The following is a 144,179-nucleotide window of genomic DNA, read 5'->3' as shown; positions in this document are numbered from 1 at the left end:
TTTTACTGATAAAAAATTAACAACATGGCGGAGGTATGAAATTTAAGTGTCGAAATATGGTGAATTTTTCAATTATTTTGCCTTGTGAAAAGTATGAAATGTTTAATCGAAAAAGGTTTCCCTGGTCCCGGTCATAGCCACTGATGTGCTGAACAACGTGTAAAAATTGCAGACTGATTGGTCAAATAGTTTTTTTCAATCACCTGCACCAGTTGAAAAAAAATGTTGTTTTGAAATAACCGCGTCTAAAGTTTTAAAACAAATTAAAAAAAATTCTCTAAATTTTTTTTGTATAATATAAGAGTAGCTTAATGAATACCAAAAAGATTTATTGCATTATATGTTGTATCTACGGAGAAAAAAATCTTTAAAACGAGCTTAATTTTTCAAACCGTCACAGTGGACTGACCCCTTAATAAGGGGGTTCGATACCTCACTTGCGGGGCAGGCGGCGAGAGGGGTAAGCCCATGTCTATACAATCTTAGATAAAAACAAATTATGTAGACAAAAATGTTACTTACATGTCTATTCCTAATAAAATTATAATTACACTGTTTGTTTTGGTATTCAATTAAACAAAAACTATGTTTAATGCAGCTAGAAACACAATATTTTCATTAAAAGTAGCGTAAAATATGCGAGTAAAATGCGGCAACGTCGCTTTGCGTCCATCTTGTTTTCTCTTTCCATCTCACACTTGTGGCGTCCATTTGCGCGTTCGTACTGATTCGCAACAAATTACTAAATACATGTTTACAGCTTGGTAGTGTTTATACCAATGTTTACTGTATCCTTTGTACAAGTATACATTGTGTAGATGACTACCCGGCGTACAGCGTTGCCACGTTTCAAACAGTTCCTTCAGGCAGTTCCAAAAGTACGAGCACATTGCTGCCTATTTATTCAATTATCTAATAAACCGTACGGTTCATGTCCGATTTTCTTTTTTAGAATTTCATAAGAATACTTAAGCTTCACATTGCAACATTTTTAGCACTTTCTCACTATTTTTAAGGACTTTGTGTAACATTTTATAGAAATTTTATCGCTTCTGAGTAACTTTTCCTTACTGATTTAAAATTGTAATATAAATACTCCCTTTGCAACTACGTGTTTTCTGTATATTTTAATATTTAATCTGGCCATTTTTAAAGGAATACTGATCGTTACTTATCACTTTTTTAAGTGTCTCGTTAATAAAAATTTATAATTTAATTTTTAAAGGGTCGGTTGTACCGGGACAGAACCGAATAGTGACAAAGAAGATTAATAATATTGTCTTGTTTGCATGGAATCCTATAGCACACCACAAGCAAACCAAATTAAAAATGTGTGCAATGTACTGAATGAAAGGATTGATCACATGAAGAATGCACCAGCCAAAACGTTTTCTATTTCTGCCACAATGGCGACACCGCATAATTGGTTATAAATTTTAATTTTTTCATTTATTATTATAATTAAAATCAATAAATATTCTAACTTTGTAAATTTAAATTTGTGCTACTGTCGACTCCATGCAGTGTTACAAACGACCCAGGATCAGGAACGGTTGTGACACTTTCTCCGCTTCTCATTTTTTATTACTAACCAGAATATTACTTGACATGCAGCGAAACTGTTGTGGCTCAAATAATGTCAGATAAGTAAGTAATATTTTCTTTAAAAAAAACTGTTGTTGTAACTGTGATAGTTTTTGCGCAAACGTATTCCAAAGTCAAACTGGTACTACCGACCCCGGTCTACCCTACTGGCTTGATGATTTCTTTATTCTCTTCCAAAATACCCGTTACCTATAGATTTAAAAAAATGAGTAATATCTACAATTCAGAAACACGGAATACAGACTACCTATAGACTAGTCTATGCAACAGAAATCACAGTATAATTAAACTGCGCCGCTAGGTATTCATGATTATCATATTACTGTTTGCGAGAATGATTGAAATTTCTGCTAAGCGTCCGGTACAACCTCATGTACCCGGGATATAATTTGATACGCGTATTTTGGTGGCGAGTAGTTAACAAAGTTCATCAATTAATTGATCCACAGTCGTAGCCCCGACTTGCCTACGAGGCAAGTGCGCGCTTTGCTATTCGGATAAATTAGGGAACCCAGCCGGTATAACTTGGTGTAATTGAATGCTGACTACACCAGTCTGAAATTAAATTTCCCCCCTCTTTGGTATGTCAATCGTACTTGGGAACTGTGGACAACGAAACTGTTGAAATTAAAGTGGCAGCACTCGCGGCACACTCAAGTTACACTTTGCCAGCCTATATGAAGGCGCCTATGCACCGGTATATCGCCGATTGTTTGCGAATGTAAATTGACTTCGGTGAATTTACGGCCCCGTTATGTTTGCGCGTAATTGTAATACGCTTTGAGGTTGTTCCAACCGTTTCGATGAAACTGTGACGCGTAGGGTTGTATCGAACTTGTTTGCACCAGAGCAGTCTGCATCAGCGTTAATTTGTACCCACACTCAAACGGCCACACTTTTAACTCAAGTACACATGTATGTAATTATGAATACGGAGACGAGGCATCAGATGCATTTACAAGTACTGCATTCGTCAATTTCATTGTGGATTTTGCGTGACGAATTTTAATATATAAAGCAGAGAGTTTACATATTTGTGTGTTTGTCGCCTAAACACATTCGCGCGGTAAATTCTGGGGTCACGAAATGTACCTCAGCTCTTTATGCCTGGCAATTCCAGATGAATGTGACTATTTTCAAAATAAATACAATAAAAAACAAATCACTTTTTTTTTATAAAATCAGAATCCAAATTTCGAACGAAGCCGCGTAGTGAAGCTAGTGTGAAATAAGTAGGTAGTGCATTTTTTCCGCGCATAATCACTAAGGTATTTCAACGAAAATACAGGAAATGATAGATGGCGGGAATGATTCTGTATCAGTTTCCTTTTATTATAAATACTGCAAGTATCTTCGACTCGGGTTATTTAGAAATCAGTCACTGGGATTTGCGACAATGAAAGCAGCTAGTAAAGGTATAAGTTTATCACTAGTTTGTACATAATTTACCAGACTTGGTAATTTTCCTTATTTTTAACAGCGTCAAACTAGGGAGACTCCTTAACCCCTTGGCCTACAACATCGAGTGAGACTCGTGGTCTCTCGATCGGGCCAAAGATGGAAAGCACGAGCGAGACTCGTGTTAAGGGTCCTCCAGACGCTGATGCATGTTGCAGTGAAACGTTGGTACGTGCATCATGATGCAGGTTTCATGATACATGTTGCTACGTCTGTAGATCGGTTTCCGTGTTTCAGCATCAGAACTGGCGTCTTGCTTATTAGCTAGGCGTGTGTGTGATGGACACAAGGATAATTTAAACTATCGTTTTTACGAATAATACTTATAAAGATACTTATTCAATTTAAAGTAAGAATATTGGAGATTCAACTGTTTTAACTTGACTCCGTGACTGACACTGGTGGCTTTTGGAATAGTAATGCTGTAGGATAAGGGACTGTGATGGGTTTTAAAGGTTTCTGAATGTAAGAGCGGGGATGACGGGATAGGGCAGAATTGCAGGATTTTGGATAGGTGACGCATTGGCTGAGATAACGATGGGTAGCAGGGATGACGCAGTATTTACATTTACGCAGCATTTGGGTAATTAGTGTGAATCATATTTACAGAGAAAGTCGGAGGAAAACGATAAGAAGGGGTCAGTACATTACACGTGAGCAAGATGCAAGAGTCATGAAACCTGCATCATGATGCATGCATCAGTGTTTCACTGCAACATGTATCAGCGCACAGTGGGGTATTTGGCCATAAAAGCTGGCCAAAAGTCGATTTCAAAAATTTCGCGTAAGTCGTAAAATTGTTGCTGCTCGTGGCAGTTGAATATGTGAGGAACAATGTAGCAATATTGTTTTTTTCATTTGTGCACTCATGAAGCAACGGGCTTCATCGAAAGTTAGGAGATTTTAGAGCACGCATTTCTTTCTTAACTATCCTCTGAAACATCGTTAGCTTATTAGTGACGTTTACATGTTGTAAGGAAAGTGTGTGAATTCTTCCATTATGGAAGCTTTTCAGGTAAGTATATACTGCACTTTCGAACAAGTTTTAGTATTTCATCATATATATTTGTATAGTTATTAACGTTTGAAGATAATCGAGAGTTCAGTAAATTTTCTTTACGATTATAAGAATTCATTCACGATTTTGTTATACTTCCGGGTGCGTCCAGATGCTTTTCTTGGTGTCATTACATTTGATAAAGATTTGTGATCACAATGCAAAAGAAATTGGTTCCGGATTCGTCCGGATGGTAGTTTTATAGCTAATTTAGCTAGAAATGACAATCGAGTGTTGCAGCGTTTCACGCACGCCTGTACGGTCGCGTTCCCGTGTTAACAGGTATGAGACCCATACCATGAGAAACAAGTAATCTCTTCTTCAAAGAAACCATAGAAATGAGTCTTCCTAGTGACTAGGACAGGTCCTTGGACACGCAAGATTCATGTTCCCATGATGAAGAGTTCGTAGCTGAAGTGTTTTCCGACGCGACGAGGAACCGTGGACATCATCATCTGATTGATCATCGATTTATTCTATTGTGGCACAATATATTTTTTAAGATCAATAAAGTATTTTTGTTTTTCATGAAACAACAAAAAATAATGTTGGTCAATTTTCTGCAATTTTTGGCGCCATATTGGCGCTATCATTTTGAATTTTGAAGTTTTGATGTGCGATTCAAAATCAGCGTCCCCAAGAACCCTTATATACCAAGTTTCAACAAATTCTAAAGCATCTAGAATTTTGGCCAGCTTTTGAGGCCAAATACCCCACTGTGCAGCGTCTGGATGTCCCTTTACGTCGATCGGGCGAAACGTAAACAGCAAGGGTCAGGCTCGAGGTTAGTAGTGTCGTCGAGGTAACTCCGATTTAATAACTACTGATTCTTTATTACTATAACTGGTACAATTTATAAGTTTTTACAGTGTTTTGTTTCAAAACGGCGTTGTGACTTGACTGGTCTTAGGTTTGCGACTGTCCTGTCCCTTGGTTTGGGACCGGTATTTAACTTAGTTACGAAAAGGGGTGGGAGGTGAGCTAGGCGAGCAGCCTAAGGAATTTGGGAAAAAAGGGGGTGTTTGGAAAAGGCGATATCAGGAGGAGCCATCTTGGCGACTCTCGGAATTTGGGAAAAGGGGTGTTTGGGAAATCTGATATCAGAAGGAGCCATCTTGGCGACACTCGGAATTTGGGAAAAAGGGACTGCTCTGGAAATCAGGATATTGCTAAAAGGGATCTGTTGTCCGGATGGGTAATTATCTTGGCGACACTTGGAATGTGTCGCCCCTTACTGAATGGTCGAATTTCCAACCGGACCCAATCTCGTTGGGTCCGTACAAGGGAAACCCATTCGTCTAATGGGGGAAAAAGGGGGTGGTCGGTTGGCGACTATCGCCATAGTAGATACTACGACTCAACTTTGCGCCGATGTCTTATCATCTCAGTTATTCCTGGCCGCATACACATGTATTTACTTGGTTGCAACTGCGTAACAAGGCTAAGACGTGTGCGATTGACAACTTCGGACGCTGAGCCAAACCGTGAAATGGCTCGACGCGTGGCTCACCGCTGGTGCTGATTTGGTGCCGGCGGTCGGAATTTAAACGGTAGGCCCAAGGGGTTAATCTTATTCTTCACTTTTGAAACAATTACTCAGCGTTGCGTGCTCCAACTTCCAACAGTCGTAACAGATAATGTTCATAGGAATCGAAATAATTTGCGAACTGAACGAAAGAATCGAATTATTATAAAGTGATCGATACTATTCCCCACGTTCTCAGCGGATACGTGGTAACGGCCCTTCCGAGCGGCAGACCAAGTCGAAAGCAGTCTTTAAGTTGGCGTGCCGTGTCGTTAACGTGGCAATCAAGCGGTCCTTTTATTCGATCGTAACACCGTTCACGGTCAGTCGCTTCCAGAAAGGTTAACGAAGTGTTTTATGTTCCCTTTCGGCCGCTGCACGAGTTGGTGGTCGCGCGAGCATTGCATCGAATGCATTCATGCGTACTCGTTTATGGGAAACAAGGAAACGGCCCCTTTATTGAGAGGTGTATGGATGAAAGGATAAAATCGAAAACATCGTTCTTGTTGCACGCGAACAAAAGGCTCCGCCATGGAAAAATATTGACGGTTGCATTCAGCGTAACATGCATTGTATCCGCCTGTAAAAGAAGCAACTCCCAGTTTTTCCTTAAAAAACAGGAGTCACCATCGAAGCTTCGAAATGCCCCTATTGGATTTATTTACGAAGTAGCAGCGTAATTTGTTTGTTTATATTCCCATGGCGTTGTGACCATTAGGTTGACGAAGAGCAACCTTCATAGTATATTCTCATCTCGACGTTCACCTAACAAATTAAGGGGTTACCTATCGTCAGGAGGTAGAAAAAGAATCGAATATTTGGGAATTTATTTCAGAAAGTACATGCATATTTTTGTGCAATGGTTTTTGTATCCAAATGAGGGATACTTTAACAGGTTATTATATTATTTTTTGGTATAAAAATATTTAGTTATTGCGCAATTACAACTGGTTTCCCGGAAGCTGTTTTTTGACCGGTGACCACGATTTCTCCAAAACCGCGTCACCAATCTTTCTGACACTTTGTGGGTTTCTTCTAGAATCTAGACATTCAAATCTAGGCTTTAATCGAAGCATTTGTTTTTCCAATGCATAGTTTTTATTTTATGGATGAAAAATGAGTGTTTTTCTACGAAAATCGATTATTTTACTTTAAACATCTGCCATTTTGTCCCAGATTAATATTTTATAAAACGGAACGATTAAAGACTAGATAAACTATTGTAAAGATCACGAAGAATGAGGAATCTAAAAAAAACATTGAAAATGAAGAGATTAGACGGGTGCAGGGCATAGTAGAAGCAGTTTTAATGGAAATGCCATAAAAGAAATCGTCCCAAACACAAAAGTAGTAATATCTACAAATGAATGTTCCACTATACAGTCTGACATTATTTTTAAAAAATTGTCAAACTCTGCTTAAAACGCGGAGAAAAAGTTCCCACCTCCATATCATTAAATAATATAAATAGGAAACTTGCACTTTGTCTAAACACAAAGAACAACGAACTCCAATGCAACGGCACGAGAACGGGCAGGGATTGATGTGTATATAGATACCTAACGAGCGTTTCTACTTTCCGCCACCAGATGTCATGGTGACGGATGTCAGAACCCAATAAATCGAAGGCGTCCGTCGTCCTTCCAGCCATTAATTCCCGAAACACATCGTTGGAAGCAGGCCTCGTTTTGGACATTTCGAACGGTTCCGAGGAACTTGTTATTAAAATACTGGGCCGGGTTTCATGTGACGGCGGAAAAACGCGATTAGTTTTACACGAGAACTTCACTTCGGCCCGCTTGGAACTTTGCTCGTTGTGCAGTTTTAATTAACGCTCTCGAGCCGCTCGCGCGCTCACCGATTCGGAAGAACATCGGAAAATTGGAATTTTTAGGACGGCAACCGAAACTCGCCGAGTAATTCCGTGACAGGTGGAGCCTGAAGCACTAAACATAGAAATGTCACATAAAACCAGCAATTGTATGTCACGCTATAACTTTATTTAGTGTAACCTGGTTTCGTGCGCGTAGCGAGACAGTGCTGTTTATCGTGGCCAACAGTGTAGACCATATACTGTAGATCATCCCACTTTGTGATGACAAAAAGTAATGTCGAAGGGAAGAAAAAATAAATGTGGTAATTAATAAATATTTTTGCTGAGAGCTGTGTAGGTACTTTTTTCACTTTGTACTGTAATTAATGTTAAAAAGTGTGTCATGACTAGGTAATTACTTTCATATGGCATTTAAGTAATGTCAAATACTGTGCACTGATAGTTTACATAATTTGGAGCGTTAGTACATCAGAGATTATCTGCGTGACATTACATGGTGCAACTGCGGATTTTAAAAATACTTTAAAATTGTAAAATAAGTTTCATCCGGAAAAGCTTTCTTTTCGGAAAGAGATTTAGTATTAATGCACTTGATTAGGAACCCCCTACTTTTCCATTGAAAATATAATATAGGGTTATTGTTTAACGAAATCCAATAATAACTATTGAAGTATTAGCCCAAAAATCGAATTTGATTTATTTTACGGTAGTTGCCCATTTTCATCCAATATAGGTACTGTGCCCGGATAGAAAGAAGTCGGTCGAGAAACTCTTGGGTCCGAATATCAGGTCCAAATAGTACATCCCTATTGGCCGGCGCAACAACGTCGACGAATACAAATTAAGGAAACGGGACACGGGCGGGGGGAGCTAATGCGAGCGAAGAACCTCTCTTGTCTCTGTGACATTTCAACCGACTTGTTTCCATCCGGGCAGAGTACATACCGAAGAAACCGCATTACTTATGGCAGGGGTGTCGAACTAGCGGCTCGCGAGCCGCAGTGGCTCCCTCTACTCTTCGCCTGCTCCGTGGAGCCGTAGGAGAACGGCCCCCTCCACACACCTACTTCATTCTGATGAATTTCTCCTCCGAGTGCGGCACTCTCTCCCTGTCGGGTCTCGTGCAACGCCTGGAGAAAAATAAGTGGGGAGACCGACTGACCCGGGGCCCGACTCGTGCGGCTCTCGGAGTGGGGAAGTTCGACACTCCTGACTTATGGGATTACCTATATGCATACAATATGTGAGTCAAGGTCACGAGCCTATGACCAGGTAAAATAAAATATAAAAATTTATATTACATAGGAATTGCACGGATTATTAAACAGTAATACGCTTCCATAATGGACGCAGTCGAACTTCATTAACCAAAATCGAAGGAACCATGTATAGTGTACGACGTAAAGGTGATAACAGTTTTCAAATAAATTGTAAGCTGGTATTTTCGCTTCCATGACTCGCCCACCGCCGTACTTTCTTCCTGAAGTCTGTTTCAATCCATCAGCAAGGGGGAAGCGCAGTTGTGGCAAGTGCTTAAAGAGACAAACCACAAAGACTTAATCAGACTGTCTGTTGGCTCGATCTGAAACAGGGAGAGTAGGAAATCGCTGGCCGTCGACTGCGCTTACGATCGATCGCTCATTGTACCGAACTTTTCTCTTACGGACCATGGCGTTCATTCCGTGTGAAACTTTATTACAACCTTCTCGCGTAATGAAACCCGACTGGTACCTGTAGAACGGGAGCTAAGTTTTGTAACACGCCACATATTGTTCACGAGCCCTTGATATTTCGCGTTTCTCGGAAATCTGCAGCGAAGTAAGCTTACTTTCAGATTAATGTCGAACAACGAGGTATTTGCTAGACATATTGCTGGCAATTAAACAGCTGCTCCTGAGGTTGATTGCCGGTTCTATTGGTCTTCCCCCATTCCGTAAAAAGAGTGGCCCCATGGAATGTTAGTAAAATAGTTTCCCACGAAATAAGCATGATTTTAATATATTCAGAGGCTTCTGCCGTGCGGACCTGTTGTAGTTTATGGTAGGGGAGACCAGAGTGAAGTGAGCCTCGGGGTAAAATGAGCTTTCTTAATTTGTTCTTCAAGAATAGAATAGGTATATTTACAAATTTTGGTGACTTAATAAATGTATGTAATATAACAATGACAATTATGCACAGTCAAATATCGAAAAATGTAAATTTATTCAAAAGCTTAAAAATTAATTTTTAAATACTTCCGATTGGTTTCCTCTTCAATTTAGTTGCTTGGATAAATGAATCATAAACCTATTATTTTAGCTCAAATATTTTTTGACGCGTTTAAAACAACCTTATAAACATATTCTCCCTGTCAGTTAAGAAGGAACCTGTCGACCGACGGGGTTTAGACCGGTTCTGCGCAGGTTGACGCTCATTGGTGCCGGGAGAAGCCACTATTGGCTGTACCCCCACCAACGCTTTTTCGGAGCCAATGAGCTCATTCTGCATGCGCGAAACGGGTTCTTTCTTAAATGACACAGATGATACATGTACACGCATTTGAGAAAACATTAACCCCAACATTATTAAATAATTAATTTTCCACTGCGTACATATTCGGGGTAAAGTGACCGGGGTTAACTGAGCTGCAAAGAACAGATACGCAAGTGATGTGCGCAATATCCTAACCGACCTAACCTGTCAGCTGGCTAAAAAAACACGCGGCGTGATGGAACAGAAACTAACCTCAAAGAAATGAAAACTCTGCCACGGTTTTTGACTACCACGGTGCAAAAAATCCAGAAGCTGACGTGCTACACACATCATCCCAGCGCAAGGGGTTAATAATTATCTATATCGTTAATTATAGTTCTTGTTTTATTTCAGCTCGCTTTACCCCGGATAGCTCACTTTACCCCATAGATATATGGAGTAAAGTGATATCTCTAGCATCATTTCTTTGAAGTTGAATTTTAATATACTTTAAGTTTATTTTAAGTATTGCTATTCGTCATTTATCAATAGCAATGTTTAAATTATATTATAAATCTATTTCCACACATTTTTATTGAAAGGGAACAATTTTATTCTACTTCAAACTTCTTTAGGCTCACTTTACCCCAGTCTCCCCTAACTAATATTTTAGTGTTATTTAATAACTATCACTGTATATCATATAAAAGAGTGTTATGCAGGAACTTTTATTTTTATTTTATACGATAGGGAAAACTGCCTAATTCTTCTGAATTATTTAGTAATAGCTCATATTATGCTATTATATGCATAAGCGTTGTATCAAGAAACATCCTCCGACATGCAATGAAATAATTATTTCTATTAATCTGTAGTTAATGACATCGTAAGTCATTCACGTGACAGGATATTCTCATTTCTCATTTTAATACTTTAAACACGTTATGAGTATTACACGTATTCCTTCGATTTAAATCATTTTAATTGTCTTCTCATTAAATTGATTTACACGCTAATATTGCAATGCATTATAATTGACACAATTAAAGGTAACGATAATTTTACAATTTAAAATCAATTAATACACGAACGTGATTGAGAATTAATAGATCTTAAAAAAATTCAATTAAGACAAGTAATGTTCCCCCTTTAAATATTAATAATGAAAATAGTTCCATCAAATTTGTGTACCGTGTTGAATCATCAATTCGAACTTTGAGTTCTATTTTTTGCTATTGTTGTGATTTTATAAACGGAATCATGAGATGTAAGAAAAATATCTTACGTCCTTGAGCTTTTTATTTTCCTAAGGATAATGTAAAAAGTTAATTGAAAATAATTTTGAAGAATATTGTCAATTATTTAACGAAACAACTACAGTATTTAATGTATTACATATGACTTAAATCATTTCAACACCAAGCATTTTCTGTATTACTTTTTTATTTCCCATCTTGTCATATTTTTGGTCACCAAAAAACGTATTTCAACTGAAGTGTGAATATAACTGTATCAAGCTTTGACAGCAACCATGCAAATAGTATTATTAAAATGAACAATCTTCTTTGTCGAAAAAAATAAACCCAATAGTTCGCCATATTGTTCATTTACTTTAAGATTCTTCATATACAAATATACTAACAAATGTAGTGTCTCATACCAAACTTGCCCATTTATAAAATTCCTAAATGTAGGGTAAAGGGCCCAAATTTCGTCCCCCATTTGTATTTGACCCTGTAGAGGGTGTATAAAATGTTAGAATGAGCTGCCACTTGGCATGAATTTTCTTTGAACATTTCTCTATGTATCCACGAATCGCAAAATGTAATTATGTCACGTCAATACGAGATAATAAACAAGATGTGAAAACGTGCAAAATGTGAGATCTGAAAAAGCGCCCCTACTTTCGTCCCCCAAGAAAATGTTTGTAAAACAGGAAATAAATTGAAAAATTAATTTTTTTATTGATACGAGCGATCTTACAGTTTATGTGTGCAAAAAATCACGGAAAATAAACATCTTCTTTTCGCATGGACTTCTTATTCCACTGTTTTCGTTTCAGCATCTTGAAAACTTTAACCATTTCTACTAAAATTGCTTGAATACCGGTAAAAGCTAATTCACTGCTGTAACTGTTCATGTTTAAACTAACCCAGACCGAACCCAGCCCTTTTTATTCCAAATAACAAATTTTTAGAAAATCGATCTCAATTTCCTTCAGAGTTCCGGGGACGAAATTTGGAATTCGCGCAGTTTCAATATGGTGATCGCTCTAATAGACCACGCGAGTGATGGCCATCAAAGTTATTGTGTATAAGAAACTACAACATATGCCCGATAAGTGTTACATCTTCGAATTCGAAATAATATTGACTTTAACGAGTAACGTGGTATCATACTGAAATCTGTAAAAACTCACCGTGCTGGAAAATCTTCGTATCGTTCGCAAACGCACAAACACGTAACCGGTTACTTGCAAGTCTGTCAGAATACTGACATATACTAATGCAGAGTTCGGAGGGATTCGGCTGCACCGATGGAGGGGGAAACACCTACAGGAGCGGTGGTAATGTTTGCGTGACTGACGCAGGCGCAGTTCATGGTAGGTGTTTCCCCCTCCATTAGTGCAGCCGAATCCCTCCGAACTCTGTACTAATGCAACATTTACCGCCAGATGACACTGAAAATACAACTATAAGAATAGAGATATGCAGTGGGACGAAATTTGGGCCCTTTACCCTACAATGAAAGGTACAGAAACTCCTACTGAAAACATTCCTCACTATTTTCAATCATTCATCACCCTATTTCCATTCCACATTTCAAAAACAACCTAAAGTAAAAAATATCTGAAGCAGCCATGTATACTCTACAACAATGCCGCACCCAGAGGAGGGGGAAGGGGCTCTGGCACCCCCAAAGAAGGGGCTTTGTAAAAAAAACAAAACTGGATTTTATTCTTTAAATAAATTTATATAATCACCTAATGAATTTGATTGAATTTGCAATAAAGATATTTTTATCCGTGCAACTCGGCTCCCCCCAGGATTAAATCCTGAATGCGCCACTGCACTACAATGTAGTCACACAAGTCTCCCCTAATTGTGACAGCAGAACGAACGAGACACAGATCTCCCATAATTTTCTTATGAAAGTAGTGGTTTTAATATTCTCCGTCCCCACTCGGGGGTCGGGGAGGGGTGGCCCTCAAACAGTTACCACTTCATGCTGTGCTGCAGAAAAGGATAAGGGTGATCTTCACCATCCAACAGGAGGTCGGCCTTTGACAAGGATATTTATGAACTGCCGCGAGGAACTTTCAGAAGTTTCGTTTAAGTACCGCCGTACGTTTTTCTGAGCCGACACTAAACGGAGGCACATAAGCAGCCCAGCACTTTTCTAGTGGCAGGTGAACGTGTGCATTCGCTTTTACTTCAACCGGCCACGTAATAACCTGTGCAATATCGGGCAGGTAATATCAGGTCGCTTGTTTCACCGCTTGGATCCACCCTTTCTCCAACGTAAATGTCTTTTTAAAAGCCCCGACGGTCTCATTCAAACCCAGCAAGTGTATTTCGGTGGCGTAGTTCAGAAGGATTCGCGCTGGAGTCGTGTATTCTTATTGGACAATTTTGTTGCGACACGGGATTGGAACGAAAAACTCATTTTTAAACGGCGAGGTCAATCTACCGTGACTTACAGTGTGTATAATCTGACAGTTTCGAGTTTCATCGCAAAGGTGAAGATAATCATGAGGTATGGTATGAAACTGGTGATCGAGGGCGGAACAGCAATTGGCAATGAACAATAGGATTGTTGTAACGTTTATACAGGGTGTTAAAAAGGGGTCCAAGACTTTAGGGGTTTATTTTTATTATTATTTATTATTGTCGCATCAACTGCTACAGGTTATTATCGATGTACATATAAATAAGGCATACATTTAGTATTACAATACAATTATAAATTCTTCATACATACAGTGGCGGACGATAGAAAGTTTACAACTTTTAAAATCGCAGAACTTTTTTAAAACTGGTCCAAAGGACATGAGTTTTTTTTAGAAGCTAGATGGATTAGTTTGCTAAGTGACGTGTTTTGCTGGTTTGAAAAAAAATGCAATTGGTCGGAAGAGCAAAAAAAAATAGCAAATGTGGTTTCTTAAACTTTTTTTGTGAGTCTGTAATGAAAATTCAAAAAAACCGTTTGTAGATTGAATTAAGTTGTATACATGCCTAAAATTTCATAAAAATTGGTTGACGTTGCTCTGAGCTATAAACGCTTAACTCGGTGGGAGGCGCTACTGGGTAAAATTTACCACAGAGGCGCTAGTTGCGAAAATATGAAGAGTGTTTGAGATTTTGTTACAATTTTTTAAAGAACTTTAATAACGATTTTAAGATATTTCATCAATTTTGTTTGATTCTTAAAACACTGTATTTTAACATAAAAATTACAAAGTTAAAAAAATTCTGAAACCGTGGTTTTTTACGTTTCAATTTTGGGTATTCTTGACCCGGTAGCGACAACCTGTGTTACAATTGGAGTGCGCCTCCCGCTTAAGCTTCCCGCTTAAGCTTAAGCCTCCCGCGAATAAGGTCGAAAATCGCGAAATTCCCGAAATCAGCGATCAGCTTATTCGGCGATACTAGTAGTGATCCATATATTTGATGAAACCATTTTCACGTTTTTGAGAAAATGGTGCGTCTGCAACATATGGTTTCTTTGAAACTTTTTCTCATTTCAGCTAGCAGAATATGTTAAAGTAAAAAAAATTAATATTGAATTTCAATTTTAAACAATTTTGCGCCAGTTTTTTTTTACAAATCTCCATCGACCCTGAGGCGTAGATTGACCCCTGAAAGCTTTGACTATCACTATTTTAACACCCTGTACATATGCACATATGCACTAAATGATAAATGAATAGTATTAGAAATATTTATTTGGGCCTTCATGGTATCAGTCTCGGAATTTAGTTACTGTACTATGTACGTTACAATTAATTCTCAATTAAGTCATACAATTATTAAATTATATTCTGTAAGAGCGGTCTATAGCATAATAATGTGTATTTTTTCGCTATTAGATCAATATTATGATTTTGTACAATTTCAACGAGGACAGGGATCGATTGTTCTATTTGATTGGATTCGTTGCTCCGCACAAGCGTTTCGCTATTTTCGAAGCGGCAGCGCGTTGGTACCGGACCTGACAAACACAATAACTGCAATTAAAACTTTTTTTTATTTTCAGTGATTCTCGCCAGGTGCGTTCTTCAGTTGCACGAGAAATACGTTCTTTCAATTACAAACTTTATGAAACTGGAGAATCGCTATTGCACAAAAAAAGGCAAAATTCTGTGCTAACTGTCCAGACTAACAACGATTGACTTTTCTGGGTACGCGTGCGACGCACTACAATTAAATATAAATTGGTAATTTTGTCGTCGTGCATTCATACAGGAATATGGAATAAAAAAAGGGAGGTAAAATTCGATGTTCGTTTGCCTTCAAAGGATCGTCATAAAATTTGGCGTATGGTAATAATATCGAATAAAGGTACTATAAGCAACTGCGCGAACCAATTTGGTGCATATGGGACCAATTTTTATTCAACTTGTTAAGGCCACGTGCTGGGTTAACGCTGCGATCGCAGCGGGCAATGTCGTTTTTGAAAGAAGCCATTATATTAGCGGACCAGAAGATTGTGTTTTTCAATAGGCTTTGGTCGGGCTGGAATATGATACCGCGTTTAAAGAGGACATTTTTCAGTCATGCCATGGACGTACTGTGGGTACTCACGACAAAACTAATCAAACTAATTATCAGCGGGTTGGTTTTTTTTCCGTCGGGGGACTCGTGTGGTGCTCCTGCCGGCCTGTAGGAAATTTCATTAGGCTCCGGGGCGTTGCATAAAGGCGGATTCACACATATCAGTTCTGTCACAGTTCAGTGCGGTCTGTGTCAGCGGTAAAAATATCGTTTCCCTCACGGTGTAATAGACAGGTGTTCCGAATCTTGTCCAGAATGTGTGACTTTTTCGTCCTAGTTCTTCTGGCCACTAGCAGATTTCGTGGCTATTGTAAAAGCATTTACATATATATATATACACACACATATATACAGGCCTGGTATGGAATTCCTACTCGTAGTAGAAGGGGAACGTCAAACCAATTGACGCCAAGGTTATTACATATATATATATAGGAAGGGGATATATACATATGTATATATATGGGGCCTATATATATATATACACACCTTCTACTACGAGTATATATACAGGCCTGGTATGGAATTCCTACTCGTAGTAGAAGGGAAACGTCAAACCAATCGACGCCAAGGTTCAGTCAAATGACAGCAACATCACGCGCATGCGTGACATGTTCCCCCTCCATTACGCACTCGGATTTTTCTGGCAAGCCCAGTAATACCATTAAATTCTCTACTACCACAATCTCATTAACTCATATGTATATGCCTTCTAAGTCACGACGCCTCTCGCGGCAGCCAGGAGAACTAAACAGAAATCGGCACACAAAATCGCTGGGCTAAAAGGTACAGAGTCGGAACACCTGTCTATTACACCGTGGTTTCCCTGTTTTGGAATAGAGTAGTTCAGACTTGTCCGTGTCACTCACTGGCACTGACACAAAGACACCATTGGCACTGGCGACACTGAACCGGTACGGAACTGATATGTATGAATCCGCCTGAATTGAGAATCGGATTTGCAATGTCATTGGACGGTCCTATGCCCCACCTAAATGCATGGCCCTCAACCATTAGACAGTTTTATAAAATTTCAAGTTCCGGTTAAAAAAATGTATGTTTTTTTTGTTCTAAAATATTTATATTTAAGATAAAAAAGTGTATTTTTTTTTAATTTACGGTCAATGACAAACTGTCAAAAGGTTAAAGACCGTCTTGGAGGAAAAATTAGGCTTTGGCGAGTTAGGTATTAAATGATTTTATTCAACTTCAATCCTCTGTTTGTTTGTATGTTTGTATGTATGGTTCAAATCTGGCAAATCAAAATTTAACCCACTTACAACTATCCATTTGTCTTGAAACTTTGCAGGCGTGCGTAGTTTGGATGACAATACAGTATTTAAAAAAAATTAACCCCGAACGGGTGAAAAAATGACCCAGTCATTAATAAATCTTAGAATCAACCACAAATCCAAACGTCGTGAAATCAGCCACTCGCGTTCTTTGCGAAAACGACAAAAAGCCGCTGCGTTCTGGTCGCTAGTCGCATCGCGATTACCGAAAATACACAATTTATCGAGAAATGATCCGTCACGTATGTACTTATAGTAAAACTAAAACTTTGCAGGGGTTCGTAGTATATCACCATCGAAATTGTAGTACAATAAAATAATTATTTTTTAGTTACTGTAGCACTACAACGTTTAAGCAAACTGTTAAACTGTATACAGCAATAAAATATATTTACAAAGAAGTCTGAGCTGTGAAATGTAAATCCACAAACACTAAAAACTAGAAAATAAAAAATATAATATAAAGAAAAAAATTATGTTAAACGATTTTATTAAAAATGTAGTAAAAACTAAATTAAAATGCACTAAAAACTAAAAAAATAAGTCTTTTCTTGTACTTCAATTTCGATGGTGTTAATATCAATTTAAATAAAATCGTGGGGCACCATGTGCAACCAGAAATTGAAGTATTAAAGTGATTCATTTCCTGTTATGAAATATCGTGCCCCACGATTTTATTTAAATTTATTTTGACACCATGAAAATTGAAGTAGAAAAAAAGAATTATTTTTTAGTTTTTAGTGCATTTTAATTTAGCTTTTACTGCATTTTTAATAAAATCGTTTAACATAAATTTTTTTTTATATTTTTTATTTTTAGTTGGTAGATCGGGTCATTTACCCCCGAACCTCTCCGGACTTTTCATATTTTTAAATGATTCTACTTATAACGGAACATCCTGAACCCGGAAATTAAAAAAAAATCTGAAACTTTATGAATATGTAGGGAATTCCCTCCTGATTACACCGCAATAATTTTTGTTTGCTGCTCAAATTCACTCTAAGGAAATGTAATTGACCCATGAAAATCCGGTTATTTTTCGATTTTGTGTTATAGACTCCTATGCAGGGTAAATCAACCAGTGAATGACCAAATTATTGAATCTATGGACTTTTGAGATTAATACTTGAATATATTTATGTATAACAAAAAAAAAACAACTGTTGAAATTGCATTTAAATTTATTTTTCTTGAAATTTCTATAAAAATAATTACTTATTCTTATCGTAATTTAAAAAAAAAATTATAAAATACAAATCGTGTAGAAGCCCAGTAAATGACCGCACACTTCTAATAAGAATTGTACTTATTAATGTTTGCTTAATACACGTAACTAAAAATATAGGATATTAAAAGTGCAACTACACTCAATTTATAAACATATAATAATGTTTAAATTTATAATTGACATTTCTTTGCCTAAGGTCATTCACTGGTATGCGGTCAATTACTGGTTGATTTACCCTATACCTGTTTCATCCAATTCAAAAACCAATATCCCTGGGTCTAAAGCAGAATCTGCTAAGTAAACATATACCCTCGTTCTCATTAATCAATTTACTCAGCTTCAAGTCGGTTGGATTCGAGTAACTTGACTTGAAGTTTGTGTTCAGTAGTGTCAGTTGCCTTCAAGTTACTTTTAAGATTACTTGAAGCAAGTAGATATCTAAAAAGGCATCACAGGAGGTAGTAGTCTCCTTCTTTATTCCACAAAATATCATATTTCTGATACATTTCTAAGAATTTATAAATCTTGTCATCAACTTGAATTCAAGCGACTTGAAGACAAGTAACTTGACTAATCTAAAGGAAGCTCAACTGTCGAGTTCACTAGCAGGCCTAGGACCAAACGCACACCGCCTTCATTTTCTACTCTTCCGTCCTTCCTTCTGCAACCCTCGACACCTATTCCTTCCTCCTCCAAATAAAAGTTCGCATGAGGATACCTCACATCACTGCGGTAATCCATCGGATTCCTGAAATTGTTTCACCTTTCAGCGGGCGCATTCGATCCCTGTGCCTGGCCTGGCCATTAACGTTATCTCGGTTTAATTATAAATTGCACCTGATGTCGAAGCACGAGGCGCCGTCAAAACGAATGTCGAGGAGATCGGGTAGCCGTGAAACCGAGCCGCGTGCCGTTACAGCGTCATGTTGTCCATGTGTTAATGAAATTCAGCCTGTCAAAACCATCATTCCCCTGCTGCACGGCTTGATGCGGGAATAAACTGTGGCTGAAAGCGAAACGGAGAGCGAAACGGTTACGAGCGCGCTTACGCTACGGGGGACCGTGTCGGTGGATGGCTATGATTGATAGATAATCTCCCTACCCCTGGCTTCTAGCTGACTAGCCGGAGAATCTAGTGTAACGTGTGCTTACATACATGCATCACGTACGACATCGGGTTAACGTCGATAGCGGGACCGATTGTTATTTACGATCATAATCAACGCCGCGCGCGGCCTCCTGTCTCTAATCGCATTTTCAAGATAACGGTTCCGCTCTGGACGACGTGAGTGCCCTCCTGTATATGCATTAGCGAAAAATACAGTACACTCTTGAAGCCTGGCATTAATCGTTTTCAGATGCAGAGATGGGAATCCACTGTATGCAACTGGAAAAGACTTTTAGTTATATGTACAGGGTGTATAAAAACTGATGGTCACTGATTTCAGGGGTGAATCTATAATCCTGGATGGGTGGGCATTTGTAAAGAAACTTGCGCAAAATTGGTTATAATATTGAAAATTAATGTTAAAGTTTTTTTTGCATGAACGTGTTTTGCTCAATGAAAAGAAAAAAAAGGTAGAGCAAACTATGTGTCGCAAAAATTGTTAAAGTTTCCACAAAAATAGGGTGTGTAGAGCCTCTCAAGAATCAGCGGCTCCTAATTCCTCTCACTCACAATCACCTCCTTTCTTCCTCACTGACAGTAAAGTTCCCGGACTGGTGCTAGAGTTTGTGTATGCTGGCAACGTCTTACACATCTGCGTAAGTGTCCTGAACAACTGATTTTATTCAGCTGTTTGTATAGTGAAAGGAACAGCAGATTTCATAAACTAACAGGGAAGCTGGAGTTTGCTGCATGACAACGAGTTGCGCGCAAGGGAATGATCGTGAAGCAGTTCTTGACCGAGGAATGGGTTGTTCGGAGTGGGCACCCAGCTTATTCGCCGGATCAGGCCACCTCGAATTTCATGCTATCCCCAAAATTCAGGAACATTATGAAAGGTAAATAGTTTCAAGACGTCGAAGACATTCGGAAGAATGTGACAAGTGCGCTGAGCAACATTGCAACTACTTTAAAACAGTTTTATACTTTAACAACAGACTACTATAAAAGAGACAATATAACAGTTTGTTATTAGAGATGACTTTGCCTTTTTATTGCCGCAGTCTGGGAAGATGCACATAGACGTGCGCCTGAGCAGGGTTTGCGGCGTGTAGTATAGCAGTGATGATACCTATCCTCCGCAAAGCTAATGTGCACAAATGAGGGAACATTCTGCTTAACCGCACGTACATACTGACATGCCGTATGCCACACCACTTGCCATTCCGTTTCTGTGTACTTCTTGCATTAGATGAGTAGCTTTCTATTGTCCCTGAGTCATTGAAAAACCTCTGGTGATATGTTAAGGCAAGGTCCCACTGGTGCAGCTGCGCGCCGCGCACGGGTCATTTTTACGAGTTTCGACCACTTTGCAGCACTTGAACGGATCGACTTTTACGACGATGCGCTCATCGGGAACGGGGTTTGACTGCCATTCCGCGCACGCGAATTCAGACGCACATCTTCGAAAAGACTGAGAAAAATGTATGTTCTTTCACTCAAATGTACAGTTTAATTTTACGTATCACTTGCATATGTGTAGGTAGTTATTGTCTATGACACTAGTTTACAGTCGTTTCTTGACCTAGACTCCGCTATGAAATTCTTATGTAAGGTGGTCCCCTAAACGACACGAGACGAAATACTATGGATACGTTTTTGAGATATCGCCCGATGAATATTTTGGTAATTTTTTAAGAAGACCACCCGACGTTTTTGGCCATATCTCGCGTTAGAGTTGACCGATTTCATCGCGACGACTCTTAAATAAAAGGTAATTAAATTGCCCGCAACTCTTTCCTACAGTGTTTTCCAATCTTTAGGCGGAATCGAGCGAAACTTAAGAGGAATGTAATGTTTGGGGCCGAAATTGAAATCGCAAATTCACTACATAGCCTGGAAGACATAGAAATTGTCATGTGACGTCCAGTTGCTTATTTTTTGCAGAGAGTGCGCACCTTTACGAAGAAAACAAACCCAACCTGAGCAAAATCCATGCACACATAAGGAAGTTATGGGCGATAAGTGGGAGTGCCTATTTTCAACCTTTTCCTTATTTTTGCAAGAAGTAAAACGTGTGTTACAGCAGAAAATAGATACAAATGAAATTATTACAAACAGGTGATGCATTTATATATTTGAAGACCATTTCCCCGAAACGTTCCGACGCTATGATCAAGGAAGGCCTTTTCGATCGGCCGCAGATCATGCTTTTTATTCAAAAGCAATTAAGATTGCGAGTCATATGCGATGCGAGACTTCTGCATGTTTTTCCATTCGCCCATTATTATTCATACATCTCAAAAAGTAAACTATTTAATATTGCAATGGTGCATATGCTATTTGAGATTACGCCTAATGACATCACTATCAAAGCGTCGGCCGCCGCACAGTGGTACATAATGACATGTTTTGTTCAAATCACCCTACAGGTCGTAATTTTTCAGAAAACTTGACGATTCTTTTTTTAAATTCTCCGCAATTAAATTCTCTATCGATCTGTCCGGCCGAAATTTTCAATTTCGTTGCTGATTTTTTTATATTTAGCGAATTATACAGCACTTTTCGAAGATCAGTATCTGTGGGGTTTTTGGCCGTCTGTTCCGAATTTAAAGTCAGATTTTCGAAATTGAAGGTGGTGACCGCACAGATCGGAAGATATTTGGCATTTTCGAGAACAGCGCCGGTCCTCGAAAATGCCAAATATCTTCCGATCTGTGCGGTTGTCAAACAACTTGTGAGAGTGAAAGTTGAAGCCACGAACATTCTCTAAAAAACTAAAAAAAAATACGTTTCCAGGATAAACCGTTTTAATTTTATAGTGGAAAACTCCAATTTTTTTTTATAGAAAATAGCTGGTTTTTAATACTTTAGGGCTGATGAGGCAGGTCTTAACTTTATCCGATCGAGCTAAAACTTTGACAATCTCATTTGTACACAAATAGGCAACTTTGTAGGAGTTTCCGTCAAAGAAATTCGGACATCAATTTCTTGCGACCACCCTACTCTCTGCATGTATGTATATGTGTGCACATGTAATTTGACCCACGCCCGGTACAAGAAACCAGAAGCACGTATTTCGCCTTTATCTGGAATGGTTCGAAGTGTGAAAGTCTTCTTTGGCTCCCTAAGTTTCCAAACACTCACACTAAACGTAAAGAAACATGCTTTCTTGTTATGGCCACTTTGATGCGCCTTCCTTCACGAATCGCCTATTCTATAGACCCACTATAATTTCAAAATTGAAAAAAGGGCAATTTTACGTTTAAACAAACGGAATAGATCCTGAAATCTTCCAACCGTTTTCACTTACAAAATAGTACACATGTACATGTATTATGCAATTACGTTGCAACTGTAAGCCTGCAGATCCTGTTGAACACACCCTGCTCCGTTTCCCTGACACGCAGCATTTCTCCATCCAAATTTCCTTCTCACTCTCGTCCGAAGGATTCCAAAAAATGTTGGGGATAGTCGCCGGGCGTACAACGCTTGGTAAAAACGGACTTATAGCGAGTGCGTACTGTACTGGCGCGGAAAGTGTTTAATCCCTTAGTAGGTGGTCGTGTAGGGGTTGACACTTTCCGCGCAACATTCCCTTACACCATGTCTGGTCATTATCACCCACTTGCATCCTTAGTCCTTTTCAGGCGTACGCGCCTTAGCTGTAAACAAGCGGATTAGGCCGTGGGCCTCAAGGCCCTTCTCCAACCGAAATCACTTCAAACCTAGAAAGTAACTCTCTCCAGTAAAGCCACTTCTACCCTCGCAATAATCAATCCCAGTTCCTATTTCTCACCCTCGGCATAGCAACCACCAATAGTATTTTCCCGTTAGTCTATCTTCTTCTCGAAACTCATGCACGAGAGTCAGAAAGCTCTGGTACTTTGTACGGATAAGTCATCTTCAATACGTTGTGAAATAAAGACGTGTTTTGTTTTATACAAGTTATCGAATTCGTTCCTCTCTGGGTTCACGACAGTTGATGTTCAGTCTCTTCGTTTAGTTTATGCTTATAATTGTAGTTCAGCCGCCACACCAACCGTGCATCCATTTAGGATGTAAATGCCGCTATAATCTAATCGAATACTTTACCAGTCCGTGTTTCACAAACCTTTTTTGAGTCGCGACCCCCTATAATATCGTAGGCCCCAGCATTGCTTGCTGGTGCTCGTAGCTGAAGATAGAAGAAGGTCGGCCCCCTTTAAGAGGACGATCGGGAGGCCGACAAGAGGACGGTCTTCTAGCATACGCCATCGCGTTCGGACGTGTCGGGCTTAGCCTGTATCTTTGTGAATCTATAGCCTGTATCCTATGTACCAAATATAGCAGAGTTGTGCACTTGTGTCTATTATTCATCCCTTTGAGTCGGGGTGGCCTGCGATGAAACACCCCGGCGCAAGAATATTCAAATATACTGCGACACCCCTCCACCATATAAGGTAAGGTAAATTTAATAAGGTGAAGAAAACACATTAAAAATAGGTATTTCAGAATATAATTCTAACCTAATAATATTTAACTATCTTAATGCATATATTAAATATACATAAAAATATTTAATATATTTAATTATCTTATTTAGTGTAATGGTTGTGCTTGCATCTGAGGTAGGTTTCTATTTTTCTTTTATGAAAAATCGGTGTTACATCATTAATAGAATATGGCAATGTAACCATATTCAAATAAATAAGTCCTAACAAGGAGAGTATTTTAGGTGTCCGCCTCCGATCATTTTGATTTTTGGATATGTTATAGAGGACCGAAAAATAAGAAATACGTGTTTTTTTATTTTTCCCCGTTTTCATATTTGGGGGGTGAAAACTGCGTTCAAAGTTAGGGTTGACAAATCATTTTTGTGGAATATCTCGAGAACTATTAGAGATAGGAGAATAGTGTCAATGGACGAATTTTGTGCCTTTGAATGCGAAATATGACTGACTCACCAGATTTTCAAAAATCCACAAAAATGATTTTTCAACCCTAACTTTGAACGCAGTTTTCACCCCTCAAATATGAAAATGGGGGAAAATAAAGAAACACGTATTTCTTATTTTTCGGTCCTCTATAACATATCCAAAAATCAAAATGATCGGAGGCGGACACCTAAAATACTCTCCTTCTAAGTGAATCGTCACCTAAAAATAACTGCGGCGACCCCCAGAGAACATTTTGCGAGTCGCAGCCCACAGGTTGGGAACCACTGGGTCTGCCAAGCCATCAGATATTCCTGATTTTGTATCTCTAATCCAGCGCCGTTCGGGCTACCGTTTGACGGGCAAGGGCGCCCGGCACTGCCCGGGGCAAACGCTGTGGGCAAAGTTCCGGGCAGCGACGTCAGCTATCGTTACAGCGGAATGGGGAGGAATGGTTGTTCAGGCTCGTAGGCAGGCATGTGTTGGTATGTTCATTCTAATACTGTTGAGCTGACGCACGGTCCTTGTTCATCCTGGCATCTGTACCGTATTGCCCGGGGAGGGGTGACTTGCTCGCCGCCGACAAGTGTTTTCCCCGGCCAGTCTGATGTGTTGCCCATGCGGGCAACTCCTGAACGGCGCTGCACTAATCCTTTTCAACCAGCACACTGCTTCTACCAAAACCTTCTCTTCCCCTGAAAACCTTCATAAATCAAAAACAGTGTATGAGAGATGCGCATACTACACCCACTCATACTTTACGAGGTATAATAAGAAAGGACTATGGCTGTAAACACTCAAGAAGAATCCAGCGATTACACAGTGTCAGGATTGTAGGAGTCGGAAAAAGAGAGCCACGGCGCCGGGAATCGAACCCGAGCCGTCCGCGTGCTGATAGTCGCGTTTGCCACCACGGCTACGCCGACTCTCCACGGTCCCTGTCTTCCGAACTCCTCATAAATGGACGCCACCTATGGGCCTCATCGCACACCATAGGCCGTTGCCTAAATGCCGGTTGCCTACTACAGTTCGACCATACCTGACATATGTGTGCCGCCCTCGGCCATAATCCGAGAGGCACGCCTAAGGGGTCAGGATCCCACTTCTGAAACTGTAGCAGGCGGAAAAAGAGAGCCACGGCGCCGGGAATCGAACCCGAGCCGTCCGCGTGCTGATAGTCGCGTTTGCCACCACGGGGCTACGCCGACTCTCCACGGTCCCTGTCTTCCGAACTCCTCATAAATGAACGCCACCTATGGGCCTCATCGCACACCATAGGCCGTTGCCTAAATGCCGGGTTGCCTACTACAGTTCGGCCATACCTGACATATGCGCGGCCCTCGGCCATAATCCGAGAGGCACGCCTAAGGGGTCAGGATCCCACTTCTGAAACTGTAGGAGTCGGAAAAAGAGAGCCACGGCGCCGGGAATCGAACCCGAGCCGTCCGCGTGCTGATAGTCGCGTTTGCCACCAGGGCTACGCCGACTCTCCACGGTCCCTGTCTTCCGAACTCCTCATAAATGGACGCCACCTATGGGCCTCATCGCACACCATAGGCCGTTGCCTAAATGCCGGGGTTGCCTACTACAGTTCGGCCATACCTGACATATGCGCCGCCCTCGGCCATAATCCGAGAGGCACGCCTAAGGGGTCAGGATCCCACTTCTGAAACTGTAGCAGTCGGAAAAAGAGAGCCACGGCGCCGGGAATCGAACCCGAGCCGTCCGCGTGCTGATAGTCGCGTTTGCCACCACGGCTACGCCGACTCTCCACGGTCCCTGTCTTCCGAACTCCTCATAAATGAACGCCACCTATGGGCCTCATCGCACACCATAGGCCGTTGCCTAAATGCCGGTTGCCTACTACAGGATATTTGTGCTTCTGCACTCACAGAACGACACACTTCAACACGTCCTGCATGCGCACTACATTCAGATAACAAAAATCTATACCATGAGTTATCGAACAGTTAAGTACATTGGTTTGTACGTTTCTTGTTCGGGATTCTAGCACACTCTTCATAAATTCTTCCGTGAACAGCGACTGAAGTACAGGTTACAAAAAGAATTGAACGATTACCAGTGGACTGTGAGAGCTAAAACTGTCCCTCGAAATCCTAGCGAGCGATTTGTTCCGCGACGCTGTATACATTTCCGCGAGGCACTCGACGATATAAAATGTCACCGCAGTGTCGTCTTCTTCGGCAGTGTGCGTGACCTGGACGCAGAATTGCGAATTAATGCGGAACCATCGTGACGCTCGAGTGGAAAAAGATAAGAGGCTGCAGGAGCCCGAATCTTTCTCGCATTAGAAAGCATCGTCTTGCTAACGAGTGTACTTAATTTCGCGTTGTGAGAACTGCCGCTGACACGAGATTAAAAACGTTCAGGGGCGTGTAAACCACGGCACAAATTCTGCCCCCGTTCATAACTTAGCATGCGCAATGCTTTTACGAACGATTACTTTATTTCGCGATTACTGGCGTAGTTCCTTACTCTAATCTAATTACACCGAAAATTCTCGCGGCTTCCCTTCCGCGAATGCAATTGAAAGAGATGTTTCGAAAATTGATCTGCGTTACCGTATTGTTCCGACAACTATCGCCGGAATCACGCACCTATTACTTTCACGTGTTTGTCGACAAGTTCTGTGGTCAGTGTCTGAGCGAATGGTTGGGCAAACACAGGGAGAACAGTTTTGACGGGTGCGTGGAAATGCAATTACACTTTGATTTCCCATTTGCTGCATGAACATCCAAGCGGATGCTGATAAAATAACAAAGTCACTTCGAAAACTCGACGCGAAACGCGAGGCAATCGTTCCGCTAATGGCTACTGAGTTTGTTCGAACAATTCACACCCTGTGTGTTGCTCCTTCTTTACATCAATAACGACGAGTGGAGGGGAAAAAAGGGAAACGCTACAAACCACCGTTTAGGGTTATTCGAAAATGGTAAACCTCTAATCACCACTTAATTATAATTTGCAATCTTAAACCTCTCATACTTCTGCAATTTGAATAAATTTGCCTAAGCAGCTATTGCCACATCCAACACGCGCCACGCAGTAACGCAAATTATTTTATTACGCTTATCTGCACGGCTAATTTTTAACGGCCAGTCGCTTTTAATGGGCTGTTAGGTGGCGTTTACTGGTTTATCGTGGACAGATGGGAGAGCCCTCGGAGAAACATGTCGCGTTTTAACCCCTCGCTGTATACACCATAAAATATTTCATACCTCGTTACACCATTAATTGTGTTTTTAATATCAATGAGAAATAAATTTAAGGGACTGTAAAACTTAGCGTTCACAATTTGTACTTTTATAGTTTCGTAGCATTTGTGATAACTTTATATTAAGATTTTTATTATACTTTTTTTGTAAAATTTGTGGAATTTTATTGTTTCGTGTCGTAGTTCTTTCCTCATCCATTCTAGTAAATAAATAAATCAGTGGCAGTTTAGTAACTCCTCAAAAAGTATTAAATCCACTACAAATCTGTTTATTATTGAAATTGTAGTATAGTATCAATATCAAATTACAACCGTTTCCGCTTTGAATTCAAATTCGATTCTGAATAGTTCATGGTTAATCAATGTTGACTGTAATTATAAATGCTGAGTTCGCTATATTTGCAACGGTATCTATGATTTTCATGAAACTTAATATTTAATATTGAAGTTACAGGTTTTACCTTGAATATTGGTGCTTTACGGATTTAAGTTAATATCATAAAGAAGTGGGTTTTTATGAGGTCTTCATTTGTCTGCCTGGATTACTTCTTTGACGTTGAAAGGATAAAGTGAACTAAAAGGATATATTATCTACCTCGAGAAAAAAAGAAAAGTGGGAATGTTTTGATCGTCTGTAACATTCTAATTTTGGTATAGAATTCAAATACATGGATCTTGATTAATATGTGATGTAATTGAAAAACACATAATTGTCCTGTAACGAAAGTTTTTCTACCGTTCTCGTATTCTTTTCAGCAAAATGAGTTTGTATGTTTCGTAATTAGTGTCACAGTTAAGAAGATAAAGGCATTACATAAAACTTTTTCGTACAAGTTTTTACTTCCAAAAAAAGTGTGATGAAAATTGGTAACATTTTTTTAAAGAAATAGGTACATATGCGTGTCCGATTTAATAAATACTGATTCATATGGATTTTCGATAGTAATTAATTATATCCAGCCATATTAATTATAAAATATTGAATATAAAATAATAAATAGTATAAAGTATGAAATATGAAATGTGGAATGTGGAATGTGGAATGTGGAATGTGAAATGTGGAATGTGGAATGTGAAATGTGAAATGTGAAATGTGAAATTGAAATGTGGAATGTGGAATGTGGAATGTGGAATGTGAAATGTGAAATGTGAAATGTGAAATGTGAAATGTGAAATGTGAAATGTGAAATGTGAAATAATAAACATAAAAAACTAAATACAATTAAAAAATATATTATAATAAATAAAAAATATACTGAATATAAAATGCAAATGGTGTGCTGTGAAATTATATGTTGATTTACTTTTTTAGAGGAATATAAAAAAATATGTTTTTTAATATATAAATTTTGTGCCTAGGACATTATTATTGGGATCCTTAAGTCCGACAAATATATTCTAATGTTGACCTCAATTGTTATATCTCAAAATAGTTATGAGACACATTCATTTAATCTTTCAGTAAAACACTTTTCTGTGTTAACGGACTCCTTTGATAATATTACAAAATAATACTTATTTCCCTTTTCTACATAAAAGACAATTTGTGAATTTGTTGGTAGGATTACTAAACTCCAGAATCTGATAAAGCATAAATACAACAAGACGTGATGAAGCTACTATCGGAAGGATTAGCACAAAGTTACTCACGAACTTCGTAACACTTGCTCTCGAAACCCTTGAAAGAAGAGAAATTAATTTCATATTTATCCCGTTTTATTAATTCTCTCGCTGTGAATAACGAACGTACTATGGTAGCCTCTGAATTCTAAAGGATAGAAATTAGTTTGCTTATCCTTACACGTTTTCGAATTTGAAGACTTCGAACTCAACTACCACTTTACTGTCAAGACGTTCCACAAAGAGCCCGCCAGTTTTAACAGAGATTGCACTTTCTACCAACGTAATTGTAAACCCAAGAAAATACATTTTTTCCGTGGCAATATCTTCATAGATACAGATTTTTAAATTTTGTAACACTTGCAGACACTTTTTATAAAATATACAGCTATGTTGTTAGATATAAATTTATCTAAATACTTTCAAATTCAAATGGTCATCTACTTGTTTCTATAGAGTGTCCGGTAAGTCGTGGTTCGTGGTAGAACTGAGCAGAAAATGAATCCTTATACAAAAGCTAGTAGAAAATATGGAATAACTTTTTTTATTGAACGCTTACTTTTCGCGAATAATGACTTTGAGCATGAAAGTATTATACCACTTACTTAGGTATAGATTTATTCTGGATCAGTTTACCATAATATAAGAAAACTGTAAATATTTTGTAAATATTATAACTCGTTAAATGTTAATTTGTTAATTTGAGTGAGAGTTGTCGCGTGCGATAGTGCGTTTTGTTTGGTAACTGTACAACGTAAAATAACAAAAAAAAAGGAGTTGGATGAGTAACGAAGTAGGGTAGGTGTACCGTTTGTGGCCATTGCACTGTTTTTGGCCATGTGCATAATTATCTTATTTTTAAACTGCTTGCAGATCATTATTATGTGGAGAATTTCACATCATAAATATTTTAGTATACCGCCAGAAATATAAGGTTATATTTATTGCTTACACGAAAAAATATTATATTTTTTAAGAAGTGACCAAAACTGGTACAATACCTTAAAGTGGCCACAAATGGTGCATCCTACCCTGCTGTAAAGACACGAAGGCGTGATTAATTTATAATTCTTATTAAGTATTTGTAATTTACTAAACTGTTAAATTGATAAATCATTATATATACAATTTTCTGTGAAAACTTATAGTTCCCCTGGCAATATAACAATACTATACTACAGCAACATACAGTTTGTGATGATATTACAAATTTCGGATTCCATTTCTTAGAAAAAGTATGGTTTATATCGTGCATCTTGTTGCAACAAAAGTTGCACTCTACATACTAAATTCTTGTGAGTTACATCTACCATACTTCTAATGAAATTTTATCAAGTTATTAGTTGTTCAAAATTCATCTCGTCAGTGTAAATAATTGCTTTAACTCGGCTACTGGGTAAAATTTACCACAAAGGCACAAGTTGCGAAAATATCTTTTTTCTCGCGCAATCCTATGCTGCGCCGTTCTAGGTACCTTTCAGCGGGGGAATAACCGACCAAGTGCAATCAAAGACCAAAACCTTTCACCAACACTATGTAAACTGGTGATTCTAAGTATGTATGTACTTTAGGAAAATTCTGAGTATTGTTTTGAAAAAGTTGTTACGAATTGTTTTCTTTGCGTACGTTGATAAGTTCATAGCATCTACTTTTGATATCTACCTGAATTTAATATTGTTACTAAAGAAAGAAGACTAATTTTTCTTATTCGATTTCATAACTAAGTAAAAATTGAGAAGGCTATTTGAGTTTTTGTTACAATTTTTTAAAGAACTTTAATAAAGATTTTGAGATATTTCTTAAATTTTGTTTATTCTTAAAACACTTTACTTTAACATAAAAATAACAAAGTTAAAAAAAATATTCTGAAACCGTGGTTTTCAATTTTGGGTATTTTTGACCCGGTAGCGACAACGTGTGTTGCACATTGGGGTGCGCGCCCCGCCGAGTTAATGTGATTCCATAAGTAAAAATCGACGGGGTAGGTAACGAGTACCAAATTTGCGGGTGAGGCAACACACAGCTAAGTAGACCGAAAGTAATTCTGTATTCAAAATTATTTTTCGCGAAGACCAAGCCACCTGTCAAAAACTTTAACTTACATTTTTTACTTATTTTTTTATGACGAGTCGTATCCTGATCGTTTGCACCCCGATTTACTGGACACCCTGCACATTTTCATTTCTATGGAGATAGTTGAAGCAGCGAGTTACTAAATTATGGAGAAGACATACACCTTATCTTTGTAGATAATCGCATTTGAAAAATCAAAGTTCTAGCACATTAAAATCAACGTTTTTTATCCAGTCTTAATAATGATTCTTAACATCGCAGCAGAAATGCTTCATCTCGTAATAACAAGATTCTTCCATCAGCACTAAGGAACAGAAAAATGAAGAGCAACTGAAACATTGCATTACTGTATTTATTATCCATTCCAATATTTGTTCTATACATAGATTAACTCGTCGAAGTATGAGAATGCTAGTTGTACGTAAGTTATGCTTCCCAGATACCCCAAACAATAATAGATTTCGAATTGAACCCCCAAACAGTCGTGTGTTAACGCGGTGGAACAAACTTCACCGCTGGACTTGTATCGGCAATGATTTACGACCCGCCCCTTGTCGTCATTCTTCACCCGTCACTAAAATCCCAATTATTTACGGCGATTCTATAATATACAATTCAATTTAAATTTATTGCCGTTTACACTTCGCGGTGATATAAAGCCATTAAACCGGCAGTCGGCCGCATCAGAGCAACAGTGGAATAACACCCAATTCGTTATGATGTGACTGTGAATTTGCGACGTGGGAGCCTCCTATATTTACTTAACATTACGCTGGCTGGCGTTGTTTCAACGGCACGTGTTAGATGGCTGTTTCCGTATGCTGTCGTCGCTAATTCGACTGGCGATGGGAACATCAATATCAGCATTGTCACGTGGAGATGACGGAGCAGAGGTTGAAAAGAGTGGCTGTTGCTGTAATATCCATACCGCATCGGACAAAAGTGATCACCGAAGATGTGTTGCGAAGATTCGTCTGCTTCGTTGCCACAGTGATTTCCAGCTATAACTGACTGAAAGGACAGAGTTTCTGGGTCGAACATGATATGAACTGGAACTTCTCACTGGATAACGAATGTCGAATTTTTTAAGTATCGTAGATTTATTTATTTGAGAATGTAAGAATACTCATAGTAACCTCTGCTTCGACGATCAGCTGATTTTGAACTCATAATAATAAAGTGCAAGATCTGTAACTCAATGGCTTTCTATAGTTTCTATTGAACCTTCTGCATGGGCTTTACAAATAAGTGTTTTTAGCAACGTCGAAATAAGAGAATATTTGTTAGACGATGTGATTTTAATACATATTGACAAACAATTTTAAACTTTGGACATATATTATACATATATATATATATGAATTGTGAGATGTAGTAGGAGAAGAATAATTCATCACATTATTTACATTTTTAAAATAATTAGTCTATCATCATCCACTTTTATATAATATATATATTGAATTAAAAATCCTAGAAGCAAAACTATCGTCTATAGCAGGGTTTCCCACATCTTTCTGCAATGGAACACTTCACAAACCCGAAAATTTTAACGGAACACTTAGCTTATTCTTTAGGGTGGGTAATTCCTACTAAGGTCGTGTTCAAATATATTGGCCGGTGAGTTTCGTGAGGGTTATTCTTCCACCACACCGCTTGCCTGCTCGGTGCTCCTTTTCTCAACGTTCTCACTCTCTCTCGGGTTAGGCCTGCTCGTCGCGCGGTGGGGATTCAGTCCCCGCGAGGTACGTATGCACGCAGCGAAGCATCCCCACCACTTTCTCATTTCTTTCTTGCTCTCGTTCCATCTCGCTCTCGCCTTCGCAGAACGAGAGCTAGTGAGAAGTGGGGATAGCGCCAAGCTCCTGACGTGTAGGCCAAACCGAGTTCTTAGCGTAGAAATACATACATCAGAATAGGTGTGCGTTAGGTCCGAAAAAATTCAGGAGCTTATTGGTCAGAACATTGATTCTTTCTCGATAGTTTTATCTCGTATTGGTTTACGCATATCTTCGTAACGCACACAACTACTACGCTAAGAATAAAGCAGCGTTCCCGTTACCCCACCATACCCTTTGGGGGCCCAGCAACTTCAACTGCCAATCCACGATCGTCAGGTGGTGGTGGCTGATTTCTCCTCGCGCGCTGCTCGCGAAACCGAACGCACCGGCCAATATATCTGAACACGACCTTAGTAGAAGATACTCTACTTAGTAGATCTTTAAATGTGTTGCAGTGTATAAAACCTTTCCAAATTCTGGCGGAACACCTATTCAGGTTTAGTGGAACACTGTTGTTCCGCGAAACATAGTTTGGGAAAACCTAGTCTATAGAAATAGCCAGTTCATTTTTTTTATACACGGTATAAAGATTAAAGACAATTTGCATTTTGTTACGAACTTTTAGTAAGCTTTTCTAATCTTGTGTTGTGTCATACTGAATATGGTAGCAAAGGTTGTCAAACGAAGCAAGATATAGCTATTGTGATTAAAGTATGCTAATTATGAGACGCTTTCACGAACGATTCTCTAGGATCAATTGGATTTCAAAGGTAATAAAAGTCCTTTACAGGTTTCGGATCCGATGCTTCGTTCTCAAGATATTAACAGTTGAATATTAGCGGTATTTACAAAACCATACACGCAGTAGAGCCGACCGTGCCGGTTCAAACCACAAAAATGAGTTAGCGCGGTCGACTCTACTGTGTGCGTGGGTTTGTATCTACGCGCGCCTCCTGTGTGTGCTTGCGAGGGGTCACTGCTCTGCGCTCAGCTGACTCGGCTTTAAACTGCGCGCCCCGGAATTTGCACCGCTAATATTCAACTGTTAATATCTCGAGAACGAAGCCTCGGATCCCAAAACGGTAAAGGACTTTTCGATGTCTTTTTGCATCAGGATATTACATGTTCCGGGAAGTCCCACAATTTTGAGACACCCTGTATATACTGAATGCAATACAGACTTGACCTGCTAGAAATCTTACTTTTGTCTACGAAGTTCCTCACGAGTAAAAACCTAGTAGAGATCTACTAGAAACAATTCGTTTTAACAATAAGGACAGTTAAAATAACAACAATAATTAACTTATTCTTAGTAAGTGACCTATTCTCTCCAGTATCTTATTGAAGCTGAATGCGCTACCATTCTCTTCACATATCATATTTTTGTTACAAAATTCTATAAACACACTATGGGCTTGTGTTTACCACAACTTTATTTATTATATTTTTTACTCAAAAAGCATACTATCATAATTTGACAGTATGCGGCAGTACCTATTTTGGAACTGCCTCCTAACACAGAAGTGAAATCCTTGTTTCGCCCAATGCTTCATAGACATCTATCGAATCCGCAATCAGTTCCTAGTTACAAACATCACAGATATCATTGATGACACAGGAAGCCCCGTTGCAAGATGCTCCATGAATTTTTTTCCGAGACCAGTTTGAAAAAGCTCATTCACTTCGTTTTTCTGAACTGTCTAGACCTAGTCACTCCTTAAGATCCTCATCATTGGTCAATACAGCGTTTAAGATACCCGCAGTGGAGCGTCGATAACATATATCACTCCAGTTGCAACGCAAGTATTGTAGATTTTTTTGCCTCCAGCGGTTGCGAATTTTGTGCCAAGGAACGTCAGTGAAATCTCGACATCTCCCATTTCCGCCGCAAGGTTCGTAGACACAGGGAAAAGCCGCACGAGCCTTCCTGGCCAAGAAGGCGGCTGCCGAAGTGTGAAATAATGTATCAAGCGTGGGTGAATAATGACTCGTTCGCAATCCAATGCAGCTTCAACGCTACTCGTGTCACTTCCTTAAAACCTGTTCGCGGTAATGTAGCTTAAAATCTTTGATATATCGTGGCATTTTGCGATAAGTACCATGAAAATTCTGATTGCGCGAAGAAGAATTTGCATAAAGAGCAATGGACTACGCGTATTGAAATTATTGAGGATGAACGTCAGGAATAAATTGACGATACAAACCTGATTCGTGTCAGACCTTAATGTCATATAAAAAAATGGAGGTCTGCAGTACAGTCACTCATTATTTAAGTACTGGCGTAGCAAGAAACAACAGTTCCAACAAATTGAATTGTCGATTACCATTCTCAGGAAATCGTTCATTCATTCAAAATCTGTCCTTATAGCTGGAGTACCGACAGCAGTTTAATTTGATTTCACGTTGCGTCGTCGATAGACAAAAGTCGAGCAAGACATAGGTATTACGCGTTAATTGGCGCCACTTCTGCGTAACGGCTATAGCGTGCTACTCGCAGTGTTGCAAACATATTACGTCCAGCTATGTTAATGAGTCATTAACCCGGTCGCGACCCACTTCACGGTGCCAGACTGAAAGGGGTGAAGAGTATGGATTGAGCGTCAGAGGGCATGGACGCACGATACAAGTAAACTGTACCGACGAAGTTGGCAATCGATTGACAAACGACCTAGGGACAAATATGTATCACGTAACACCGTTTTTATCAGATTCGAAAGCGAAGCTAGCTTTGGAAAAAACTGTTTGTTGAGAATCTATAATTTGAAAATTTTAGATCTCTGAATATTGGGCAAAGGACGAATTAATTCGTTATGATACCCACGTGAAATGTTTTCAATTTTCTGCCGTGTATACAGGGAGAAAGCTGTGTAATGTTGTGTTGAAGTGCAAACCCATTCAATTTTACTGATAAAAGCAACAATATAATCTACCTTTCCTGTACTATTGCGAGATGAGAAGAAAACCGACTACCCACGCGCTGAAATGTCACAGGGGCGAGGGGAATTGTCTGCTCGCTCCACCCAATTCCTCGCAACAAAGTCCGCCGCGTAACGCAGAACGTGAACGAAACAAATCACGACAGCCCGCGGATATGAACAACCGCTAAGAACCGAAAAGTAGGACTTCTTGAAGGGGATAGGGTGGAGCAAGTGAGCGATTCCCCTTGCCCCTGTGATAATTCAGCTTGCGGGTAGTCGGTCTTCTTCTCATCTCGCAATAGTACAAGTGATTACATGTTATCTTCTGACTTTCGTTATTATTCCAATGCTTGTGGGTCACGCAAATGAAGTAAGCAGTAGTGATATTCATAGAAGGAGCTGAGAAGAGGGAGTGGAAAATAAAGGAGTCCGTGGTAGAGTCTTGGTTGCCAGCTTCCAAACAGTGATAGATAACCGCTAGATAGAGCACCTAATGATAGCTACCTCTATAAAATTCGCGATATATGTACCTTTCTTCTGTATAGTCAAGCATATGTGGAGACTCACTAGAATAACACTAGTGAGATCCCCAGTGCGCAAGCTCAAACACAGTATGATAAAGTGGAGGGGGTCACCGTCCCCCTCTACTTCACAGCGTGAACTTCATAGCCACCAGATTCTAGGATTGGTAGGTAATGTAGTATCACGGGAGTACTATTGTGTAACTGGCAATTAAATACGTCCTATGGGATACTTGATTTCCAAGGTTACCAAATTTATTCACCAGCAAACCGGAACAGGTGAAAAAAGGACAAAATGGATTTTTTTCAACCTTTAGAGGACCGGCTTTTCTTTAAAATAATAGTGGTTTTCAGTTTCCAAAAAATTATATATATATTGTGACGTCCCGGCCCCACCACATGGGTCACGCCGGTTAGTCTCCGCCGGCGCCGCTAGAGGTCTACTCTTCTCGCAAGTCCTATTGTCCACTCTCGTTCACATATATACAAGTTCCTCTTAGGCCCCGTGTGTCTAGGGCAGGGGCCGTCAGCTATAGCCCTACTGATGATGAGTCTGGCTGACGGTCCCAAGACGAAACACGCACATCTTCTTTTTCTCCTCGATCTTTAATGCCAATCCACTTGCCCCGCACAGTACTCCAAAAAGCGTGACCGGCCCGGGGGAATACGGTTACGCCGGAGGCGACGGGGCAAGAAAATCATCCCTCTTTATGTTCCGGAATCAATAATCACCAATCACCATCTCGGTTTCGGACGAATATATATATATATATATATATATATATATATATATATATATTCGTAATCAGCAGTATCAAAAATCCCCAGAAATACTGTATTTTTGAAATTAAAAAATGTTAAGAATTGTATTACCGTTCCGGACCGGTAAAGCCCCTTTTTGAAGCTCTGTGCAAGTCCTCTAATTCTACACTTCTATATATATACAATTTTTAACATTTTTTAATTTCAAAAATACAGTATTTCTGGGGATTTTTGATACTGCTGATTACGAATCTGTTGTCGGATTTTAAAAATGTTTGACCTACATGGCAGTTTTACTAACCTAAAGGAATGAACACAGTGATCAGAAATCCCCATATCAAGGAAAAAATATGATAGCATCAATGTGAAACCTTCTATTTATACAAAATTTGGTATCCCGGGGTTTTTGAGGTCGCTGATTATAAATCTCAAGTCAAAATTACTAAAATATAAAAAAGGGCTAATCCAAAGTGAAACAATAATCCGCGTTAACGGTGTTTTGAGAGGTATACGAAAAGGTAAGGAACTTAAAGTTGGGGACGATTCATAATAAAAATAAAACTGATAGTATAATGAAATGATAGTTTCGTGATTTGTAACAAAATATATTTCAAATTTAAAGAAAATATGAAAATGGAAATTTATGCACATGTAATTATAGTTTTGAATTAATTTGGTGTAACTAGTTTTTTTGTAGGTGTAGATGTAAAAGACATATAAAAGTCAACAATGTTTTTTATTCTTAGTTTCTTATAATGTTTCATTATTCTTAGTTTCTTTGTGGAATTCTGTCAAAAATCAAGAAATAAGACAACCGGAACGTATGGTCACCTTGTTTATTTTCCACCTTCTCAGATCACAAAAAAACAGCAATCAATGATTAAATTATATAAAATGCAAATACTATTGATAACTCAGTAATGCAAAACTAATTTCTTAAGTCCAGATTTTAACACTTCTAATTAGATGAATTCATTGGTAAGATTAGTTCTAGCATCATAATTTAATGTTAAACTAGTGTAGATATTCTACATATAAAATAAACGACGTATTAAGCTAGTCGACAGATGGAAAATGGAAAGCTTTGAGTTTACTCCAGCAACGTCAAACGACGGTGCTCCAGATTTATATCGTGTTCAATAACCCAAGCTTTTATTTATTCTGTACGATGAAACATTACATTTATTGATTTCGTATGATTCGGCAGCTCGGTCGTTTGAATACCCTTTGTTAAAGTAAAAGAAAGGGAAAAGGAAATGAAATGAGACCCGAATAAATTAACTATTTTTTAATGGCATAAAAGCAACGGAACTAAAAGTTTAACATGAAAGTTTCATTAGTTGCAATGAGAATTAAAACTTCAGTGGAAACAGAGAATAGTACGCGATCGTGGTGTATGAAATACTTTAAAATGATTTAAGATCTTACTTGAACAATATGTATCGATTTTATCTTTATCGTTTTACATTAAAGGGTGAAATTTTATAAATCAGAAACTTTAATTGCACTGAAGTATACTTTCTTGAAAACTAAATTCTTTTTATTCCTATAAAGAACAGTACCTACGTAATTAATTAAGAAATAAGTTTGTCGAATTAATACTAAAAACTATTACTTGATATTACACTGTCAAACAGCCATTTTGGTCTGTAAGATTCGATAGCCGTTTCTTACAGATTTTTATGCGCTGAAAACGAATCCGCAAACCGTTTGTCATCACCCTCAGTTTTTGAGAAAAACGATTTTGAAGGAAACTGCAAATTTTCAACTTTGAACATCTTTTGTGTCGAAACAGTAATAGTTATTAGGTTGCTTGTTCCGTCAAATTATTCTATGAACCCTCCCGAATACAGCGTTATAAGTTATTGGTATATTATGAACATTTAAATATGTTTAAACAACGATCAAAGGGAAAAGAACTCCCGAAATGCACCCACTTTTGCAGATTTTTTAAAATTTATTTGCAAAACTAAGGGTCTAGGAGAAAATCTGACTACTCCACGCGACGCGGCAGACATTTTTGCTTCGGAAAGCATCAACAGAAGTGGTAAATCGCGTTTTGTTTTCAATACAGAAGCTAAATTGTTTGGCAAAAAGTGCGGCGCCGACAGTGGTAGTCACGCGCGTTAAGCGATTGTGTTACGCTGAGCGGCAGTGGATCGCGCACCGCCGTTGACTACCACTGTCGACGGCGCACGTTTTGCCAAACTATTTCGCTTCTGTATTGAAAACCAAACGTGACTTATCCCTTCTGTTGGTGGTTTCCGAAAGAAAAATATCTGCTGCATCGCGTGGAGTAGTTAAATTTTCTCCTAGACCCTTAGTTTTTTTAATATATAGCAAGATATCTGCAAAAAGTGGTGCATTTCGGGTGTCCTTTTCCCTTTGATCGTTGTTTAAACATATTTAAATGCTTATAATTCAATAATTACTTATATCGTTGTGTTCGCGAGGGTTCATAAAATAATTTGACAGACCATGCAACCGAATGACTATTATTGTTTGAACACAAAAGATCTTCAAATCTGAAAATTTGCATTTTTTTAAGGGGTTATGCCTAGTCAGGCGGCCGAAAAGAGGCGAATATTTGTGAATTTTTTTTGAAGAAGCGGATGCACATATTTTTACAAAACTTCTTGCGCGTAAAAGAGCAACATTTAAAGAACATTTGGTAATTTTTTCGTAGAAAAATATTTACGTTTATAATAAAGTAACAACCGATATCCAAGAAGCATTTTTAAAACTTTGATTTTGCGGTGAGCACTGCCATTCGGAACCAGATTATCTAAAATCAAAAAACAAAAAAGATTTCGTTAGCATATTAATGTATCTTCCGATTAACGGAGGGAATTTCCGAAATATTAAGTTAAAACAAAATGGCAGCTATTTAAAGTTGAAATCCTAATTTTTTCCTGCAAAAATCACGCGAAAAAATCAGGATTTCAAATTTAAATAGCCGCCATTTTGTTTTAAATTAATATTTCGGAAAATTCTCTCCGTCAACTTGAGGATACATTAATATACTAACGAAATCTTTCTTGTTTTTTGATTTTAGATAATCTGGTTCCGATTGGCAATGCTCACCGCAAAACCAAATTTTTAAAAATGCTTCTTGGATGTCGCTTGTTATTTTATTATAAACTTAAATATTTTTCCACGAAAAAATTACCAAATGTTCTTTAAACGTTGCTCTTTTAAGCGCGAAAAGTTCTGTAAAAATATACGCTTCCGCTTCTTCAAAAAAAATTCACAAATATTCGCCTCTTTTCGGCCGCCTGACTAGGCATAACCCCTTAAAATGGAATTTCTCGAAAACTGAGGGTGATGGCGATAAACGGTTTGCGGATTCGTTTTCAGCGCACAAAAATCTATAAGAAACAGCTATTGAATGTTACAGAACAAAAAAATAGTTTAATTTTGTTGGACAGTGTTATTAGCATGAGTCTTACTTCTTCGCGTTAATAATTCCATTCACATGTCTGGTGTCCTAAGGTGTAAAAATAAGGAGAAATTGCTTTCCTAAAAATTTATACTAAAAATATGAACACTGAAAGAAACTGTGTTACATACATCATAATTCAGTAGATTGATAATATGTTTTTACTTAGTAAAAGGCTGACATCATTGAAGAATTGAATTAGTCCTCCGCAAATTTTGCGTCAACCTTGCTCCATTTCAGCGGAAGCTACATTAATTTTATTACTTCGTGTCGCGTATCGATTAGTCTGACACTTTTTCATCCGAAGTTCCCCGCAGGGAAAGTCGTACGGTATTTTGGAACGAAAGAATTTAATTTAACTTTATAACAATCGAACTTTAAATTTGACTGTTGCTCTGAATACACAATGAGAGTTTATGACGATATTCCAAGCACAACAGCGAGAGGAAGTTCATTGACTTATGAGCGCTGGGAATTGGAAAGTATTTGAAGACCCGCGTTTTGGGATGTGCCCGCTGTTACGAATTCATTTTAAAATGCTCGATATTCGGTGCAAGCAAAATGGGAGAGAAAATTTTACTGAATAAAATCGATAGACTTCCATCAGTTCCTCTAAAGTATTTAACAGCCTGAAACATGTTCAACTAGTCGCTCTATAAAAAAAAAATAACTCCAGCTGCGCGAGTAACAATGATTCACCACAAAAACCATTTAAGGGGTCATTCTGGTAATCACGCCGCAAAATTCGGCAACATTCAGGCTTTTTTTTCTCAGTGAATACAATGCATAACAATGTTAAACTTTTTTTTCATTTATTAAGCTACTTGTAACGTATACGGCACAATTTTTTAAATACACTTTTAATTGTGTTTTTTCAATGTTATCTGGAGTTCAAAATCGCGCCATCAAGTTTCGAAATTTTCCATTTTTACTTGAAGTTCGAATGCGCGCAATTTTATTAAATTTTGAATTACGTGGCTAATTCTGGCACCTGCGATAGCGGTACTCATAATGATTAAGAATCACCTTGGTTTTTTTGTTTCAGATGAGTCTGTGAGCTGAATTCACTCTCGCCGTCTTTTCAAAGGCGCAATTTTGAACTCCAGTTAACATTGAAAAACACAATTAAAAGTGTACTTAAAAAATTGTTCCGTATACATTACAAGTAGCTTAATAAATGAAAAAAAGTTTGACATTGTTATTCATTGTATTCACTAAGAAAAAAAAAGCCTGAATGTTGCCGAATTTTGCGGCGTGATTACCAGAATGACCCCTTAATTTTCCACGAGCGAGAAACAGGCCGAATCTGAAAAAGAATTGTGACACACAGTGGCGCACTCAGGATTTAATTTTGGGGGCAATTGACAAGGAAACATATCGAACCCGTAAATTCTGATTGTAATGAAACTCCGTACGATTGTAGAGCATGTCGAAATATGTAAGAAACGATTTTTTTTCTGCGGAAAAACACTCTGAGGGGGTGAAATGAGCCCCCAAATTTTCAGCGATTTTTCGTTTTTTGAGTATAATTTTGTAACGGTGCGAAGTAGAAGAAAACCGTAAATGGGCAAAATGTTCAGTGTTTGATGCCGTATAACGCGCTGCAAAAGAAATGTTTGTACGTCCAACAATTTATAAATAAAAAAAAAATCCTCGATTGTCAAGTGGCAGATTGTAGTAATATGGACAAAGGCGGAAAATTTTTGTAAACAAATAAACAAATGAACCAAAATTTTTTCCTTTTACATTTTAGTAAACCATTGCGAATTATAACTTTTACACGGAAAAAGATCGTCCCCAACCCACACGGTTAGAAATTATATGTAAAATAACGAAAATTTTAATTTATTTATAAATTGTTGGACGTACAAAAACATTTTTTTGCAGCGCGTTATACGGCATCAAATACTGAACATTTTGTCCATTTACGGTTTTCTTCTACCTCGCACCGTTACAAAGTTATACTCGAAAAACGAAAAATCGCTGAAAATTTGGGGGCTGATTTCACCCCCTCAGAGTGTTTTTCCGCAGAAAAAAAATCGTTTCTTACATACTCCGCCATGCTCTACAATCGTACGGAGTTTCATTACAATCAGAATTTTCGGGTTCGATACATTTCCTTATGAGTTGAACGGATAAAAATATTTTTAATGCAAATTCAATAAAATTCTTTAGGTGCTTATAAAAATTGATTTAAAGAATAAAATCGAGTTTTCTTTTCTTTTTACAAAGCTCTTGAATTACCACACTCACGATTACATTAATCTCCTTTTCCCTTTCACCCTCTCTGGGTGCGCCACTGATGACGCAACTATTTTCAGTAGAATATTTTTACAACGAGAAATGCAATAAGGTGATCTTGATATACCTACAATATGAAACAAAATTCTAGACATCGTCGCGAAGCCCTTTGAAATACGATGTTCTATTTATATCACTGAAAAAAATGCCATCAATCATCCAGGTCCTTTTCTCCTAATGTGATCTGGATCTCCAGATTTTTTTTCCGAACGTTTCCTATCATGCAGAGCGAAGCTATTTAGCCTACGAGTAACGCGATGAGTTATCGGGCGATATTACACGATGTGTGCACGTATGCATATCGGCGTGAACATGTTGGTTCGTTAGTGCATCTGGTTCAAACAACGCTTCGTTCATACGTTGTTTCGGCGCGCAACAATGCTCCGGCACGAAATAGGTCGAAAGCTTCAAGCACTGAAATGGCTTACAATTTCGTTGCGCGGAAACGCAAAATACAATGTTCCTCTTTAGACAGGGTGGTAATTGGCAAGATAACCGCAACAATTAGGTAACTCGCTGTTTCAATCTTGCAGCTATGAAGACAATGTTTAGAAAAGCTTCCCTCATCGCTCGCACGGTGAATACGGAATTATACTGCGAGGTTGTACGCTTGAGTAAGATGTTTCAGTCTTTGCACAGGACAGTGGCTTGCGCTGACAATGAGTTTACAATGGAAACGAATCAACTCAATTGTTTTGAGATTGTCAGTTTTGTATAGCAGCTGTAGTAATCACTTTTAAATCCTTATTTGCAGTTGTAGTGACGGGAAGTGGTGGAGTTGTATATTTGAAGAGTAAGGGGAAAAACTAGCGATGGGCGTGATACCAATCTTTCTCACGAGTTTCAAGTAGTTCGATACCCAAAGTACTCGCTTGGAAGGTTCGATACGTATCGAAATTGTAAGTACTTGGTATCGACATTTGATACCCGTAGAACCTAAAAAAATGAGTACTGAGTAGAATTGGTATCACGGCAACAGTAAAGTATCGATACTTATCGAACCGGAATCAAGCATGCATAGGTATCGAAACCGTAATCAGTACTTTAGGTATCGAATAGAATCGATTCCCAAATGATACCTACAAAAGTCTCGGTCCTTTAAACTCGACTGCGTTGGGGTCCGACTTGACCAGGCAAAGTTTCGCAATAAGGGACCCCTGAATAGTTGGACAAGGAAAGCGAATGAATATAACGAGAGAAAGCGAAATAGATGTGCTGGGTGATCCTCTCGCGACGCTAGTTAAAGAAAGTGGTGCCCGGCACCACGTGCCGAAAACGAGACACCTCGAAGTGGTTAGTACAGGGTCATCCGTTAAAACTGCAACCTACGCGCGCGCGAACAGGTAAAATGGCAACACCGCCTCACGGACGCATTCCACTACAACCATGCGCCGATACTTCCGCCATCTATGAGCCAATGATGAAAGTGTATGATCTTTTAGATGCCAGTAGAGAGCGCAGGCTGCTTTTGGCTTTCGCCAGGGGATATTAAATTTGCCGTAGCAGACGAGTAAGAAAACGGTAGCCATTTTAAGAGTGCGACCATGCCGATCCCGTTATCTACGTATGCGATGGTCCAGCAGCGGTATTTATCCCCATTTTATGGCGCAAGTTGCATTCCGATATCTTTTGTAGTTCAAAAGTTATGCGGAAAGAGCCCCAATTCTTCAACCCAGGCCGCTAACGCGTCAGCGTGGTCTAATACTGCTGCTGGACCATCGCATACATAGACAACGGGATCGGCGCGGTCGCACTCTTAAAATGGCTACCGTTTTCTTACCCTTCTGCTACGGCAAATTTAATATCCTCTGGCGAAAGTCAAAAGCACCCTGCGCTCTCTACTGGCACCACAAAGACCGTAAACTTTCATCATTGGCTCATAGATGGCGGAAGTATGGTTGTAGTCGAATGCGTCCGTGAGGCGGTGTTGCCATTTTATCTGTTCGCGCGCGCGTAGGTTGCAGTCTTAACGGATGACCCTGTATACCTACCCATTAAGAAGTGAGAAATCTTTCAGTTCCGCATTTTTATGTTTCTCCGATGAAAATAACACCAAGAAAAACGTAATTCGGGCCATAATGAAGAAAATTACTTGAAAAATTCATTTCCATAATCTCCACCTAACTTCGTTAAAAACATTACGATTTACATGATATTGTAATGACAGTATTTTAAAAATCATTTTGTTCACGCAATCAAGTTTATCAGAGTCATTTCTCACTTTTACTTCTTAATGCATTCAAGATTTTATAAAAGCAGAACTAAGATTCACTCTATTAACGAAAACATTTGTCGTGATGTATTTATGAGTTGTTATTATAGTTACATTAATCATTTGTCAATCCCTATTAAAATGAAAGAAGAACGAACTTCGTGCGATGGATATTGTGCATCTTTTGTAGCCCGTATTTTTGCGGAAATGGACACAAATTGCATGTACTTTAATAATAACTGTAACCCCTCGAAATGTCATCCAAACCCCAAACATCGGCCGCAAAATGATCGATTTGGCGTGGAATGACGTTTACATTACGTTGAATTAAATTTAAGTATTATAACCAGCTGGTATAAACCAAGTGGCGTAATTAAAGTCCTCTACAGAGTTAAAACGAAGCCTCGAGTATTCCAATATTATGATAATAGAGGCATTTTAATTAGCACCTTCTGAGTAACCTTTTCGAACTGTTTTCTGTAGATCAGTTGAGAAGACTGTATTTTGCATTATTTTTAGTCGAATTAGATTTAGAATTAGAGAGGCAGCTAGGCCAAGAAATTTTGTCGGTCGATTGATGTGTCATAATGGCCACACTGATATCTCGACACGCCGCTGAGGCAACCAATAATGACCAGCAGCAGCTCATATGAGAGATTTCGCATTATGCACGTGCTACATATATGTATATCCCTACGCGATTATCAAGCTAAATGACGTGCTCTTTAACGCACGAAAATTCCATTACTTTAGCTAGCGCGCCATAGGAACCATTACGCCCCCACCGAAGTAATTTCTATTATGTAGTCTTTTAGACGCGATTTTACTCCATTGTAACCGATATACAATGTTAAAAATTTCATTAAATTTTATCGACAATTTTATCGGAGTGTATTCAAATTTTAGTTACAAAGACTGTTAAGATAACATTAAAGGTAACTGTGATACTTGATACAGTTTGTGGTCGAGAGAGGTAACGTAGAATTAAAACCAAATTATAAAGAAACTTTTGGTGTACGAGAATTTAACCATGAAAAGTATGATATAAAATTTAGTATTCTTGAGGATATTAGGAGAGAAATAGAAGATGAATAGAATAACAAAATAATCGATACAATGCTATTTTCAAGTATGCCTGCAGATATTTCGTTATTCGAAATGCTATAGTCGCTGTAATTGAGATAATGTAAAAAGTAATATTACAATTAATGATTTTAAATAAAAGGAGCAGAAAGGTACATAATTATATGTCAGTAGTATTGGAAGTAAAACAGCTTAGTACAGTAAGAATATTTGCACTAAAATACTGTCAATTGTTTTGGAAACTCTTACTAAAATTTTCCAAAATATCAGAGAACGAAATGTATGTTTGTTAATATTCACCTGCTGTGCTACTATTCTAGATACAGTAGTGTCTCGATTTATTTTTATTTATCGCAACTAACGAACGATGTTACTCAAACCTTCCAATCCAATGTATCAAAACTGCATTATTTAAATCTCCAATACTCGAGTACCCCTTCATTCCACGATTCTGTTGTCCAGTAACCCATTTTTCTTCCACAACGTTCAATTTTATTCATATCAGCGTATCATCAACGTAACGACGTGTGTAACGCCCCAGCCCCACCATGGAGTCGCGACTGTTAGTGTCCGCCAGCGCCACCAGAGGTCTAATCTTCCAAAATCATTTCTCGCAAGTCCTATATTCCAGTCTCTTTCGTATATATACGAGTTCCAAGTTTATCCCTGCGAGTTCAATATTCCCCACTACAAAATGGAAAAAGTACGACAATTCGAAAGATATTGTCTTATTATTACGCGCTTGCATATGAATGTACAGAACGAAACATTGAAATTAAATAAAATATTATAAAAACAAAATATTATTAAATAGAGCCAACATTTTCAGGACAGTCTCTCACATATTAGAGGTATGCAGAAACCATTTTCCAAAAGCCACAAAAAACACCAGCAACACTTTAATCCATACCCCTTTCTACCCGCCACAGCCACTGTACTTCAGTAAAACACTGAAGACCAGGGCACAGCTTCTGAGATATTCCCACACCTCGACAGAGAGAAGGAAGGAAGGATTCATATCAGACAACAACATACCCTCTCGTAGCACCTGTCAAAGAGATGCCGCCTGGTAACTTGTGGTGACGTCAACCCCCCGCGGGGCCTCACCAAATTTTATGGCTTTCGACCCTCGAAGGGGTTGGAGTGCCTATTAAGAAGTCAGAAATCTTCGAGTTCCGCATTTCTCATCAGATCTTTGCGAAAACGACGCCAATCGATCGTTTATGTTTCGCCGATGAAACTGACACCAAGAACGACGTAATTTGGACGATAATAAAAGAATTTCCATGAAAAATTAATTTATATCATTTGAAGTTAACTTCGTCAGTAATAGTCCGATTTACATGAAATTTGGTATGATTTTCATCGGAAAAACGTAAGGAATTCATTGGTGTCACTTCCATATTGATATGATAAAGAATAAAGAATTTCTTAATACGCTGAAATGAAAATTTCACATTTTCACCCTGGACTGCGGGGTGCTGACCTCAATTTGCTGCGGTCGGCCGAGTCATTGTCATTTTTCGTTCCATAAAGGTCGCCACGCACGTGGCAGAGTTTCTTTTTATGACGAAGTCGCAACGACATGAGGTTTAATTGTATTAACAGTAATAAATTATATTTGAACGGAAAAAATCGCTGCATTCAACCGCACAAATTTAGATAGTCGTGGGAAATGTTTAAAAAGGTTTTTTAATTTACGGGAGGAAATAGATATGTTTATGAACGAGAAACAAGAATCTGTTTCTGAATTAAGTGGTGATGATTGGTTGCTAGACCTATGTTTTTTAGTGGATATAACAGAAAAACTTAATCAGCTAAATAAGGACCTGCAAGGGCAAGATAATTTAATAATCGATGCTTGTAATTTCATCAAAGCTTTTAATAAGAAATTATTGTTATTTGACTGCCAACTTAGAAATAATAATGCTCAACATTTGCCGCTGTTAAATAACTTCCCAACAAGCCAACCTAAGATTTTCTCGAAATATGCTAATGAAATAAAGAAACTTATAACTGCATTTGATAGTCGTTTCTCGGAATTAACAAAATATGATAAAACGTTTGAAATATTTTCATGCCCCTTTTAATGTTGTCGGGAACAGTGTTCCTGAAAATCTGCAAATGGAGTTAATTGAGTTACATTGCAAGAATGAAATGAAACAAATTTTTACAATACTTATATTACATCCGAGAGATATTCCAACTTAAGATACTTTGCACAACGAGTTGTAAGTGCTTTTGGATCCACATATGTTTGTGAAACATTTTTTTCGAAGATGAAATTTACAAAGAGTTCATCACGTGCTTGATTAACTGATGCCAATTTAAAAAACCAGCTAAATATGGATTTACAACAATTTAGTGAAAGAAAGGATAAACAAATATCTCATTAACTAAGACTCGAGAGTTAAATATATTGTTTAAAAGCATGTTTGCCTAAAGTGCGGCCCGCTGTAACGTTACGCGTCATCAAAGTGGCCCGTGAAACCATTTCGGTTGGCCAGGCCTGACTTAAAATAACTTAGCTTTAATGTAGGATAGGATAGATATAAGGTAGATTAACCAAGCACAAGTAATTCGACCTAAGTAGTATATCATTATATTTATTTATTTATAAGCAAGCATATCGAAGCGCCTTTCCCCCTTTCTAACAACTGTGTAACAATCACTCGTGTAGAAAACTACAATGAATGCCCCAAAGTCCACTCGCTGGCAACCTCCGCAAAGCAACTGAGATTCCAAATCAAAATATTATAAAATATTCCAAATCAATGTTAAAATATTATTAGCTAAAAATAAAATGACTTTGGGAAAAATAAAAAAAATTAAATCCGACTTCAAAAAAATAATTATTTAATCTACGACTCATATTTTTTAAGTCGGCGCCAGATTTACACAGTGCAATGAGGCGCCGACTTAATAAAGTTGAGAGTCGTAGATTAAATAAGGGAACAAATTATTTTTTACATTTTAGTGCATTTTTATTTTTTTGAACTCAGTTTTAATTTTTTTATACATTTTTTTATTTTTAACTTTTTATATATATATATATATATATATATATATATATATATATATATATATATATTGCCACAACATGCTGAGGAGATATGCGCGTGCGTAAATAAAATAATAATAATTAAGTGACAATATTCTTATTATTAACCAGAACTGGCAAAATATTGGGCCAATATTGATGCAGTGTTGGTCGGGACCACCGGGGCATCGCCCTCTTTTGAATAAAAGAAAGATTACCAAAATCGCTTCATATGCTGAGGAATTATGCGGGCACAAACATGACAAAATAAATACGGGTCGAATCTATAACCTCCTTTTTGAAGTAGGTTAAAAAGAGCATGGTCCGTCGGCTGCAGCCCTACTGATGAGTCTGGCTTGACAGGGCCTAAGACGAAACGGCACCTCTTCCTTTCCTCCTCGATCCTTAACACGCCAATCCACCTGTCCCACACACAGTACTACTCCATTCCACGTAACCGGCCTTAGGGATTACGGTTACGCCGGAGGCGACGGGGGCGAGATCCCTTCTCGTCCACGAACGGCGCGGTTCCGGATGTTACATGTGTATACACAAAGTGTCTTAACCTTTATCAATATCAAGAATCGACAGCATCCTATTGCAAATTATTTGTGACACCATGATTCATTATACGCTCTGAAAGTAGCAGTTTTATCTAGGCCTTTTCACTCAAAGAATCAGTATGCTACTAAATTTCCTTTACGAGGTGATTTACGAAGTGATAGGTACATGTTTCCTGTGGTGCACGAGTTAATAGTGTCTCAGGGAATAGCGGTTCGTTTCTAATCTTCAGTTTGCGTGGAGGTGCGAGGTCAAAGGGTCCAATAGGACTAACGTGTCAAGTCTTGTCCTTTGCGCATAGTGTGGGACAGTGGACCTGTCCAGGGTAGCGGTGCACTAGCCACTGATACGCTAATAGGTCCCCAGATGCACCGTTTAAAGTCGTCCGTCAGCTGCCTTTATTGGACACTCTGTGCTTCCTTTGTTTTTATATTTTTTACATAGTTGCTCCCCGTGTGACTTGTTGAGGAGTTACCGGGGTCAGAGTCCTTATAATCTGCACTCATCTCTAGACTATTTCAGGGCGAAGGCATGATCCATTAGAGTTTCGTGTCTTCTATCCATGATTTGCATTACAGCAAAAGGCTTTTAAATACGTATTCATGTGGTTTTTAAATGGTTGACCTTATTGTAGACTTAAGTAGTTTCATTCTAAACTTAACTGACAAGGGAACATCCCAAAGTGGCAATCACCGATTTTGAAGTGGCTTTGACAGTTCTCAGAAAAATATTTGACAAGTATTTTTTTAGCTTCCACCATCCACGATGACGGGATGAATACAGTACTCAAAGTAGGGGTGAGGAATATATTTGGTCGAATATTTCGAAAACTGTTCGAGCTAGAAAAACAGTTTGAATAGCAAAGTTGTGTGTTTTTAATACACGAAAAAATAGCACACATTTGTTAATTTTTCTGATCAAATATTTTCAAATATTAAGCCATTTTTCTAACAATTTATGTATGAAAACTGTATTTATCTTTCTAAATTTTCTTGTAAAATTCCGCCATACTGATTAATTTGAAATGTTTTTCATTTGAAATTAAAATGCGTTTCATTGCAATTCGTTGAAAGCAATTTCCTTTATAATTTATCCAACGGTTCATAAAATAAAAAGATGTTGAATTGCAAAATGTTCACGGCATCTATCTCTCAACCGTAATTCCTATTAACTCAGGGTAGCGTCCATAAAACTGGGAATGGAGCATTCGCAACTAAGCAGTGAAAATAAAACAGCTAAATTCGCTCCAAGATCTTCCCTCGGCAGTGTCCCAGCTGTTAACTACGCGCACAAAGTAACAGAAATATCTGCGCTTTTCCAATCCCCTTTTTCCAGGTATCACGTATATGTGATCAATAACGAGATCGTAACGAAATTGTCCCTGGAATCAGACTTGGATAATAATTGGCAGAGTTTGTATACGAATAGTCGTTAATAAAGGGGCTGTACTATTTTCCCTTCAATATATTTCTCATAGATAAAACATTGACAAATGTAAATAGTTTCATATAATATTTCCTTCTACTATGCCTAATACCGTTTCAGGTTTAAGTATTTCAGCTTTTCAGTATTTCAGCTTTTCAGCTTCTCAGCTTTTCAGTATTTCAGCTTCTCAGTATTTCAGCTTCTCAGTATATCAGCTTTTCAGTATTTCAGCTTCTCAGTATTTCAGCTTCTCAGTATTTCAGCTTCTCAGTATTTCATCTTCTCAGTATTTCAGTTTCTCAGTATTTCAGCTTCTCAGTATTTCAGCTTCTAAGTATTTCAGCTTCTCAGTATATCAGCTTCTCAGTATATCAGCTTCTCAGTATTTCAGTTTCTCAGTATTTCAGTTTCTTAATATTTCAGCTTCTCAGTATTTCACCTTCTCAGTATTTCAGCTTCTGAGTATTTCAGTTTCTCAGTATTTCAGCTTCTCAGTATTTCAGCTTCTCAGTATTTCAGCTTCTCAGTATTTCAGCTTTTCAGTATTTCAGCTTCTCAGTATTTCAGCATCTCAGTATTTCAGCTTCTCAGTATTTCAGCATCTCAGTATTTTAGCTTCTCAGTATATCAGATTCTCAGTATATCAGCTTCTCAGTATTTCAGCTTCTCAGTATTTCAGCTTCTCAGTATTTCAGCTTCTCAGTATTTCAGCTTCTCAATATTTCAGCTTCTCAGTATTTCAGCTTCTCAGTATTTCAGCTTCTCCGTATTTCAGCTTCTCAGTATTTTAGCTTCTCAGTATTTCAGCTTCTCAGTATTTCAGCATCTCAGTATTTCAGCTTCTCAGTATTTTAGCTTTTCAGTATTTCAGTTGTGCAGTTTCAGTTTGTCATCATCACTTGTTACATAACACTCGAGCACTAGCGTTAATATTAAATTTAAGCCTAAGTAGGTTAAGTCATTGTTCTAAGTATATGAGGTTAGGTTGTAAGACAGTGTGACGACTGAACCTCGCCTGTGCGACAGTCTTGTTCTTTGTCTTTCTTTTTTCTTTCTTATTTTGTTTCTTTTTGCAATAAATGCGCTTAAAAATAATAATAATAATAATAATTAAGAGCAACTTTATAAGTTCATACATGATTTCTTTACTATTTATAAAATCTAGATTTTCTGTATTTTTCTTGTATTAACTTTAATTTATACGTTTATAAGTTAAATATGTCAAGAACGATACTTAGATGTTAAATAACATGCAGCCTGTTTTTGCTTTTTAGTAGCAATTAACATATCGCGAAGAAGACACACGAACATAAAGTTTAATACGTATTTAAACCAGACGTACATATGTAGACTGCTGTCTCAAAGTATAAGCGTATATAACGTCCTTGTATACCTGTATGCTTCATGAAGCAAACTCATGCGAGACATATCTGAAATTCTGGAAGTTACCCAAAACGTACACTTTGATAACTGTACGTTCCACTCTTGTCATATACAGGGTGGCTATTTTAAGGTAGCCATGGTTTTTGAATTTCAACCATTTACAGCGATTTAACGCAGAAAGAAGTAAGAAACACACTAGCAATATTTTATTAATTAATAGACTATGTACTAACTAGATGGCAACCAAGGGACTTGCAATTTCATTGTGTGCGTGTTTACCATACTCGGTAACAGAAATTTTTAGGACATTGGTGGACATTAAACAATTGTACATATTATATAAATTAACAGTTACATTTCGTAAAAATTTTATTGCAAAATAATGGTATCTAATTCCCATGTTACAATAATTGAATATGGATTTTTTGTGAAGTAAGAAATGTAATATAAAACACAGATAATACGATACACATATTATCTTTTACGTTTTAGGTCCTCTGCTATTTAATGTCTTTGTCATTGACCTCCTTCGTATAACTTTGACCAGCATTTCGTGTATGTATGCTGATGACATGCAGATCGTATCTACAGTTATGCCTTGTAACATCCGCGCTGCAATTACGGAGCTCGAATTAGACCTTACAAGAATTATAAATTGGTCGGATCAGCATGGACTCAGGACTCATCCTGCTAAATCTACCCTTCTTGCTCTTGGCTCTCCCTCCTCTTTGGAAAAAATTCCCTCAATATCTGTCACACTCGGATCCCTTCAGTGACACCCTTCTGACTCCATTCGCAATTTGGGACTCATTTTTGATCCTCGTCTTTCATATGCTAACCATGTTTCCTCGCTGTGTCGTCAAGCCTATTCGCGTTTACGTCTACTTTACCCAGCCCGTCATATTCTCTCATCGGCACAGAAACTGTTATTATCTCAATCTTTGATTATTTCGTTGTTTGATTACTGTGATGTAGTCTATCGTCCAGGTTTATCCTATCATCTTTCCCACCTTATCCAGCGAGTTCAAAACTCCCGTTTGCGTTTTTCTTTTTGTGTCCTGAAGTATGATCATATCTCTCACCTGTATGTCAAAACGTCTTGGTCACGTATGCCTCAGCGCTGGATTTTCCATTTATGTTGTATCGTTCACAAAATACTCTCGTCTCATGTGCCGCCTTATCTCTATAATATTCTTCGCAGTAATCTTTCTTACCATGGGCCTAATTCTCGTTCTACTCGACACCAAAGTCTCCATTCCATACCGACACACTTGACATTTAAATTTGAATCATCCTTCGCTCATATTTCGGCTCATTACTATAATTCCCTCCCACCTGATATTCGAGGTTTAAATTCGTTTCCTGATTTTAAATGTAAAGCTCGGCGATATATAAGGTTACATTATGCTTCACAATAACTTTCTAGTTTCTTAATGTTAGTTAGTATTTAGTCATTTAGTTAGTTATTTAGTTATGGTTAGGCTTCTAACAGTATTGTACGGCAGCCTCGCCATTTACTTCGCTTGTCTTTATGTATTATTTTCCTCTCTGGATGTGTCAAGTAATAAAGAATAATAATAATAATAATAATAATAATAATAATAATAATAATAATAATAATAATAATAATAATAATAATAATAATAATAATAATAATAATAATAATAATAATAATAATAATAATAATAATAATAATAATAATAATAATAATAATAATAATAATAATAACCTCAAAGTCTCACGATGTTATAGACGGTTATATAGAGTGAGTCACCTAACATTTAAATCTAAAATATCTCCCTTGTTTTTGATGACACAAGAAAATGTCTAAGGAAATATATATTTGCTTCAGAGGTGCAATTATTGTGATGGAGAAGATTTTTCCTCAAGGTCGTATTTTCCGCAATTTCCAGGTCATCGACATTTTATTAAAGGGTTACATCCACCTAGAGATCCGGGAAAAGCATACAAGTTCAGGAATTTTTTTTGTGAAAAGTATATGTGAAAATCATACACAACGTATTTCTGCTAAAAGATACATCTTTTAACTATATTATTCTAAATTTTCATGAGATATTATTATTAACTAAAGGAGATATCGGCTTGGATATGAGTTGTGTTTTTTTAAGCATTAGCTGGTGGACATTTCCCAGGCCAAACGATGCATCTGAAAGGAAAAATTCAAATAGATTTTAAAAATAAATAACTCACAGACGTGCCCGACGTTCACCGAATGATAATATTGTATTTTGGTAGAAAAGGGCGACCGTTTGAAGTTGAAATATCGAATTTCGTGGAAAAAGTTTATCTTCTTTCCAGAAGGCTTTGCAAGTATATCCATTATTGCAAAATTGAAAGCAAAATTTAAAAATATGATAAAGTTAGGTACTTCTGAAAGTTATTTATTACAAGACTCTATATATATACAAGACTCATCTCCAAGCCGATATCTCCTTTAGTTAATAATAATATCTCATGAAAATTTAGAATAATATAGTTAAAAGATGTATCTTTTAGTAGAAAAACATTGTGTATGATTTTCACTTATACTTTCCACAAAAAAAATTCCTGAACTTGTATTTTCCGGCCACTTTTTCCAGACCTCTAGGTGGATGTAACCCCTTAAATGGGATGACCTATTTTCATTAGTGTAACGCTATAGCCGATAAGAAGACAATTTCAACCCTGTATAATATGTTGACCATCGAACGACCTTCGGACAAATAAATCAAGACACGTATTGGACGAAAGTTTCCTCTATATTCCCATTACGACTGGATCTGTTGGCTTTATGAAATTACTGTTATGAGGAATAATGATTGAGTACCTTTAGCAGAGTTATCAGCAATAAGAATTAAATACTTCGAAGCATGATCCTACAAAATTAATTCGAAACGAAGCAGCATCACTTCTTGATAATGCAACTGCACAAAAACTTGCCACTGTGTATCCCACCAAAGAGTAACTGGTTAATCCAGGCCTGTCCAGGGATTTGCTCGCACGAGCAACCACGAGTTGCTCTTCGCTCTTGAAGGCACCGAGCCAGGCTCTTCGCGCCCATCATGAGCGAAAGGTCCCAATGGTGGGGCACGACCGTCGCTCTTGCCTTCGCTCGCAACCACCCGCGGTGACCCGCGGTTGCCCTTCGAAGGCAAGAGCAAAAGTTGGACGGGCCTGGATTAATCAATACTGAAAATAATTATCAAACAACCTGGTTTTATTGTTAATAACTAAAAAGCCGTGACATTAACCAACAAATAGTACAAGAACATTTTCCTTAATGCACACCCCTGAAGCCCAAACGTCAAAAGACTATGGTGTACAGTGTTTTAGGTTTAAAATTAAGGCTGGTACGTTAAATACAGCTTAAAAGCTCCACTTACAAGGAACACTGTTCAATTGATGATGGAATGGCGCAGATTTTTTTATATAGATCGAAAGTATATGTCACAAAGGTCAGAAAAATGCAAACTAAAGATGCTCCCAAAAGCTGGCCTGACCTTGAAAAATCGACAAAGGTGGAACCGGGGAAAGAAGAAAAATGAGGGAAAGGGAACGACAAATCCGTGTGTTCAAATTTAATTATCTCTATTATATGAAAATATATTATAGTAAATGCATGTATAGTAAATGTAGAGAGTAATTAGAAAAAATTAATGATAATCAATGATAATACTAATGAAATCACAACAGTGGGTAATATTAACCATTACATTTATGATAATCTTGTCGACAAGAAGATTTAAAAAGGTGATTGAAGCAATAATAAATTTCACAATGTCTGCAACGAACGAACACTGTTTCTTTCATACCTTGATCAACGAGACAGTCCAAACATGTCACTGACATCATTAGTATTATCATTTATTATCATTATTAATGATAGATAATAATTAGAAAAAATTAAGGAAAGGGAATGAGGGAAAGGGAAAAATGAGGGAAAGGGAATGACAAATATGTCTGTTCAAATTTAAATATCTCTATTATATGAAAATACATTATAGTAAATGAATTATCATTCATTATCATTCATTTACTATAATGTATTTTCACATAATAGAGATATTTAAATTTCAACAGACAGATTTGTCATTCCCTTTCCCTCATTTTTCTTTTTTCCCCTGTTCCACCTTTGTTGATTTTTCAAGGTCAGACCAGCTGTTGGGAGCATCTTTAATTTACATTTCTGTGACCTTTGTGACATATACTTTCGATCTATATAAAGAAATCTGCGTGATTCCATCATCAATTGAATAGTCTCCCTTGTTAGGTATTAAGGGAGTGTCCTGCTTTATAAAGTCCAAAAAATCGATTTTCTTTTTATCGCCTAAATCGATAGAAAAACTATCCAAGAATGTATTCACAAAGTTATAGCGGCCAATACGAAGTATTTTTAAAGATGCAGAACCGAGAGCAGGTAAGCGGCGAGCATATGTGCGAGCGCTCGCCCAGAAACGGGCGCGTGCTTCACCCTTTTACGCGTTCCCATTCGTCGATCATTACTTAGAAACATAGAAAAACACATCCGTCCGATCTATGAAGACCTTTCAAACGACGAGCTTCTGGAACGATGTTTAGGCGGACACACGCAAAACGCATTACTCCTAAACATTTAAATTCAGGCCCCAAAATCATTGAAATTGCCGCCTGCATGGCTGCAGGCATATTCAATGGAGGTTATTCAGCAATTGTAATTACAATGCAGTTGTTGCATTGGAATATTGGCCAGCAGTGCAAAACGTTCGCCGATACCACTGACGCGCAGTGACTCGCGCGGGAAGACAAGCGCCAAACATACAGCAGCAAAGAGGTAGGGCTATTATGTGGGGCAGGAATAGCTGATTAGCAGATCACTGGTGTAAGTAATCAATAATTAATATTTTCTCCTACCGAAAACTTTGAAGCGCGATTTCTCCAGTTTTCATTTTTACGATTCTTTAAAATTGGCGGGAGAGATAGGAAAAACACTATGCGGCCTATTGAATTAAACCAAAGCTTATGCTCTTCAGTATTAAATTCTTTTCTGCGTGAAGTAAAAAGATTGTTAAAAAATTATTTTTAAATAATTTTATTGGCACGTTAAAGTTAAATGTTGTTTTTAGAAAATAGACATTCTTCTTATCAAACTAAAAAAATTTATGATTTCGTGTTTTTTTGTGATTTTTCTTAGTTCACCCAGAAGAAAAATATAAGAGCAGTAAAAACCATTTTGATTTTTTCATTTCAGACAAGAATTACAACCAAAATCCTTCCCGCCAATTGGCAAAGTGCTCCGAGAATCGGCTGATGAATCCGCCATATTTGATAATTTTATGAGAAAATTTTTTTTTTGTGCTAATCGAATAAATGTTTAAATATACCTAAAAGTTTACGAAGCTAATTGTTCCTTTCCCTTTCAAAAAAATTCGCGAAAAAATCATTTTTTTGGACTTTGTAAAGCAGGACACTCCCTTAAGTTACTAACTTCCTTTTGTATTCCTTTTTATAGGGGTACCTTTGAACTTTGAACCAATTAATTACAAATATTGCTCTCCTTTGGGTCATTTGCTTAACGTCGTTGACGTTTGCAACTTGTCCAACATTTTTAAAGTCCTTAAATGATCTTGGCACACTTCTCAAACTTTCGAACGTTGTCGCGTGACCCCAGCCAGATGGCCTTTTGAAAGCTTGCTTCGTTAAAAAACGTGCTTGGGAAAATGAAAGCGGAGTCTTTTCGTGTCGCGGAGCTCTTTGAGAAGAAAAGACAGCTGCACACGAGGGAAGCATGTTTAACATAGGGAGAGGTACCGACAAAGAAAAGGTAGTAAGTAGATGCGAAAGGAAAATATGGACGATATTCTCCTTCGTGAGGTTTTTATAAAAATTTTCACATGCACTTTTCGTAACATTTAACAAAGTAATGCGTTCAAAGCTTGGCAAATATTCATCATAGGGGATGTCAGGGATTTCTAACTTCACGGTTGAACTATTTTTAATACTACTCTACATAATACAACACCGAGGTTACTCAGTAAGCTGCCAAACATAATTTAGTTATTTATTAAAGCACTTAAATTGTGAATGTAATACAATCTATTCAAAAAAGAATTGAAACTGAAAATTTGAAATTTCATTAGCCCCTCGCACGTGACACCTTTTCGCACTCCAAAAATTAGGCTATGGTCACTTACAGTGGATGCGTGTTAAAAAATGCATACACTTTCGAAATGTTACAATCAGTCGTAATACTTAACTCTTTCTGAAAAATTCTACTCGTAACTAGGGGAAGTCAACACCTAAGTAACGTGTTTGCTTGAAAAGACAAAAATAAAGAATATAACGCGTTGTTTTAAAATGTAATGACGTGAGTCAACCGAAAATATTTTCTGAGTATTTAAAAATGTCACCAAAAATATTTTGCTTTACCCTTAATGGAATTGAAGAATGTCCAAGCTTGCAAATTTAAGTATAAATTCCACTTCTTACAAGATATATCTTACAAGGGAAGATTCCTAATCCGGAAATTAAAAAATTATGAAACATATATAGAGGATATATAGATATGTATTACGCAATTTTTTTGCTGCTCAAATTCACTCGGGGGTGAAATTAAACTCCGAAAATCTGACTAGTTTCCGATTTTTGTGTTATAAATCACTATAATGAAATTAGATTTTCGAATGCATATAATAATTAGTTTTCGAAAAAATACATTCCACAGAATTTATACGGGTCCTATTTAAAATCGTATTATAGATATTATTACATGGACTGACTGGCGTACAATAATTTAAAATAATTAATGTATCATTCCATCGCGCCGCGCCGCAAGTCAAAATTGCAAAAAAAACAAAATGGCGCACCCAATATGGCGGACGCGCATATCAGAAAAACATCAAATTTGGTCTAAACTTGGTATCCTGGAGTATTCGAGGTCGCTGATTACGAATCTGATATCAAAATTGTAAAAAAAAAAACAAATAGCGGACCCAATATGGCGGAGGCGCATATCAGAAAAACATCAAATTTAGTCTAAACTTACAGTCTATATACTTTGACGGCCTCCGAAAAAAAAGTTCCTATTTGTTCCTCCTTGGGGCTTCTTGGAACTTGTTCACACAAGTGTAGAGGGTCTGAAAAAATTATTTCCATTTGCTAGTTTTTGCAACTTTGGAGCTGGGACATTTTTTAATAAGTTTAAAGTACAACTGGAATTTCCGTGAATGCGAATCTAACAAGCGAACACAGCGTACCCGGACACCTCGATTAGAACGTAACTTTGTGGGTTTATAGAGTGACTGGACGTTCAAGACTAGAGTTCAAGACAAGAACAACGAACGGTATGTTTCAGACGTGCCCTATCGCTCTTTAAGCGTGTTAAGCACCCCCACTTTTCCGCGTATAACTCTTAAAGTACAACAGACAGAAAAAATATTTCAAACAAAAGATTAATGGTGTAATAAGCGTTGCAAACTCGCGTTGATAATTTTTTTAAAAGAGTTTGAGAAAAATTCATGACAAAAAATTTTTTTTTTTTAAAAACCAATCCCACTTTTCTATATTCGATTTTCATCAAATATACGTATATTTAGTCGAACTACTCCAGTCTGTTCCATAGATGAAGCAGGATTTGGCTGTTGGTTGCTGCTACCACGTTTAGACCAAATCTGATGTGTTTCTGATATGCGCGTCCGCCATTTTGTCTTTTGCAATTTTGACCTTAAATTCGTAATCAGTGACTTCGAAAACTCCAAGATACCAAGTTTAGTCCAAATCGGGTGTTTTTCTGATATGCTCGTCCGCCATTTTGTTTTTTGCAATTTTGACTTAAGATTCGTAATCAGCGACCTCGAAAACTCCAAGATACTAAGTTTAGACCAAATCGGATGATTTTCTGATATGCGCGTCCGCCATATTGAGTCCGCCATTTTGTTTTTTGCAATATTGACTTCAGATTCGTAATCAGCGACCTCGAAAACTCCAGGATACCAAGTTTAGACCAAATCGGATGTTTTTCTGATATGCGCGTCCGCCATATTGAGTCCGCCATTTTGTTTTTTGCAATTTTGACTTTAGATTCGTAATCAGCGACCTCAAAAACTCCAGGATACCAAGTTTAGACCAAATCGGATGTTTTTCTGATATGCGCGTCCGCCATATTTAGTCCGCCATTTTGTTTTTTGCAATTTTGACTTCAAATTCGTAATCAGCGACCTGGAAAACTTATTATACTTATTTTTGTACAAATCAAAGGTCACCTTCATGTTTTGGGCAGGTTTTCTCGATTTTTGACCACTGTGCGCCGTGGCTGACGCGCTCGATAAGGGAAGTTCCCAGAATGCCAAGCATTATCGAGCTCCGCATCCCGCGAAGAAATTTATAAACGATTTTTATCGCAGCACACAGCACTCATACTACGGCAATGGTTTTGACTACGGATCATCTTCGTGACGACGATGCAGAGGAAGCAGGTTCATCTTGTTTAAAGTTTAAAGCAATCGAATATCTCATGAACCTCAACCGTGCTCGACCACTGTAATGCCCACAATGCTATGCATTATCGAGAAACGTCGAAATACAAAATTCATGTCCGAATAAAAACATCCGGAACGTAACATAGTTAATGTAAATTTGTTGCCTAAAAATACCACAGACATCGATTTCCGAACTCTAAACTTATTATTAACTTGTCAATATCCGTTGCAGTACCCCGCAGGAATTCAGAAAAGGAATCAACCTCGTTTAATGAGGTACTCTCGTCTAGACAGGCAATTTTAAGGTCATTTTGGGAGTTTATTTTGAAGAAACGAACAATAGCCAAAAGGGAGGAGTGCCGGTGCTTAGAGCAATGAATTCCTTTTTTCCACAGGGTATGAAGAAGGCTCAGTTTAATTACCATTAACAGCTGGGACACTAAGAATTTTTACTTACCATGCTATATCCAGGTGCTTAAAGGAAAAGGTGACACGGTGTTGTTAGTGCGGCTTTTATCAGTCGTGTGAAACAGATTTCTTATTCATTTTTGGTGGCACAAAATAAATATTTACATCAAGCGTTATGATCGAGCAGCAAATGTGCAGGTAGCATTTTATACGATTTGTTTATGCGAAAATAAATCACGAATATGGAATAAACTTTTTGTATCAGGCTTCCGTTTGCAGAAAATCAGTTTTGTAGGTCCGTCGAATATGCTCATGATTCGGGTTACCATATTTATTCATCAGCAAACCGGGACAGGTAAAAAAATGAAAGGGACGGAGCGAAATATTTTGGAAAAAGTGTACTTTTATTGTAGTGGTTAAAAAATGACATACAATGGAAAACACAATAGTGATTACAAGTACTGCAACAAACTCTCAGGGAGCCAAGTCATACTCTTCTGTACATAAAGCTTTCTTCAGGAATGGTTCACTACTCTTAATTTCTTCGTAGAATTCCGGTAAAAAAAACAAGAAATAAGAAAACCGGAACGCATTTGTAAACCGACCGGGAGACCCAGCACGTATGGGAACCCTACCCATGATTAAAACACAGCTTCGTTATTGCGCTTGTCTATTAATGATCATTTTTACTTGCGTATGCCAGCGTGTGTAAATGTTGATTGTAAATTGTTTCCTCAAATGTTCCCAATTGCGAATCTCGTCGTGGATGCGATCCAGTGAAGAGTAGAAACACCCCAGATACTTAGTCGTTACAGTTCAGTTTATTGCGCCGTACAACCTTTGTCGAGCACGATCGCATACAGAAGGAAGACAAGCACGACTCGCAAGCAAACAGAGTACTTTTACGACGAATAAACGGCGCTGGGCGCTTCAGACGCGTCGCAACGGCGCTACTTCGACTTGTCCTCGCGCACTCAGATTAACCCTTTCACCGCAACTGGCCCTACAGGGCTCTGACCAAAATCTTTGCCGTGTGCGAGCAACGCTAATGGATCACAGTTGCTGCCAAGAGAGCACATCTGTCAAGGTAAACGTAACCTAGCTAGTGTCAATCCAGCATAACCTGCCAAGTGTCAAATAAGGTAAGTTGTCAAAATTTTTTAAATGTTACCAGTTTTTACACCATATAGGACACTGAATTATTTTCTCAATTAACAAGGTAGGGCGCTGAATTTTTTTAATAAACTATTTAGGTAGAGCTGATAGGAACGAAGGAGACGCACAGACTTGGAAGTTGTGCGTGCAAAAATCACGCGAACAAAATCAGGATTTCAATTTTAAATAGCCGCCATTTTGTATTAAATTAATATTTCGGAAAATTCTCTCCGCGAATCTGAGGATACATTAGTATATTAAAGAAATCTTTATTGTATTTTGATTTTAGATAATTTGGTTCCGAATGGCAGTGCTCACCGCAAAAGCAAATTTTTAAAAAGGCTTCTTGGATGTGGGTTTTTATTTTATTATAAACCTAAATATTTTTCTACGAAAAAATTACCAAATGTTCTTTAGATGTTGCTCTTTGAAGCGCAAAAAGTTTTGTAAAAATATATGCTTCCACTTCTTCAAAAAAAATTCACAAATATTCGCCTCTTTTCGGCCGCCTGACTAGGTATAACCACTTAAGTGCACGTGTTAAGTAAGCCTGAAATAAAAAGATTTATTCTATACGTTCGACATATCTTTTCGTGTAGTATCACCCCCTCTTGGGTTGTACCGTCAATACTGGGACGCCATGTATACATCATTAATAAAAATTTAATTATTTCACTCGTGTTAATTTCTATTCTGCTTTCTTCATCTTTCTCACTCGTCAGTTGGCATATATGTTGGTACAGTGGGTCGCATTAATATTCGGACACTTTTTAAAATCGCATAACTTTTTTAGAATTGGTCCAATCGACATGAGTTTTTTTGAGAAGCTAGAAGGATTAGTTTGCTAACTGACACGTTTCGTCGTTTTGAAAAAAAATGTATCGCGAAAATTCCCGAAATCAGCGATTTTCGACCTTATTCTGCGATCTTTAAACGTTTGTAGCTCGGAGCAACGTTAACCGATTTTGATGAAATTTTAGGCACGTATACAACTTACTGCAATCTACAAACAGGGTTTTTTGAATTTTCATTACAAGCTCACAAAAAAAAAGTTTAAAAATCGACCTTTACTATTCTTTTCGCTATTCCAACCAAATACATTTTTTTTCCAAAACGACGAAACGCGTCAGTTAGCAAACTAATCCTTCTAGCTTCTCAAAAAAACTCAAGTTGTTTGGACCTATTCTAAAGAAGTTATGCGATTTTAAAAAGTGTCCGAATATTAATGCGAGCCACTGTATGTATTTCCTAACACCTACTTCCTCTTTATCCTTCATACCGCTTGGGAATTGTGTGCGAAGTACTGAATGCTTCAAAGTCAGACAGAATGCTACTGTCACCTACACCATCCATTAAATATGCACCTACAGTGTACACCTACGTTCCGTTATGTACTGATTATTTGCTTTTTACTAAAATTGTAAGTGATGCAGATAATATAATCAAATGTTCGGTTAAATGGTGTTCAGATAATCAAGATTCCACTATACAGTATATACATATAAGCGAAATGTGCAATGGAACGGAGACCGCAATGCCTTCGAGTAATCTTAGCCAGTCATTCAGAGGTCAGTAATCAATCAATCACCATTCTAGAACATTGGACGTGGGCTTCTTCTAAATCAAGCCTCCAACCACCAGTCAGGTAGAGAAGCAATCGAGCTTTCCAACAGTCAGTTTTAAGTTGGATCCGCTAACGCTCAACGTTTGAGTCAGTTTAACGGAGTAATCAAATTTCCATCAGTCTTGAGTTAATCCTCGAGCGAGAGACGGTTCTCGCGATTGCTTTCGCAATATCGTCCGGATCTATTCTAGACTATACCGGCTTCATTCATATGTACATTTCAAAGTAAGCTTACTCTGCTAGATATGAACTTCTTCAATTTCTAGATGCACGAAGTTCATAATATTTACTACATGCATCTTTTTTCTAGGAAATAACGAAAACGCTGATTTATATTCGCTGTACAAGGTGTCCCGTAAAATATTAAACAAACTCTTCCCAAGTGATCAGCAGGATATTTCGCATAAAAAATATCATACATACTATAGGTCTATTTGCTTTCGTTAACATATTATATCACAAATAACAGAACAGTTATTAGAGTAGAGCATCAATCCAGATCTGTTTCTCGTTTCATTTTCTTGATTTTACATAAAAGTTAAATATAGTGGGAAAGGACCTGTCTCTTAAGATTCTGTGTACAGTTTGTATTTGTATTTGTATTTTTTGTTTTCCTGTGTGTTTCTAACACACAGGATGGCGTTTCAAGCATTTCGCTTATATTGCCCAACGAACGATAGTCATTTTTTTTTCCTTTTTCCCTCCTCTCTCCTTCGGGTCCCAGCAGCAGCGACGCACCGGGAGACAGGTGATGGTCACCCATCTTTCCCCAGTACGCCGCCCCGTGATGATTAACTTCGGTGATCTTACGGGAACCGGTGTTTCCATCACGGCCATGGCCGCTGGTCTGTGTACAGTTTGAAATGTAAAATGATAAGGAAGCCTGCAATTAGGGTTGATACTCTTTGTCAGTTGTCTCTCTTTCACTGTCACCGGTTCCCGTAGGATCACCGAAGTTAAACATCACGGGACGGCGTACTGGGGAAAGATGGGTGACCGCCTGTCTCCCGGTGCGTCGCTGCTGCTGGGACCCGAAGGAGAGAGGAGGGAAAAAGGAGGAAATTACAATCGTTCGTTGGGCAATGTAAGCGAAATGCTTGAAACGCCATCCTGTGTTAAAAACACACAGGAAAAACAAAAATACAAATACAATACTCTCTTTCACTGTCTCCTTGCAGAAACCGCATATGAATTTACCATATCTGCATAGCGTAAAGAACCCAATTACTGCCACCTACCCAATTACTGTCACTCTAAACTGTTTTACTTAAAATAACGAATAGGGTAGATGTACCGTTTGTGGCCATTGTACTGTTTTTGGCCATGTGCATAATAATCGCGGTTTTCTTAGCTTGAAATTGCTTGCAGACACATAATTATGTGTAGAATTTCACACAGTAAATATTTTGTTTAGTGTACCGCCAGAAATATAAGGTTACGTTTATTGCTTACGCGGGAAAACATTATATGGGTAAACTTTTCCTCGGGGAAACCTTTTTTTTTCACCGAAAATTTATATGGATTGAAAACACGTATCAAACAACATGTAAAAATAACTATTTTGAGTTTATGAATCTATTCAGTAAAAAGTTATTAAGTAAAAGGGACTGTGAAATTTTGACGTGTATTCTAACCCCTAATGTGACCAACTATTATGCTTCGATTTGAATGGATACTTTTTTTTTAACCAATGCTATACAACGTAGGCCACGGGCCTGGCACGGTCGCATTGGTGAGTATAATCACAGACCCTCAGATACTAAAAACGCACCCTGTTCCTACTTTTCCTGGGGAAAAAATTATTTTAGGTTATGCTCAAACTCACATCGGTTCGCTACCATGCTTTACGCGCCCCCAAGCGGGCACGCCCTCCCCCCCCCCTCGCCCTAATCTAGTCCCAACCAATACTAATACCCTGGACAAATTAGAAAGTGGAATGCGTTGTTTCGGAATAAGTCAACAGAACTACTGTACAGAGGGGAGGGAGTGCAGTATTTAAATGTATAACATAAAAAGACAATTTTGTTCGAAATGTAAAAAAAGTATTTTAAAGTATTTTCGAAACACCCTAAGTATTTTATGCTGTCGAAACCCCTCAATGCAACCGTTTCAAAAAACAGAGAAACTACATACTCCTACCCCTCCAACCTCCAACAACGAATCATATGCGACAACCACTGTAACTGTCACAATAAAGGTTAGAAAATAATATGTCAAAATTTTGCAAATTTTCGCCTCATAACTTTTCAACGAATAGATTTCCTAAACTCAAAATTGTTGTTTTTGCATGTTATTTGATACGTGCTTTCGATCCATATAAATTTTCGATGAAAAAAGGACCTCATTTTCGGAATCAACGGGCCATTTTCCATAAGAAAAAAATTGTGGCATCTGTTGCGCAAAATGCCTGTAAACTAGTGTAATTATTGATCCTAATTTCTCTCATCAAGTTATTTCCTACTTCAGATATAAATATGCTTATTATAAGCTAAAGTCTTTCAGCTCAAAAATGGCACTTCTGTAACGGTGTCATAAAGGCTTGGTCCCGGCGGTGTTAACGCAAAGGGTGGTCACTTTAATTTAATCATAAATCTGCGCAAATAGTGGATTGCGACAGTGATGAATTTGAATTTAGGAACCAGATTTCCTGAAATTTCTATTCCTTATTCCTTCATTAATATTACTTTCTGAAGTTTTTCTTTCATATCCCTAGTGGCACATATTAGCATATTAATTAGGGTAAGAACACACGTAAAAAGTTCAAAGTATGAATAACTTTTTGCGTAAAGCAGCCAGTGGGAAATTACTTGAAGTGCTATGCAGAAAAAAAAGGGTAGCATTTACGAGTTGTTTGAAAACTTGAAATTACTAGTTTTGTAAATTCGCGAGAAACTTTCTCATCCTCATTATACCATTTAGCCTCTTTTCCCTGACTCCGTTCCACGCGATGATACAACAGCCAATTACGCCGTGAAGGGAAATGAGTTTAAAGGAATGCCTTCTACTATTCGTCGAAATTGGCTCTCCTCAAACTGTAGGTTTCCTAAACGATACGAGCGACTATGGTAATAGGAGCTTAAGTGATACTTGCTGGAAACCTTTGATACGTACGTTCTGTAACAAAAGGGAAATACTGTTGCTCTAACAAGGAAAATCCCCAGTTTGTTTGTGACCAGCTTTCACAGGTATCTAGTGCTTGCCACAGCATCCGTTTTTGAAATTCTGCGTGGATGTAATACTTTTACAGTGAGAGTCAGCTCAGGAGCTACGTTCTCCATACTCCTTTTAAAATAAAGTTTCGTTTACAACTTTTATTATACAGAATCATTCTTTGGTGTCCACTGCATTTCACTTAGAACTAGAGCTATTCTTTTGGCCCGGGTACCCAGGTACTGAGACCCACGAGTAGACAAAATTACCCGGGTACACTATGGGACCCACGAGTAGACAAAATTACCCGGGTACCCTATGGGACCCAAGAGTAGACAAAATTACCCGGGTACCCGATGAGACCCACGAGTAGACAAAAATACCCGGGTACCCGATGAGACCCACGAGTAGACAAAATTACCCGGGTATCCGATGGGACCCACGAGTAGACAAAATTACCCGACTACCCGGGTAGACAGAAATTACTCGATGTAGCGGTCATCGGTACGAACATTTGGTGTGCAGATGGTCGGCATGGTTTATGACACGCGCGCCAGCAAAACTATTTTTGAGTAAGCCGCTTTCCGTTCTTTTCGTGATTTGAACAAAGCATGTTTTTCTTAGAGACTTTCGTTCACGGCCTCAATAGTTATTGCGGGTATCGTAAACCTCGAGTTTCTGTAGGGACCACGATGCGGGGCCGGCGGCCTGCGACCGGCCACGTCACGCGCCTCGGGGTCTGGGGAAATCCTGCTGCGTTGCCAGAAGTATTTCTGCCGCCACATCTCATCCCCGCTACGGTGGAAGCGCGCCGCGCTTTTTTTTTGGTATTATATAAAATTTTTTTAATTTTAGATTCGTAATCAGCAACCCCAAAACCCCCGGAGCACCGATTTCTGGCTAAATTGAAGTACGTTTTGAGGGGTTTGCCGCCTTTTAGCGATTTGGAACCACTGCGCGCCGTGACGTCATACCAACGCTGAGCGAATCGAAGCGAAGTGACGTCATATATGCCAGTACGGCGTACTGAACCGCCTTGCAACCCTGGTTGAAAAGTTCTCTCTGCTAGTTTCTGAAAATCCACAACGACAGTGTTACCAAAATTCTCTAATTTTGTATAATGACTAGAGTGTGAGTATTAATATTGAGTGCGAGTAAACCTCTGGTGCATATATTATACAGGGTGTTTATAAACATATGAGGCATTTTGTCAGGATCAGTTCTACTCACCAGTATAATAAAAGAAGTTGGTATACGTACCTGTATATCCAATAATGCTTAGTTTTACAGTTATGAGCATTTTTATATCTCGTAAAACACGGGCCTGAAACGCCTATCAAAGTGGCATTTAACAATCGATATATTGATTATTATTTCGCCTTTGTTTTTTTAAAGACGAGAAGGAAAGGATATGAATGAAAATAACTGGCGGACGCGCCTGCCAGCCGCCTGCTCTTTAAAAAGCATTCCGGGCCGGTGTTTTATGGAATATAAAAATGCTCGAGTCGAGTGTAAAAATTCTTTAAGTCAAGTATTCTATCATTTTAAGTAACAAAAAATGTTCCTACTCTACTATTTTGACTTACTGTTTGACATGGCACAAGGATTCGTTTCACCCTCAGTTATACTATACTTACTATTGTATTCTGTCAATTTTTAGCTATTGTTCTTGAAAACTATGAGTACGACAGAAATTTATGCCATATTTTCGACTTCTTTTGAAATGTAGAATCACATCGTTCTTGGTTGCACCACGAATTTTGGCCCACCATGTATAATATATTTAAATTAAAGACTACTTATATCGTATTGTTAAACACTGCAGCATTGACGAGTCTAAATAATGAGAATCTTTGCTTCGATTCGCAGGCTAATGGTAGAAATGAAATTACTTCTTCACCGCTACAAGTTTTTCAATTTCAATCCCTCATGGTACCAAGCAATCGCAGCACATTTTGTACCTTCGTGATCGACTACGAAATATCTACTTTCAAGGTAGTTTTATCGCTGATTTAGATATTACCTTGCACTGGTGGCTATAGGTACGTGATTTCAAATCTCTGCCAGTCGTCTAACTTCCATTTGCAATTTGCGTCCAGATTGATCATATCGAGGGAAAAAGAAATGTAAGAAAATTACATCTTGGTGTAAGGCTTCGATGAAAACGATTGAGTTTTGTAGAACACCCAAATGCACTTCAAACTATGAACAAAGAAGATAAGTACACATATCAATATTAAATATAATCGAACTAAGGTCTTGTCGCCCATAAAGCGGTTAATATTATTATTCAGATACTTGAATAATGCAGCTTTAATGAATTAACCAATAATAACAGCGGCGATGATATTAAAATGCCATATATGTATATATATATATATATATATATATATATACATATATGGCATTTTAATAATAATATTAACCGCTTTATGGGTGACAAGACCTTAGTTCGGTTATATTTAATATTGATATATGTACTTATCTTCTTATATAAGTCCTTGAGAATATATATAAAGCTTTGACTTACGTTTTCTAATTCTTACAATTCGTAGTATTTATATACATAATTTAGGTTCATTTGTAATGGAGTCTTTCCTTACGAAATTTGTATTTACATTCTACAAAATTCTAACTTGTTCCTTATAAAATTATGATCCGTTCTATCATTGAATCTAATTTAAACAATGCAGAGATACACTCAACAAATTGTGCTTACATTACAGTTGAAGTGCATTTTTAAGGACATTTCTTAATTTTCGTCATTACACACGTATTTAATTATAATTTAATTTTAATTTAAATAGACGAGTTCGAATCTAATATTTACATGTACTCAAAACACGTTGGTAGTGATTAAAAAGTAAGAAAGTTCTTGGAGTTACGATTAGGATTTGCAGGTTTTCTGATTGTATGATCGCGAATATATGAATGGATCAATAACACAGTTTGACAGCCATCTGGATATGTAACGTTCAATAGCCGTTTCTCATAGGTCTTCGTCCGCTGAAAACGGATCCGCACCCCGTTCGTCGCTATGACCCTCAGTTTTTGAGAAATTCGATTTTGAAAAAAAAAATGCAAATTTTCCACTTGAACATCTTTTGTGTCGAAACAGTAACAGTTACTCGGTTGCTTGATCCGTCAAATTATTCTATGAACCCTCGCGAACACAACGATATAAATTATTATTGAATATTATAAGAATTTAAACATGTTTAGCAACGGTCGAAGGGAAAAGGACACCCGAAGTGCACAAATTTTTGCAGATATTTTGCTATATATTTTAAAAACTATGGGTCTAGGAGAAAATTTGACTACTCCACGCGATGCAGCAGACATTTTTCCTTCGGAAAGTATCAGCAGAAGTGGTAAGTCACGTTTTGTTTTCAATACAGAAGCGAAATAGTTTGGCAAAAAGTGCGGCGCCGACAGTGGTAGTCACGTGCGTTAAGACTGTGTTACGCTGAGCGGCAGTGGATCGCGCGCCGCCGTTGACTACCACTGTCGGCGGCGCACGTTTTGCCAAACTATTTCGCTTCTGTATTGAAAACAAAACGTGACTTACCACTTCTGCTGATGCTTTCCGAAGGAAAAATGTCTGCTGCATCGCTTGGAATAGTCAGATTTTCTCCTAGAACCTTAGTTTTGGAAATAAATTGAAAGGTATCTGCAAAAATGGGTGCTTTTCGGGTGTTCTTTTCCTGGGGGCACATTCCACGGGACGGTAAGTCAGTCTACTCCAGACCTTTCAACTTTACCCCTTGTTTATTTAAACAGCGAGTTTATTCTGCAACTTTTAGTCATTCTTACGCAACGCCTATTTTATCCCCTATTGAAAGCATTTAAAACAGGTCTATTGCCCCAGGGAACTATCCAATTTTAGGGGAACTATAAAATATAATCGTACAGTTTTCGAAATATTAAGTTGTTAACAGTTACTTGGGCCACCTTGTAAAATGCAAGGAAAAATTTTAGTATCGACGCATGACGACTTACAAATTCGGCTGCTGTTTACAGCTTAATTAGACGTACTTAGAGGGCTACCGCATTACTTTTATAAACTAACAATACTGATAAAGAAGGAACAATTACACATTTTGACACCTTCGTAAAGGAGAAAATGAAACTAACGAATCAAATACTTTCGCAGGAATCATTTCAAATACGTAGAGCTCGTAAAGATAAAAAGTATCTTTGAGATGGAATGAATGCATCGAAAGAATGAAGGGATTCTAACCTTACAGTCTAACAATAAGTTCATGGATCTATTTACATGTCGATATTACAATTTCAACATTGAGGCCGTCCTTTATTTCCGTAAGGGTAATTTTGACAATTTCTTACCCCCTCCCTCTCCAAGTATAAGAATTCGTAAGATTTTATATTCCCTCCCTTTTATATTTCCCTATGTTGCATTTGTTCAGTTATTAAAATTCTTTTGAAGGTTTATATAATTTATTGAACTTTGTTTCGTGTGTGCAATGAAACATCGTTTTTTAGGCTATTCATTTTGAACATTAGATTAAAAAATTATTACGTAAGACGCTACCTGACCCCCCCTCCCTCCCCCACCCCGTAAGAAAATACGTAATTTAAGGACGACCCCTTTATAGAATACAAAGTAACTTAATATTTAGATTTACAGTACACACATCTACATTGAGTAACGAAAATATTCGGACACTTTTTAAAATCGCATAACTTTTTTAAAATTAATCCACACGACATGAGTTTTTTTTTTGAGAAGCTAGAAGGATTAGTTTGTTATGTGACGTGATTTGTCGCCTGGAAAAAAAGCAAATTGTTTGGAATAGCAAAAAAAAATAGTAAATGTCGTTTTTTAAACTTTGTTTTCGTGAACCTGTAATGAAAATTTAAAAAATTTGTTTGTAGATTTAAATAAGTTGCTAAAACTTCATCAAAATCGGTTAACGTTGCTCTGAGCTATAAACGCTTATAGATCGCAGAATAAGGTCGAAAATCGCGATATTCCTGAAATCAGCGATTTTGCTATTACTATTTTTTTTTTTGCTATTTCGACCAAGTGCATTTTTTTCAAAACGACGAAACACGTCACTTAGCAAACTAATCCTTCTAGCTTCTCAAAAAAACTCAAGTCGTTTGGATTAATTTAAAAAATTTATGCGAATTTTAAAAGTGTCCGAATATTTTCGCTACTCACTGTAAGTAAGCCTAAAAATAGTTGGACTTTGCACTTCGTAAATAAGATAAATAGAACTGTCCTAAGGGAATAAAAATTAATTGACAGCTTTCAGTTTCGATGTATGTGATTTGCTAGGAATAACATTTACGTATAAAGTTAATACATTTTTTAGAAGACAATTTTTCCCGGATTCTCTTCATAGACACTGCCAAAGAGCGAGATTCGGGTTTTCTACTGCTAAACCACATTGGCAAACCAAATTATCAATCACATTCAATCTAAAGAGAGATTCGTTTATATTTTAGTGATTTGACCTGAGACGACAAATCCCAGAAGCTAAATTATTGGGCAATGTTAGTTAAGGTATCTTCGAGATTAAGGTTTACATATTTAAGGAGGAAACGTTAAGTGGCTCTCTCTATACAATAAAGACCACTGCGATGTTCGTAGCTTTCTCGATTAGGCGTACACAGGAGCGCCATCAACTGAATTAGGAGAACTTGGGTTAATGTTTTTTCCTCGTGGAACGCAATCAAATTGTAAGTTGGTTCGACTCGGGTTCCCTTTGCACATCGAACACCGTGACACGCGAAAGTAGCTGCTATCGACGAGACGGCCTTAAGCAGCTACTGCTTAGAGGACGTTAACAGACAGATTAGGAGCACGATAACGTTACTCGAGCAGCTTTTCGACTAATAGTGGTGAGGCGTAGAAAGGAGCCGACACACGCGATTCGTAGATTTTTAAGGAAAGCTCGTCGTGGAGAAGAGGGCAGAAAATGCCAGTCAGAAGACGAGCTTTTGCCCGCACCTTATGTTTGTGTCCTTGCATGCCAAGCAATTATGAGATATGGATCTCTTACTTTACTTAACACGTTGTCGGCCGTTGCCAGGTTCTTCCCTGCCAAAAACTACACGTGTACTCAGGTGCTGAAAATGATATACAGCTACTAAAAAAAGTATCCGTCCATCATGTACGTGACATATTTTACGTATTAAATAGACTTCAAAGTAAGAATTCGGAATTCTAGTTCACTTTAAGGGGTTACGCCTTGTCAGGCGGTCGAAAAGAGGCGAATATTTGTGAATTTTTTTTGAAGAAGCGAAAGCGTATAATTTTACAAAACTTTTTGCGGTTAAAAGAGCAACATTTAAAGAACATTTGGTAATTTTTTCGTAGAAAAATATTTAAGTTTATAATAAAATAACAAGCGACATCCAAGAAGCATTTTTAAAAATTTGGTTTTTGCGGTGAGCATTGCCATTCGGAACCAGATTATCTAAAATCAAAAAAGAAAAAAGATTTCGTTAGTATATTAATGTATCCTCAGGTTGACGAAGAAAATTTTCCGAAATATTAAGTTAAAACAACATGGCAGCTATTTAAAGTTGAAATCCTGATTTTTTCCTGCAAAAATTACGCGAAAAAATCAGGATTTCAACTTTAAATAGCTGCCATGTTGTTTTAACTTAATATTTCGGAAAATTCTCTCCGTCAACCTGAGGATACATTAATATACTAACGAAATCTTTTTTGTTTCTTGATTTTAGATAATCTGGTTCCGAATGGCAATGCTCACCGCAAAACCAAATGTTTAAAAATGCTTCTTGGATGTCGCTTGTTATTTTATTATAAACTTAAATATTTTTCTACGAAAAAATTACCAAATGTTCTTTAAATGTTGCTCTTTTAAACGCAAAAAGTTTTGTAAAATTATACGCTTCTGCTTCTTCAAAAAAAAAATCACAAATGTTCGCTTCTTTTCGGCCGCCTGACTAGGTATAACCCCTTAATACATATACACATTGATTAAATATACTTTCGCTTTGGGTGCATGGAATTAAAAACTTGTACACACTTTATTTAAAAAAAGTACCTATTATTATCCGCGGAAGTAGCAACGATCGTGCAACAAATGTTCGCCTAAATTTAATAATTAATTTATTAACCGACTTAAAAAAGGAGGAGGTTATAGATTCGACCCGTACATATTTTTTTTATTTTTTTATTTTTATGTTTGTCCCCGCATAACTCCTCAGCACATGAACCGATTTTGATGATCTTTTTTTTATTCGAAAGAGGGCGGTTGTCCCATTCTACGCTGCATCAATATTGGCCCAATATTTTGCCAGTTTTGGTTAATTTTTGTACTAATCGGTAAGTGAATTTTCGTTTTCTATTTCGGCCCCACAACATTACATTTTTCTCAAGTTTCGCTCGATTCCGCCTAAACTATTGGTCCGATTGGACAACACTGTTGGAAAGAGTTGTATACAATTTAATTACCTTTTATTTAAGAGTCGTCGCGATCAAAGCAGTCAACTCTAACGCGAGATATGGCCAAAAACGTCGGGTCTTCTTCTTATAAAATTACCAAAATATTCATCGGGCGATATCTCGAAAATGTATCCATAGGATTTCGTCTTATGTCAGTTTTTGAGCTTACGGAACCACCTTACATAAGAATTTCATAGCGGAGTCTACATCAAGAAATGACTGTAAACTAGCGTTATTAAAAATTTAGGGTTTTAGTGGGTAAAAATCCCCACTACCCTGGCGCCCGCGGGAGATTCCCTTCTGGAGGCGTCGGGGTGCCTTTTGAAGATGTCTCCACGTTAAAAAAAACTTTATAATTTTTTTTATAAATTTTTGTTAACTTGGGGAAATTTTCAAAAGGCAACCCGACTCCTTCAGAGGGGAATCCCCCGAGGGCGCCAGGGTAGTGTGGGACTTTTACCCATTAAAACCCCACAGCCACTATGAAATTTTTAATAATTTCCATGTAAATATTTCTATTATTAAGACCCATTGGCAGAAACGCTCGGACACCTATTTACTTATTTTCGACATAGATCCATCGTGCCAAGGCTCATCAAAATCGGTGTCCACCACATGGTGTCCTCCCCTTGTTAGTATTATCAACTAAATTCTCTTATCGTTTAAACGAAACATTAATAAACTGTTCTCAGACTAATTTAACTTCTTTTTTAGAACCTCGGATGTCCCTAATATGAGACCATATTATGATTATTATTATTACTATTATTATCAGTATTATTATTATGAAGATTCAGAAGTGGAGCAAACTGGCAAGCAACATATTTCCGAATCGGAATTGAATGACGATGCAGAATGTTTATTTCGTTCGTGCCTCTATTCTAGGGATCGCGCTGGTGAACAGTCCAGTTGGTTCAATGCATCAAGTGCTACAAATGGGCCCATGAATATTGTGGGGCTGCTGATGCTGCCTTTACATGTCCAAAGTGTCTTAAAAAAGCAAAGAATAAGTACCTTTTAATTTTAAATGATAATTGTAACTTTTAATTTTAATTTTAAGCAGGACAGTTTTTAATACCATTAATTTTGTATTCCTTTATATTTTCCGTATTTTCATAATAAATAGTGGTATCTATGAAACTAATATTTTTCTTAAGTATGTATAAATGAATGACGAATATAATAGCACAACAACTTTTAATTTGTTCCCTTTCTATTCCTCGCTATTTAAAAAAAAAAACATAAATGGGGTTATATATTCGGTGTTATTGTATAATCATTGGTGTAAAATATATTTAAAATAATAATACCATTAGTTTTCAATGAAACCGAAATGTAAGCGAAATGGATGATTTGTAACATGTTGGTTTTATAATGTAAGTGGGATTATTCCCACACGATTGTTTTCTATAGTACAGACTATTTATTATTAAAATACATATTCCCAGCATTTTCTTCTAATTAACATCAACTTTCCTTTGCTGTGCTACAAAAATCATCTGAAAATAATCTAATTTAAATTGTTACTAATTACCTTTCCTAAACGACATTTAAAGTGATGGTCAATTCTTAACGATAGTAGGTATACAGAATTTTTAATCAAGCGAAGAGGCAATGATTAATGGTGTCGACAAAGAAAATTGTTTAAACTTCTTCAAAGTCTAGTCTTGATATAAACTTCCATATAATTTGATCTCGTCAGTTACAGAGACAAGAAACATTGCCAAAGCAATTCGTGTTTCTCATTTTACAAAATACTATGAAATTTTTGTCAGGATACATTTTTTTCCTCATCCGAGACTACGTATAGGCATGCAGCATTGTTTTACGTTATTAACTTGTCGTCAAGTAATTTCAGGCTTCTGCTTACGTTAGTAGCGCACCTTATTTCTCTCTGACATGCAATTTTTATCAACATTAACGGTCGATTATGCACTCCTACTGAAATCTGGTGTCAACTTGAAAGCAGAGGGAATTGCCTATCAGCGTCGTTTCAATGACTATGATTGATCGACACCTATTTAAAAACTCGTTTAAACGCTGTCGATCATGCCGTTGCTTTTGCAAATTCTTAAATTCCAGGAGATTCGCAGTAGCACAGTAAGACAAAAATAAATTTCGCATCACTTGACTTAATGGAACAATCGAACAAGGCAGAACGAAGTGGTTAATGGAACTTGCTAACATATCCGTAAAGTAATTTCAGACAAAACACTTGAATGTGTATATTGCTTGATAGTTTAACTAGAAATACATGTATTAATCGAACTTAAAGTTTACACTGTTATAAATGTCAGGAAAAGGACATTTATCTAGTTTGTGTTTGGAAATCAAAGAAAATTCTTAAACATAAACAAAATATGTATAATAATTATGTACTAAATTTTAGAATGATTTCATTACATTTCACTTTTAACTTGTGCTTTTATTAACAATACTATTAATATTGTATGTTATAGACGAGCAATAATGATCGTACAAAAATGTGTTTTTTTCAAGATTTTGTTATGAAATTTTTTACAGATCTCTGTTTTACGTTGACACGAAATTTCATATAAAATCAATTATATGTGTTTATGTGCTTTTTCCATGCATAAATCATCAGGTGTTTTATACATGGTAATTTGGCAGTTATTTTATATTACTTTTACCAAACTATTAATTTTTCGGTAATTCGTATCAATATGCATATTTCATAAAAATTATTTCACGATGCGATTAAGTAGCACACAGATTTGTCATTTACCCCTGCAGTACTATTAACACTTGTGATGCAAGGTTGGGCGAAATATCGTTTCAAGTTGGTCAGACCTTTCGGAATGATTGCTACTATCAAGAAAATTTTGCACACCTCGCCCCGAGCAAACATTCAGGAAAGCCCAGAATCAGATAATACTTTCGTTGCGTACCAGAAAATATAAACGTTCAAAAAGTATAGACCAAAATGCTTCAGTGTTTACAGCTGAGTGTATTGCCTTAAGTGATGCTCTCGATATTGCGTTATGCAATAATAATAAAAACTTTCTCATCTTTTCGGATTCTCTCAGCGTGTTGCAAAGGATTAAATCCACTAAGTTTGACGTCAGAACTAACATCTATATTCTTGATATAAAAAAGAAGTATAATCAATTTCTCCGCGACAATCCTAATAATGAAATCAGATTTTTTTGGATTCCGTCGCATTCGGGGATCCGGGGTAATGATGTTGTGGATGGGCTGGCGAAAGGTGCTACCGTCTCCTGCGCATTAGACATCCCAAGAATACCTTTCACCGACCTTTCGGAGTTATTCAAAAAAAGAGCCTCCTCACATACGGACAAAATAATAAAGGACCAAGGGATATATAAAGGTAAATTCTATTTTCAACACTACCATAGTGACAATCGTACGCCGTGGTATGGGAACAAAAAGCTATCCCGGCAATTTATTGTTACTTTAAACAGAAGCAGAGCGGATCACTATCATTTGGCCGCTTCCTTAGCTCGTATTGGTTTTATCGATAGTCCTAAATGCAAATGTAATCTTGAAGACGAAACTCTTAATCATGTCCTATGGCAATGTAACTTATATAACGTCCAAAGAATGAAACTAATATTTAAGCTCAGTAAAATAGATCTTCATTTGCCGCTTGATGTCACGTCATTAATTGCTGATCCTAATATTAAAGCTTGCCACTATATTCTTGCATTCCTAAACAATTGTAATTTGCGTATCTAGGATGAATTAACGGTTCAATCTTACTGTATACTTCTGTATGTACATACTGATATCTTTGGTTTTTTTTTCTTTCTATGTTTCCTCCCTTAAATACTGTGCATTTCCTGTAATACTGTTTTAATAAATCTCTTATGAGATTTAAAAAAAAAAAAAAAAAAAAAAAAAAAAATATAAACGTGACAACACGCCGACGCACAGTGGTCGAAACTCCTGAAAAACTGGCCAAAACTTTGATTTGTACAAAAATGAATATACTAAGGTTTTCGAGTTCGCTAATTACGAATCTCGGGTCAAAATTACAAAAACCAAAAACTTGGTATCCTGGAGTTTTCGAGGTCGTCGATTACGAATGTTAAGTAAAAACTGCAAAAATATTTGTAAACTCCCAAAAACAAGTATTTCAGTGTTAAAATAGTTTCAACATGACTGAGACTCAGACTTTAGTATCTTCGTTACATCTTTCGTGCCACTTCAGTTGATATCTGGTGAGCCTGATTAATCTAAAAAAAAATATTGTGTAGGCAAAATCCACTTTGTGTGTCCGTATTTTGTATAGAACAAAAGGTTTATTGTTTTCTTTTTATAAATATAATAGAGTACAATGCAATTGCACCAATGTACATTGGAAGAAGTCGTGGGCGGATGAACAGGCACATAGGACATTGCAGTTGTTACATTCAGAAAACTTCCCTGCTCGACTCACCGATGGTTAATAAATACACGAGACCCTATTATTCAATGCCAGTTCCCTGTACCCCGTGCAAACTGATGCTTCGTGAACGACTGCATTGTAAAGTAACAACAGCCCCGGACAGAGGATCGCGAGCTTAACCGTTCCCACCAATTTACTTAGCGATATTGGAAACATTACCAGCGACGGCCTGTGTAAGAATTCATTAAAACTTCAGTCACTTCACGAGGGGTTGTTTTGTGCAGAAGTTGTACAATAACCGTTGGATGTGTAGAGGCAGACGAAGCTTCTTATGAAAGGCCGTATTGTCGATTACGAGGACGTTGCGATGCACTGGTACACGTAATTTAAGGTATCAGGATTTATGGCTAGCACGAGAATGCCCATTATTATTTATCGACGTTCGTTCAGTGGCTGGTCTGTTCAATGCGTAAAATATTGGCTATCGGAGCGCCATCACGTTATCGCTCTCATTGTCAGTATCGCTTATGAGCTTCTATTGTTTGAGCTTATATTATAATGATACATATCTTTCCGCAGCAAGGATTCCTCAATACCTGAAAAATAGGCTTAACAACATTGTTCTGCTCTATAGGAAGCATTCGTAACAGCGCATTTAAGCAGCACACAATCATGTAAATTCCATGATGAAATACTGATCGGCATTGTTAAATTCATTTAAGAATATGGTGATCGACAGTTTTCTATATATTGTATTATAAAGTAAATGTCTCTTGAGTGGACGATTCAATCGGAAGGCTAATATAAATGAAAGGAAAAATCAACATAGATATTTTTTCTTAGTTATTGTTATCTAATTGTAAGTAAAGTTGATGATATCTACTAATGGGCAGTGGCGGACTGGGTCTAATAATATTGGTTGCTAGGAGGCAAAGAGGGCCCACCCACAACTGTAAGGCTATCATTTAATTGTTACATATAAGAAATAAATAAAAATTTCAAAAAATACATAAGTAGTGTGGTGACGCGGAATCCGGCTAGAGTCGAACTGTATGTGTATGCGTGTGTATTGTATGATCCATATTGTGTATGCACGTTTAGGTTAGAAGAGGCCCACCGGGCGGCGCGCAGCACGCGAAAGTCAGTCGAAATTACGATGTAATGACGAGAAGACGTGTCACACCATAAGCTGTATTCTTTCGTAATTATACTCATTTATATTTCTGTCTACCGAGTCGTGTAACCTTTTATATCTTTTCCCATCTGATCCCACAGTAGCATAAAAGAACAATTCAAAATTTTGTGAAATAAATTTATATTTCTTAGTAATTAAGTAGTGTTTAAGGGGCCACAGGCAAGTTGACACTGATTGAGATTGCGAAAGTTGATGGGAGAGCGGGAACGTGGTTCGCGGGCAGGGTTGCCGGATCTTCGGCATTCAGCCGGAGTCTCAGGTTTTGAACCGTTGTCTCCGGTCTCAGGCAGGCACAATAAATATCTCCGGCAGAATAGAGAATATTGGCGAATTCAGCAGGCACGCTCTAGTACTGCACTGGTGTAGCATGCCATACAAAAATAAAAAACTATTAAAATCTGTAACAAATTCTAATAAATATTCATAATACTTTTATTATTATTATTACTCCTTTATAAGAAGTCATTGGGCGAATTCCACTTACGCTCAAATCGTCCGACAGTTTCATTAGGGTAGATTTCCTTATACGCAACTGGACGCATCTTCAAGAATTTCAAAGTCGATTTTCTCGAAAATGAAGCGCAATATCAAAAAGTTTTATACCTTTTTCTCGACTTATTTAGTTGTTATAAGTCGAAAAGCAAAAGTAACTTTTTTTCGTATCGCGCTTCATTTTCGAGAAAATCGACTTTGAAATTCTTGACGTTGCCTTCAGGGAAATCTAGCTTAATGAAAAGCATGGGCGATTTGGGCATAAGTGGAATTTGCCCATTATAATGAATTTTAGATGCCTGTTTTCTTATTGGTCCTCCCCCCCCCCCGCCTGACTGCAATTCTCAACGAAATTGAAATCTCCGGCAAAAGATCAGGCCTGATCTGACAACCCTGTTCGCGGGTGAGGTTATGGGTCGCGTGAAAGAACGGCAGTGATTGCGCTGAGATATACCTCCGTCACTTTCTTTAAAACACAATTGAGAGTACACTGAGCGATGATGATTTAAAACACAATTGAGAGTACACTGAGCAATGATGCTGAGGTAGAGTCGTAAATTCTACCCCTCACTGATGGTGAAAAGAGACCGAACACCACGTGAGACGAGCCTCGTGGCGTTCGGTTTCACTATTTGAACGGAACTCTACAGCAGCCTTACACGTATATTATTAACAGCAATGACTGACTGCTGAAAGTGAGATAATACGAAATGTATCCGCGTGGATCTGCGACCACGCGGCGTCCCTTACAATTATATTAATTGAGGGCGCGTGAGCTGACACTTGATTGAGCTTTGTGAGTATTCAACACACGGATTGCACTTGAGAGTGAGCGATGAGAGTCGATTACATGAGATACACGCGATTACATGAGTTTGATTCGCGTCAAAGCTGACTGAGCACAACACAGGCTAACCGTGCGCTGAGAAAACAAGAGTGACTGGAATGTGAAATGGTCGTGCGTCCGTTAGAGCGTAGTCTCGAACGATCTAGAAGCCGGTCGAGGCGGCGCTCTGATTGGTACATTGAGGGTGGCTGATTGGAGGATGGATCGTAGATCCGCATCGCTGATTGGTGGATCGATCGTCGATCCGCGTCGCTGTCCGGAGTCCGCGAGGTGCTGCGACGAGAGTGAGTGTGGCGGTAAATGGAACTAATGCATTCCCGAACAGACACCCTGGCCAGTCCGCCACTGCCAATAGGTATTCACAGATATTGTAGAGGTTGAAATCTGGTAGGTATGAAGTAGATACGCCGGTGTCACGTGTTAGAGGTATGTGGTAGTTGTAATATGAAAAATTGGTTAACAACGAATATTTCGATCACTAATTGTACAAGTTAGGAAAACTGTTTTCCTACTGATAATTTCGACACTCATCAAAGTTGGATATTATTTAGTGAAAGTAATAGTAGGTTAAAGCATACCTCTGGGTAAAATATGTCACTTAATGTAAGTAAGTAAAATATATCAACAAGTTAAAAATAAGTAATTTTATTTTTATGAAGACAACTTAATGGGTACTAACCAAGTGAAGCAAAGGTCACGTTGAACCCATATTGAAAACCCAATTTATAAGTGAATATATATTAATAATATATTATTTACTGTTTTCTATTTGATGTATTTATTATCCTATTTCCACCGATCCAACTCGCTCGCAAGTTATCACTCAACCACCGATTCTTATACTTACCTGTTTCGTCCTACCTTCTATATAACATTTCCGCGTCTATGGTGGTGTATGCCAGATAAAGCCTTGCTGATGTGTCCACTATCCGGCCCAGGATGAAACGCGCACAACGCTTTGATTTGTTTCTTCTCCGCCTTCCTTCTACCGTTCCGACTCACGACCCATACCTCCTCAATTAATTCACGCATTACTTCACATGATGGTGATATAAATAATATAATTATGTACTCTAAAAATCAATAACTAACCAATTATTCACGTTAATCCTTAAGGGCTTTAGGCAGTCAAATCGCTCGAAAATCAAGTATTGCTTGTAAATTACTTACGAGGAGGTGGAAGCAAGCACATACTTTTCCTTTTGTACAATGTTTATTACTATTACGTAGAGTAAAAAAATATTTTTTTTATACATACCTAACTATCTACTTTACAAATGGCGCCACACGAGGTTGATTGTACGGTGTTTTAGAAAAAGTCTCTTTGGTTTTGCAATGATATTGAACTTAAAACTAAAGATACAACGGTTGTTTGGAATATGTTTCTGTTAGAACCTGTCATTTGAGTCTGAACTTTCGAGAAAATAATTGAACCAAAATTATTAACATAGCGACTAGGAGAAGGCGATTTTTCGAATAAATGTCGATTTTCGATGTTCACAAATATCTCTTTTTTTTATCTCGGAAACTAGAGTTTTTACACTTTAATGTTGATGCTCAGTGTATACTCCTTCTCAAATGTGAAGGAACCTGCTAACCGACGAGTTTAGACCGGTTCTGCGCAGGTTTACGCTCATTGGTACCGCGAGAAGCCACTATTGGCTGTACCCTCATCAACGCTTTTTCGGAGCCAATGAGCTCAGTCTACATGCGCGAAACGGGTTCCTTCATATTTGAGAAGGATGTGAGAAACAAATATACATATTTTGAACATGCTATAAAAATTTCAAGTCGATCGGAACAATTTTTTCACAAGCACTGCACAAAAAAAAACGTCTCCACACTTCAGACAACTTTAGCGCCGTCATATATATGTGTATATGTATATATAACCAAAAAGATTTTTTTACAGGTTATAGTATTAATAAACATTACCCAAAAGTACTAGTCAAATTTTGTATTCATCTCTTTGTAATTAATTCCTCCAAAATACTTGATTTTCGAGCCATTTCACTGCCTAGTCTCCATAAATGCATATATTAAAACTTGTTTCTCTGTTTCTTGGCTGAGCACCTCATTAAACACAATACCTATACACTTTTAGACACGTTGAACATTTATTTTTTAGTTTACCTTATTAAACTCTAAATAAAGTGTATTATACATTACATTGTTGTAAACAACAAATAAGTTATTTACGAATATAATCGCCGAAATTATTATTCGTAAAGTGTTTCTAAAATTTTGATTGACGTGTCTGGGAGAATGTGAATAAGTTGACGGACGAGGCTCTATTTCTGGCACTGTTCCAATACAATCAGGTCGATTCTTTTCGTGGCCGAAGCATATTCAAATCCTTGTTTCATTAATAGGATTGATTAATACATATTTAGGTAGACCAGTTGCAGTAAATTGATTTCACAGATGTCTGCTACAAATATTACATGCAACAAAACAAAAAACATACACGTTCAATTCAGAGTGCAATTTCAGTCAGACATTAGTCACATAGACAAGGAACACAGTAAGCTGAACACACACAATCCAACTTAAGTATTGCATTGAACCCCTACTCGACTGTTTAAGTTAACTTGTATTCCACATTTGTATAATACAGGCTTGAGAATTAGGGAGGTTCGATACCGGAGCAAAAATAATGAGAAATCTTTGAAAAGTGTTTTGATCTAATGTCCAAAATGTAGTCCGCATTGTGTTAAATTTTCAAGTCGATTGACAGCACGGTTTATGAAAAAATTGAAATCAAAGTTGCGCTCTTATACACAGGCTGTTATGGGAGAAGCGATAAAATTTCTATAAAATGTTACACAGAGTCCTTAAAAATAGTGAGAAAGTGCTAAAAAATGTTGCAATGAAAAGCTTAAGTATTCCTATGAAATTCTAAAAAAAAAATTGGACATTTACCGTACGGTTTATTAGATAATTGAATAAATAGACAGCAATGTGCTCGTATTTTTGGAACTGCCTGAAGGAACTGTTTGAAACGTGGCAACGCTGTACGCTAGGTAGTCATCTATACAGTGTATACTTGTACAAAGGATACAGTAAAAATTTGTAAAAACACTACCAAGCTGTAAACATGTATTTAGTAATTTGTTGCGAACCAGTACGAACGCGCAAAGGGACGCCAAAAGTGTAAAGTGGAAAGAGAAAAAAAGATGGACGCAAAGCGACGTTGCCGCATTTCGCTCGCATATTTTACGCTACTTTTAATGAAAATATATTTCTAACTGCATTAAACATACTTTTTGTTTAATTGAATTCCAGAACAAAATATGTAGTAATAATTATATTAGGAATAGACATGTAAATAACATTTTTGTCTACATAATTATTTTTATCTAAGATTGGTATCACTGCAGAGCTCCCATGTATAAGCATAGGCTTACCCTTCTCACCGCCTGCCCCGCAAGTGAGGTATCGAACCTCCTTAAGTGAACGCGGCGGCCAATTTTCGGAGACACCGCCTCCTTTCTCCCGCCGCGCGTCTGGGCCCTAGTGGCGGCCAAGGTGCTTGGAGCGCCTCAGGCCCGCACCACGTGAACCGCGCGAACCGCGTGTGGCTCGTTCATAAAACAAAACGCATCGAAAATTGTGCTCTCTGGGACGATGTGGTACCTATTGATACAATGTCGCCCTAATGCGTCACGCGCGGTTCATATGGTACGGGCCTCAGGTGCTTCAAGCACCTTGCGCGAGGGCCAAGACGCGCGGCGGGAGAAAGGAGACGTTGCCTCTGAAAATTCGGCCGCCGCGTTCACTTAATTCCCAAGCCTGGTATAATATAACAAAACAGTGCTGAGCCAAAGTATTGGCACAGCGCGTAACTCACTACACAAATATTTTTCACCATTCAAAATTTGCTTCTGTCTTCTTTCTGCATGAATGTTTATTTACAAAATTCCAAACAAAATAAGTAAAATGAATCTAGTAAAAATGTATGTTCCAACCATTTTACGCCTGGAAAAAGTATTGATACATCGGAAAAGCCGTATATATACTATTCAACAAAAATATTGATTTTCCTTTGTTAAAACAATTTTTTAAAGCAAGTGCTTCATGAGTATATCGATACTTTTATTCCTTCGTAAAATAGTAGTAAAATATATTTTTACTAAATAGTAGTGTGTTACCTGTTCTGTTTATACCGCTTTGTTTTTGTATATAGTAAGTGGGATATCGTAAATGAAGATTCCTACAGGAGAAATAAATAAGAAAAATTTCTTCAAGAGTTAGGAGTAATTATTTAGTAGCAAGTGTACGTTAGGAGTATAAATGAAGTGTATAAACCTGTTTAATGGGAGTTGCACATCCCCACACAAGGAGTTTAGTGAAGCGTGCTAAGAGCGCCCTTACAGTATACATGGTGGGGCAATAACTTTAATCACCTGGAATATCTCCGTTATTTTTAGAGATATGAAAGAACTTTATTTACAAACAATGTACGATACCGAGGGGCGCATAACATGCCAGTATTCATTTTTTTTGTAGGTGGAGGGTTTTCGGAGATTTTAAGATCATCCCTATTTTCTTAAATGGCATTCTGTACCTACTTTTTTTTATCTCTGGTAGAATAGGGGATGTTTAAGACGATTTCATCAAAACACGATAAAAAATTATAGCATGCCATTAAAAAAAATAGAGGTGACCTTGAACTCTCCGACGACCCTCCACCTACAAAAAAAATATTACTGACATGTTATGGTACCCTCGGTACCATAGAACTTTTGTAAATACAATCTTTTTCATGTCTCTAAAAATAACGGAGATATTCCAAGTAATCAAAGTTATTGCCCAACTCTGTACGTGTACATAGCATACTATTCCTACTTTTCAAAATAAAAAGATTGACATCATCTTAATAAAGTTAACAAAATTAATGTGATCGTACACTTGATGGAATGTAATAGTGAAATTTACTTTTTATTAATTTAATCACTCCATCTCTTTTTTGTTTACTTTACCTTTGAATCCTTTGATCGACAATTAAAATGTTTCCTCCTTTTGTATACTCATACTTTGTCAGTTAAATCACGACACGTATGACAATCTAAAGGAATTAGATAATTTAAAGCAATCGCAATATTAATTGTAAATTAAGGATGTATAAAGAAAGAAGAATCATCTAAATACGTCTTCTGCTTTACTTGAGTATGATGTGTTAACAATTCCTGTGTTTCAGCAGTGCTTTCGATACAAGTTAATAGCTAAGATGGTACATATATAACTGTCATGTTCAGTTGTTCATAAGACTTGACATCTTATATTACAACTTGCCATATATCGGTACTATGACCACGAATTCATTCAGTGTGAAATAGGATGTGTGTTTATACGAAACTTTTCATTCCTCTTTGCAGTCCTTGGTTTTGAATTATCCAGTATAATTGTGTTTTTATACCAAACAATACCTTTTTTGTACTTTTGAGCATTTTTTATATTTCAAGGAATAATGTCCAGCAAGACCTCTACATATTCCACAAACGGCATGCAGATCTGATTAATGTCCACGTATCGCACAATTCAACAGTAGCCAGATCATAGTCCTCTATAATCATCTAAACCCTTCAGTCACAACATACATACATATGAACTAGAACACTAGTTCACTACAACAGGATTGATCGTTGAATCTCCTTGATGTAGATCCGTGCAATCCGATCGGATAGGAGATCTGAAAGCAATCCTTGAACTAATTTGAGGATATCTTATCTATTAGCGTATCACTCATATAGGGTGTAAACGATACAGCAGCCAGAATCGTGATCAACTTTATGCAGATTGCAGAATTATCGTATGAGGTCTCTAACCCTTCCGTATACTTACAATTAGACGTACTGACTTACTATTAGAAGTGAAAATTGATTGGTATGATTCATACAGAACAGAGAACTCATCATTTAATGTTAGATTAATGCGTTGCTAATAACCGAGGGTTATGACATGTGTTGCACGTCTGTCTAATTCATGTGAATGAGTGCACCCCCCGAGACTTTGCATTTTCTCCTAACAGGTATTTTCCCAAAGTCAAAGAGCCTTACGACTTTCATGTACCAGATTTAAAATAAAATACACATCCGAGATTTTAAACAAATCTTAAGCTACGGCGAGACTTCGATTTCGACCATCTCACCCCCATCGAAATTCAGTAACCGGTGGGGGAAGTAATAGTAAGCAAAGCATGCAGGACCTTGGGGGTAATAGTTGGATTTGCCAGAGACTTTAGGAATAAGGAGACCTTAAAGATACTTTATACTGCCCTGGTGCGGCCGCAAGTTGAATATGCTTCGGTAATTTGGAATCCAAAACATGAAATATATCCATCTACTTGAAAGGGTGCAGCACAGGTTCCTCCGGTTTGCAGTTCGCACCTTGGGGCCCCTACGGGGTTCATGGATCATGACTATGATCCTATCCTGTACGCATTGAATCTTTCTACCTTAGCAGATCGTAGGATAGTTGCGGACTTATCATTCTTATACAAAGTCCTTAATAACCTATTCGATTACTCTGAGCTGGTGGGGCTTTGTGTCTTAAAGCGACGACTAGACACCTGAGGATTCGTCCTTTATTTGATTCCAAGTTGCCGTGGTATAATACATTACTCAGTTAACCCGCTGAATAGGACTATCTTAAATTCGAATTTACTCTTGGATGACACTGACCTGCTCTCTTGCTCATTAGAATTCTTGCGCATGCAGCTGTTGAAACAGTTAAATAATGCGAATCAAACTGTCAAACTAGTTATGTACTAAATTGTCACCCTTGTATTCCAACGGGGTTGTTCCCTTTAAATAAATAATAATAACAATAAAATGTCACAGATGCTGAAACAATTTACCTTGTAGTCGAGTGTTCAGATTCAAATCGGCTGCAGAGTAGTACAGGCCTCTGTTCTTGCGAGACTTTGAAGACTAGTGTTAGGTTACTGACAAGAGAAGATCGCCAACCAGGAAATTTAAAAAATTATGAAACTTTTTACGCAATTCTTTTGCTGCCCAAATTCACTCTAGGGGGTGAAATTGGCCCCGGATAATCCGATTATTTTCCAATTTTGTGTTATAACTCGCGAACTGTAAGAGATAGAAAAAAAATTTTCGGACAAAAGTTACCTCTTTTAATTAGAACTATCATTTGGTGAAAGTGATACACGAGTTACAACACAACATCAGAAAATAGCCGAATTTTCAGAGGTCAACACCTTAGAGTGAATTTGAGGAGCAAAAAATTGCGTAATATACATCCCCCACATACCCCAAAGTTTCATAACATTTTGAATTTCCTGTTTGGGAATCTTCCCTTGTGAGATAGTAATATTCGTTTCTTCGAAACAAAGATAAATTCGGTTGCTTTTATATATGTATATTTATTTAACCTATGATATAACTTTCATTGCTATTTATGAATGTGTTTGTCACTCGAAAATCTTATACAGTGTGTTCGACAACAGGTGTCAGAAACTTTAAGGGCTACTGCATGCAAAAATCAAACGAAAATCAAGAATTTAGAAATTGCATTTGAAGCTCCGCTTCCGAGTTAATAATTGTTGAAAATATGCGTAAAAGTGTCTGACGCGAGGGATTTACAATTGGACTACTGCCGCCGCGCGTTAGCCAGGTCAGGCACAGTGAGGGTAGTGCTTATTTTAGTGTTTTCGAAACGTATCATTATTTTCGACTAACGGTATATTAAGAGCTTTACTCGTCCAATAACGTTAATTCATCAATAGAAACGAATATAATATTCACAAAACAACACCAGGTCATCCTTCGTTCCTGTTTGCGCTCCTGTTACCATGACTGGGTATAGTTTGTAGGAAATAGGGCACCGGTAACATTAATCGACGGATACACCGAAATGATTATATACACGGTTATGCTTGTCGCGCGCCACGCCCTGCTCATAGAGCGATATTGTCCATCGCGTACACGGAGCAATTAAGGCTTATATGCTTTTGTCTCGTTCGAGCTAGCAAACCCGCCAAGTTCAGGGAGAGGTGCTGACACTGCGCAACATTATGCAACGGGTGAAGGTTCGTTTGGACCAGCCTCAAGACCAGCGAAATTGGAAGGTGATGCGAATATAATTGTGGTGTTCACGAGTTCAAGGGCCACGAAATTCGACCGCGTGAAATTGGCTGGGTGGTGCAGAAACCTGCAAACCTTTGCACCGTTTGGTATCAGTTGCTGGCACACAATCCTTTCGCCTGACTTTGACACGCGTTAGGAAATAATAACGTTTAGATAGTATGAAAATTTTGTTCGCATTATGTAACACTTCGTGACAATATTATATACATATTTTCAGATATGAGAATAACAATAATTTGCAGATCAGTGCATAATTATTATCTGCCTAAGGTCGGTATCAGATATATTGGCCGGTGAATTCGTTTTCGAGAACAGCGATTGAAGAGAAATCAGCCACCACCACCTGACGATCGTGGATTTGTCAGTTGGAGTTGCAAGGCCTCCGAAGGGTATGGCGGGGTAACGTGAACGCGGCTCGGCTCCGCCTGAACGAAGGCGTGTGGCTGTTGTTTATTCTTAGCGTAGTAGTTGTGTGCGTTACGAAGCTATGCGTAAACCAATACGAGATGAAACTATCGAGAAAGAATCAATGTTCTGACCAATAAAGCTCCTGAATTTTTTCAGAGCTAACGCACACCTATTCTGATGTATGTACTTCTACGCTAAGAACTCGGTTTGGCCTACACGTCAGGAGCTTGGCGCTATCCCCACCACTTCTGACTCGCTCTTGTTCTGCAAAGGCGAGAGCGAGATGGAACGAGAGCAAGAAAGAAACGAGAAAGTGGTGGGGTGCTTCGCTGCATGTATACGTACCTCACGGGCGAACGTTGAGAAAAGGAGCACCGAGCAGGCGAGCGGTATGGTGGGAGAATACCCCTCACGAAGCTCACCAGCCAATATATCTGAACACGACCTTAGTTGAATACTCCAGGTCGATATTATGTAGGACGTTTCATAAAACACATATAGAGAATTTGACCTATTACGTTAGCAATAATTGTAAGTATCTCGAGAATTTCGTTCAATTCCTTTTGCGCTATCAAACTTTATTCATATACTATTATTAGGTATTTTACTCATTCTCTATATCAGGCCTTCCCAAGTAGGGGAAATGCACTCCTAAAACAGATGTTTCGGTTCTCCCTCCACCGGTGGGCCTTCAGCTAAGGTGGGACGACTCCTACAACCCTCTCTCCGAGGAGACAGTAACGTCGCTGGGAAGCATGTTGGGCGCTTTAGGGCGAAAGTACCAAATGTGTCAAATTTTTATAGGAAATTTCACAATGACTTAAAAATAGTAGGAAAAATTAAAATTTAAACTAGCATTTCAAAATCACGTAAAAAGAATTACAAAAAATGTATTACATACATTGTTAAATTAAAATTTAAACTAGTTTTAATTTTAATTTAATTAGTTTCAACTAGTTTAAATTTTAATTTTTCCTTCTATTTTTAAGTCATTATGAAATTTCCTATAAAAATTTGACACATTTGGTACTTTCGCCCTAAAGCGCCCAACATGCTTCCGAGCGACGTTACTGTCTCCTCGGAGAGAGGGTTGTAGGAGTCGTCCCACGTTAGCTGAAGGCGCACCGGTGGAAGGAGAACCGAGACATCTGTTTTAGGAGTGCATTTCCCCTACTTGGGAAGGCCTGCTCTATATGATTCCCTTGCTGCCTAACATGACACTGAAATTTGGGCTGCACTTCGGAAAAGGACCGGTGGCCGATCAAGGTGAAACTTGGTGAGTATTACGAGGGGTGTGGAAAGACCTCAAATGTAAAATTTTAGCTTCGGCAATTAATGCGTTCAAAAGATACAGGGGTAAGTGTGTATAAAAGGGTACACGTACAGATTTTTTTTAATCACTTTAACCACGGTCACCCCTCTTAACAATATTTTTGTTGACTTATACCGACGCAACGCATTCCACTTTCCAACTTTTCCCGGGTATTAGTATTGGTTGGGACTACATCAGTGCGGGGGGGGGGGGGGCCGCTCGCGGGCGCTTAAAGCATGGTAGCGAACTGATGTGAGTTTGGCGATGCTAAAAATGAGGCTGTGGTTACAAAATTTCAAAAATAAAAAATGGCAGGACGGGAGGGTTCCCGGGTAGGGGGCCCGCACCAACGTCAAAAATAATTTTCAAAAAAAAAAATTAACAATAATTTTTTATTAATATTTCTGAAACTAATAAATACCCGAAGCTACAATTTTAGATTTAGGGTCCACACCCCCTCCCCACCCCTCCACCAAACCTCATCTCGTCACCGGTCTCTTTCGGAATAATATCCGAAATTTGTTTAAATTTCAATTTTCCATCCACTCTTGTACCCTTTTTTGTCTGTAGGTATTCCTCATATTGCCCTGGCTGTGCGAACCAGATTCACTTGTAGACTTGCAGTCCTTGATCTACTTTCAATCTTGTTCTATTTTCACTTTTATCTCTTTCATCACACCAAGGTTCAGTCCTAAACAGTTGTCACTTTTTACGCCTCTTTTTTCTATTTCCACTCTCTTCTAATTTGAAAGTTTGCTCTAAAATCTTGGCTCCTTCCTTCGTCCCTACACGAATGACGTGTTCCCTCTGCTTCTCTGTATTTCCATTTCATAACGTCGATATTGATACAGATGCTTTCATTCTTTAATCCCCTGTGCCCCTATTTTCCTCCGTTTGCTTTCTCTGGAAGTTTCCTCATGTGACATCGAATTTCTCGTGATCGTATCACTGCAATAAGTCTTGGAATTACAGCTCGACCGTGTTACGAAAGGATAGGTCGTTCATAAGCGGCTGTTATTGGCAGGCCCGATATACGCGCGATAATACGACATACAGGACGCACATTCCGCCCACGTTCATTGCCTAATGGGTCATATGGTGAACATACAGCAGGTGTACTCTGTGTACCGCATGCTTCCTTCTTGGTGCGCGACACTGCCTGTATACATTAGCAATAGAAGTGTGAAACGATCTTATACTATTCAAACCTACATACCTCCAATTAAAAAAGCATTTTATATAAAGCTTTACTATCCAGCCTGTACGATCTAAAACAGACTACCTAAGTATACTGTCTAATTGTGTTGCCACAAGAAATGTTTCATAAGGATTTCCATGTGTTGTCTTCACCTGTTGAAAGGTGAGGTCTTGACCAGAATAAGTTTTATATTTGAATTTATATTTTGCGGTCCTACATAGGTCATTTTAAGTTCATTGTATTGTACAGGGTGGGGCAGGGAATTATCCCTAACTTCTAGGAGGCAGTGAGAAGGTAAGGAAGGTGTGGGGAGGGTGGGGATCTGCTCAAATGACGCAGTAATTCGGGAAGTTTCCGTTAAAGCCACTGTCAGTCGCAAAAGTGACGTGGTCGAGCGAATAGCGCGCATATGCCGTCGAAACTTTCTTTCCCCAAAACAGGTCTACTGTCGCGGTGCAGCGTGCGATGCGTACTCGCTATCACATTCCACCTAGAAACGCTGTTCCTGACCGGGAATTGATTACGTTGTGGGTAGAGAACTCTCGTAGATGTGGGAGTGTTTTAAAGAAGAGGGTTGGAACATATAGAACCAGTCGAATACCGGAAAGCATCGAGCACGTAAGAAGGTCGATTTTGCGGTCTCCTAAGCGTTCAGCTCATAAGCATGCGTTCGCTCTCGGCCTTTCCAGCCGTACTGTGTGTTGTTCAGTAATTCAATGTTAATGGACTGACAGCAAAAGATAAATTTCTTCTACCCTTTTTATTTTTTTTTAAATTCATTTTCAAAGTTAAGGATAATTCCCTGCCCCACCCTGTACATGTTTGAATGGATATTAATGTGAGTTATAACAAAGAGAAAAATATATGTTTTTCCTTGCGAAAAGCATAGGTGACTTTGAAAATTGTGACACAAACTGGCAGTGGAAAATAATTTTCCTTGTAGTGTTCCTTCGGTATTTAAAAGAATTCAACGTACTTATAAAATATTTCTCCCATCGCCCGCAACTAAATAGAGGAGATAATTTGGTGGGACACCCTGTAATACGGGCGAAAGATTTCGGTCGCTTAAGGCCAGCGAGCGTCTATCTCCAGCGGCATCTTCCCCAATTCATGTCTCATCTATCTTGCTACCCCAGAGGGGTGAAAGAGAAAGACAGGGGAGAAAAATCTCAAACATCGGATGAATGAATAAATATAATACTTCTGGAAGGTCCAAAACAATCATCCAAATTACTATGATGTGTGTAATTCTCGCGAGCATAACTGAAAGGGTTGAGAAAGAAGGGAAAGGTCCCCTAAAATAATGAGTCATCTCAAAAATAGGGTGAGTCGGGGTAAGATAACGAATGTCATTTTTTTTATTTTATTTGTAGTACATATTGATTTTGTTTGTTATGCCATCTATGCGTATGAATTAGTGATATAGTTTACGACGCGAAAGTAGAAATTGGATGAAACAAAAGAAAATTATTTGGACGTGGCTTGTAAAAACTTGAAAACTGAGTTTGCGAATAAAAGGTTAATTAAAGATAAGTGTTGCACAGTAAGCAAATTTTGGCGTTCATAAATCTGCAGATTTGAGTCTAAATCTCTGCTGATGTCTAAAGTTTATTTTGATGCTATTTGTGAGCATGACCCACAGGGGTCAAGATTGTGGGTTAGGTAAAAAGAAGGTTGGAAGAAAGAGAAGAGCTTTTAAGACAGAAGAAAGAAAAAAATAAAGTAAAACTACAAAAAATGAAGAGAAAAAAGGGGACGAAGTAAGGGGAAATATAAAGAGGCTAACGAAGAATCTACTGTATGTCAAGGATGTGATGAGCTATTTATATCTAGATCCTCTTTAATCTGGACTTTGGATGACTGAATTCAATGTTTTAAGTGTTTAAAACATTGGTGGCATGAATCTTGCACCAATTACAAGAAAGTTAAATGACCACTCACGTTTTGGTTTTAACGATATTTGTATAATAGTTTTAGCTAAGTCTTTATAAAAATAAACTTAAAACTATAACTTTGGCTTTGCTCTCATCATTGTCTGTTGCACAAGACTTTGTTCTGATTAAGGAGTGAGTGGACGAAGAAAGACGGTTGAGAACTTCCCTATTCGCTTACACTACCAACATAATTAAACTATGATAAAATAATAATGTTTCCTATTATAATATGTACTTAATTTCAACCTAATGCAAAAATTGTATTCACTAATTAGTATAACCATCTTTCCCCAATAAGTTTGCTACCATACCCAATGGTTGAATAAGATTACGAATTCATTCAATGTGCCTCCTAATTCTTTTTTTATTTTCTGATACAGGTAAATTTCAAATTATGTTATTTCATTTGACATTTAAGTGACTAAAATATATACTATCTATATGCATAAAATTGTATTTTTCTTGTATAGTAAATAACATAATTATACCCATTTTCGCTTAATATCGTCATCTTACACCGATCTCCCCTAATGCAGTTTTTCTGACAACTGATTATGCGTTTAAAAAATATAAGTTGACACGAGCGTTATTTATTCGTTTAGTATAAATATTAGTTTACATAGAGATCTTCTAAAAATAGTACTGCATCAAAAGTTGACGAGTGTATACGTTTTGATTATTTTACTTATTACAAAGAGGACGCGACGAAAGAGTATATTCGGCATGTTGTGTTAGAGAAGTTTAACTAACAAGGGGAGGACACCATGTGGTAGACATCGATTTTGATGAGCCTTGGCACGATGAATCTATGTCGACAATAAGTAAATAGGTGTCCGAGCGTTTCTGCCAATGGGCCTTAATAATAGAAATATTTACATGAAAATTATTAAAAATTTCATAGTGACCGTGCGGTTTTAGTGGTTAAAAATCCCACAACTACCCTGGCGCCCGCGGGGAATTCCCTTCTGAAGGCGTTAGGGTGCCTTTTGATGATATCTTCACGTTAAAAAAAAAAAATTATAAATTAGTTTTTTTATAACTTTTTTTTTTTTAACTTGGGGAAATCTTCAAAAGGCACCCCGACTCCTCCAGAGGGGAATCCCCGCGGGCGCCACGGTAGTTGTGGGATTTTTACCCACTAAAACCCCACGGCCACTATGAAATTTTTAATAATTTCCATGTAAATATCTCTATTATTAAGGCCCATTGGCAGAATCGCTAGGGTACCTATTTACTTATTTTCGACATAGATCCATCGTGCCAAGGCTCATCAAAATCGATGTCTACCACATGGTGTTCTCCCCGTTTCACATATACAGTGGCTCACAGCCATAATCATACACTCTTTAAAATCGCATAACTTTTTTAAAAATAATCCAAACGACTTGAATTTTTTTAGAAGCTAGAAGGATTAGTTTGCTACGTGAAGTGATTCGTCGTTTTGAAAAAAATACACTTGGTCGGAATAGCAAAAAAAAAATTAGAAAAGGTCGTTTTTCAACTTTTTTTGTGAGCCTGTAATGAAAATTCAAAAAAACCGTTTGGAGATTGAAGTAAGTTGTATACGTGTCTAAAATTCCATGAAAATCGGTTAACGTTGCTCTGAGCTATAAACGCTTAAAGATCGCAGAATAAGGTTGAGAATCGGGGGAATTTCCAAAATCAGCGATTCTCGACCTTATTATTAAGTGCATTTTTTTTTTAAATTTTGCGTTCAATTGAAAATAATACTGTATTTTTTATTTTATTTGATTTAGAATAATTTAGAGGGTCACATATGGAGCTCGCTTCAGGGTCCCCCAAAACGACAGGGCGGAACTGATACATACATATAAATAGGAGTGAAGGTGTCTACAATCAGTCTAAATAATAATCTGCTGCCGAAGACGACTTTCCTGACTGCGAATTGCAATAGATGCGGCCACTACTTTTACGTCCTATCTGGTTATCTCCCTGTTTGAGAGATGGAGAGCGTGTGACATGTCCGCGTGAAGGGACGAGGAGTTGGACGGAGAAGTAACCAACCATTACGCTAGGATTAATCCTTCAATGGTCATCAGCAGTTAATTGAATTTGAGCTTATGTGTATGTATCCGTAGAGTATCTCGTAATCGGAGCAATGACCTTCAGTGGCCCTGTTGATTTTGTTACGGTGTCGTATATACAGGGTGTTCGGCAACAGGTGTCAGAAACATTTGAGGGTGATTCTACGTGAAAAAATAAGTCGAAAATGTAGAATAACATTTTTTGATATCGCGCTTTGTTTTACGCGTGCATCGAGGTACAGTTTCAGGCGCCTCAGGGGCCCACTGTGGTAAGGGGAACGCGTCGCGCTCTCCGCAGACGGCTAATTCAAAGTCAATTTTCTCGAAAACGAAACACGATATTTAAAAAATGTATTCTATATTTTCGACTTATTTTTTCATGTAGAATCGCTCCTTAAATTTTCTTCCACGTGCAGCCGAATACATGGTATTTATAAAATGTCTAGCAAAATACGATTCTACTCCGTTTTCGGCTCTATATTTATTTTCAACAAAAACGTAAGTTAGGTTTAGTCTTTGTATTCTTTCCTACAGAAATGTGTATAAAATGTTAAGTGAAATGCCGTTTTTACTCCACTGTCGGTAATGTTAAGAATTACATGAATGCTTAATAAAAATGGAGGTCGGACAACATATTGCTAAATGAGGGGTACGTCAGATCTCTACTTTCTGAACCAAATATTGTTGTGTGTTCTTATATATACCTTCTTTTTAAGAAAATGTAACCTTCAGATTTACATGTTAATGAAGAAGTAAACTAATAATGTAATGCGCATGTAAAGCCGCATAACTCTCATGAGAGTTCTCTGGGAACCATAAAAAAAATATATATATATAGAATGTCAAGTAAATCAGTTTTTTGCTTTACTGTGTGCAATGTTAATATTTACATAAATGTTATATACTTAATAGGAATTCAGGATAGACTCAATTTTCTTATTTTTTTACTACAGACGCGTTTATGAAATGTCAAACAAAATATGTTTTGTACTCTACTTTTGATAATATTGCTGCGTTTCCGCAGTCTCCCGTCATGGTTGAAGGTTCGATTAAATACAGTAACACAAAACTATATTTCTCAACACAAAGCGGTAACAACTAATAGCTAAATAACAAGAGTATTCTCCTTGTCATATAAGAAGGAACCCCTTTCACGCCATGTAGAATGAACTCATTGGCTCCGAGGGAGCGTTGGTATATAAGCAATCTGTATGTTTGTCTCCAATGACGCTCGGTACCAGATTGGTATTTGATCGATATTCGGATCATCGAAGAAGAAGGCCGACCGTCTTCTATTTGCTGAAGCGAGCACCAGTTGGCAATGTACACCAGTACACTCGGTGCTCGCATATTAATATACACATCAACTACGAAAGTTGCTAAAGAAAACTATAGGTTACTGTTATGTAGTAGCTATACATCATTTTCGTGTATATTTCAAGTTTTCTTTTTAATTCAACACTCCAGAGCAACGTGAAAACATGCGGCGAGATGCACACGAAAAAGTGATGACTACACTACTGCTCGATATTACCTAGGTATAGCACGTCCTATGTGTACACATATATCTAAAATCAATTTTCTCGAAAACCAATGCTCATTCAATCAAATTTTAGTTTGAGTTTTCAGTTTATTTCTCCGAGAAATCACTCTCTTTTGAGACATCATACGCATTTGATATCTTCTATAATTCGTTGAAGGTAATTTGGTACAGTAGTGTTGCCAGTTTAAATTGTAATAAATTGTACGTGCTGTAAGAAAATCCGTTCGGAAGGTCCGCAATATCGCACAGTGTAAGGAGTAAATGTATAAGAAAAAAAATCAAAAATCAATTTTCTATTGAGATACAGTTATTTACAAGTAATTGATATGTTAATCATATTTGTACAGAAAAAAAATTAATTTTTAACTTAAAATAATTCATTAAAATAGATTTTTGAACATAATTTTTATTAGTTAATCATATCGTGTATACTTTTGTAAAAGAAATAAAATATATATTTTTTTAAATACATTTAAACACAAATTAATAACAAACATATGAAACAATTATAAAAAAATTAATTTTTTAAATAATTCGTATTGATAACAAATGTTAAATTATTCATTCTTATCATACATCTTCATCGCTATCAGTCGAATCTGAAGGAATTCAAAGCTCAGTGTCTTTTAAAAATAAATATTTTAGTACAGATTTGTCTAATTTTTCGTTTTACTTTGTGTATTTCTTCTTATGTGGGAGCACTCGGGAGCAGATAAAATTTACACAAAATTAAAGGGCATAAAAAGAACTAATTGTAGTAAAAAAATGAAAGAACCGATATGTTTCGTTTTTTTTTTTAATTCTCTCCAGAAGTTAGAAGATGCGACAAAAAAACGTAATAATTTGAGCCACTGGTACGTATCCATATCTTTAAATGCAAGAATTTTTAATTAATAAAACGAAAGAAGCATATATTTTGCTTATTTTTAAAAAAGAAAGAAAGAAAAGAACTTATAAATACAACAAAAATACAGTGGTTAAATATTTCCTATGTGTAGTCTGTGGTAGCTTGCGTTTAGTTATTCGACTTTGAATGTAATTACTGACCTTAAATTCATTATTTATGTTACTAAGTTATGATGTTCTTATGTCAGAGGACTGTTTACAATTCCATGAAATGAAATACAAAATTTAAAAACTCAAATTTTTGCCTTTTGCACACGTGCCGCAACACTGTGCATCGGTTGGGACCGTCTGCGCGGGAGTACCTGGGAAAAACTCAGACCCGATGGTGGCGCCACGGGAAGGACGCTACGACTCCGCCGCCAGAGTGCGCCAGTCGCCATGGGGGAAGCCCTTCGCGTCTTTTGTATGTACGATTCGATAATATCATTGTTAAATATAGTTTGGAATTATATTTACGCCGTATTCATCACGCTTTTGCTGACCCTCTTTTAAAATATTTCTCACAGTGCAAAACGGATGCACCAGATTAAATTCTATAAACCTGATGATAAAATTAACGCCTCAGATGTCCATAAAAAAGTCATCACATCGATTTACTGAGGTTCATTGAAGAACGAGAATCAAAGATCTTTCGCTTTCTCGCCGAACTTCCCTTATCTGCGAGTTACGCGAACCCTCGGTGGCTATCTTTGCCACCATCTATACATAGGAGATCCACTTCCCTCTGCCATAATAAATCTTACACCTTGTAATTAAGATAAGAACAGTATGAATGTGCCCTGAAAGAATTTCTGTAGCTGGATAATTAATGAAAACGCGAAGTAACATCTGCGATGTCATACAACGAATGTGTATCTGTACATAATGATATTTATTTGTAAATTGCAGGTACCTATATTTAAACGCGCACCCGAATGTGTAATTATTAACGAGAATCAAAGATGAATACGAAAAGACGTAACATAGAGAACGGACAAATAAGGTACAATTAAAAATTAATTTAAAATAACAAATACCAAAGAAAATAACAGAACGAGATGAAATAAATGGATTACCTATACTTGGATGTGATGAAATTTAACGTGAATCAAAATATTATATTAAATAACAAATGAGTTTCATTAAGAGTAATCAATAATCATATCAAATAGAAAATATTTAACATGTGATTGATTATGGAGTAAAACAAGTAAGTTTGCTTTGGTGTTTGTAAAATGGGCAGTTTTAAGATCATTTCTTGAAAGAATAACTGTGAAAGAAAGATATAGGCAAACAGTAGTTGCAGTAGTCAAAGGTTTTAACAAAGTTTGAGATAGTAAAATATAATTTGCCAAATCTGTGCAGAAAAGTGTGGAACACTGTTGTCAAATCTCTTCGAAACGTTAAACGTACTGTTAGCCCTTGGTGAGTTTTTGAATTGATTGAGTTGTAGATTCAGCTGTGTCAAAAAAATAATGCTGCCATGTACAGGACACAGATGACTTTCGACAGACTGAGTTGAGAATGTATAATGTTCATACAAGCGTCCAGTAATTAATTGGTATCACAAAACCTTGCCCAGCAGTCGCAATTATCTCATTAAACAGCGATTAAAGTTATCCCTTTCAACATATCCCTTTCAACAATGAAGTTATATACTTATCTAATAATAAGTAGTACTTTTCTGTATTTGTTGAGATTTAGATTTCGAAATTTCGCGGTTCAAGTCCCACGCATTAGGGCGAAGCGCCACCTTCTATATTAGACTATATTAGAGCACTATTTTTTTTTTGTTTTCCTGTGTGTTTCTAAAACACAGGATGGCGTTTCAAGCATTTCGCTTATGTTGCCCAACGAACGATAGTCATTTTTCCTTTTTCCCTCCTCTCTCCCTTCGGGTCCCAGCAGCAGCGACGCACCGGGAGACAGGTGATGGTCACCCATCTTTCCCCAGTACGCCGCCCCGTGATGTTTAACTTCGGTGATCTTACGGGAACCGGTGTTTCCATCACGGCTATGGCCGCTGGTTAATATTAGAGCACTAAAGAGGTGCGTATGCGCATCGGCAATAATGGATCCTCCAGAGAGAGAAGATTATTGAGTACCCGCCTTTTTGGGCATTGGCAAATTCGCTTTATAAACCAAATATAAACTTAAATGTAATAGAATACTCTAATAATGTGTCGTGCCACTATGCATCAATACCAACAACGCATATTTTGTTTATAAAGTGAATCTGACAATACCCAAAAAGGCGGGTACTCAGTAATCTTCTCTCTCCGGAGGACCCAATATGACGGATGCGCATACTCACCTGTTTAGTGCTCTAACTATATTCACTTATACGTTTTCTCTTTTGTTATACATACAATATTACTTTTACTTTTGTATCCACGCTTTTGCATACGCAATAAAGTTTGCTAAAGAGTAAGTGCTAAGTTTTCTCTATCAGATATAAGTGTCCACTTTGTTATATTCCCTCCAGGAGTAACTGAATTGAATCTGGTTGCCCAGATGACACAAATCCCAGCAATATTCACGAATGGCGAGAATATTCCTGTAATATTTTTTTTAAATCCTTCCAGTTACTTTGTTCAGTCTACTTTACAACCAGTCAATGCTTATTCTAATGTAAGAATAAGTTACACAATGCCGCTGGTGCATTCTACTTATTACCGCAAACTGGGGTGACTCTGCCCGCGCCGGGGTGACATTGCTCACTTTTCGGAGCAACTTTATTTTATTTTATTTTATTGTAAAGTAATTAGAACATATGGTGTTTTGTAATCGATAGCAATAATTTTCCCAAGGTCAAACGAAAAAAACACTAGCGAATTCAATCATATGGTAATTTTTCAGTCAGAGTAAAAACAGTGGGCAAAGTCACTCCGGCCGGCAAAGTCACCCCAGTTTACGGTAAGGGAATGTATTATTTAACTTTTAATAGAATACTAGGCTCCTCTCATTTTAATAGAAATATACAACAATTCTGCAGAATGCAGAGAACACTTGTTCCCAGAAAATCAGCAGAAAGTAATCGACGTTATTTCGAATTACGAAATATGAAAACTTCCTCGAATCTAATCAGAGAACAAGAACCGCAAGTAGCTAAGCAACTGTGTTACAAGCCCAGCTACAAACGCCGGGATGCATTTGAAGCAGCCAGGAAATTTAGCGGTGAATATCTAGGTTAGCAGCACGAATTGCAACTTGCTTCCTCCTCCGTACATACAGCATAGATTCGAATGGGAACCACAAATTTGAGGAAAATTTAGTCAAACAGTATGTACCTGATAATTCAGAAAAGTCACTTCCTCTGACATCTTCAATATACTCTGTAGAGTAGGTATGTAGAAAAAGGTATATCGACTTTGATAACGACCCAGTGCTCATTAAACAGTTAATGAGTAAAAGATTCTTAATAAATATAAGCGGAAAAATCTATATTTTCGGAGGTAATAGGTACATGGGTGATTTTTTGTTTTGGTAACATTAGTGTCTTGAATAAAATAATTTGAATTTCGACCGCATAAATCGTTTAAATGAGTGTTGTTTCGGCGCACTGGTTCGGTCCTTCGAATATTTAAACAAAAACTAATTGCAATTTTGAAACACCTTTTTAACAGTTTCCAACGTTTCGGTCAATAATTCTGACCATTTTCAAGGAAAGTTAAAATTAATGTCTTGCTTAGTTCTGTTCATTTACGATCAGTAAAGAACTAAAAAGGCAGCATTATTTCTCTTATAACTTGTACTTATAACAGTACAGAAGTATTAGTAATTCAGTTTGGAGAGTTCAATGTTAGCATGTCGTATTCGAACGGTAAAATGGTTTTGTTATTTAAATATAATCCGCGTCTATTTGCCATCTGTTACAATTTACAATAAGCAAATGTTTGAACTTTAATTTCAACTTATTGTATAATAGTAAATTATAAATATTTTTCCCACCGGTTTATATCTTCTGTACTTAATGATATATGTAAAATAGTACCATGATGGTGTTAAAATCTTTTTGTATTATCTGAAGGCTTAAGGGGTCATGCTCAGTCAGGCGGACGAAAAAAGGGTGGTCTTTGGAAATTTTTTACTCAAAAGCTGTACCACATTTCTCAAAAAATCTTTTTTCCTTTTAAGGATTACATCTAGTACCGAGCATCTTAATTTTTGTATTTAAAAACATTTATTAATAACTAAGTTATTCTCCATCACTCGTAGGTTCTCTAAAAAAAAGGCTTCTGCGGTGACCACTGCTGCTCGAAAGTCGATCATCTAAAATAAAATTCAAAAGAATTTACTTTTTATATTATATTATCTAGTATTTGAACGAAGGATTTTTTTATCCTATGCTTAGTTTTCTTTTAATTGACGAAAATCAGGCACGATTTACGATAAAAATTGAGACTTTCACTTTAAACATCAGCCATTTTTTCCCAAATCAATTTTTCGAAAAATCCTTCGTTCAAATACTAGATGATATAATATACTAAGTAAATTCTTTTGAATTGTTTATTTTAGATGATCGACTTTGGAGCAGCAGTAGTCACCGCAGAAGCCCTTTTTTGAGAGAACCTTCGGGTGATGGACAATAACTTAGTTCTTGATAAATATTTTTAAATAAAAAAATTACGATGCATGGTGCTAGATGCAATCCTTAAAAGGAAAAAAGATTTTTTGAGAAATGTGTTATAGGTTTTGAGTAAAAAATTTCCAAAGACCACCCTTTTTTCGGCCTCCTGACTGAGCATGACCCCTTAAAGCTTTTGAGCCTATGAGTGTCCAGTGATTCTTCAAGTAATCGTTTAGCTAGGATGTTCGGACGATGTAATAGTCCCTTTGACTATCTGCTTGTGCAGTTCGCAATTTCCTTTTTTAGTGTATTATTAGTCACAAACCATGGTGCGTTTGCTATTATCCGAAGAGTTTCGGCCTTTCTAGGTGGCTACGGCACCGCAGTGCCTGACCTGGCTAACGCGCGCCGGCAGTAGTCTAATTGGGCCAAGTTATGCAGAAAGCAACCACCCCGCAACGGTCTGGAATTGAATTTTAGTTTGAAAATTTGAATTGTTAAAGTAGCTTTATTTCTATTGAGTATACTTTATCTTTTGTTACTGTTTTACAATGTTTTTAATTGGTTAGTTAATAGTGAGTAGTATAATTAATATTATTTTAAATTTTCTGTAGTTTTTGCTTTCTAAGCCTAAAATGGAACTATGGCTTGGTAGTTTTAATAATTGTATAAGGCAGCGCTGTCCAGCGTAGGGGCCCCTCACGCGCTTGCTTCCCCTTCAGTGATGTCAGTTTCTTTCCATCGCACTGCACACAAGTGTATCCCTACTCCTGTCCATGTGAGCTGCTTTTGGGCTGCCGAGCACACGGACAGGACTAGGGATATGTTTGTGTGCAGTGCGATGGGAAGAAAGTGGGGGACGACGGTAGGGTATAGTGGGGGTAAGCATTTGGTCCCGCGTCCCACGATTCTGGCATCACTTTTCCCCTTCCAATCTTTCTCAAGCACAACGTGCCTTTCGTTGTCAAGGACACCGCGCGACGCTAACTTTGGAGGGAAGCGCACCTTACTGCTTTGGGAAATTAAAGTCCGAGTGAAGACCTTCACGTACACTACTTAAGGGGAGGTTCCGGTCTAGAGCCCAAAAAAATAGGTGATATTTAGGAATTAATTAAAGGAAAACTACTATATATAATTTAAACGGACTTTTTGCATTGCATTAAGGATGTCTTAAATTATAGAAATATATTTTTTGTTTTATAATTAATCATTGCAGACGGCCCTGGGTAGCCGTTAAAGTCAAGGCGTCAAAAAATTGATCCAAATCGGTGGGCGCTGTATCTCCAAAAGTTATTATCCGATTCGACTGAAACCTTTTTTATTTTGAAGATTATTTTTCTGTCTAGGGGGAGGGGGCATAGAAAATTAAAAATGACATTTTTTTAGAAAATAACGACACTTCAAGTTTGAAATCACTTTTCCCTGTATTTTTCATCCTTTCAACGCCTTTGAAAATTATAATTTTTTGTAATTTTTCTAGCCCCCCCCCCCTAGCCAGAAGTATATTCATCAAAATAAAAAAAATTTCAGTCGAATCGGATAATAATTTTTGGAGATACAGCGCCCACCGTTTTGAGAACACTGTTTCGAGAAAAACGCGTTTAAAGTTTTACGTGAGCGCCGAGTGGCCGGGTGTTACCCATGCATTTGCCGCTACTCAAATGCCTATAACTTCGGGAATTTTACGAATTTCAACAAATCCTTTTAAACACCTATTCCTAAAAGATTGAACATTCGAAAAATGAAAAAAAAAAAAACGACATTTAGACCGGAACCTCCCCTTAAGTATAAATAATTTCTGAGTTTGCCAGTCCTCAAGGTCCCCTTGCAAGAAGGCTACCACGACGGGCTAGCCGGGCTAGCGTCTTTGTGGTTAGGGGGCTCGAACGCCACGCACGTCGTACTTATGGTGCCATGTTGAATAGAAAATTCCGCCAGAAAAACGAACTTATCTGTTCAACATGGCGCCATTTCCTGAAAAATTAATTTCAATGAATAATTTCAATTCAAATGATAGCCAAATTCTTACTGAATAAATTTTTTTATTAATCATTGGTTTCAGATGCCTACGAAGGACAGAATCGTGGCAGCCACGTGGCAAAACGCAAAATCTTCATGTCTTCATACAGACATGTCATACTAATTTTTTCACAACAAGAAAATTTGTGAATATAGTTAAAAGGACGATTAAGATTTTAAGAAAAACTTTGTGCAGTATACTTACTTTCATTGCTCATTAAAAATTCTGAAAAATGGTCATGAAACGCGCGCGCAAGACCAGAATACCCCCTTAAGGAACTAATACTCACTAAACTTTACATTTCTCTCTTTTCCTCGGCACCACACAATCCGGAACAGAATTATAAACAAATACAAACTCTTCCAGGATCTGTATCAACATTTTATTAGCGACAGCTGCGCGAAATGGAATGGCACCTTAAAACGGCAGCAGGTTTTTTCCATTTGTATTCTTTATTGCCAAGCTCGGCAGGGGGACGGAAATGTTTCTTACAGAGCTTTCGGGAAAAGGTGGTTCACGTTTAAGAGCCATTTTCGGAGATAATCCGGGTCAGAAGGCTCTACACTCGACGAAATTATTTACTGCGAAGTTCCAGGGGATTATCTGAACGAGGGGCAATATCGAAATTAAGGAAATACTCGAACGGCTTCTACCAGGGAGACATGATGAATCGTCCAGGTCATCGATATACCCCAGGGAATATTTGTCAGACTTGCGAGTAATTGCCGAAACTCCAACATTCAACGAAGCATTAATCACGACTCCCAAATGTATTCTCGTTGGCTTACAAACTTATCGTTAAAGTAGAGTCAAGTAGTTTTATACATTGCATTATTTGTGGTTATTTTCAATTACCGTAGTAATCTAAATATTTAAAATCATGACTATTAAAAATAATAGGCTACTAGGTTTCAAACTCACGTTTAATTAATATTGTATCAATAAATATTGACTTCCTTTTCGACAAATGGGACATAAGTACAGTCAGCCTGTAATTATTTACTTTTATCAATGGCGCATCGACCGCTGACGCGCAGTTTGCTGCTTGGCATGTCATTATTAACGTTCCTTCGTTGCTACAAGTATAGTCTATGCAGATTTCCCCACAAATGTGTTATAATTACAGTGATAATGACATAGAACTAAGGAAAGCACATGCGTTATCACGCGTCTACAAAGTGGAAGGTACTGCATTCTTGTTGGTTTGCATGTAAGAAATGAAGAATAGGTATCCCTGACAACAGTAGCTTAAAATTTGTGACAAACGAAGTTATCGATACTTACAAAAATGTTATTATAGAACTGTTGCAATTGACAAACGTTAAGAAGTTCGTTGTACGTGTTTCGTGAATTCGACTTTCAAAATTAATTTGAAGATATATGCATTACGTGATAATTATTTAAGAATTATTAAGATAAGACAGTCGGTTGTATTATGTAATGAAAGTATTTTAACTGGTTTGATTACAGTGGTTCTGTAATCTTCTAAACAAATATTTTGCATGTTTTAAATAATGTTAATAAAATGGCAATTAGCAATTGGTGCATCTATATGTTGGAGGGAGAGTATTTTTAAATTTCAAATGTAATCGTCAAATTTTACGTGGTATATTTTTTACTATATCAAAAGTGTTTGTTAATTTTTTCGAATATAGGTATGTTACAAAATTTGTATTCGAAGTTTTAAAAAATTGATATAAATGAGCTTCTGCAGTCAATAAAAAGTACTAATACATAGAAAGCTACTACGATAAAATTTATTCTCAATATATAAGTACACTGCTCACGTTAATTAAGGGTTCACCTCTAGGAACCCGGAAAATAGGGGCAAGATCAAAATGGTCATAACTCCGGCAAAAATAGTCATATCGATATTTTGAACATATCGTTTGAAAATGTGGAATTTCTATTTTCAGTTGCTTTTTTTTTTAGATTTTATCTGCATTGCTTTTCGGCGAAGTTATAACGACGTAAAGAGCACTTTGTCAATTTTAAAAAAATTTCTGCAAATTTGCGATGTTCCACGGGGAGGATGAAATTTTTTACACAGATTCCTTCTACACCAGTCGAAAGCGACCACTTTCCTGTGTAAAAACAGACTAATAAATTTTTTGTGCGATTTTTTGTTGGCATCCCTCGCGGAAATGTCTACAGCGAGTTGAAAAAAAGGAATTTGTACAATTTTTAAGCATATTTTCGAAAGGACATGGTAAACGATACGTCTTAAAAAGGAACGAGTGATCTTTCTATTGCTTTTTTATGAACGTTCTACGATGATTCCTTCGCTTGCTAGAAGCAACTAAAGGAAAAAAACGATTTTTGCTTCAAAGTTGAATAACTCGGCAAGAAAAAATCGCACGAGAAATTTATTAGTCTGCTTTTACACGGGAAAGTAGTCGCTTTCGACTGGTCTGAATGAAATCTGTGTAAAAAATTTCATTCTCCCCACGGAACATCTGAAATTTGCAGAAATTTTTTAAAATTGACAAAGTGCTCTTTATATCGTTATAACTTCGCCGAAACGCGATACAGATAAAATCTGAAAAAAGTAGCTGAAAATAGAGATTACACACTTTCAAATGATATGTTCAAAATATCGACACGTCTATTTTTTCCGGAGTTATGACCATTTGAACTTGCCCCTATTTTTCGGGTTCCCAGAGGTGAACCCTTAATTAACGAGAGGTGGGGAGTGTATAACAAATGCATCGGTATTATAACGAAATAATTTCAGTCAAATATCTATTCAGAATTACAAACTAACTCGTAACGAATATAAATAATTCGTAAATTTTACCAAGTTGTGTGCATCTCATGATAATAACATAAATGAGCCACTTAATTTTTTTCAGGTAAATGTTGTCAGAAAATCACACCCCTACCTTAAATAAAGGTAAAATTCACTATAATTGCAAAAATGATAAATAATTTGATATATGTACTATCAGGTAACACTGCCCAACACGACTTTTGTTCCGTAATATCCACTAGGTGATTCTTGAAGAGTTTTTCGTCCTGAACACGAATCCGCAAACCGTTTGTCGCCATCTCCCTCAGTTTTTGAGAAATTCGATTTTGAAAAAAACTGCAAATTTTCAACTTTGAACATCTTTTTTGTGGAAACAATAATAGTTGTTTGGTTGCTCCATGCATCAAATTATTCTATGAACCCTTCCGAATACAACGATATAAGTTATTATTGAATTATGAACATTTAAATATGTTTAAACAACGATCAAAGGGAAATTTACACCCGAAATGCACTCATTTTTGAAGATATGTTTCAATTTATTTCCAAAACTAAGGGTCAAGGAGAAAATCTGACCATTCCACGGGATGCAGCGGACATTTCTCCTTCGGAAAGCATCAACAGAAGTGGTAAGACACATTTTGTTTTCAATAAAGAAGCGAAATGGTTTGGCAAAACAAGCGCCGCCGTTGACTACTACTGCACTGCCGACGGCGCACGTTTTGCCAAACTATTTCGCTTCTGTATTGAAAACAAAACGTGACTTACCACTTCTGTTGGAGGTTTCCGAAAGAAAAATTTCTGCTGCATCGCATGGAGTAGTTAAATTTTCTCCTAGACCCTTAGTTTTTAAAATATATAGCAAAATATCTGCAAAATTTGGTGCATTTCGGGTGTCCTTTTCCCTTTGATCGTTGTTTAAACATATTTAAATGCTTATAATTCAATAATAACTTATATCGTTGTGTTCGCGGGGGTTCATAAAATAATTTGACAGACCATGCAACCGAATAACTATTATTCTTTGAACACAGAAGATGTTCAAATTTGAAAACTTGCATTTTTTTTTCAAAATCGAATTTCTCAGAAACTGAGGGTCATAGCGACGAACGGGGTGCGGATTCGTTTTCAGCGCACGAAAACCTATAAGAAACGACTATTGAATGTTACAGAACAGAAAAAAAGTTCAATTTTGTTGGACAATGTAATACTCATATTACCACTACTAATTTTCGCATATAATAAAAATTGTGAATTAAAAGTTAAGTGATTGATAATACTTGTAGACAGTCACAATTACTAAGTACACTCTAATCACTGTAATCGCGGTGTTCGAATTCAGAACCCAAGATTATTAAAGATTTTATATGCCATACTTAGATAATTGAATGTCACAGGAGGAAAACGTGCCAGTGCTTTCAGTACCATTCTTCAACGAAATGCCAGAGTATATTTTTTAAAGTATAACTTTAAGCATTAGCGTCACGTATACTTGCAGATGTAATTTTCTTCCGCGGAATGGAAACGTAAAGGAAATAAAGTTTTGTTTATTCGCCAGCATTCGCTCCAAGCTTACCCCATCGGCTGCGTCTGACAGACAGCGGATTGTTGCCCAGACCAGCTATTACGTTTCGCTACGTAACCAGATACCATTTCGTATATTCGCTTAATTAACATAAAATAAGGCGAACGTGCACCCTTCCAGTCTAATCTACCGTTAAATTGCAATCTTCTATTCCGTTAAGTAAACTTTAATTAATTTAATTCCTATGAGACACAACTTCATGGTCTGCGAATAAAGTTCCAACGGGAGGCGCTTCGCTTAAACCAGTCACACGTGCAGTAATCGCCTCTGAAGTGTTCCGTATGGTGAATTTACTAAAATTCTCCCTGACACTTTCTCTACAATAAATTTAAGCTACAAAGTTTCAAGCTACTATTTCCCATTAGCGTATTTTTCATCAGGTCCGAAGATAAAATAACCAACAATGGATCAGTACTAATTATGCCCATGTAAAGGTTTAGTAAGAGGATTGGTAATGGGAAGGAAAACATTTTTAAGTTAACCAATTTTATTTAACTTGATCAATAAATTAGTGAAAAGTAAAAAATAATTATTTTCTTGTACTACAATTTCGATGGTTATATGTGACTTTAAATAAGCAGGGTATTTCATAACAGGATGAATCAATTTAATACAGAATCAGGCGTCGAAATGAATCTGTTGCGGGTGTGTTTTTAATAATGCATTCGCATTAATGAGACAAAATATTTTAATTGCGGGATACAGGTTGTATCGTGAGAGAAAATTTATGAACTACTTAGTAGATAATGTTTATTAAAAGTTTTCTTAGAACTGTTTGAATATTGCATTTGTTTATGAAAGATTTTTGATGATGAGCAATTTATGACCGCCCCACGATTTTATTTAAAGTCACATATCACCATCGAAATTGTAGTACAAGAAAATAATTATTTTTTACTTTTGACTGTATTATTGATCGAGTTAAATAAAATTGTTTTACTTAAAAATTCTTTTTTTTATATATTTTTCATGTTTTCTTTACTGATCAAGTTAAATAAAATCGTTTTACTTAAAAATTCTATTTTTATATATTTTTCATTTTTTCTTTTTAGTATTTTTGTTTTGCAATCAATTTTTTTCTTGTGAATTCTCCACTGAAATATCCCTTAGTAAATAATGAGCACCGAATTTAGATATATCTGAACACTCACAAATTGCAATTAATTTTTATTCTTAACAAATTACAATTAATTGTTAAGCAACCACAATTATTTTTAGCAAGTTTTAAGTCGATTACATTTGTGGAAGTGAGTTAAAATTGAGTTACAACATTTGAACCAAAGAAATAAACAGAGAGTAGAGTGAAGTTAAATAAAGTCGTTTAAAAAGATTGAAGTGTCAGCTACATTATTATTCATATATTTATCATATAGTGTCAAACATATGAAATCAGGTACATTGTTATATTGGCTTTTCATTTAAAAAAATTTATTAAATAACAAGTTAGGGTAACTTGTCCATGTTGTCAATGTCTCATTTTATTAGTGCATCAGTTAAAAGTAAGCAGGTACCATTTTTTTTATCAATACATGATTGTATTTTCACAATTTCTATTCTTACAGAATTATATGTATCAGTTTTAAAGATAGCAATTAATAAAAGTTTAGTATTTCTTGGACTGTTTACAATCAGTCTATCCAATATAAGAGGTTAAATCTTTACTCAAACTTTCCTTCCTTACATTTTAGGAGTGACTTAATCATTTGAACCACTATTGTTCTAAAAATTTTTACATTTTGGTAGGTACTTTCAACAATCGCAAAGATTATGTAGATTCAACATAATTTATAATTTTGCCAACAAAATAAAAACACTTCTAAACATAATATGTAAAACTTTCGGTGATTCACTTTGCATATCTGCAGTTACAAATCTTACTCAAACTCTATTTATATGGTCTCAACACATTTGCGTCCACAAGTTACATCATCTACGGTACACATGGGCAAATCATTGATTTGTTGGTAAAACTGACCAATTCCATTTCTTTTAAAAAATGAGATTTTTATCTATGCTAAGTGCATTATCTTTTAGTAAACACCAAAATCTCATTTTTTAAAAAAGAGTGAACTTGGTCTGAGTTTCACCATGCCAAGGAAATATTTAGTCTAATCGTTAAGCTTCACTTGTACTTTAATTTCCAAAACAACGATGACTTTCTGTGTTTAGCTGGAAGTCTACTTAACTCGGCGGGAGGCGCTACTGGGTAAAATTTACCACAGAGGCGCTAGTTGCAAAAATATGAACTGTTTGATTTTTTGTTACAATTTGTTAAAGAACTTTAATAAAGATTTTACGATATTTCATAATTTTTTTTTGATTCTTAAAACACTGTACTTTGACATAAAAATTACAAAGTTTAAAAAAAAATATTCTGAAACCGTGGTTTTTACGTTTCAATTTTGGGTATTTTTGACCCGGTAGCGACAACCTGTGTTCCATTATGGGGTGCGCCTCCCGCCGGGTTAAGGAAAACGAAATTTATAGGTGTGATATTGCAAAGGAGGACTTTATTTCGTCTAGTACTTCGCATGTCTATAGAAGGCTTGAAAAGCATACATAATTACCATGCGATCACGTATTGTGAACATGTTCGCACATTTCGATTGGTCACGTTCGATTCCTGATACTTAACCCTGCAACACGTGTGCGTGACCAAACTATTGGATTTTGGGAAATGCCATTGTATTATGCTAAAACAATATGGCCTTATGAGTGTGCCAATACTTATATCCACGCGTGAAGTGACTGTAAAACACATTTGTAATAGTTCCGATTATCTACTTTGCATCTGTATATAGCAGCATGAAATATTATACAGAAAAATTTATAGGATCAGTTGTATATTTATAAATGTTTGTGTACTGAATCGCGTGGTGTCAATATTTTCGTCGAGCACAATCCGAGACTGCTTCGAAGGTAATCAGTTGGGGTTTTGTCTTTCATCATGAAACAGTACGTCGGCGTCGTAGGGCGGTATTCATAGTCGCCACTTATTCTGAAGCAAATGCTTAAGCATGCGGCGTCCTCTACTAACCTAGTAGCTAGTAAAGAATGCCGAATGCTTAAGCATTTGCTTAAGAATAAGTAGTGACTGAGAATACCGCGCGTAGTGTCGCGTCCCAGCCCCAACATGGGATCGCGACTGTTAGTGCTCGTCAACGCCACCAGAGGTCTAACCTTCCAAACTCATTCTCGCAAGTGTCAGGTCTCAGTTGCATTCGTATATATACAAATTCCGTCTCCATACGGCTACAGCAGGATCCGTCGACTGGAGCAGGGGGTGAACACTCCAATGCTTTAAGAGTGCAGAAGGATAAACGTCAGTGGCGCCATCTATAAGAAGATTGTACACTCAGCACCCCGAGATAAAAGATAATAGTAAGATAAAGATAGCCGTTCAGATGATGGAGATATTATATTATTAAGATAATGTGTTGATCATACGTAATTAAAAAAGAACTTAATAGAATAAGGAGACCAATAAGAAAAACATACAGAAAAATACATAATTAAGTAAGAAGCAGTTGTGTTACAGTAAAACTATATGTGTCATAACTAAAATTAATGTATTTCTGTATGTTTTTTCTATTGGTCTCTTCATTTTATTAAGTTTCTATTCATAAAAGTGTGTTTTATGAATATGAAAAAGGTGAGCCGTTTATTTTGAAAGTGGCGTAAGTCCATTTTCCAAAAAAATCGAGTTAGCTATCTTAATAGTTACAACAATTTAATTTCAAATTTCACTTTCGATATCCGCTGACGGATTCATACGGGTCTCCGGATATGCCCTTGTAATTTTCAGCAATTTGCTAATAATTTGTTTATAACAAATTAATTGCATATTACAAAGTAAATGTCTGCGGAACATAAAGCAGTCGCAACTAAAACTACAGCAAACAGATAAAATGCACGAAAAATGTATTGGAATACGCGACTTGGACAAAAAAAACGAGACCGATCACAATTTAAAATATAAGGACTTAATGGATTTATTATATTATAAATCACTCCCGCATACAAAAACTAGGGAAGACTGAATAATAATTAATAAAACATTATTAATTTTAATGTAAAAATTACTTAACAATGAGTAAAAGTTGAATATTTTTTTGATTTTGTAACATAAAAGTATATGCATTTATTTTTATTTCAAGGGAAATTTATTTTTCCTATGGACTTGTGCTTTCTTAACAATTGAAAACGTCATTTCATTGATTTTGAAAGTGGCGTAAGTCCATTCATAGCCATCAAACACATATTACTTCTTAAATAATGTTAATTATGCTAATTGGAATGATAAATTTGATACCCTTGGAAACCCAAAAACATAATACTACTATGTTATCTGTTACCCATATTTTTAAATATAATCCAACAAACCCTTCAGTATCTCGATTCAAACATAAATGGACTTACGAAACTTCTCTACGCTCAGAACTCCTTTACCAATATCTTTTATTGCTGTAGACAGTTTAACAGTTTGCTTAAACCCTATAATGCTAAGTACATAATTATATTAATTACTTATATCACAGTGTTTCCATAAAAGGGCGTATTTCCATATTTGACCTTGAAGCGAATTATGATAGCATCGTCTTAACAACCTTAAGTTACATTCTCTAGTGGCACAAAACACAACAAAATAGGTTAATGTCACTGACAATTGCAAATGGCGGCCACATGCAACTGATTTGAACTGATTACTGAGTGCAACGAAGACAGACGCAACCTACCGCCAGCGGAGTGAGGGGCGTGGGAGGGCGAAACAACGCCATCTAGCGTATACTCAAAACGGGATGAACTATGTTTCTGCACGGCGCCGATATTATTGCCCACCCCCTGGACTGGAGCCATACTGATGATGAGTGTGGCTGACGGTCCCAAGGTAAAACACCGCGCAGCCCTTCTTCTCTTCCTTGAAGGGAGGAAAATCCAGTTAAAAATGCCCCCCCCCCCCATCCACCTGCCCCTGCATAGTACTTCGTTACGCGTAACCTGACCCTGAGCGGTGACGTTCCCCCCATTGCGTCTTGGTATTTGCCAATCGGCCCAGGCCGCTCCGGTAGTGCCAAACAAGTGTTGTAGACGTGCCCCTTTGTCGGCTTGGGTCGCATGGCTTGAAAAGTCGAGAACGCAATGCCCCGATCGATTTAGCGAGTAGCCTTGCTGATCGGCAAATGCCCCGATGCAGTGGGGACGCGGCTTTAGGGATTATAGTTACGCTGGAGGCGATAGGGCAAACATCCCTTTCTCGCCCAGGAACCGGCGGTTCCGGACGTTACACACTAGAGTTGTACATATATTATATGTGACTTGTAAACATTAACCTGCTTCTCATTTGATCATGCCTAGACCGTTCATACTTCTGATGAGTTCTTAGTCAGGATTGGACGAGTTCTCTGTAAGAGGCTTAGAGACGATTTCTGCATTGGTGTCCGTGATAATCGGTTAAACAAGAACCATGGGGAAGTCCCTTTCAGGGGTGGAGTTTCGAGTATAACTCTGAGGAATGATTCACTGTTGATCAGAGGTGTGTTTAAAGACGAGTGTTTTGAGTGATATAGGAAAAGGAAAAATCCAAGACTTTTCTCTTGAACTGAAAGCTATTTACAGAAGAGTCAATTTCGTGATTTATGGGCTGGTCATTGCGACTGGCGACAACGTGTACGGAACGGTAAGATGTTTATCGCCCTTATCCCTGAGGGTTTTGGAGCCCGTTTGCAGTTATATAATCACCGTATTTCTGTAGACTTAGAATTTGTTCCTCCAAGAGTCCCAGGCTTATAGACAAGGACTGACGGACCGAGAGTTTGCCAGAGAAGGGTAATAATTTATTTGAACACCTTCCTAATCTTCTATCCAAATTTTGTTTCCTCGACAATCCACATAAATTATATTTCTTAATACCACCCAAATGACTTCACTGCTACCAAAGAACATCACCCGATTGATACACTCAGCTTTGGTTCGAACTCTGCAGACACGTGAAGCATCGAGAAATATTACATACATATTTTCTATAGCTGCCCAAATTTATGTTTACGGATTGAAAATAGCCCTCACAGTTGAAGATGGAAAATGTAAATTATTTTTCGACGCTGTACGTGTGTGTAGAGTTTGATCAAAATCTGAGCGTATCAATTGGATGCTCCTTGTAATCTCATGGAAGGGCACAAGAAGCCCACAACTTTTCCTCTCGTATCGCACAATACGAGCCTCCGCTTTCGTTATATCTCTCCACGTCACCGTGTATTCACGAGAAAAGAATAAATGATGGAAGCGGTCTTTGTCGACTCCTAGAACTAGCAAGAGCAGTACATTTCTCAGGCGTGCCTCCTGTTGGGTTGCATTACGATACGTGTCTTATTAAGTCTGACCTTCGGTAAGAAAGAATGATAGATGGCGTCAAGTTACGTTTTCATCCGTGTGACGTTATTTGGCCACGATGGCCCCGAAACCAGGTGGACGTCAATGACAGCAACCAACAGGGAAACCAATAAAACACACGTGGCGATAAATCGCGCGTGGTCGCACGGGCGTCGTCGAGCGGGCAATAATGGGTGCCTCGTGGCCGGGCAAGCCGTCCTGTAGGCGGAAACCAGGAAGGGTTACTTTCAGGTCCCGCGTATAGCGAGACTCTAGTGCGGTTGCTCGTTCGTCCGGAAGCAGCGGTGTACTGGGCCACCGGTTGATCTATTGCACGTCGTTCTAACCTGCGGCACTCGTGCAGCTCTTGCAAAACTGGTCGCTACAGATGAGAACCGTTTGACCAGCTTGCCATTATTAATGTATTAGGTCATCCAATAAGTAACGCGGGTTTTCTGTGGAGCGAGCTCATAACAACACAGGGTGTCTGGTTAGTCATTGGTCTCCTTACAGGAGATGATTAGGGAGCTAAACTGAAGAAGCAAGTGTTCTATACCTATCTTCCCTATTTTCTTATCTACATCCAGAAACTCAGTTTTGTGTATACTGTATGATTAATAACTGTTCATTTCATTTCATCCCTTTATGTTATTATCTTCGGTATTTATTATTTCAATTTTAATTTTTAATTTTAATTTTTTATTTTTAATTTTTAATTATGTCTTTTCATGTTATAATAATTTGCCAAAGGATTGTTATCTCGTAATAAATAAATAAAGAAAATAATCATGGTGTCTACTTAATAGGTAAAAAAGGCTGCATAAAGAACATCCAAATGATTTGACCACTTACCAATAAATAAGTAATTACTGTTAAATACGGATACAGACCACTGTCAAAGTATGCTAACCAATAACTCGTTGAAATAATTTACCAAATGTTTTTAGAAACAAAGGCAAATTGTAAATTTGCAAGAGGTTAATAAAAAAAGAGGAACATAAAGTGTCACATATCACCTCGTTTCATTCCCACACTCGCTTCACATCTGCATTCCGCAGAATTGCGAACCATTTTAAAAAATTCAGTCTGGCCATTGACATGCATTTTCTACTTACTGAAGAGAAACGTGCAGTATGGTATTTTATATTATTACAAAATTATCATAAAACAGTAGTCATGAACTGTCATATGAATTGAATACTTGATGTGGTTAGATGATCTCTTTTTCAGAGTCCCAGCACAATGAATAGATGCAGGCAAATTGTGGTATTAAAATATGAAAATTTTTACCATTTTTCTATTAATACTAGTGGATTTTTGGTCGAATGCTAAATGCATAACACTAAAAAGAAAAATTATTACAACTATTAAAATGTGATGCAACAAATGCACAAGAAACTGTTTCTACATTGCGTAAAATACCAGGATATTATAATTGTGATGCTGTTCACGTAGAAACGTGAAATGAAATGAATGTAACTTTAGCGAATTGGGTGTGCTGAAAGATTTCTGTGACTTAAATATTAAAAATATTTGGTATTCACAAATGTTTAATTAAATCGTGTTTAAATTTATTATTCCACATTTCTAATATTAATTTTGTATTCTCTATTTCAAAATGTATTTAGATTAGAATAAAAAATGAAGTCTATTGTTAATTGAAAATTCACTTACCTTCAAACAGGCGTTCCCCGATTAATTCGGATAAATAAATAATCGCGGTTCTATTGTATAATGAAGCATAAACCTGATTTCGTTGCGCGCTGGTGTTAATCCAAAATAAACTCCAATTATCAAGTCACTGTACAAAGGTCTGATTTCTTACCCACTTCTAGGATAAATATTTCGCTTCTGAAAATTTGCACAGCTCATCCAACGTCCCTGGAATTTTCAGTGTAACTCTTCCCTCTCGGAAACTTATTTCAGTTTTACTTTCCCAAGCCAGAACCGAGTTTCTGCGTTTCCTTTCGGCGTTAGTTTTCCTTGACTCCAACTTAAACTGCCTAACCTCGTGTTCCAGTTGGAGTAGGGAAAAATTGTATTGTTGCTATTTGTTTGAAAACCATTCCACGATAAAGCTACGCATGCGATTTAAGGGTGGTGTACATTCATCCCTCGTCTGCGCGTTGAATTATTTGCTTTAGGTACTGAACTGACATGCTCGTGTAGCGGACTGTAGTCCTGGAGAAAGTTTTATTATTTCCCAGGCCTAAAACGGTCAGTCGAGTGCCTACTCCGGGTGGTCGAGGTTGGTGGCAATAAAAATGACGATTGCCAGAGCCTCCGGCGAAGGCTAAGGACAGCGTGTTCTCTTTCGCAACCTTGGGGCGCGTGGGAAATTTGTTTTCCCTGTTCCTTAATTTTCGGGCGTTCGTCAGACGCCTACGAAGAGGGCAGAACGTCTCGGGACTTTGTACCGAACACTTCCCGCTCCATTGACGCTTTCAAACAGCTTTGTAAACAGTTCACTTACTTCTTGTTATTTGTTGAATATATAACCCACAGTATCCCCAAATTCGGATGCAGTATTGCACGAAATAATTTTTTGTATTTTAATATAACACGAATGACTAAAAAATATATGAAGTACGTTTTTTTAGTGGCCGTGGTGGACTCTCATGTGGTATTCATTTTTTAAGATTGTTCTAAATACGGGTGTACGAGTACCTACTCGAGTAAGTCGAGTACTTACTCGAATTTCGAGTCGAATAATGATCGGTCGGTCGACCCGATTCGAGCGTTTGAATTTTCCGAGCTGCTTGAAATCGACGAAGTGTTTGAAAAAAATGTGAACTACTTGAAGAACCCAAACGGCTCGAATAATCGAGCCGTCATGAGGCTTCGAGTTACTTGGAAATATATTTTCAGCTCGAACATTTTCGAATTATTCGAATATATTCGAACAAATCTCCAACTTTCGGGTTACTCGTAAATATTCGAATACATGTATAGATAGGTGAGTTGTCCTACAACATAGTCTCATATGCACTCTATGAGACTTTTTGGTGACTGACTCGGCCGGTTACCGTTTTCTTCTGCTAAAAATAATTTTATTAATTTCGAAGCGTCTTTCGGATCGTTGTCGTGTTGAAACAACCAATGTGCAGACATTCTTTCTTTCGCGAATGACCAGGGCTGCGGAGTCGGCAGTCAAAACTCCCGACTCCGAACCCGACTCCGACTGCTGTATTTATAATAGATTGTTAATATATATATAACTAAATTACTAATATTTAATACATAGTATGTTTGTATATATTATATATCTACAGTATAAAAAGCTAAAGCTACGCTAACAGTAAAGGCAAATAAAGGAAAGAACCGATAATGAAAAAAACTTTAAATTTAACTAATGCATTCAATGGCCATTAAAGCACTTTTTATTTAAAAAAAATACAGACTAAAGTAGAGCTCAACAGACTCGGAATTTTATAAAATTTACTAGTATGGAGTAGGGCTGGGACTATTTGTCGAATTTTTCGGTATTCGAATATTCGAATACTTCAGTTGCTCAATTATTTGGCGAGTATATATTTCGAATATCCAAGTAATCGAATACTATTCGAATATTTCAGTATTCGAATTACTATTCGAATATTTCAGTATTCGAATTACTATTCGAATATTTAAGTATTCGAATACTATTCGAATATTTCAGTATTCGAATTACTATTAGAATATTTCAGTATTCGAATTACTATTCGAATATTTAAGTATTCGAATACTATTCGAATATTTAAGTATTCGAATACTGATGTATTCGAATAGTATGGTGTGAATTATAAATCAAGTTCTTTAGGTTCATTTGTCAGGGTGAAATCTTGTAAGCTAATTTTGACCCACTTCGCACCATACTAATCGAATACATCAGTATTCGAATAATAGCATTCGAATACATCAGTATTCGAATAATAGCATTCGAATACTCGAATGTTCGATGTTTATTCGTAGCATTCGAATACTTGTAAAATATTCGAATATTAAATTATTCGAATAGTCCCAGCCCTAATATGGAGTCGGTGTTGGAGTCGGCATATATTTTTTTGACTATGACTCCGACTCCGGTAATCAGAAATTCCTTCTGAACTCCGACTCCGACTCCGACTCCACAGCCCTGCGAATGACAACGTATGATTTATTTCCTATTCCTCATTGCAGCTTCATGAAGATGATACCAATGAGCGCGAGCCTCTATATGCGAACAGTTGCACTCAATTGAAGACCTTGCAGCAAGAGAAAGAAAAACTGTTTATAAAATTATTGCTATGACATAACATTAAAGAAAGAACACTAAGTGAAAAATATACATTTTCACACAATAAGTAGTAGTTATTGCGTTGATAAGTTTTTATTTCTATGTTTGGCGAATTTTTCAAGTCTGGAGCTGCACCTGTCTTGCACCAAAGAGTACAAGAATCGGACGCTATTTGATAACCATGCACAATAAGGAACACATTTTATTGACTTATTGCTGGTTTATTAATCAAATATGGAAGAAAATCGTCGACATTTGTTGTAGACATAAAAAAATAACATTATTCTTGCGCCTGCTCGTCATCATTACCTGCTGGAAATATCTTTATCCTCAGTCAACGCACATTTGAGAGCCTTATAAAAAGGCTGCTTATTAGGTATGTGGGATGTAATTGGTGACTAACTGCATTACGTCGTTATATTTTGCCGTTTTCAATGGCAAAGTAGCAATATACAGTGGATTGTGGGGCTCAACTGATAGATTGTATAGTGCCTATCCGAGATATAGTGACTTAGGTGTGAAGTCCCTCAGCGGGGTCTTACCCGATACCCTGCTGGGTACTGGCCGCTAAACGTGCCCCCCTACTACCTCTTGCAGGACTGTATTTAGAGAAGACCAGGACAAAACCGGGGCCCTAACAGAAAATAAAACAGAAATTCAAGATACGGTTTATCATTATTAAAAGACATCAATTAAGCTTTGATTAATTATTATATTGATTCACAAATTCTCCACTACTGTTCTAATGCAGTACATATACCTTACTAAAATGTATTTGTATTTAATATGAGACAATTTTTAATAGCCAGCAGCAAAGCTTAATTGATGTCTTTTAATAATGATAAACCGTATTTTCAATTTCTGTTTTATTTTCTGTTAGGGCCCCGGTTTTGTCCTGGTCTTCTCTAAATACAGTCCTGCAAGAGGTAGTAGGGGGGCACGTTTAGCGGCCAGTACCCAGCAGGGTATCGGGTAAGACCCCGCTGAGGGACTTCACACCTAAGTCACTATACCTCGGATAGGCACTATACACCACTGCTTTGGTGCAAGAAGGAGGCAGATCCGGATCCTACATTCATACTGCACAAAACGGTCATGTGTGCAAGTCTAACATTTGGAATAAATTGCCTATTTGTTTTGGGATTTGCATCAAACTTGCACCAAACGATGTAGATTTTTTTTACGAATATTACACAGCATAACTAAAAAACTGTCAACAGTGGAGCTGCTCCCTTCTTGCTCTACCTATGTTCTTCAATTAGCGCACGGACATCCGGAGTTTACTGTGGCAGTTGTGACCCCAGACATTGCTCGAGCAAAATACTACTTACTACTTAATAGAATTTATTCCGATGTCCCAGACAGCGAAACATATTTCCCATCGTTGGGATGTCGAGTAATTTCCGACTCCTCCGTCTTGATTAATATTATTTGACAAACGGACGTGCAGACACGCCGAAAGGAAAAAGGACAGGATAGTCAATGCCGATGTTGATGTCCGTAATCGTGCAAGAAGGTACATCAATGCGAAGCAAATTCAATACTTACTGGTTGGGGGGACCCAGTAATTTAGTGACAGAAAACGAACGTCCAATGAGGAGAAATAGAGGAGATGATAAAATTCAATTACGCAAATTGAAGCAGCCTGGACGAAATGTTCCGCGAGATTTAATGTCGATAACTTCGATTCCATCGTAAAAGTCCCCCGGTGTCTAATAAGTTGAAGCATTGAGAATGAAAATTCTAAAAGAGAGAAGACATACGGATGAGCTCGAAAAGAAGTCTAATTGAAGCAAGCGTTGGCTCAATAGGTTTATATAGAAATACTATGTAGGTACGCTTGTGTCTTGTGAGATTTGCATAATACTTTTTTTTTATATATGAGTTTGTGTTAAAGTGTTCGTATTAACAACAGTGTCATTAGCAACTACTTACCACCGCACAATGATTACATATTTGAAATTTGGTTATAAAATATTTACACTATGCATAGAGTTATATAATGGTCAATTATAAGAGGTCAAGTAAAGTGTCTAGCCGGGTAAGCATAGTGGAAAGTGCTCCCAAACCAAATTGAACTTGGTGTACAGGAATCGATAGGTTCCTCAAAGAATACTATTTCTGCAAAGTATCAACCCGATACTTCTGCTACTAGGGTAGTTACGGGGTGAAACGTAATTTGCAGTTTAAGCTCCATTACTTTTGTTGTAGTGAATAGAAACTGATAAAAAAAATCAGAGACATTCTACCCAGTGCTGTACATGTCTGTGATTTTTTTCAGAATTTTTAGCTACAAAACCGAATTTTGAAAAATTCAAACAAATTAAAAATGCCGATTTCATACTCAAATTATCAGGGCACCACATTTATATTTTTACAATTTTAGCGTCTATGTATGATTATTAGTGTGTAATTTTTTCAGATTTTTCGAAAAGTTAGAACGCAATTACAAAAATTATAAACTGATATTTCCTACCTTCCCGTGTGCAGAGTGGCATAGGTAGGTACGCATACGACAAATATATATTTTTAAATATAATATTTTACTGTTGATAAGTGTGAATTCTTAAATAATTGCGTGTATAAGTGATGACCGGCGTCAGTACCTACATGTTCCTTCGACTTTTCTTGATAGGTTCTTGATTAGGTTACATTTCTCGCTAAATAATATTCTCGTATAAGTGCCTAATGTAGAAATGCGAGACAAGTGTGATGCTGGACAATGGAGTTTTTCATTCATTATATACTAGGGGTGACCGGGGCTGGTAGGCCAGTTTTTCAATTTTTGATTTTTAATAAATTATGTGAACGAAATATCATTAAACCAGTTAGTATATTTGATAGGGCATACATTTGACTATCTGATTAAATTATTAAAGTTGACTCAATGTGAAAACAATTAAGGTATTTTAATGTTTTTCTAACACCTTCCATGCTGGTCAACCAGCCCCATGATCGGGGTTGTTTGACTTACAGTATGGGGTAGGTTGACTATAGGTACAATCAGTTAAGAAAATGTTAGCAACTTATCTCAGTGGTAATAAAATAACACAATGTCACAAGAGTTGTTTCATTATAAAATATTAACTTTTTCTTTCATATTTTAATAATAAACTGAAATTTTTTTCAACTTAAACATAAATTATAATGTATTTATAACATAGTAAAATTTAAACAAAAAATAAAAATCGCTTTCTGAATAACAAAATAATAATTTAAACCTTATTAACGTTATTAGTCAACCAGCCCCGATCGATCATTTTGACTTCAATAATCTATATCACCTTCAATTATTTATGTATAAACAAAAATACTGTGTCAATAAATCGTCTAATAAATAACCTTTAAAATAGTCCCTTAACATTTATTCTATTGTAACTATATAGAGCGTGAAAAAATAAAATCTTTAAGAAAAAATATTTACTTAGTCAATTTTTCGACAAACGCTGATAACTGTTAAAAAACGTGCGATCGCGGGATCGGACATAAATGCATGGCATTTGTGAGTGTGACTTCTTTCTACAGTAAATCCTTCCGCAGTAGAGCATATGTCGGTGCATAGTTATTAGCAATTAGTCAACCTACCCCTTGGGACAACCAACCTCGGTCTCCCCTACTCTGTTAACAATAGTGTGCTGCACCTATTTAAACCACAGTCGAAAGAAATTTGATCTGAATATTACGTGTAATAATTTCTATATTTTGCAGTTGCATTTTAAAATTTTCGTAGTTTTCCCCCCAAAGAATGTAGTAAATCCAAATTGCTGCGTTTATATTGATTTACATTAAATCTGAAAACAACTTCGGAAACCAGTATCTACTTTGACGTTGTAATTCATCGAATTATAATTTATAAATAACCAACAAGTGATCTCCGAGATGCTAATAATTATAAATCTTGCTTATAATTTTATAAACCTTAAATACCTTGGTCTTAATAAAAAATCTCCTCGATCACATGGAATTATTTTTTCATTCCTTTCGGAAGGTAAACTGCCCTAAAAAATATTTTAAGAAATTCTACAGATTCGTTCGCAAAAGATAAAACACAATTTTAAATTCGTCACATGCAATTCGAGAGTTGAATTTTAGTGTATTTGTCAGCCAACATCAATTTTTTCAAGTTGCACGCAGGAGTAGACATTCGCGGGTGATAAACAAAAAATTCGTGCACCGATAATTCTTGGGAACGATGCCACATTCTATAAATTCACGGCTCACCGTCGGATTTGTTGGGAATCTCGCGCCGAAATGCAACTCGTCGCGGTGCCGTGGGGGAAAAAAATTAATCGCGGTTCAGAAATAAGTCGGAAATGTTCCGCTCTGTTTCCACAATTTCTCGACGCGTCGAACACGACGGCTGCGCGGTTTATTTCCCCGGCCTCTTTGCGGTAGATTATATCGCCGCTGAATAAATTTACTAAAGATATTATATTTTCATATGCCAGCGAGACTGGCACCGCCTTCGCTCGCGTTTGTTTCGAGGCGACTTCATTCGCCGGAAAATTTTCTGTTTACCTACTCCGTCCTTGGCGGGGGGGCAAAAGAATATTAAAAAGCGACTTTCACCTTTATGCGGTATATTCCACGTAACAGGATTATTGTATATATGCGTTATTTTACAGCGTGCAAACCGCATATAGGGTAGGTGTGGGTATGACTGCGGACTTTTAAGATAGGTTAACTTTAGAACGTTCGATAAAGCGCTCAAATGAATGCAAGTCCCTACTTCTTCTTTTAAAAGAAACTTGGGACCTTAATAGTTCTATAAAAAAATGTAAGGGCATGGTAATTGGCGCAGTTAATTAAAAATAAAGAGATTTAAACATCAATGTCATTGCAGGAGTTACTGCGGACATACGTGCATTACTGCGTGCCAGTTACTAACGAAATACCAATTACTGCGCGTATATTACTGCGGACAGATGTTAGGCAAAATACTAGTAGAACAAAGCCTATTGGCGTATGGTTCTGGAAAAAAGGAGAAGAAAAGAAGAGGAAGATGAAGGAAGAAGTCAAAACGAAAGCACAACATGCAGTTAACAGTCCCAGAAACACTTACACACTTAACACATGTAACCCCATTTTGAGGCCGAAAGGCAAAAAATAAACCTATTTACTACTACAAAGCCTATTGGCTTTTTTTATTTTTTTATTCTTTTTCCCACTTTTATCTTTTCTTGGCATCTTTACAGAGTTGTAACTGCCACTCACGCACCGCGGCTCACTTTGGAGGTTAGATTGATGTACGATCTGAAAAATGGTTAGGTTACGCAGTCGCCAGTCCGCAGTAATACTCGTACATGCACATGGTGTGAAGTACTGCACCTAATACTGCGGCGAGAAATACAAAATTAATACTAAAATGTGGATGACTGATTTACTGTTTTTCTGAAAAAATCACTCTTACTCTATCAAGTAATAACGCTACAGTACGTGTATTAGGGGAGACCAGGGCTAGTTGATGCGTTCTTCAGTTTTAAATTTTTTTAATTTTTGTTTTCATTAATTACTTAATAACAAATATGCTAAAATATACTTTGGTCCTTCCTCTTTAATATGTAGTAAGCGAAAAGTTGAGAAAATACATACAAAATGAATGAAAAAATGTTATTTGGACGAAGGCAAAGTGTATCAATTTACCCCACTGCGGGGCTAGTTGATACGATATTCTGTTTTCAATCATTTTCATTTTTTATTTGAATTAATTCCTTAATAACAAATATGCTAAAATATACTTTGGTCCTTCCTCTATAATATATAGTAAGCGAAAACTTGAGAAAATACATACAAAATGAATGAAAAAATGTTACTTGGACGATCAATTTAGATGTAACAAAAATATTTACTTTTTCTCCATATAAACGAAATCGGTTAAAAAACGATTGTTAACGTCAAGGTACACAGGCGTACGCTGAATCGTAGTAAAGAATTGAAAAACAAGCTTCACATATCTACGTGAAATGGAGCTACATATATACGGTGTCGAGATAATTCGTCTGTATCAACCTGCCCCTGTATCAACTAGCCCCGGTCTCCCCTACTGTTAATAACAAAAATATAAATGTTTTCCAGGTAGGTGTTGATGATCGCCATATCGGGAAATCGACCAAAGTTTCGCCTCGACGAATTTCAAACTACGATAAAAGAATTAATAATAACTTTGTTGTACATATTTATTAATAATTATCTGTAACAGAGTTTAAAATAATTTTATCAAATAATTTTCAATAGATTATGTACTTTCCAAAATTAAATACGATTTGTTTTAGAATATCCGCAGTAATCGGGGCATCCGCAGTAATACCCACACTTACCCTATAAGTTATAAGTATAAAGTTACAGTTACACGGCATAAAATTGAATCCTTCTAATAGTTCCTTTTAAGATGCTTCGTTCATTTTAACTTCTTAACCAGGCTGTTTCCCGAGTAGAAATGTTCCTTGTGTATTTTAGAACGGATATTGGAAAGTGCGCGAATAAACTCGGTTTAACGATAGTACCTAAATGTTGCATACGACTTACAAGTATTTTTACAGTTTAAAATAATGAACTTGTTATAAATTTTGGAGGAGTTATTAAAATTTCTCGACGTACCCTCCTTTATTCTTATCGTTGGATTTTTGTCCACACTACATCGGAAAAATGACCAAAAAATTCCTAGTGTAACAATTTTTTATATAAATGAAAAAATATGGATATAACACCAGTGTTGAACCATGCATACAAGTACATATGTATTATAATGTTAAGCGCCGGAACACGTCCGAACACGTCTACGCTGAGCGCGATCCGATCGTGGGCTAACTTTGATGTACCGACAGCGAACGGATTGGCTCGAGCAGCTCGACAAGTGCTCGGTTCCCCCTCCGTTCACCGTCCGCATCAACGCAACGTTCGCTTGCTCGAGGCTCATACGATGCACCTGCCGGGCGAATGCTCAGATGAATATGCGGCTTAACAGCGAGCTTTGTTTTCACGAACAAATTTTCCAGGAATTATATGCCGTAAGTTTTGAGGGAAATAAACATTTACCACAATAGTACTCAGTTGTACTTTTACACCTTTGCCGATGGAGTGAAGCACCCACTATGGCCGAATACTTCGTACTTTATTACGAACTAATACATGTTTCGTTCGTCAATCGCTATCTTCACTATGCAATCCACTCCAATACTACGCGTTATACGCACACCTTCAGCCAAAACGAACTAATACATGTTTCGTTCCTCAATCGCTATCTTCACTATGCAATCCACTCCAAATTTTGACAGCACGGTGTAATCTTAGAGCATATACTTATGCTCTAAGGGTGTAATAGACAGGTGTTCCGACTCTGTACCTTTTATCCCAGCAATTTTGTGTGCCGATTTCATGTTAGTTCCCCTGGCCGCCCCGAGAGGCGTCGTGATTTCGAAGCCATATACATATGTATTAATGAGATTGCGGTAGTAGAGATTTTAATGGTATTACTGGGATTGCCAGAAAAATCCTACGCGTAACGGAGGGGGAACATACCACGCATGCGCGTGATGGCGCTGTCATTTGACTGAACCTTGGCGTTGATTGGTTTGACGTCACGGGGTCGTCACGCGCATGCGTGGCGTGTTCCCCTTCCACTACGAGTAGGAATTCCATACCAGGCCTATATATATGTAAATGCCGTTACAACAGCCACGAAATCTGCCGGCCGCCAGAAGAACTAGGACGAAAAAGTCACACATTATGGACAGGAGTCGGAACACCTGTCTGTTACACCGTGTTTGACAGCTTACCGTCAAGTTATATAACCTGGCGAGTGTCAAATAAGATAAGTTGTCAAAATTTGAGATGCCACGTGTTTTTACAAATATGTATCGTTGTACCATTGAATTGCAACCAAAATGCAGTCTCAAACACAAGGTAAGTTGGCCAAATTTGAAATTGCGACATGTTTGTATATCATCAAGCTGTTTTATTTGTAACTAAACTAAGGATTTTATGTATATGCAGATAATCGAAGCGTAAAATGATGCTGTGACCTACGCCAGGCTATGTATGTATGCATAATTTTGCAGGAAGGATTTCGTATACATACTTATTCAGTTATTTTGATACATGAACACCTTCGACAATGCTTGAATTTAATTAGTGTTTCTTGTTTCAGTAAAGAATTATATATTTTGTAAATATATTATATTTTATTACTGGAACTAGTAACCACACTTACTCTAGCAAAAAAGGGTCATTTATTGAAGCAGAAGATGATGCAGTGATCTACGTCAGACTATGTACACACAAATTTGCAGGTATGGTTTTGCATATGCAATTATTCATTCAATTATCTTGACATATGAGCACGTATGATAATTTATAAATAAATAGTAAATGTCTCTTATTTTTCAGTTAACGATGCACACGAAGAGAATTATTGCAACAGCTGAAAGAGCAATTAGCGATTACAAAGCGAAGTGTAATTGATTTAGTAATTATACTGTAATTGTAATCTAAAAACCGCGTTCGCAATGTTCGTGATGCTGTTTGGGCAGTACCTAATTATAATGTATCCGAATGTCAGAATACTAATGATCACATCGTGGATACCGTTCAATACTACGTAAGAGGTCTCCCGAATTCTGATGGTGTGCCTTGTTATGCGAATGCCACAATCCAATGTATGTTATATTGTTCATCTATAAGAGAAAACTTATTTTCAACTGAAAAAGCTGAGCATACTATAAAAGTCTTTATGGACCAATAAAAATCGGATCAAAATCCAAACATAATATCATTGCGGCAATTCGCAGGAGAAAAATACGCTAACAATCAGCTACATGATGCAGCTGAGTTTATTACCTCTCTTTGTGATCATGAGATTCTTATTAAGAATGCAGTAACTACAACACGAAATTACAACGGTATTAAGATGTTTAGAGTGTAATTACACAAGTACTACTATCAGTACAAATTGTGTGGTACATCTTGCACTGTCCAAGATGTTGAAAAAAAAATCATTTGAATTTCAAGATATAATAAAACACAATTTTCGCAGGATGGAAAAATCTGAAAGATTCTTGATTCAAATTCAAACACAATGAAGAAAATCGATATAACTGCTTCCAAACAAATTCTTATTGCAAAATTACATTTGGTCGATCACGATAGTAGTGGAACAACAACGAAAGTGGAAAATTTCTACATCAAAGCAATACCTACTACTAAAATAAAAATGGGGGATCACTGTTATAAACTTAAAGCAGCGATTTTCCACCACGGTAAAAGTATTGCCGATGGTCATTACACGAGTATGGTAAGGGGTAAGGGCACGACGTGGGTATCCGTTGATGATTTACGAGTAGAAAAACAAGCTTGACCACGAAATGCTAAAAATGCATACATATTTTTCCTCGAAAGGTGTTAATTGTGGTTGTTAATACAGTTCAATCAATGTTAAATACGTTCAGCGCCAAAGGCTGCTTTCAGCGTCATAAGCTGCTTCGCGCACCATGTACTGTACACAAACTACTATACATATAATATATAATACATACATACTTTGTAAAAAGAAGTGAGATCCCCATAAAAATCTAAAAAAAAGTAAAAAAAATTATGCCAAGTACATGAAAAAGTCGAGGACGGAAAAGAGTAAATCACAAAAAAAAGTAGAAGGAAATATACATTGAAAAAAAAGATGTGAAATCAAAATGAGCTGCAAGTACATAAAGGTGCTTTCCAACTGCGCTAAAGATGACACAACTAGATATATACAGCTAAAACGCTGTGATTATACATTCCATTACTCATATCGCGGACATTTTAATAATGTGCAGATAAAATGTAACATCTAGACCAGGCCTGCCCTTTACGGTGCAAATACCTCCTGAAGTTTTGGGATCCGGGCAACAGCCGAGCGCGGGACTGTTACGTTGCTAACCACAGCATGGGCTGCGGGAGAACTGCATGAGTGTGCGGCCGTCCATGCAGGCTTGTACATGGACGCACGCTCATGCAGTTCTCTCACAGCTCTCGCAACGGGTAGCATTGGAACAGGTACGCGCCTGGCTGTTGCCCGGGTCCCAGAACTTCAGGAGGTATTTGCACCGTAAAGGGCAGGCCTGTTCGACACATTTGCCTATAGTTGTTCCATCCTAAGAAAAACCTCGTTCGCGCGGGGATGATTCTGAGGAGGCGCTGATTGGTCCGACTCCCCACATAACCGCCTACGTTTTTCTCCCTCTTACCGCTTGTTACCTCTCTGTCAACCGTTCCGCAACCTGCAGTGTTGACATTGACATTGGTCACGTCCCGCCCTTGGAGAAGCAGGGAACCCGGCAGGTAAAGCGCTACGAACAATTGCCTGCGTCGGGCCCGTAAGCAGTAGTGGGGGGCAGCGCAGATCGGTCACAAAACGGTATGGACGTTAGGGTTTTTCTTAGGATGGATACAGTATAGATGTCCGCGGCCTGGAAGTCAAATACTTGGCGTGACCAGACAAGGTATTCTCAGATCATCAATACCCATACCCTCCCCCTCGCAGACTTTCATATCATTTGTCAATTTAATCAATTTAAAACTCTAACAATATGAGTACATTTTCATTATATTGCGTTTTAAAATAATTCTTATTCATCGACACTTTGACCTTTCCTGGCCACGCCAAGTATTTGACTTCCAGGCCGCGGACATCTAGGCAAATGTCTAGATCGGGCCTGCTCTTTACGGTGCAAATACCTCCTGAAGTTCTGGGACCCGGGCAACAGCTGAGCGCGGGACTGTTCCAATGTTACCCGTTGCAAGAGCTGCGAGAGAACTGCATGAGTGTGCGTCCATGTAGGCTCGTACCACATAGACTCGTGGTACGAGCCGACATGGACGCACACTCATGCAGTTCTCCCGCAGTCCATGCTGTGGTTAGCAACGTAACAGTCGCGCGCTCGGCTGTTGCCCGGGTCCCAGAACTTCAGGAGGTTCCACCGTAAAGGGCAGGCCTGGCCTAGATGTTATATTTTATCCGCCCATTATTAAAATGTCCGCGATATGAGTAATGGAATGTATGAACACAGCATTTTAGCTGTGTATATGTACTGTGGTTTGCAAAAATGTTGACGGCCGGATGCTGAGCGGGGCAAGGGGGCTACCTCGCTCGCGCCGCCCCACTCTCTGCCGCGGAACTCCCCAATTCCTCACTCGTAGGTTCTTAGCGGCACACGCTGCATCCTTCGCTCTCTTCGTCACGCGGTGCTGCTGACCGATTCGTGACCGTGACGCGTCGGCTAATAGCGACACTACGTATGCCTCACTTCTACCACTGTGTTAGAGAACCGTGGGCGTATGAGGATACACTCGATCGGACCACCAAGTTTCTGCTCGTCAAAATTTTTGCAAACCATAGTAGTTGTGTCATCTTAAGCGGAGTTGGAAAGCACCTTTATGTACTTACAGTTCATTTTGATTTCACATTTTTTTTTACAATGTATATTTTCTTCTATTTTTTTTTGTGGTTTCTCTTTTCCGTTTTTGACTTTTTCATGTACTTGGCATAATTTTTTTTACTTTTTTTAATTTTTTTGTGGTGATCTATAGATATACGTTCCCATTAGTTTGTACACTTTATTACAATATTTATTTCATTTTTTGCAATGGGTTCTTAATTCCTAACAGCATATGTTGACTGAGAGTTAAAATTCTTTTTCGAAAATTACTGTCAGTTGAACTCAAGAGGCTGCGATGTATAAAGTTTTTTCCTGTCGCTCTATTTGAAAAGAAAAGTCACAAGTCTCACTGGACTTATGTATGATCATTTTTCCGATGTTTTAAGAAGAAGAGACAAGGGGTATTATCCAATCGGTTTCGTATTAAGATTTCATTATAGTCTTTAAATTTCTATGGTCTGAACTCCTTATGTTTGAAAAATGTAAAAACTATATGAGTGTAATCTTCAAATGTACAGTACAATTTATAAGACTACACGGTTATGAATGCTTCAAATCTTACAAGTAATCTAACTTTTGCAGATGAACTCTGCAAAATAGTACCAAATATATAAAATATGCAAATCAATTTTATATGCATTACTCAATCCCAATAAAGTGATTACTAAGCACTGAGTATATTAAAAAATATACATTCAACTTCTTTTTTGTCAGTTACATTATGCCTTCCATACGATAAAATGTTCAAACTTTGACATAAATTTGTTCTCCCTTGTTAGCGCAACGCAAAGAAACGTCGCAAACTGTTACCTACTTTGAAGACCAAAGGAGTAGCTGACCAAACCTCTTTCCTACTACTGTTTCACGAATCACTGCGACAGATGGAAAGAGGCAGAGAAGAAGGAAAAGAGTGAGAGGTACAGAGTCTCGCAACTAGCCTTCCTTCTCACGAGTTAAGGAGTAACATCCTCTCTCTCTCTTTTAATCGTTCAATCTCTCGCTCTCAAGTCAAGGGCTTCCCACAGTCTATCTTCTTCTTTGGAGGAAGAACTGTTTTCACTTTAAGAAATTTTTATCTCTCTTTTTCCCTTCTTTCTCCATCCTTCTCCTTCTTATGATGGTAGTAGTGGTAGCAACACAATTTTTTCTTTTTGATTTGAACATTCTCTCTCCTTTCTGTAGCCAGGAGCTTTCCTAAACAGCCTTCCTCTATTCCTCAGAGAGAAACCTCCTTTCCCTCTGAGAACTTTCTCTCTCTCTCTCTCCCCTTCTCTCCCTCGCTCTCACAATTTAAAGATTTTCCTCTATGTCTTCCTTTCTGTCCCTTTTCCCCAGCATAGCCGGGCAGCACAACAGGGCAAGTATCATAGCTGAGACATTTGTTCCGAACGAAAAATAGGAAACGCGGGTAACATCAGGAACAGGCCATTAGACCTACGCTCTGCTAGTGGCATAGGGCGTATCAAGGTGTATTCAAGTTACGTTGGAAAATGTAGTCGCCATTAACACCGATACTTTCGCTAAGATGCTGGGCGTTCCAGATGTTCATTGGCTTGCAAGTAATAAAGAAACTAAAAATAAATTCACCTTCTCCTTGCTATGCACGTGCAATTGCATAGACCACCGGAAATCACTGGAAATTACATTTCTCTTTTACCTTTTACAATGATCTTTACGTTTATGCTATTCCTGTTCACTTGAGTTCTCCCAAATGCGTAAAATTTTCCGTTAGCCACCCTTAAATTTGAATAATAAAATAATTATAAACAGATGTTTTTCGACCCGAGATATATTAGATATGTTACGAGATCAGTAATGATAATTGGAAAAAAATCTTTATTTTGATAAGTCCTCTCAATAGAATATTACTAATTCTGATTTATTTATATTATTCTCATAGTTACATACACCCAATTCCAACCAAGTTTAGTTACAAATAATATTTAAGTATCTGTATCTGAGTTTTCAAATTGATTGGTTTCGATTTTATCATGTGATAAAATTAAACCCTGAAACTGGTTCAGGATAGGATTTGTTATCTTAATATAGCACAAATGATGCTATCAGCGCAATAGTTGCGTAACCCCAAAACTTTTGTTTTGAGATAACGGCTAATGAAATTATTGACGTTTTAAAGGGGTTGCTTACAATTTCTACTTTTAGGTACGTAGGTATGATTTTTTACAAAATATAAATGCTAAGGTGTATATTATTAGTCTATTAAATAATGTCCAATGCTGCACAATAGGGCGGAGCGGAAAATTTAAATTTGAATTTTTAGTAGGCCTGGGTGCGAGATAGCTGTCTTTTGATTAACCAAACACAACTGTAACAAAATTTTGGAAAAATATTCATGTCTGCAGGTTCCTTTTTCTTCTAAAAATGATTATATGATTATATGATTGTATGATTATATGATTGTATGATTGTATGATTGTATGATTGTATGATTGTATGATTATATGATTATATGATTATGTGATTATATGATTATATGATTATGTGATTATGTGATTATGTGATTATGTGATTATGTGATTATGTGATTATGTGATTATGTGATTATGTGATTATGTGATTATGTGATTATGTGATTATGTGATTATGTGATTATGTGATTATGTGATTGTATGATTGTATGATTGTGTGATTGTGTGATTGTGTGATTGTGTGATTGTGTGATTGTATCATTGTATGATTGTATGATTGTATGATTGTATGATTGTATGATTGTATGATTGTATGATTGTATGATTGTATGATTGTATGATTGTATGATTGTATGATTGTATGATTGTATGATTGTATGATTGTATGATTGTATGATTGTATGATTATATGATTATATGATTATATGATTATATGATTATATGATTATATGATTATATGATTATATGATTATATGATTATATGATTATATGATTGTATGATCATTTTTAGGAGAAAAAGGAACTTGCAGACATGAATATTTTTCCAAAATTTTTTTACAGTTGTGTTTGGTTACTCAAAAGACAACTATCCCGCACCCAGGCCAACTGAAAACTCAAATTTAAATTTTCACCTATATAGTATCGCTCCGCCCTACCGCACAGGCCGGTATTTTGTGACATAAATCAACCAAATACTCAGTGCAAAAAACGTTTTTGTGCTGCCATTTTGTGCATATTCTTGTAGAGTTGCTCAGGACACTATAGAATTAAAATTTTGCAGTATAAAAAGGGGTTTAGGCTGGAATGTCAAGTCACCTAAAAATGTGGGTTACGCCACGATTGCGCTGCTAACCTCAAACATGGTACACATGTCAGTTTTGAAAAGGACTTAGGTACAGTGTAATTCCTTGTTCAACTCCTCTACACAAGTAACTACACTAACTCCTCAACTCTTCCACTGACACAGTGTGCTTTGAAATTTAAGAATGTACAATGTCGACCCTTTTTGGATTACCAAACGACGAATACGCGAGGAGAATAAAGGGAGCAATCCTAGCTTTCAAACTTCTTAAAAAAAGCAACTCAATCTCATAGTTCCAAAGGCGAATCAATATTCTAATCTTAAGAAAATGTAGCTGCACGTTACGTGAGAGGAAGTCGGATAATGTTCTTCAGATGCGTCCTACACGTTCGTGTTACTTACATCAATTTCGAACCCCGTGTGTATACCATTTATACTACAAGTGCAAGTGGCTGTGTCTAAAAAATATATTAACTTTAAGCTGTAGGGATAATACACCTGCAAATTTTGTGACAGGACTTGTAACTCATCTCGCATACTCGATTTGCTGAAGTCCTTCTGCATCTAATATTCGGGTACAGCGCCGATTCTTCGGGCAACGGCACGAAAATTCCGCGTACTCCTTGTAAACGATCCCATAATTTATAAACTCGTGAAGTATGAAACATGGAAACATAGTGAGAAATTACTGTTCGGGGATATATCTTCATAGCACGAGACTCTGAAGGAACATTCTGACTTCTAAAACGTGAATGGTTACATCCTTTAGCTTCGTGCATCCGTTATTACGTTGCAACCGTTACAGTTGCTCATTTTAATATTCCAACACTTTATTATTTCTCACCATTTTAGTGTTTATCTTAAATAAGGATGTGAAATATTAAAAAAAAAATTACGTTGCATAATGTTGTAACAGACTGTAAAACCTATTTCTTTACGGTATACGATTTTTTAAATAACAAGATACAAACGGAGGGCAGTGTTTCTTTTGTGTCATAAAAATATTCGGAAAATTTGTAAAAGCAAATGTTTAATATATTATGTACTGACAATAAATGCTACGTTAATATTTCACGGAACACCTAAGCCGCTTTAAGACCAACCTCTGTAATGTTACGTCTCTTGCGAACAGTCTCAAAATTCCACCTCTGTAATATTACATTCGATAGAATCGTAACCGCTTTACGCTTTTTTTAAAAAAAAACTGTTTCATCCCAGTTTATAAAAATTTATATAATAAAATATAAACATAAAAAAGTTGTAATTTTTTAACGTTTTTCTAAAATTTAGTGTGTCGTTAAGGGGTTAATTTTCGATCTATTGCATTAATTTGGGGTGAAGATATTAGAATGTTAGACGAACTTATAATCCGTATTCTTTATTTTGTGCAAAGCATTTGCAAGGAAGTGTTTTGAAATCCCACCACACGCCGTTATCAAGACAGCAAACGATGAAGACGTGGCGGTCAGGCGCGGATCAATCGGGGGATACATTAAATCGAAGGAGCTTTCCGTTTCGACACGAGTGTAGCGAGAAATGGTCGAAGAACTGAAAAGGTCCGAGAATTCCATCGACTGGTATGTCATGAACGGCTCTACCAGAACATTTCGTCGCTCCTCATCCTTATTCTGGCTCGCCGGACGCGCCAGGAACGGTATGAAGGTATCGGTGATTCGAATCGAAGCGAGAAATGCTTCTCGCCAGGAGAAAAGGAACTTCGCTGCCCATCAAATCCACGTACGGGACCGTGTAGTCCGTGGGTTACTGTTACCGCTGCGCATCTTCGAAGAGAAACGGACAGGGGACAGGTCGAAGTACTGTGCCGTAACGCGTTTTACTGTTACGTCGGCGCGGCATGTTCGGGAATATTAAATGTGACAATTTATGCTAAGGAAAACACGTCTTTATTTATTTGTTGATTTATATATTTATTGATTTAAACCAGGCGTGGTTTATATAGCAAATAGTGCAGATCTGCTTACATGTAGTTTGGATCAGTGCCGTCTTAACCTAGAGGCGAAAGAGGCAGCTGCCTCAGGGCCCCGGAGCTCAGGGGCTCTCAAAAAATTGGAAAATTAAAAAGAAAACAGGGTTGTAAAAGCTAGGACAAAGTTGGAAATGGGCCCTCCGACTGGGACGAAGAGAAAGTAACGAATACACCAAAATTTAGATTTTAAAATGAGGCCATATTTTCGTGGAATGGACCCCACGTTTAATCTTTTTTATTTAATTGTTTTAATACTTATTCACTTCACGTGTTAGCGCGGTATTTTGGGTTTTATTTAATTCAGAATAATTTAGAGAGCCACATATGGAGCTCGCCTCAGGGCCCCCGAAAACGATAAGATGGCACTGGTTTGGATAATACATAATTTCCAACTTATAGTCAGTTAGTTTGCCCGGTAATGTTTGCAAATTAGTAATTACTACTATTTCATTATAGTCAGATTCTTACAGAAGATTGTTTAAGAAAATGGTAAATAATTTTCAGACCCTCGATATCAGGATCACAGAAGAAAGAACTAATATCTACTTATAAAGTGGAAGACAACTCGTGGCTGAAGAGCATTGTTAATTAATATTTTGCGTTCAGCCTCATAATCTTGGGATTCTGCTTCCCAATGACAAGTACTGTTAGATATAAAATTAACTCTGGCTAAGGAAGCGTTTAGGGGCTATTTGCGGGTTTGAAGCTTAAAAAAATCTTCTTTTTTTAATTTATAAATCAACAGTACAACATCTTAAGAATGTTGAGTTAAAATTTCATAAAGAAATTCGAAATTTTTTCGAAGTTACATCGCTGAGAAGCAAAGCAGGTTATGCGATCTATGGTCGGAATTCAGTGGAAATATGAGGCAGTGAGAGCAACAACGGATTAACACACATTGAAAAATGTTTTTTTCCTATTTTATATGATTAGTAGAGCCTATTGGAATACATTATTACTACTAATTAAATTTCGAAAAAAATGTGTGTTAGTCCGTTGTTGCTCTCACTGCCTCATATGTACAATATACACTTCAAACGCTTTTTTCTCGAAACACCGTTTCTCAAACTGGCGTGCAGGATTAAAAGAAAACTAGAAGACATATTGTCTCAATTTTTTTGCGTTATCTTCGTATGACTTCAATCTAGTGCCCCCTCCCTCGAAAAATACTTAAAACTAATCCATTTTTTGTTATTAATTGAAGAAAGTGGGTGTTAAAATTAGGCGAAAATCGTAATTTATTGTTCAAACACTAAATTGGGATTTATCATTTTTTTTTAGATATTTTTAGGGGAGTCTACTAGTTTTAGGCCTGAACTGTAGAAACTCATTTCATTTTTCAATTTCCGATGATTGAACGAGGTGCTACATTGCACGCCGCAAATACCCACCTTTTAAGGAGGCTAACACCTCCTCCTCTGCCCTCGATAAAAACAACATAATTCTTTTTATGACACTCTAAATACAGTAAATTATAGTGGAAACATAGATTCATAAAATGTAAAAAGTTTCATCAAGATATCTTGTACAGTTATTTAGAAAAAAATTCCAAAAAATTGTATCATTTTTAGGCGTCAAACCCGCAAATACCCCTTAAGTTGCACTAATTAGAGCAGGGGTGTCGAACTAGCGGCTCGCGAGCCACAGTGGCTCCTTCTCCTCTTCTCCTGCTCCGTAGAGCTGTAGGAGAACGGCCCCCTCCACTCTGATGAATTTCTCCTCCGGGTGCCGCACTATCTCTCTGCCGGGTCTCGTGCAACGCCTGGAGAAAAATAAGTGGGGGAACCGGCTGACCCGGGGCCCGACTCGAGCGGCTCTCGGAGTGGGGAAGTTCGACACTCCTGAATTAGAGCGACATCTATTAACAAAAACTACAAAGTCTCTGGCGAACCTATGTCCAGTATACCCCGGCTTATCCCTACCTTTGACACCACTTCTTTATCGTATAAGAACTTGACAGCAACTCCCTATTACCAATTATTTGCGGCTGTCTAGGCAACAACATGTGCGCATCTATACTCCCAGTCATTTAAAAAGAAACCCGTTTCGCGCACGTAGAATGAGCTCACTGGCTCCGAAAAAGCGTTGGTGGGGGTACAGCCAATAGCGGCTTCTCCCGGCACCAATGAGCGTCAACCTGCGCAGAACCGGTTTAAACTCGTCGGTCAGCAAGTTCCTTCTTAAATGACATTGAGTATATATACTTCGTATATATAGTGTGATACAGCAACAAGTTACTGATTTTAATACTGTAACAATACATACACACCTATCTAGTTTGTTCCTAGGTAGCGAATAGAAAGAGAGAGAGGCAGCCATGGGTAGGAAGGAAAATATTCGAGGGAGATGGAAACGGTAGTGGGAATAAAGATAAACACATGGTGACAAAGAGGATGATATGGAGAAAGAGCAAGATGATTATGCAGTGGAATCGAATAGGTCACCTTTACAGTTTTGTAACTGCTGGGAAGTTTCTAGATCGACCAGGTAACTGGGTCAGTACTCGATCAGGAACGTCTGTAATGGATTTAAAATTTCATATTTAAAACTGATTCCAGACGAATTAACTAACTTTGCCCAAAGAAGGCTTCCCGTCCAATAGAAATATGATTAAAAATTCAATCTCTTAATCTATTAATTGCACTGAAGGTTTAATCAGCAAAAATTTGGCTTCTGTTTTATAAATAATTACCGAGAAGAAGACACATTTTTAACAGCTTTTAAAAATCCCTCGACTCTAACAATAAGTTACAATTTCAAATTTACATATATATTAAAAATATCAATCCCGCAACTACTCGATTCGCGTCATCAATTTTTCTTCAGAGGTGTTTTGATTTAATAAGATTATACACGCAGTCCTACATGTTGTCATTTCACTTGCTGATTTATTAGTCAGGGCAAGTCACAAAGAGCAGCAGTAGAAAAACCTCAGTGAAATAATTCTTTACACTTCTTCGATTTCACTCTGTCATTTGTTATCTTTCAGCGTAACGAATTTCATTAGCCCGGACAAAGTAATTAAACAAACCAATGGCGAAAATTAATTAAAATGTTTTCGGTCAGCATTGCTGTTTCAGCCCATCGTACTGAACACTACCATCACGAAGAAATTGTCTGTAAAACAATCAACGAGACTCCACATATGTACAGGATGTAAAAAAGTTATTTGTCGCGACAATCAGGTGTGATTATACATATATACAGGGTGCAACCAAAATGATGGTACCTACAAATGATGACCTTATGCAAAAGTAAAACAAAATTATAGAATACAATTTTCTCAGTCGAGGCTTATTGCTGATTTTCGAGATAATCGATTTTTAAAAATGTCTTAAACTACTTAACTGAAACTACACTAATGTAGCGTGCGTGGCGTTGGACTTCGAGCGGAGCAGAAGACCAGGTAGGGTAATAAAGTTCAACCGAAGGTTTCGTGGTCTTTGGACTTGGCCAGGCGGCGAAACCTCCCCTGTCTCAGGACTCGGGGTTTTTCCTGATTTTTGCACGCGCTACGCGTTTCCTTCGGATTGGGAAGGAACGCGACCGTTGACGGCACTCGGTTTGAAGCAAGCGTCTTCAGCGGTTGTGCTTTTCGTCCGCTTGAAATTTTTTACTTTAGAGAAGTTTTTGGTGTTACATCCTTAAATAAACCATATTCTTTGTTGAGTTTGATTAAGACGCGCAATTTATTACTACCCTCGCGTCTCCCACCTCACTAATTTAGATAAAAAAGTGTTAGTTTTGTTTCCCAGATGAGCTGAGCGTGAATAAAATGGGAAACGATGAGGCTCTGTTCGGCACGCAAGCATTCTACAGTGATTTCTTTATTGGCGATTAAATATGTATAGTGAGTAATAAAAAGAATCTCAAATATTGCCCAATATATGCATAGTTAAAACCCGAATCAATAACATTTCAAAGAAGTATATATGTCTCAAAAAGAATTCACGAAGAACACGCTGTTTTTCGGTCTTCAAAGTGTTGTTCCCCCTTAAACCATTATTTTATTAAAACACATATAATTTATAGGCCCTGTATTTTATTAGTTTTTCTTGCCTTCGTATGATCCTTCAAGTAGTAATATATGGCATCTAGCAGTTCAGAAACAAATGAAGAGATGGCTGGTCTAAACCGCAGTTCGAGCCTAAACACTCGAAAAAGGGATTGTAGCGAACAAAAATCTGTTTCCTGTTGCCAAAAGTAACAGAGTAATTTGTAATTTAATTCTGGCTGCTACGACATTTCTGAAAATAACGTCTGATCTTTGAATTCTGCCAGCTACATTTTGCAATAAACTGTCGAATTGTTCTATGTTCATTTTCATAAATAATCTATACTCTGTTAAATCTTCGGTTTCTAATTCTCAGAAGTCCGACTGAGGCTCTATGACTATCCTTCCTTAGTAACCTTTTTCTCGTCCAAATCCTCTCCTTCTTCTTCAACTCATCCTCCAATTCTTTTATCATTTCTAGTATGATTATAATGGCGTATTTCTTAAAAATTTTCTTAAATAAAATACGACGATCACCCATCGTTGTTGTACGTACGGCGAGTAAAAATGGACTGACTCGTTCAAACCACTAAAGTCGTTTTCAGATATAAGTATTGGCCGGTGAGTTTCGCGAGGGGTATTCTCCCACCACACCGCTTGCCTGCCTCGGTGCTCCTATGCACGCAGCGAAGCATCCCCACCACTTTCTCGTTTCTTTCTTGCTCTCGTTCCATCTCGCTCTCGCCTTCGCAGAACAATAGCGAGGCAGAAGTGGTGGGGATAGCGCCGAGCTCTTGACGTGTAGGCCAAACCGAGTTCTTAGCAGTAGAAGTGCATACATCAGAATAGGTGTGCGTTAACTCCGAAAAAATTCAGGAGCTTTATTGGTCAGAAGATTGATTCTTTCTCGATAGCTTCATCTCGTATTGGTCTACGCATAGCTTCGTAACGCACACAACTACTACGCTAAGAATAAACAACAGCCCCACGGCTTCGTTCAGGCGGAGCCGAGCAGCGTTCCCGTTACCCCACTATAACCTTCGGGGGCCCAGCAACTTCAACTACCATTCCAGGATCGTCAGGTGGTAGTGGCTGATTTCTCCTCGCGCGCTGCTCGCAAAACTGAACTCACCGGCCAATATATCTGAACACGACCTTAGGTGCATATAAATGGTCACTCGGACAAGATTCTCACTCAGCCTAAGAGCAGACCGATGACTCGGTCGAGTCACTCGTCATAAACCTACGATAAGCCTCGGATGAGAAAATTTCATTCCACACTTTTGAGTTATTTTTTGCAGAAGGAATTACCTCTTGCCCGCTTATGCTATGCATTCTATTAATCAATCTATTAAGATAATATGTCACAAATCGGAAACAGACTTTGAAATTCAAGGCTAAATTTTGTATCACACTACTCACTGGGTGGATAAAAAGTGGCATAGGAAATCGTATATTTTCTACACTGCGTTCCATATAAGAGTGTACCAACGCCCCTACCGATTTGCGACGGATCTGCGCAGCTCCCATGGATCTGACACATGCGATTGATCGTAGCACTTTCCCTGCCGGTTCACTACCAATCAACAGTGTATCCCTGCGCGAAACGAGTATACTCTAATGTGGAACGCAGTGTAGGGCTGCAACCTTATATCGCCTATGTACAACACAATTTACCAAATTGAATAATTAAGTCCATCCAATTCCATAGTTAATGTTCACAAATAGAACTAGAAGCATAACAAATAATCAATAAGATCTTTCTAACAACACTATGGCCACTCTCGTGCACGCTTAGCATTGGACTCACTTTCTGCGTAACTTCAATGATGAGATGGAATCAGATTTGCAATTTCGATTAATTTTTGTATGGGGCACTATATTTCTCTTCTCGAATCCTAGTGACGAATTCCACTCAATTCAAACAATCCTTTCTACCAAAATAAATCTCGCGAGATTTGGGGTGTGCGCGGCCACGCTAAGATTCTGCCACGTCCGGCATTAAAATGCAAATATAAAAATTAAATGCCGCTTTTAATCCCGCGTATTAAGGGTGGACTTAATCCCAACACAGATATATTCTGGAATGGAATAGTAAAAAGCGCGGTAGTTGCTGCGATTTTTTTTTTGCCGCGTGGCGACCGATTTCCGCGTTTCGTTAAATTAATTAAAACAGGTTACCGCTTGACGAAACTGACTAATGACTTACGCACCGTCTACGCTTCCCGTATTCGTTACCCGGCATAACTTTCGCAGATATGTAGAGCGCGTGCGTACAATTTCCGCCACCGTCCTTATATTGAATAATTTAATCATGGGTCATAAGAGCCGGGCAAAAGTGGTCCCCAACTTCGCGCCATTACAGACTAGAGGACAAACAGGTCGAGGTACTCGCCACAGCTGTAGTTATACAAATTTATGTAACTTTCAGATTAATGAGACAAAGGGACTCGACATGGCTGAGTCGCCCTTTTGGGTCATCTTACAACCAGGACATCTGGCTCTGATGGTAACTAGTTCAGTATCGTTACGACAAACGCATCCAGTGTGCTATAAATACATAAAGGCGAGGAAGTTAAGGTGTTGTGTATATAACGGAGAACAGAAGAAAAGCGGAAAGGAACCTTTGGTGTGTAGGTATATCGGATTACTTAATGGACCAATGAAACGCGATCACGAAGGACTGCTTAAAAATTTGCGTCTGTTATATTTTTAGCTTCCTGGAAATGGAAGGTTGATCTTGAAAAGTTCAATTTGAGGTAATGTGGAAATACAACGCGATAGGGTTACGGAAGAATCTTGGAACGAAGAATGGATAAATTCAAGACCTACTACCACTCTA

General features: G+C 37.5%; 1 long non-coding RNA gene across 1 annotated transcript; it reads left to right on the top strand.

Moving 5' to 3' along the window:
* The first annotated feature begins 30,506 nt into the window (after positions 1 to 30,506).
* Positions 30,507 to 112,487, top strand: LOC143375994 (uncharacterized). The gene is made up of 3 exons (XR_013087014.1): positions 30,507 to 30,654; positions 30,787 to 30,950; positions 112,449 to 112,487. It is a non-coding gene; the product is annotated as an uncharacterized LOC143375994 (long non-coding RNA).
* Positions 112,488 to 144,179: the final 31,692 nt, after the last annotated feature.

This window comes from Andrena cerasifolii, chromosome 13, assembly GCF_050908995.1.
Source record: "Andrena cerasifolii isolate SP2316 chromosome 13, iyAndCera1_principal, whole genome shotgun sequence".
NCBI lineage: Eukaryota > Metazoa > Arthropoda > Insecta > Hymenoptera > Andrenidae > Andrena > Andrena cerasifolii.
Note: the sequence above shows the minus strand (reverse complement) of the source record. Positions and strands in the feature narration are given on the sequence as shown.